We start from the raw sequence: 144179 nt of genomic DNA, 5'->3' as shown, positions 1-144179 counted from the left end.
CCTCCTCAGACTCAATAGAGGGTTGCAGGTGGGCAATCTGATTAGCCTTGAGATGGTCATAAATAAGGACCATTAAGCCTTGATGCATTGGGTTCTCTTTATAGGCCTTAATGGTGGCGTTCATAGAGCATAACAAAAAATAAGGAAAGTTAACCTTCTCATCATGCCTAAAATGATTCAACAAAACAAAATGGCAGTCGTATACTTTAGTAAATATACCATCCAATGTAATATAGCACATTATAACAAAGAGGACCTCTCGCCAAGGTTTAACAAAAGTCCTAGGGGGATAGTAAGTTTTACTTAGCTTCACCAGGCATTTTTTCTCCTTGTTGGTTTCAGGATATCTGTCAATGGCCTCCTTACTCACTTTTCTGTCTCTGTAGAAGTTTGTTCCTTCCCTTCAGAGACCCATGGCTTAGGCGATAAGATCTTCATCTATGACAACAGACTCGTCTCCCATTTTCAAAGTTCTCTTTTTCCAATTTTTGTAGAAGAAACTGGTATCCGTTGCATCCCGTCCATGGAGTCTCTCCATAAATTTAGAAAACCCACCCTTCTGCAAAATATTCTAGACCTCCTCCTTTTGCTTCCATTCCTTGCAGCTGCTAGGTTTGTATCGATGTTTGTTTCCACCCATGTTTTCGCTATTCAGAGCAGAAAAATGAAACTTGCTGAGAGTTTTAGACAAAAAGTTTCTCAAAGCTACCAAATTTACCCAGAAAGTGTGAGAAGTGATAGAATGAGTATTATAATAAATGGTGCTGACAATATTATAATAACTCAGAGTACTCCAATTAGTACATTTCATTATTGTTTTGTCCTTCAAAGATCTTTGGAGTGCTACTATATTTGTCATTAAAAATGATTAGTATGACATCCTCAAGGAGTCCTTGTTCTCCCGTCCACATAATCATTTCATCTTTATTGACCGCCACGTTGGCTGCCCAGTCAGCAGACCTGTTGGCTTCTCGGTAGCTGTGAGATATATAACTTTTTTCAAAAGTTCTAATAAGGTCTCTAGTGGCTTTTATAATATTATTGATAGACCATGAGGGCTCAGAGGTCCCCTTGAGATATTTAATGATGTTGTTTGAATCCCCTTCAATCCATATGAAGGGAAACTTCCATCTTTTAGCAAGGAGAATTCCTTGGAGAGCTGCCATTGCTTTTGCTTTGTGTTTTGTTTGACTCCCTATTGGGACAACAATCATTTCCTTGCATATTCCTTTATCATCTCTAAGAATAGCTCCACAACTCACAAGGCCCGGATTACCTTTTGTAGCACCATCAAAGTTAACTTTGAACCAACCATGAGGGAGAGTTTTCCATCTTGCTTCAAGTATTTTGTTTTGCTTGGGGTCAAAACTTCCAGCATTCTTCAAATTCTAGGAACTTAAGATGTTAGATTCTAAAAAACATAGACCCCCAATGATCCCAATATTCTCCACAATCACCCATTGTATTTGCTAGAACACAATATCCTGATTGAGGGAAGTGTCCCTGAAGATACGATTGTTTCTTTCTTTCCATAATCCCCACAGAATGTGAGGAAGTGATAGCTACCACAGAGATCTCAAAAAGGAGTTAGACCAATGGATATTCTAGGAGTAGAACAACTCACTAATAGTTTTAGGAAACACCCAATCAATGCTAAAAATTTTAAGAAATCTATCCCAAACCAAGGCAAAAAAAGAACAGTGGATGGCTAGGTGGTCCACCGACTCTTCATCCTTAAGACACAGAGCACATCTATTAAGAAAGGTAATGTTGGCATATGTGGAGAATATGTTGACATGATGATATTGTGTTGTCATTGATGTCAATATGCCAAAGAGAGAATCGGTAATATGCTGAAAGAGTGAACCGGTAATATGCTGAAGAGTGAACCGGTAATGTTATAGATAAACCGGTTTATTGAAGTTAAGCAACTAGCAAAGTGAACCGGTATAATGTTGTGAACCAGTATATGTACAAAAGGTGAAGCGGTATGTTTGTCCAAGTGAACCGGTATATGGAATGCTTTCTATCAAGGTTTAATATGGTATGACTATCGGTTGGTAGTCTCAGCTTCAGGATTTCCAGTTGAAGTGTTTCGAGCCTCTATGATTCAACCGATGGCATTGTGTGATGAGTTAGCATTGTAATGGAGATCAGATCAGGTTGCCACATCAGCCTCATGCACGTGAAGGATCTTGCATGAAGGAGATTGATCCTATCTACCTTGGGAATGTGCGAAGTCTCTGCAAACGGTGGAGAACATGTGATGGGTTATCGCCTCCAAGAAGCAGTGAAGAACGAATGATGGAGAATGTCTTGAGATCTATTCAAGACCATTGTATTCAAATGCAAAGTGTTCAATGGTCAGGATTGAACCGACTGAATTGCTCAACCTAAACGTTTAGGGCTTAGGGTTTATGTTACCAACCTATTTGTTTCTTATAAGGTCGATGTTGTGTTTCATGTTGAAGTTGTTGGCAAATGTTGTGTGTGTATCTAAGTGCAAAGATACGTGATTCTTGTCAGACCAGATAAGAGGGTTGATACCTGCAAAGTGTGTATGCAAAAGAAAGGAACTAAAGTGGGTTTGCATTGGCATTGAGTGCTATTACCAGATCATTGTAATACCTGTTGATCTCTAATCACTTTAACAATTGGAAAATCCCTTAACAAGGTAGCTTTAACCAGCTTGTTGTAAATCCTTTAACAAGGTGACTCAAAGCCATTGAGTTCATAAAATCCTCTAACAAGGTAACCTATAACAGGGTTTAACCCTTAACCGAGTGGTCCCTAACAGGATCGGTTTCTAATAGAACTTGTTGTAACAGTCTTTAACCGGACTAGGCTTCTAACAGAGCAGACTTCTAAAGAGTTCAAAAATAGCTTGTGGGTATTCATCCCCACCGTGGTTTTTCCCAGTTGGGTTTCCACGTGAAAAATATGTGTGTCATATGTGATGTCTTTTTCATGTGATGCTTTGTTGTTTTATGTCAAGCAGTGAATCATGTTGATCTAGCAAGTTATTATATTTCTAATGATAGATTACCTATTTATGCACAAGGATAATGTGGAAATGAGGGTATGGGTTGTGTGGTAAGATAAGTGTTTCCAGTTTATACCTTTCACAGTCTCACTGTGCTTAACCGGTAGAAATTTGGTTTATGAGTGGTGTTCGTGATTGCCAGTCAAGTTCACTGTTTGCAGTCAAACCGGTTCTTGAAAAGTTTTTGTACCTATACTAATTCACCTCCCCCCCTCTCAGTACCAGTTGGGTACTCACTATTCATCATTGTGTTATCAATTGGTATCAGAGCATCCTTCAGGTCCTCTATGTTGTAAGCTTAACCGCTCGAGGGAAAGATCCTATTGTAATGATGAAGAGGGAAGGTCCAAAGTTCAACAGAGATAACTTTAAAATATGGAAGGACAGAATGAAGATATACATTAGAAGCATGGGTGCTCAACATTGGAGCTATGTTGAGAATGTTTATGTTATCCCTACTGGTACTCTCACCGATGACCAAAAGAGAGAGATTTAGGAGAATGGGCAAGTCATGGAAGCCCTAATCAGTAGTTTATCTAACATTGAGTTTATTGATGTTCAGGATAAAGAGAATCCCAAAGAAGTATGGGATGCTCTTGAGAACATCTATGCTAGTGATGAGCATGTGAAACAAGCTAAGGAAGAAAGCCATAGATGAAAGTTTGAAGACATACGGATGGTTGAAGGAGAGACCATTCAACAATTTGGAATAAGAATCAAAAATGTTGTTGGAGATATCAAGAGTGAAGGTGGTAAAAAGGAAAATTCCACTATTGTTAGCAAAGTTTTGAGATCCTTATTACCAGTCTATGCAATAAGGGTTGCTACTATTCAGGAGTTGAGGTCAATAGACAAGACTAAGGTTTCCCTAGACTCCATCATTGCAAAGTTGACAGCCTATGAGCTAAATAGTTTTGATGGTAGTGTTCAGAAGACTGAATCAACCTTTAGAGCATCTATTGCACCATCTAGAAAATGCAAAGAAGCTAGTACCAGTGGCGAACCAAGACAGAGCAAAGAAATGGATGATGAGGAGATCTTGATGGAATTTGAATCTCTTCTTGCCAAGAGACTTCCTAAGGGAACTGGTAAATAAAGAGGTAAGCTTCCTTTGAAATTCTTCTCTTGTAATCGGATAGGACACATTGTTGTAAACTGTCCTAATGGTGATAGCAAGGACAAACTGGAAAAGTTCAAGAAGTTCAAAGGACAAAACCGGAGAAACTATTTTGTAGCAGTTGATGAAGTTGTCACTGATGAGGAATCAAAAGATGAAGAAAATGAGGATATTGTGTTTGTAGCAGTCAAGGAAGATGTGTCAGACAAAAAGGCTCTTGTCTCTCACTTTGATAATTCCAATGAGTGGATTATTGACAGTGGTTTTTCTCACCATATGACTGGTGACTGGAGTAAGTTTCTTTCTCTAGAAGAGTATGATGGTGGAGTGGTTCATTTTGGTAATGATGCACCATGTATGGTCAAAGGAAGAGGGTCCATCTCTCTGAATGGAAAGAGAAGTGCTGACAATGTGTATTGGGTGGAAGGTCTCAGACACAACCTATTGAGTGTTGCCTAGCTAAATGATAGTGGACTCACTCTGGAATTCAAAAATGGAGTGTGCAAAATCAAAGGAAAGAATGGTGAACTAGTGGCCACTGGTATGCAAACCAAAGGTAACCTATTTTAGTTGAATGCAAATATAAGTACGTCTTATGGCTAAGTTTGATGATAGCTGGATATGGCATAGGAGACTCTGCCATGTAAACTTTGATAACATTGTGAAGGCCAGTAAGATCAAAGCAGTTAGAGGACTGTCAATGCTGAGCAAACCAGAAAATCCTTTGTGTAGAGAGTGTCAACTGGGGAAAATGTCTTCCTCAACCTTCAAAGGTAAATCTTTCACTATAGACAATTTACTTGATCTTGTGCATACTGATTTGTGTGGTCCTATGAAAACTAGGAGTGTGCAGGGAGATAGGTATTTTATGATTCTTATAGATGATTGCTCAAGAATGATGTGGGTCACATTCTTGAAGGACAAGTCTAAAGCCTTTGGAAAGTTCAAAGCTTTCAGAGCACTAGTAGAGAAGGAAAGTGGTAGAAGAATCAAATGCCTTAGAACTGAACAAGGAGGGGAATTCACTTCCAGTGAATTCAACAAATATTGTGAAGAGAATGGCATCAAGAGGCAATTGTCTGCCCCTCGGACTCCACAATAGAATGGCTTAGCAAAGAGGAACAACCGAACTATGGTTGAAGCGGCTAGAACTATGTTGATCCAAGGAAAGGTTGCTCACACCTTTTGGAGAGAAGCGATGAGCACTGCAGTCTACACAATGAACCGGGTACTCATCAAGAAAGGAAAGGATAAGACCCCTTATGAGTACTGGACCGGTAAGACACCAGTGGTAAGCTACTTCAGAGTGTTTGGTAGTAAATGTTATATCAAGAGGAGTGAAAATCAGAGCAAGTTTGATGCGAAATGTGATGAGGAAATATTCCTAGGGTATTCCACAAAGAGAAAAGCTCTCAAATGTTTCAACAATAGAACTCGAAGAATTGTTGAAAGCATCAATGTTAGGGTTGATGAAAACTCTGAGAAACCTGAGGAAACTAGTAGAGAGCATGTAGGAGATGAACTGGTAGTAACCTTCTGGGAACCGGTTGCTAATCAACCCAGTACCAGTAATTGTGCTCCTACACCGGTGGATGTTGATGCTGATGAAGATGAGGATGAAGAATAAAAGCAAGAGGAATCTATTAATAATATACCTAGGTATGTAAAACTCAATCATGATCCAAAGCAGATAATAGGAGACAAAGATGCGGGAATTCTTACAAGAAGAAAGGTCAAAGAAAACTCATGTATGATCTCTAAATTTGAGCCTAAATAATTCAAAGAGGCACATAAAGATGAAGACTGGATCAAGGCAATGGAAGAGGAACTTGATCAAATAGAGAAGAATGGTACATGGTCTTTGGTACCCAGACCGGAGCATAAAAATGTTATTGGAACCAAATGGGTCTTCAGAAATAAACTGAATGAGGATGGCACAGTGGTAAGGAACAAAGCCAAACTAGTGTGTAAAGGATATGCCCAAGAAGAAGGAGAAGACTATGGACAAACCTTTGCTCCAGTAGCAAGATTGGAAGGAGTTCGTATGCTTCTTGCATATGCAACCTTTAAAGGATTCAAGGTATACCAAATGGATGTAAAATCTGCATTTCTAAATGGAATACTTGAAGAGGAGGTGTATATAGAGCAACCAGATGGGTTTGCCCTATCAAAAGATAGTGACATGGTGTGTAGGCTACATAAAGCCTTGTATGGTCTGAAGCAAGCACCTAGAGCATGGTATGAATGCTTGCACTCCCATCTTGTGAAGATTGGATTTGAAAGAACAAGTGAAGATAGCAATATCTACTTGAAATTAGAAGGAGATTAGATTTTGATCTGTGAACTATTTGTTGATGACATAATCTTTGGTGGAGATGACAAGATGAGTCATGAATTTGTTGATGAGATGAAAAAGGAGTTTGAGATGTCACTCATAGGGGAGATTAAGTTCTTCATTGGATTGCAGATTCAGCAAATGAAAGATGGAGTCTTTATTACTTGGTCCAAGTATGTCAAAGAGGTGTTGAAGACCTTTGGCATGGAAGATAGCAAACCGGTTGGTACACCAATGGTGACCGGTTGTGAACTATCAAAAGAGGATGACTCGGCATTGGTAAATGAGAAGGAATGTCGATCAATGATTGGTAAGTTGCATTATGTAGTGCATAGCAAACCGGACATTGCACATGCAGTGGGTATTACCGCTCGGTTTCAGTAAAGTCCAAGAGAATCCCACTTGGTAGCAGTCAAGCAGATTCTTAGATATCTGAAGGGAACTATTGACTATGGATTATGGTCTCCATACAATGATGATTTCAATCTGAAAGTGTTTCACAATTGTTGATTAAGCTGGTAATGTGGATGACCAAAAGAGCACAACCGATGGTGCATTCCTTCTTGGTGGTGGACTGGTCTCGTGGATGAGTAAAAAGCAGAGTTGTATCTCTCAGTCTACAATAGAAGCCGAGTATGTTGCATCTTTTATGAACTACACCCAGACTATTTGGATGAAACATGTATTGAATGGCTTCAAAGTTCTTGTATCTAAACCGGTAAGTATATTTTGTGACAATACAAGTGCAATTAACATTTCCAAGAATCTAGTTTTGCATGCTAGAACCAAGCACTTTTAACTCAAGTATCATTTCTTGAGGGAAAAGGTTCAGAACAAAGAGGTGGTATTGGAACATGTTTCCAGTAAGGAGCAGTTAACAAACATATTCACCAAGCCTCTACCGAAGGCTACCTTTACCTATCTGAGAGGTGAATTAGGGGTGTTGCCCCTTCAAGAGGTAATCTAAAGGTTTGTGCTCCACATCAGTCAAATCTTACTTTGCTATATCTTTTTAGGATTGATGTGTTGAAGGATGCTACTCCTCAGGGGGAGCAACATAGTGGAATAGAGAAGCTTGTGCCTCCACTTTGGCATTGTTGTCAAAGAGGGAGAAGATAAGTGGAGAAGATATCTGCAGTATTAAAGAAAAGATGTGATTCAGAAAGAGAGATATCTTTGTATATTGTCATCAATGCCAAAGGGGGAGATTGTTGGCATATGTGCAAAATATGCTGACATGATGATATTGTACTGTCATTGATGTCAATATACTGAAAAAAGAACTGGTAATATGCTGAAAGAGTGAACCGGTAATATGTTGAAGAGAGAACCGATAATGTTATAGATAAACTGATTTATTGTGATAACTCAATGATGAACCACTAGTACCAAACCGGTACTAAGAGGGGGGGTGAATCAGTACAAACACAAATACAGTCCAAAACTGGTTTGACAGCAAATACTCCAAATGACTGATAAATAGGGATACTGGTAAAACAAAGTGCAACCGGTAACATCCAGTATAGCTCAATCAGTCAAGAACCAGTCACTCAATAAGATTTTCTCTTAGCTCAATACCACATTATCATTATATTCTCATGCATAAACTAGTAAACTCAACCATCAAATCTTCACAACAGTGAGTTTAATATGTTTTATAGACAGGCATAAAACATAGAACCTTCATGTGCTTAACAGATAAAATAGAGCATCACAAGACAAAAGCATTACACATGACACACATATTTTTCATGTGGAAACCCAACTAGGAAAAACCATGGTGGGGATGAATACCCACAAGCTACTTTTTGAACTATTTAGAAGTCTTCTCTGTTAGGAGCCTTGTCCAGTTAAGGACATTACAATAGGTTCTGGTAGGAACCGATCCTGTTAAGGATCACCCGATTAAGGGTTAAACCCGGTAGGGTCACCTTGTTAGAGGATTTTAAGAAATCAATAGATGAAAGGATCTCCTAAGCTTCTTTAGCTTCTCAGAACTCATTAGCCTTGAATTACCCAGTTAAGGGATTTGAAACAAGTCGGTTAAGACCAACCGATTTAGGGATTTTGAGTCAAGCCAATTAAGGCTACCCTGTTAGGGGATTTTACAACTGTTGAAGTGGTTAGAGATCAATAGGTATTACAATGATCTATTAACAACACTCAATGCTAATGTAGATCCATTTAGGCTCCTCTTTTGCTTCTACACATTCACTTTGTAGGTATCTCTCCTCTCCTTTGGTCTGACAAGAATCACGTATCACTTTCCTTGGATACACACACAACTTTTTGCCAACAACCTTAGACAGAAACCCAACATCAACCTTATAGGAAATATACAGGTCGGTAGCAAAAACCCTAAACCCTAAACCTATTAGGTTGATCAATTCAAATGGTTTGATCCTGGCCGTTGAATCATACTACATTAAATGCACCAGTCTTGAATCGATCTCAAGACATTCTCCATCATCCATTATCCACTATTTTCATGGCAGCTGATAACCCATCACGCATTATCACCATTTGATAGACTTCACACATTCCTAAGGTAGATAGGAATAGTCATCTTCATGCAAGATCCTTCATGCACACAAAGCTTACGTGGCAACACGATCTATCTTCCATTATACTGCTAACTCATCACACAAAGATCACCGATTGAGTCACACAGACTTGAGGTACTCCAATTGGAAAACCCAAAGTGGAAGCTGCCTACCAACTGGTAGTCATACAGTGCTTCCATGTGCCAGTTCCCATAACTACATGCCGGTTCACTTTGAACAAATATGCCGCTTCACTTTGGCATATAAACCAATTCACACATATGTCGGTTCCTCTCTCTTCACTTATCACATGTGCCGGTTCACACTATGTCTCATATTGACATCAATGACAACATACAATATCATTATGTCTTCATGTTGGTTCACATAATGCCAACAATCTCCCCCTTTGGCATTGATGGCAATATACAAAAGATATCTTCTGTGCTTCACATCTTCTCCCCATTTGCTGCAGATATCTTTTCACTTCACTCCTTCTCCCCCTTTGACAACAATGCCAAAGTGGAGGTAAAATCATCACTGTTTCATCATGTTGCTCCCCCTGAGGAGTACCATCCATAAACACACCAATCAACCAAAGGTTTTTTTTTTTAGTACCTAACTGATGTGGCACAATCACTTTTAGTTCACCTCCTAAAGGGGAAATACCCCTAATTCACCTCTCAAATGCACAAATATTGTCTTTAGGAGAGGCTTGGTGAATATGTTTGCTAACTGCTCCTTACTGGACACATGCTCCAGTGCAATCTCTTTATTCTGAACCTTTTCCCTCAAGAAATGATACTTAAGCTCAAAATGCTTGGTTCTAGAATGTAAAATCGGATTCTTTGATATATTGATAGCACTTGTGTTATCACAGAATATACTTATCGATTCAGATATAGGGATCTTGAAGCCTTCCAGTACATGCTTCATCCAGATTGTCTAAGTGCAGTTCATGAAAGCTGCAACATACTCCGCTTCCGCTGTAGACTGAGAGATGCAACTCTGCTTTTTACTCATCCATGAGACCAATCTACCACCGAGAAAGAATGCACCACCGATTGTGCTCTTCCGGTCATCCACATTACTAGCCCAATCAGCATCTGTGAATACTTTCAGATTGAATTTATTGTTGTATGGGTACCACAATCCATAGTCAACTGTTCCCTTCAGATACCTAAGAATCCGCTTGACTACACTCAAGTGAGATTCTCTTGGACTCTTCTGGAACCTTGCAGTGAGGCCAACTGCATGTGCAATATCTAGTCTGCTATGCACTACATAATACAACTTACCAATCATTGATTGGTATTCCTTCTCAACAACCAGTGCGAAATCATCCTCCTTTGTCAATTTGCAACCAATCACCATCGGTGTACCAACCGGTTTGCTATCTTCCATGCCAAAAGTCTTCAACACTTCTTTGACATGTTTGGACTGAGTGATGAAGATTCCATCTTTCATCTGCTAGATCTGCAGTCCAATGAAGAACTTAATCTCCCCTATGAGTGACATCTCAAACTCTTTCTTCATCTCATCAGCAAACTCATGACTCATCTTGTCATCTCCACCAAAGATGATGTCATCAACAAAAACTTCACAAATCAGAATCTGATCTCCTTCAAACTTCAAGTAGATATTGCTATCTTCACTTGTTCTCTCAAATCCAATCTTCACAAGATGGGAATGTAGGCGCTCATACCATGCCCTAGGTGCTTGCTTTAGACCATATAATGCTTTATGTAGCCTACATACCATGTCACTATCTTCAGATAGGGCAAACCCATCTGGTTTCTCAATATACACCTCCTCTTCAAGTACACCATTTAGGAATGTAGATTTTACATCCATTTGATATACCTTGAACCTCTTAAAAGTTGCATATACAAGAAGCATATGAACTCCTTCCAATATGGCTACAAGAGCAAAGGTTTCCCCATAGTCTTCACCTTCTTCTTGAGCATATCCTTTTCATACCAGTCTGGCTTTATTCCTAATCATTGTGCCATCCTCAGTCAACTTATTTCTGAACACCCATTTGGTGCCAATGAAATTTTTATGCTCTGGTCTGGGTACCAAGGACCATGTACCGTTTTTCTCTATTTGATCAAGTTTTTCTTCCATTGCCTTGATCCAGTCTTCATCTTTATGAGCCTCTTTGAATGACTTAGGCTCAAATTTAGAGATCATACATGAGTTTTCTCTGATCTTTCTTCTAGTAAGGATTCCTGCATCCTTATCACCTATGATCTGCTTGGGATCATGATTCAACTTGACATACCGAGGAATGGTCTTAACTGGTTCTTCTTTCTTTTCTTCTTCATCCTCATCTTCATCAGTATTAGCATTCACCAGTTCAGGAACACTGTTACTAGTACTAGGTTGACTGACAACTGGTTCCCAGAAGGTTGCAACCGGTTCATTTACAACTTGCTCACTGCCAGTTTCCTCAGTCTTCTCAGAGGATTCATCAACTCTTACATTGATGTTTTCCATAATTATTTGAGTCCTATTGTTGTAGCACTTGAAAGCTTTACTCTTGGTGGAATATCCTAGAAATATTCCTTCATCACATTTAGCTTCAAATTTTCCCTGATGTTCACTCCTCTTGATGTAACATTTGCTACCAAATAACTTAAATTAGTTAACCACGGGTGTCTTACCAGTCCAATACTCATAAGGAGTTTTGTCCTTACCCTTTTTTATAAGTACTCGGTTCATAGTGTAGACTGCAGTGCTCACCGCTTCTCTCCAAAAGGTGTGAGCAACCTTTCCTTGGATCAACATGATTCTAGTTGCTTCAACCACAGTCCAGTTATTCCTCTCTGCTAGACCATTCTGCTATGGAGTCCGAAGGGTAGATAGTTGTCTGTTGATGCCAAATTCTTCACAATACTTGTTGAATTCACTAGAAGTGAATTCCCCTCCTTGATCAGTTCTGAGACATTTGATCCTTTTACCACTTTCCTTCTCCACTAATGCTCTAAAAGCTTTGAATTTCCCAAAAGCTTCAGACTTGTCTTTCAAGAATGTGACCCACATCATTCTTGAGTAGTCATCAGTGAGAATCATGAAGTACCTATCACCCTGCACACTTCTAGTTTTCATAGGACCACATAAATCAGTATGCACAAGATCAAGCAAGTTGTCAGTAGTGCAAGATTTACCTTTAAAGGTTGAGGAAGACATTTTCCCCAATTGACATTCTCTACACAAGGTATTATCCAGTTTGCTCAGCATCGGCAACCCTCTAACTACCTTGATCTTACTAGCCTTCACAATGCTATCAAAGTTCACATGGCAGAACCTCCTATGCCATATCAAGCTATCATCAAGCTTAGCCATAAGACATGTACTTATATTTGCATTCAAATGAAATAGGTTACCTTTAGTCTGCATGCCAGTGGCTACCAATTTACCATCTTTACCTTTGATTCTGCAAACTCCATTCTTGAATTGCAGAGTGAGACCACTCTCATTTAGCTGGGCAACACTTAGAAGGTTGTGTCTAAGACCATCAACGCAATACACATTGTCAACACTACTCTTTCCATTCAAAGAGATGGACCCTCTACCTTTGACCATGCATGGTGCATCATTACCAAAGTGAACCACACCACCATCATACTCCTCTAAGGATAGAAACTTGCTCCAGTCACCAGTCATATGGTGAGAACAGCCACTATCAATGATCCACTCATTGGAATCATCAAACTGGGAGACAAGAGCCTTCTTGTCTGCCACATCTTCCTTTACAGCAAAAAACACAATGTCTTCATTCTCTTCATCTTCTGATTCCTCATCTATGACACCTTCATCAACTGCCACAAAATAATTTCCCTAGTTTCCTCCTTTGAATTTCTTGAACCTTTCCGGTTTATCCCTGTTGTCACTATTAGGACAGTTCATAGCAATATGTCCTATCTAGATACAAGAGAAACATTTCAAAGGAATCTTGCCTTTGTATTTACTGGTCCCTTTTGGAAATCTCTTGGCAAGAAGAGCTTCAAATTCCATCAGAAACTCTTCATCCTTCATTTCTCTATTCTGATTAGGTTCCCCACTAGTACTAGCCTCTTTTCCTTTTTTGTATGGTATAGCAGAAGCTTTAAAAGTTGATTCTATCTTTTGAATACTACCATCAAAACTATTCAGCTCATAGGCTATCAATTTGGCAATGATGGAGTCCAAGGATGCCTTAGACTTGTCTATTGCTCTCAACTCTTGAATAGCAGCAACCCTTTTGCATAAACCGGCAACAAGGATCTTAGGACTTTACTTACCATAGTAGAATCTTCTATTTTGCCACCTACACTCTTTATTTCTCCAACAACTGTTTTGATTCTTATTCCATACTGTTGAATGGTCTCTCCTTCAATCATCTGCATGTCTTCAAACTTTCCTCTCAAGCTCTCTTCCTTAGCCTGTTTTACATGCTCATCACCACCATAGATATTTTCAAGAGCATCCCATACCTCTTTGGGATTTGTCTTGTCCTGAACATCAATAAACTCAATGACAGATAGACTACTGATGAGGGCTTCCATGACTTGCCCATTTTCTTATATCTCTCTCTTTTGGTCATCAGTGAGAGTGCCGGTAGGAACAACATATACATTTTCAACATAACTCCAGTGTTGAACACCCATGCTTTTGATGAATATCTTCATCCTGTCTTTCCATATACCAAAGTTTTCCTTGTTGAACTTTGGACCTTCCCTCTTCATCATTTGCCTAGGATCTTTTCCTCAAGTGGTTAAGCTTACAACACAGAGGACCTAGAGCGCTCTGATACCAATTGATAACTCAATGATGAACCACTAGTACCAAACCGGTACTGAGACGGGGGGGTGAATCAGTAAAAACACAAATACAATCCAAAACTGGTTTGACAGAAAATACTCCAAATGACTGATAAACAGGGATACCAGTAAAACAGAGTGCAACCGGTAACATCTAGTATAGCTCAATCAGTCATGAACCGATCACTCAATAAGCTTTTCTCTTAGCTCAATACCACATTATCATTATATTCTCATACATAAACTAGTAAACTTAACCATCAAATCTTCACAACAGTGAGTTCAATATGTTTTATAGATAGGCATAAAACATAGAACCTTCATGTGCTTAACAGATAAAATAGAGCATCACAAGACAAAAGCATTACACATGACACACATATTTTTCATGTGGAAACCCAACTAGGAAAAACCACGGTGGGGATGAATACCCACAAGCTACTTTTTGAACTCTTTAGAAGTCCGCTCTGTTAGGAGCCTTGTCCGGTTAAGGACATTACAATAGGTTCTAGTAGGAACCGATCCTGTTAAGGATCACCCGGTTAAGGGATACCCGGTTAAGGGTTAAACCTAGTAGGGTCACCTTGTTAGAGGATTTTAAGAACTCAATAGCTGAAAGGATCTCCTCAGCTTCTCTAGCTTCTCAAAACTCATTAGCCTTGAATTACCTGGTTAAGGGATTTGAAACAAGCCGGTTAAGACCACCCGATTTAAGGGATTTTGAGTCAAGTCAGTTAAGGCTACCCTATTAGGGGATTTTACAACTGCTGAAGTGGTTAGAGATCAATAGGTATTACAATGATCTGTTAATAGCACTCAATGCTAATGCAAATCCATTTACGCTACTCTTTTCCTTCTACACATTCACTTTGCAGGTATCTCTCCTCTCCTTTGGTCTGGCAAGAATCACGTATCACTTTCCTTGGATACGCACTCACAACTTTTTGCCAACAACCTCAAATAGAAACCCAATATCGACCTTATAGGAAACATACAGGTTGGTAGCAAAAACCCTAAACCCTAAACCTATTAGGTTGAGCAATTCAAATGGTTCGATCTTGATTGTTGAATCATACTGCATTAAATGCACCAGTCTTGAATCGATCTCAAGACATTCTCCATCATCCATTATCCACTGTTTTCATGGCGGCTGATAACCCATCACACATTATCATAGTTTGACAAACTTCGCACATTCCTGAGGAAGATAGGAATAGTCATCTTCATGCAAGATCCTTCACGTACACAGAGCTTACATGGCAACATGATCTATCCTCCATTATACTGCTAACTCATCACACAAAGATCACCGATTGAGTCACACAGACTTGAGGTACTCCAACTGGAAACCTTGAAGTGGAAGCTGCCTACCAACCGGTAGTCATACAGTGCTTCCATGTGTCGGTTCCCATAACTACATGTCAGTTCACTTTGAACAAATATGCCACTTCACTTTGGCATATAAATCGGTTCACACATATGTCGATTCCTCTCTCTTCACTTATCACATGTGCCAGTTCACACTATGTCTCATATTGACATCAATGACAATATACAATATCATTATGTCTTCATGCCGGTTCACATAAGGCTCATGTCGGTTCACATAATGCCAACATATTGAAGTTAAGCAACTGGAAAAGTGAACCGGTATAATGTTGTGAACCGGTATATGTGCAAAAGGTGAAGCAGTACGTTTGTCCAAGTGAGCTGGTATATGGAATGCTTTATATCAAGGTTTAATATGGTATGACTACCGGTTGGTAGTCTCAGCTTTAGGATTTTTGGTTGAATTGTTTCGAGCCTGTGTGATTCAACCAATGGCATTGTGTGATGAGTTAGCATTGTAATGGAGATCAGATCGGGTTTCCACATCAGCCTCGTGCATGTGAAGGATCTTGCATGAAGGAGATTGATCCTATCTACCTCGGGAATGTGCGAAGTCTCTGCAAATGGTGGAGACATGTGATGGGTTATTGCCTCCAAGAAGCAGTGAACAATGAACGATGGAGAATGTCTTGAGATCTGTTCAAGACCATTGTAGTCAAATGCAAAGTGTTCAATGGTTAGGATTGAACCAACTGAATTGCTCAACCTAAATTTTTAGGGTTTAGGGTTTATGTTACCAACCTATCTATTTCCTATAAGGTCGATGTTATGTTTCATGTTAAAGTTGTTGGCAAATGTTGTGTGTGTATCTAAGTGTAAAGATACGTGATTCTTGCCAGACCAGATAAGAGGGTTGATACTTGCAGAGTGTGTATGGAGAAGAAAGGAACTAAAGCGGGTCTGCATTGGCATTGAGTGCTATTACCAAATCATTGTAATACCTGTTGATCTCTGATCACTTCAACAGTTGGAAAATCCCTTAACAGGGTAGCTTTAACCAGCTTGATCCTTTAACAGGGTGACTCAAAGCCATTGAGTTCATAAAATCCTCTAACAAGGTAACCTTTAATAGGGTTTAACACTTAACCAGGTGATCCCTAAAAGGATCGGTTTCTAACAGAACTTGTTGTAACAGTCTTTAACCGGACTAGACTTCTAATAAAGCGGACTTCTAAAGAGTTCAAAAACAGCTTGTGGGTATTCATCCCCACCATTGTTTTTCCCAGTTGGGTTTCCAAGTGAAAAATATGTGTGTCATATGTGATGTCTTTTTCATGTGATGCTTTATTGTTTTTTGTCAAGTGATGAATCATGTTGATCTACCAAGTTATTATATTTCTGATGATAGATTACTTGTTTATGCACAAGGATAATGTGGAAATGAGCATGTAGATTGTGTGGTAAGATAAGTGTTTCTGGTTCACTGTTTGCAGTCAAACTGGTTCAGGAAAAGTTTTTGTACCTATACTGATTCACCCCCCCCCCCCTCTCAGTACCAGTTTGGTACTCATTGTTCATCATTGTGTTATCAGGTTATCTAGGGTCAAGATTTTATTTTGAATAATAGTCCAATAGAAAAAGTTGATTTTGGGGGTCAGGCCCTTAATCCAAACTTTAGACTAGAAAGGATTATCAAGAGGGGTGGAGGAGAGAAAACCATACATTGAAGAAATAGTAATGATACCTTTGGGTTCATATTTCCAAATGAGGGAGTCTTCCTCTTTGTTCAACCAGACCGAAGACAGGTGGATCTTGAGATTTATGAGGCTTGGCTAGATACTTTCAATGTTTTTCCATTTATTGCCAACCAATACCCTTCAACTAAGGTGCCAAAAATTCTAATACAGGAGGGAGCATGAGGGGGCCATTCAAGGAAATCAGTCAAGGGTTTATTAAAAAGCCAGGGGTCTTCCTAGAATTTAACTCTCCTACCATTTCCAACTTTCCATATAACTCCTTTAGCAATGCTTTCTCTGCACTTAGAGGCATGATTCCATTTATGGGACCCATTAATACTAATTTCTGAATTGGTATAAGAAGAAAGAGAAGAGGATAGAAGAGAGTACTTGCTTCACCAAATTTTACACCATTTGGTATCTGAATGGAACATTTTCCAGACTTGCTTGGATAGGAGAGCTCCATTTAAGGTCCGGATTCTTCTCAGGCCCAGACCTCCTTTACTTTTTGGTCTGCATACCTGATCCCAAGCCATAAGAGACATTCTTTTCTTGTCCTCAACCCCTGACCATAGAAATTTTCTTTGAATTTTCTCAATTTCATCAGCATACTTAACTGGAATTTTGAAAAGGCTTAGGGCATAGATCGGTATGCTTTGAAGAAATGCTTTTAGAAGTCGAATCTTTCCAGCTTGACTCAAAAGGGCTCATTTCCAACCAGCTAATTTTTTATGAAATTTATCCACAAGTGAGCTCCAAAAAGGATCAGAAGGTGCAATGCCCATGGGGAGGCCAAGATAGGTCGTAGGAAGATCAGCAATCCTACATTCTAGGATTTTGTTGATTCTTTGTTGTCTTCTCTCTGGAGTATTGATGAAAAAAACTTCATTTTTGACCCAATTAATGAGCTGACTAGAAGCTGAGGCAAACTTAAAAAGAGTATTCTTCAAGGCTCTAGCTTCAAAGATACTTGATTCCCCCATAATAATAGTATCATCCACAAACTGTTGATGGGAGAAAATAAGGTCAGCAGAAGAAGGTTGGAGTCCCTTAAAATATCCTTTCATAACCATATTTTCCATGGACCTACCAAAGCATTATGCCATAATGATAAAGAGGATAGGGGAAATGGGATCCCCTTGCCTTAGACCTCTAGAAGCTTGGAAGAAGGGGGAAGGGGAACCATTAACAAGAATAGAAAAAGAGGCTGAAGTAATAAGTTGGCTGAAAAGGTCAACACATTTAGAGGAAAAACCATTAGCCATAAGAACCTTCACAAGAAAAGGCCAGTCAACCCGGTCGTAGGCCTTGGAGAGATCAAGCTTAAGGATGAGACACTGCTTCTTGGCCCTAACAAGAGAATGAATATTCTCATGGATAGTTATAATGGATTCAAGAATTTTTCTACCAGGGATAAAGCCATTTTGCTGATGATTAATCAAAGAGGGAAGGACAGTCAGAATTCTAGTGGTGAGGACCTTGGAAATAATCTTATAAAAAGAGTTGCATAAACTAATTGGTCTAAACTTGTCCATAGAGTCTGCACCTTGGATTTTGGAAATGAGAGCAATGAAAGTACCATTGATTTCTTTCAAAAGTCTTCTAGCCCCGAAAAATTCCTTGACCCCATTGGAGACATCTTTCCCAACAATGTCCCATAAATCTTGGAAAAAGAACATGGGGAAACCGTCTGGACTGGGAGTTTTGTTACCATCAAAGGAAAAAATAGCATTTTTGATTTCCAAGATTGAGGGAATGGAAGAAAGGGAAACATTCATCTGATCATCAATGAGACAGGGAATATTTTGAAGGAAAGAAGATTGAGCGTCAGCATCCAAACTTAGATCCCTCCTAAGAAGATCCGAAAAGTACCTTTTAGCTTCATTCCTTATTTCTTCCTCCTTGATCAGCTCCCCATTATCCACTATAAGTTTGGTTATCATGTTAGTCGCTTTGTGCTTGATAGTCAACATATGAAAAAATCTTGTATTCTTATCTCCTTCCTTAAGCCATATACATCTTGATCTCTGCTTCCAAAAAGTTTCCTCTTTAGCAATGATTTCATGGTATTTTTTAAGAGTCTCATTTTCATCAGCAATGGACACAGTACTGAAACCATCCTTCTAAATTTGGGCCTGTATTTTTTTAAGGTCATCTTGAACTTTACCTTTAGCCTCAAAGATATTCCCAAAGCTAGATTTATTCTAGAGTCTTATGTTGTCCTTTACAACTTTGTACATAGCAGTTCCCTCAACTTGGGTACTCCATCATTTTTGAATATTACAGGTGATATCTGGGTGATGAGTCCACATTTTTTCAAATCTAAAAGGAAAGTGTCTCCTTCTTTTAATAGGGTCAGCAATGAAGGTGATAGGAAAATGATCTGACCCAACCTGGATGTGGGCAGACATAGAATAGAACTAATGTATGTACCAATCATCAGAGATGAGGGTCCTATCAAAGTTAATTTGGATAAGATCATTGCCAGTTCTCCTATTAGTCCACGTGTAATTACAACCCTATATCTTCACATCATTGAGGGCTTGAGTGTTAATAAAGTCTCTTAGGGCCAGTCTACTTTCCAACCTAGAGTGGCTTCCTCCAAATTTTTCCTCCTCTCTCAAAGGAGTATTAAAATATACCATGACCAATCAACTAAGATTTTTGAAGCTATCCCTAATTTCTGTAAGTTTTTTCCAGAAGGAATTTCTAGCTTTCAAAGTATTGGGAGCATAAATGTTAGTGAGGACCCATGAAGTTCCATCTTTTAAATGCTCAAATCTAATGCAAGAGAAAAAAATTTCCTCTCTAAGAACATGGCCTTTAATGTTGTTAAGGTTCCAAATGGTAGCTATACCTCATGAAGCACCTTCCAAACTACCACCACTGATATTACCATTTTTGAAAAACTTCAAAGATTCAACTTTTTCTTTACTCATTTTAGTCTCTTGAATAAGAAAAACATCAGGTTTACTATCCCTTATCATATTCCTAATGATATCATGTTTATAGGGATTATTGTCCCCTAATATTCCAAGAGATAATCTTCATAGTTACTTATCGATTCCTAACTCCTTAAGAGCCTTCTGGGTCCCATCTGCAATGTTCTTACTGGCCTCCTTGTCTCTAACTTTATGGTTAGAGGGTCGACCTAGAGAAGAGGAGATATACCCAATATCAACTTGAGCTATTCTATTGGATTTCCTTAGTTGAGAAGCTGAGGGAGTGGTTCCTTTCTTATTCCTGTATTTTGGTATTTTCAAGTCATCTTCTTTCTCTAAAGCCATTTTTGGATTATTGAGGATTCTGGAAATCTCCTCTTCATTACCCCAGTTAGGGATTATGGAACCATTTAGATCAATGTTTACTATTTTTGAATTTTGGTCTGAATCCGAAAGGTTCATACCCAGTATTTCACATTTTTGGGCTTCTTGCATTTCAAAAATTGTCATGAGTGGTGAAGAGTCGGTCTTTTCTTCTTGGGAGCCAGAGATCTCCCCTTCCTCAGGTTGATCCTCTATCTTCTGTGTTTCCTTACCCACATAAGTGTCATCTACCATTTCAGCTGTATAATTTGAAGATTCAGTCTATTTTTTCAGTTCCTTTGTTCGGATCTACTCTGAAGTAGAGAGATTTACTTTGGTAGCCTCATCTCTCAATACTTCTTGGGTTGGAGGATTGGAGACAGAGGTTGAGGACACTTCCTTATTTTCCCCCAAAGGTTTAAAACAATTATAGTCTTCTTCCTTATTCTTTGAGTTTTTAACTTGCCATACCCTTTTTTTAGGAGCTTTTTTACTTTCAACCTGGGGTTTAGTCTGCTTGGGCTCTACCTTCGGCTTAATTGGACAGGATTTTGCCCAATGACCTACATTTTTACAATGGAAGCAGGGAAAAGGGATAGATTCATATTCAATTTTCTATTTCCATGTTCCTAACTTTGACACTAGATCTATCTATTCCAGCATATCTGCATCATGGGCTATCCCTACACAAAACCTAGCATGAGTGAGTCTCCAATTTGAAGCTGTGACTAGGTCTATAGAGAGGAGTTCACCAAAGGAGCTTGCAATTCTTGAGAAGATGCTTTCTGCCCAATATTTAAGAGGTAGACCTGGTAACTTCACCCATACTTGGACTTGTGCCAAAAGAGAGTCGTTCATGTTCAAATTTGGGTGCCATTTTCGAAGAACCAAAGTTGTCTTTCCTGCCATCTAGGGACTTCCACAAAGTATCCTTAGTTTATCTTCCTCACATGAAAAAGTAAAAGATAGGAGGCCTTTAAGCAAAGCCAAGATTTCAACATTACCCTTCAAAGCCCATTTTCGTTTGACATAAGCCCTAACAAATTCAATGTTAGGGCGCGAACCCATAAATTTGCCTACCAGGGAGTTCGACATATTGTTTATATTATGATCCAAAACCAGATCAGGAATAGAGATAGAGATCTTTCCACCGGAAGGATCAAAAATATTCTTGACAGGAGGTAAAGAGGATTTACCAGATGGTTTTGTTCCAAAAAGGGATGACCATTTCCTAGGTTCTTTTCTGATCTCCAAGGTCTCTTCACGTGGGCTAGGGCCCCCGCTAGACCCCTCCCCCAAAAACCCAGAACCCTCTTTCATCTCTGGCAGAGTACCGCTAGTCTGCGAAATGTCAACAACCTTCGAAATATCCAGAGGCTTGTCCTTATCTGCCATGGGGCCAAATCCTTCGTTCTAGCCACTTCCGACTCCTCCAAGCTCTCCCATTCTTGACTTGAGATCACAACTTATGTTCCTAATGCAGCAATGAAGGATATTTTCAGACAAACAAAAGTAATAGGAAAAAGGTGCTTGTGTTACCATGTTAATTTTATTGGAGACAATATTTCCCTTGATATTCATGGTTATGTGGATTCAAATTGGGTAGGTGATGTTGATAGCAGAAGATCCACTAGTGCTTATGTGTTTACTTTACTTGGTGGAAAAATTAGTTAGATGAGTAAACCACAAGTTGTGGTTTCTTTTTTCACTACTAAAGTTGAGTATATGGTAGTTGTTCATGCTTGTAAAAAATCCATTTGGTTTAAGAGGATACATTGAGCTATTAGAATAAAACAAGGTGTAGTGACAGTCAGAGTGTGATCTACCTAGCTAAGAGCCTAACATTTCATGCCCAGACCAAGCACATTGATGTTCAGTATCATTTCTTTTTAGATATGGTGAAGGTTGGCAAGGTGAAGTTGGTAAAGTTAGATACTTTGATGAATGTTGTGCCATAGATTCTTTAAGTTTGTGAGCACAACGAATTTTAGATTGTGTTTGGATTGTCTCTATTGATTAAACAATGATGTTGGAATGCCTCCCATCTCTCTTGCAAGGTGTTCGCCAAGTGGGAGATTTGTTAGGAAACTAGTGTCTCAACCTTGCAATAATAAAAAGAAATTGTTGATAAAAGGTTACTATTGATATGAGACAAGAAGGGTTTTGGGGCTTTCCCCTGACTATTGAGGGTATGAGGGCAAAAAAATAAAATTAGGTATAATTTATCATTGTAAATATTTACCATTAATGATTAGGTCATAGATCTAAAGATGGACATTTTGTGTGCCTTTTTTTCCCTTGAAGGCAACCCTATACTATGAGGTAATTGTATCACAACTAGGTATTGTGATGTATTTTAAGAGTCTAATAGAAATTGAGTTGTCTCTAGATATTTGTTGTTGATACTCCTTTAAGAAGCTTGCTCTACAAGTATATTGTAATAAAATTGTTGATTTCTAAATAATATATTACCCTAATTTTGGAGTGTGGTTTTTTTCTCCTGAAAGGTTTTTTCCCACAAAAATAATTGTGTTGTGGTGTGCATTCTATTTATGTTTATTTTTGTTAAGTTTTTGTAGCAATTGTAAAGACTTGTAAAAATTTTGCATTACCCTCCTCTCAAGATTAGTGTAGGAAGTTGTTTCGCAACTTAATTTCCATATGTGCCTATTACCTCGATATGGAACTACATGATTAAGTCCTCCAGCCATCTCCTTATCATCCTATATTAAATATCCACTTATATGAATCACTATCCTTGTCCATAACCATCAATAAACTTTCTCAAAAATCTAGAATATTAAAAAAATACAAAAAAAATATATTGAAAAAAAGCACAAAAAAGAGTAAAGAGAAAAATTCTTCCAATGGTGAAAAATTAGCAAACATGCACCTTGAGAAAGTACCATGATGAAAATACTTGGGGGAAATTTTATTATATCTACTTATCCATCATCCTAGACCCATCTATCATACCCATCATATCTTGTCTATTTACAATTCTTGCATCCTCCTTTGGATCTTGATAAAAATAGGGGCCACTATTTATATGTATGTCTTGGATACCTCTTGGCTCATATTACATACTTTTCATCCATTTATCCTATTATCATCCATATATCTTATCCACCCATTCTCCTATCCTCCATTTCCTCATCCATCATGATCCTAGCATCCATATGTCTCCCTTATCCTCTTGTAATTATATTATTCATCCTATCACATGCCTCGTACTGCCTCATCACATATGGCACATCTAGAGTGGGAATATTTTTCCTTTGTGATATAATCCTTTAATATTACATCACACCCCAACCATCTGCTAATCTCCACCATCCCCTACCCCATACCTTTCTCTCCCCATCCATAATCCTTCCATCTCCCTATCCTCCATTTGTTAGGTCCCGGAGACAACTGAGAGGGGGGGGTGAATCAGTTGTCCAATAATTTCAACCAAAAATAACTTAACCAAAACTTAATGCTTAATACCGGTAAACCAAACTTTATGTCGGTAGATAGTTTTAACAGTTAATTGCAATAGCGGTAAAGATTAATGCATGAAACAGAAAGACAATAACATCCACAGCACATAACACCAATGTTTGTACATGGAAACCCTGTAAGGGGAAAAACCATGGTGGGAAGCCTTAACCACAATCAAATGATACTACTACAGATAGTATGTGCTTACAATATGGATTCTGCACATGCAGAAAGGCCAGTTGCCTAGAGCTCATTGCTCAATCACAAAATGAGAGTCACACTTACTACAATTGGATGGTTAAATCCAATGATAATGTACTGAACAAAATAGCATCTTCATATGCTAGATTCAGTACCAGTGTAGTTCTGACTGCCTTCACAAAACCCTCCTTCAACCTTCAAATGATGTCTACGTGTATAGCTCTGCTTATTTTCGCATATACTCTATTACAATTCTTCTTCCCAATCGCATATCGATCTTACAAATAAGATCTTACATATATACCATAACCTAAGACCAATAGGTTGGCTCACTAAAAGATATTAAAATAAAATTAATTACAAACAAATCAATATCCAATGCATGATGTTGGCTCAATTCATTTACAATGATAACAAATCATCTCCATAACATGTCATGCTGATCTGGAATAGATAAGCATGATGGTGCTTATCCTGGACCTATTTGTCGGTAACAGCAAATATGCAAACCCAAATAAACAAATAACCAAATCACCAAAACCAAGTGATTGAGTAATGTCTTCGACATAACCAAGTGGTTTCCAAGTCATTCCAAGTGTCGGTGAACAATATAATCTGTCGGTGAACCAAATACCAGTGTTATGCATAAGTCTCTGACTTGTCGGTGAACATAACCAAAATCTCCAAGTGTTGAAAGTGTTGACAAGTAATGACAGGTGTTGACATCAATGACAAAACCATATCAACATATCCAAAATACCAACAATCTCCCCCTTTGGCATTGATGGCAACACAAGATGGAAAAACCATCAAAGTGCCAAAAATAAAAATGCCAAAAACCAAAAACCAACAATCTCCCAAAGAGATCATTAACCAGAAATCAAAAATACATAATATCATCTCACTCCACAGTAATAATTTCTCCCCCTAGGAATAGCATGTGTTATCCATGTGTTTTTTCATATCAATCTCTCCCCCTTTGACATCAAATGCCAAAGCAATACAAAACCAAATACAAAATACCAATTCATTCAATATACCAACTACTCCCCCCTGAGAAGTAGCTCTCCTCGTCAAAGCCAGAAAAAGATTTCTCTGTTAATTCAGTCGGTTGATGACAAACATCAACTATCTAAGTCTCTACTGGTGGGGGTAGGACTCCAAGTTTCTCTCTGAGATACTCAAATGTTTCCTTAGGCAAAGGCTTTGTAAAAATATCTGCAATCTGCTCTTTAGTAGTCACATAAACCAATTTCACTTCTTTTGCTTCAACATTCTCCTTTAGAAAGTTCAGTTTGATAGAAACATGTTTAGTTTTAGAGTGAAGTACTAGGTTCTTTGATATATCAATTGTTGTTGCATTGTCACAATAAATAGTTATAGGTTCTTTGCAATTTACCTTTATGTCCTTCAACATTTGCTTGATCCATAATACCTGTGTACAGTTAGTTGTTGCTGCAACATATTCTGATTCTGCAGTTGATAAACTTGTACAAATTTGTTTCTTGCTCAACCATGAAATTAGTCTACTACCAAGAAAAAATGCTCCGTCAGTGGTTCTTTTTCTGTCATCCACATCTCCTGCCCAATTAGCATCTGTGTATGCATATAAGTCAAAATTTTCATCTCTAGGATACCATAAACGAAGATTTGTAGTGCCTTGCAGGTACCGGAAAATCCTTTTCACTATTGATTCATGATTTTCTTTAGGATTACTTTGACATCTTGAAACAATACATATTGCATTCATAATATTGGGTCTTGTTTGTGTCAAATATAGTAAACCTCCTATCATAGATTTGTATCTAGTTAGATTAACAGGTGTAGATTCATCCTTCATAGATAATTTATCATTTGTAGTCATAGGTGTGCTTACCAGTTTACAATTTTCCATGCCCAATTTCTTTAGTAATTCCTTCAAGTACTTAGATTGACATAGGAATATACCTTTATCAATTTGTGAAATCTGCAATCCTAAAAAGAATTTTATCTCTCCAATCATAGACTTTTCAAATTCTTGCTGCATTTTGTTAGAAAAGTCTTTACACAAACCATCTTCTCCTCCAAAGATTATATCATCAACAAAAACTTCAATAACCAAGATTTCATCATTAGTTACTTTGTAGTATAGATTGTTGTCTGCATTACCTTTTGTGTAACCAAGCTTCAAAAGATATTTGTCCAATCTTGCATACCAAGCTCTAGGAGCTTGTTTTAGTCCATATAAAGCTTTTCTTAACCTACATACCATGTCTTTGTTATCTGTCAAAGAAAATCCATCAGGTTGCTCAATGTAGACTTCTTCTTCAAGATCTCCATTCAAAAATGCACATTTAACATCCATTTGATATAATTTATAGTTCTTGTGTGTTGCAAAAGCCAATAAAAGTCTTACTGCCTCAATTCTAGCTACCAGTGCAAAGGTTTCATTGTAATCAATTCCTTCTTTCTATGAATATCCCTTACACACCAATCTTGCTTAGTTTCTGATTACCATGCAATCTTCATTAAGTTTATTTCTAATTACCCATTTAGTTTCAATTACATTTTTGTCTTTAGGCCGGGAAATTAATGACCAAGTGTTATTCCTTTCAATTTGGTACAATTCATCTTCCATTTCTTTAATCCAATATTTATCTTCACATGCCTCATTAACCGATGTAGGTTCAATTTGAGAAATAAGACATACCTGCTCATTTGCCAATCTTCCTCTAGTCATAACTCCTTGAAATTTGTTTCCAATTATCTGATCTTCAGAATGATTCAATCTTACATACTAGTGTGTTTTTGCTTGTTGTTGTTCTTCGGTGACTGTTGAATCTCCAGATGATGTCGATGTAACTGGATCGCCATTTTGTACCAGTGTATTCATAATAGGTTCATTTGTGATTATCTCAATTTTTGGTTCAAAGTCTGTGTACCTTGAATTTCCTCTAAACTATTCATCAATCTTCACATTTGCACTCTCAACAATTTCCTACAATCTCTTGTTAAAACATCTATATGCCTTGCTCTTAGATTTGTCTCTATTCTTCTTGAATTTTTATTTCTGATAGTCAGGGTTAGGCTTATATGTTATTTTAGCTTCTTCTCTTAATCTTGCATGTCTATCAAGACATCTAGATGCCATATGACCAATCTTATTACAGTTAAAACATTTAAAGGGTGCTTTACCTTCATACTTACTTCCAATTGAACCTTTAGGAATATTCCTTGCAAATAGTGATTCAAGTTCTTCAAGTTCTTCATTTTCTCTCCTGCTTTCTTCAAGTTCTCTTCCATGGAAGGCTTTCCAATCAGATTTATCATGTGATGATGATGTTGTTGAAGTTGATGATGATGCCTTAAAAGCTAGATCTATCTTGATAGTAGTAATAGGACCAAATTCCTCAAGCTCAAAAGCTGAAAGTTTTCCAACCAAAGTGTCTCTAGATACTGATGCATTAGGCATTGTTCTCAATTCATTTATAGCAGTAACTTTCATTTATATGTCGGTGGCAAAGCTCTTAAAACTTTAGAAACAATCTCATCTTCACTTAAGGTTCCTCCACAACATTGTATACCCAAAACAATTTCATTTACTCTTTCCATAAAAGCAAAAATTCTTTCATCTTCTTCTATTTTCAGACTTTCATACCTGACCCAGAAGCATTCAAGTTTTGCAATTTTGACTGTGGAATCTCCTCAAGGTGTTAAACTTCTGCAAAAAGAGGACTATTCTCTAATACCAATTGTTAGGTCCTGGAGACAACTGAGAGGGGGGGGTGAATCAGTTGTCTAATAATTTCAACCAAAACTTAATGCTTAATATCGATAAACCAAACTTTATGCTAGTAGACAGTTTTAACAGTTAATTGCAATACCGGTAAAGATTAATTCATGAAATAGAAAGACAACAACATCCACAGCACATAACACCAATGTTTGTACGTGGAAACCCTGTAAGGGGAAAAACCACGGTGGGAAGCCTTACCCACAATCAAATGATACTATTGTAGATAGTATGTGCTTACAATATGGATTCTGCACATGCAGAAAGGCCAGCAGCCTAGAGCTCATTGCTCAATCACAAAATGAGAGTCACACTTACTACAATTGGATGGTTAAATCCAATGATAATGTACTACATAAAATAGCATCCTCATATGTTGGATTCAGTACCGGTGTAGTTCTGATTGCCTTCACGAAACCCTCCTTCAACCTTCAAATGATGTTTGCATGTATAGCTTTGCTTATTTTCACATATGATCTATTACAATTCCTCATCCCAATCGCATATCGATCTTACAAATAAGATCTTACATATATACCATAACCTACGACCAATTGAATAAGTCGGCTCACTAAAAGATATTACAATAAAATTAATTACAAACAAATCAATATCCGATGCATGATGTCGGCTCAATGCATTTACAATAATAACAAATCATCTCCATAACATGTCGTGTTGATCTGGAATAGATAAGCTTGTCGGTGCTTATCCTGGACTTATTTGTCGATAATGGCAAATATGCAAACCCAAATAAACAAATAACCAAATCACCAAAACCAAGTGATCGAGTAATGTCTTCGACATAACCAATTGGTTTCCAAGTCATTCCAAGTGTCGGTGAACAATATAATCTGCCAGTGAACCAAATACCAGTTTTATGCATAAGTCTATGACTTGCCAGTGAACATAACCAAAATATCCAAGTGCTGATAAGTGTTAACAAGTAATGACAGGTGTTGACATCAATGACAAAACCATATCAACATATCCAAAATATCAAAACCATCATCCAATCCCCCCTATCCCACTATCTCTTTATCCCATAATCTCTTGGCATTGGTATCTAGTGATAGGATACCCCCACGCAATATAATTTCATCCAATCAATACTAACATGCTCCTCCTTGCAATCCCAAATCTGAAAAAAATATTCTCCATCCACTCTAGCTATATAATCTTGTGTTACTTTTCCAATCACATCCCTAGTCGTGTTCCTAGCCTTTCTGCCAACCTTGATTACAATCCATCCATCATCACCAAGAAGTATAATTTTGAATCCTTGTGTTGTTTTTTGATATATTGTTCCCATTTCAACAACACCCCATTCACCATCAACATCAAGATGCATCCTTCCAAATACTTGTATTTTTTTAGGATATATCATTCCCACATTAACAAAACTCCACCCACCATCAATCCATATTGTCTTTTTATCTTTACTGGGGTAACATCTCATTTTCCTTTGAGTCATCAATCCACTAATTATAGCGCCATCATCATCCACAATCTCATCCCCTTGTATATCACGTACATCTTACAAATCATGACCTATAAATATCTTTTGTCCTTTGTCATCACCCAACTCCCTTTGTACATATGTGTCCTTAGGTCTCATCCTTTGTGTTACTTGTATTTGTGCCATCAAGACTCTATCCCTACCTAGATAGTACTTCAACAAAGTTGACTACTCCAATTGAATATCAAATGTATCAATTGTCTCTTGTCATAGGAATCCTAGATTTTACCTATCCATCCTTTGTCTTAGCATGATATATCATTCCTCACATCAAACTATATAAACCCCATCCTTCATCTATATGGAAAAAGACACTTGAGATTATTTTTTATTTCTTTGATTCTTTTGCATTGGTTTTTATCTTTCTTTCAGCTTCCTATTTTTACTCATGCATGGTTGTTGTGATCCATTATATCATAGTGTGTTGTGAATAGTTAAATTAGGGGCATGGTATTGTTTTTTGTGTTCTTTATCTTCTTGTTTTGTCTCATTTTTTCCCCTCTAAGGTCCATGTGACCTTGTGTTATGTTGGGGCATCCGTCTATTTGTAGTTTTACACCATCATTCCCACCAAATTTCCCTTTGACTTTGTGAGATGTTGGACTAACCTTCTTATGTTGAATTGTCATAACTCGAGTTATCCCTAATTTAAAGCTAATAATCATAAAAATTTACTTTGGTTATAGCATCACACATGCTAGAGAATAGTCATTTTACTTCAATTGCATCACTCATACTATAGACATATAAAAATGTCCTCTTAATAATCTTATTTTTTTCATTAATCAAGTGGATCCATTATTATTTATTTAATCCCTTATATTTCATATCATATCATACCATTATTCCATTAAATCCATTTGATAAAGAATCCCTTAATATCCACTTCATCCTCTATTTATCCTCTTTCACTTTCATCAACTACATCCACTTAGTCAATATGGGATAAATATTCACAGTGCCATATCACTTCTTTTATCCCACATTTATCCTGATACTTTGATCCACCCTTGAGGACACCTATAAATTTCTTTCTCCCTCTCATTTTTAAACCTGACAAGTTAGTTTACTCTAGCATCTATATCTCTCACATATTTTATCATTCTTGCTCTTGCATCTTTGATATATCTCTTACATCTTTTGTTTTGAAAGTTGATTGTTTTCCATCCAAATCACATCTATTTTTGCATAGTTTTGATTTTACATTTATTTTTAAATCTCCATTCTCCATATCTTCTTGTGCACAGTTCTCTAAGAGCGAACATTTTCAAACACGACCTTGGTTGATAAGATGACAATGGAGTCAGAAATCCATTGAATGCATGTATGTGTTAGATAGTTACTTCGTTTTGCGTGTGTATTTCTTTGGCAAGTACTCCATTTTTGTAATGTTGGAACAAATCTAAATCTCTATTTTAGATCTGTGTTTCCTTTATCTACACACACAATATAGCTCATACTTTTCAAATCTATGGTTATGCAATTTTAAGTAAAAGTTGCACAATCACACCAATAAGAGAGTGCACAAACATAACGAAGCATTTCAAGTTTCTATCAAACTTTTTAACTTAAAATCATGCAAGACAATTGACAAGTTACACATAATAAACATATATGCATAAGGTCCCAACATGAACATATACACAAGAGGCATTTCCCTAAGAGCGGTTATTTTTGCTTCTAAAAATTTTAAAGCAAGGGACATCTTTTTCTTTTCCTATCAAGTGTAACAATAACTAGGAGGATATCTTCCTCACTGCCCTAATTGATCCACATTGATCCAACTATTGACTCATATGATAAGCACTTATGCAAACATATGCTAAGCATTAATTGACATGAGGTTATGTGATCAAAAGTCACAACTCACATAGTGAACTCAAGGCCCTAGTGTGGAACCTAGAGCTCTGATACCAAATGTAAGAACCATCATAATATCAAATTAATATAATAACCCATAGGAAAATGTAGATTGGATGCATGCATATCTACTTCCTACATTATCTCCTCATAAACAATAAGTTTATATTGTTGTTTGAATATCATAGAGCCAAGCATTTGATATTATGCAATGCCCGTCAAAATACCCCAGAGAAATATAACCATCTAACATGAAAATAGAGGTAAAAAAAATTTAAATACTCTAATTCATCACACCTAACTTGAATAAACATAAAAAAATTAATCTAACTTCATTTAAGCATACAGATAATCATCTTACAATAAATATCATAAGAACATAGGCACACAAGCAGAAATAAACAACATCTCGTAAACTATCGTTGCCTAGGGTATTTCAATGTCGTTACTTAACATACCACTAAACACATGAATATGGATATCATCATAATAGTTCTATCATAGCCTAATGCTTTTAACATTCATTCCTAAAATTTACATCTTTCAAGAATATAAGAACCATTCATTTAACTATACTACCATGGACACAAGCTATCATAAACCCAATTACTAATCATTTATTAGACTCATTTTAATTCACCAAATCCAGATGTTCCTATTCCATACAACCATCATATAAAACATAGCTAATCCCTTTCTACATCTAGATAATTACCACACATCCATCCATGATACTCAATACAACATCACATCAATAAGACAAGTATGATAAGAGAATACATTATTTTCTTAACAAGAATCATAAACACTACCCATAAGAATGGTCATCTATTACAAAGCTAATCTTACAAGATTACAACATAATACTACATCAAGATACATAGTCTCTGATTTACAATTGTGAATATCTCATGATATATAATTATAATGATATCTTTTAACTAATACAAGAGTGCATCATATATCAATCTGCTCAAACAAAATCACATACAAGCTGAAGAGATAGAGAATCCAAATCCACACAAATGATCATCCAATGAAGAGAACATTCCAATGGAAGAAGGCATCAAACCACTTGAATGAACCAATAAGGAACCACCCCTCGTACTCTATAGAATGACACAAGGTCCCACACACACTCTAGACTTAGGCTAACACCTACCAACCAAAGGACATAACATAAAAATAACCACAAATAGAAAAAAACCACATGAACAATAACCCAAGATACATCACTAGGCTAAATCAAAAGCATAAAATTCCCAGAGGCTATCCAACAAACAAGGCTTAAGGAAGAAGGACATATGTAGGGAAGAGTATCATCACATTCTATCCTCACAAAGAAGGGAGAACTATAGGATCTCCACCCGATTACGAGATCTCCACCAATTACCCCTCATATTCATGTGAAACTTACTCAACCTATGATAGAATCAAGGGAGTTCATCCACAACCTTCCCAAGCTCATCTCAAGTCTCTATGTAATGTCCACCAAAATACCCTAGAGAAATTAACCAACTCACTAACAAATAGAGAAAAAAAATTAACAAAAAAAGTAAACCAATGCAACACATATAACTCAATAATCATTTCCATCTACTTAAATATTCACTAACCATGCACATAATCTACTTAAGCATGATTGTAAGAGTATAATACGCAAGTGGAAATAAATAAAATCTCATCAACTAACATTCCCTAGGGTATCTCAATGCCATTAATTAACATGAATACATACAACATCATAGAATTCTAATATCTTTATTAACTCTAACATTCATTCCTAACATTTTCTCTTTCCTATACCTAAAAATTTGTCCATTTAATTAAGCTATCATGAACACATTTCATTATAATCCAATTACCATTTATTTCCCTTAGATTCATTTACAAGATTCAATTCCAAATGTTCCCAATCCCTTTCTCTTAACCATTCAATATACCATCATTATTTCATTATTAAACATCACCAACAACATATCTAATCCATTTATATCAATAAGATTAACCATACATCCAAACATAGTACCCAATGCATAAACCATATCCAAGAGATGAGAACAATAAGAGAATGATTCCCTTACTAACAATTTCAATAAACAAGATGATTAAGGATGAACATCTAGTTACATGACTTATCCTACAAGAATATCCAATCATCCTCTTACATGATTACATTATCATTTACATCAAGATACATAGTCATAAATTACAAATATGTCTATCTCAAGATACATGATACAATAATATCTTCTAATCTACTAGTACATAGAATATGCTCCAAGAATCCAACCATAAGCTAAAGACGTAAAGAATCCACATCCACGCACATGAGAAACCAATGAAGAGAACATCCCAATGGAAGAAGAAATAAAACCACCTGACCATGTGGAACCATAAGGAACCACCCCTCATGCTCCAAAGAATGACAAAAGGTCCCACACACACTCTAGACCTAGGCTGACACCTAACAACCAAAGGACATAACATAAAAGGAACCACAACTAGAAGAAACATCATGAACCATAATCCAAGCCACATCACAAGGCTAAATCAAAACATAAATCTCCTAGAAGCTAGTCAACAACATGGCATAAGGAACAATAACACATGTAGGGAAAGTGTCATCACATGCTACCCTCACAAAGAAGGAAGAACTACAAGATCTCCACCCGTTTATGGGGTCTCCACCCAATTCCCTAATAGTCATGCAGAACTATCTCAACCTATGAGAGAATCAAGGGAGTTTGATCTACCATCTCCATGGTCTTCCCAAGCTTATCTCGAGTCTCCACTCTAGAGTTATGAGGTGGGGCACCAAAAATCATATTATTCTCTTGTTTAGATGAATCTTAATTACCCAACCCATCTAATTAATTATTTAGTTTATCACTTAATTAATCAAGAAAACCTCCAATGTGTTCTTGGTGGTCTAAAATCCAAGCATCCTTAAAAGTAACTATTGTCAAAGGGATTTGCACCCAAAAGTTAAGTTGAGAGCTTAGCAATGTTGTGAAACATGGGAACATCATCAAGCCTATGGGTTGCTTGTTGTGAGGATTAACCTCTAGATTATGGGTTGGCTCCCCTTTTGAGATCCTAAAACTATTGATTTTTCCTGGAAAAGAGATAGGAAGATGCTTCATAAATGAAACTATTGGTACTAAGGTGATGCACCAATGGATAAAGAGAGTTGTCTTTCTATTTAACTCACACAATACTCAACTAATGAAGCTTTATTAAATCATAGCTCTAATTCACATGCTTGCAAAATTGATTCTCATGAAAGGTTTTTAATTCTTGATGTTTGTTTGAAGGAACACAGTGTTGTTTTTCACAACTAACATGCATAAGAATCAAACACATTCATAGACCTGCACCATAACATGCTTTTTCTACACCAAGCATTGAAGGAATGAAACAAAAAAATAGAGGATTTCAAGGTAAAATCATCATATTTTTATCAAAGAATTCACACACAACACAAGGACAAAAAAAAATGGAGAAGAAAATATGCTTCTTTATTAAGAAAAATAGGTTACTTGCATTACAAGTCTGAAAGAATGTTCACACAACAACTGGTATTACTCATAAGGAATGAGTTAAAAAGTGCACGCTATGTTGCTACAACAAAAGAGAGATCAAGAACTCAGAAGAATAGAAGGAGAAACTTGACTTATATCAAAAAAGATCCAAAAATATTTAAAATTTTGAATTCTTGGTTTCTTTTGAATTGATTGACTTTTGCTCCTCCTACAAATAAACTATCTAACTAATTAGGAATTTGAAAAACTCAGTTGATGGGTGAGTTTTCTTGAAAATCCTTGAAAAGGGGCCTTGAAATTGAAGATATGTGGTTGTTAACTGCTTCGAAACTCCCCTTGGTTGATGAGTTACCCTTGAGGGCCTTTAAATCAAGTGTAAAGTTGTTATCAAGCCCTTAAAAACCCTCTCAAATCAAGGGATTTATCTTTGGATGAACCCCCCTTTTGAGATTTAAATCTTTGAGCTTGCATTGATGAGTATTTTGAATTTGAAATTATTATCAAGATCTATGAAATCAAGGATATAACCTCTATTACATTTTTGTATCTAATACTTTGCCACTTGTCTTCTCATCAAGAGTAAGACTATTATCTTTGTCTTGAGACTGTTCATTTATAGGCTTATGACTACTACCAAGATCTTAATCAGTGTCATACTTAGAGAATATTGGCTTCTTACATTCATGATCATGAGGAACACTTGTGTAATACCCCTCCCTTGATTAGACTCTTTTTAACCTAGTTTGTCCATGGTTGAATTTTCAGTGATTTTGTGGATGCACCGTGTAGTGATGTTTTATTCAAATATTATGATATAATCGATTAAGCTTTGATGTGTGACTCAGCGAATGTTGATTATGCATTATCTCCTTATGGATGATTAGATCTTAATTTTGTCTATGCAGTATATCTTTGTAGATGATGAAATGTTAATTTTAAATTATGAGTTACTAACCATGGACTAACACATTTACTTTATATATGATTTTCACTATGAAGATGTCTTCATGTAAGTGTGTGGAATCTATATGGGGTGTGAGGAGATGATTTTTCGTCACACTTCGGTGAGACACAGAACATCATGATTCTCCTTCACCGGTGTGTCTATCGTGTTTGAAGATGTGCGTGTGTGTGTGTGTGTGCGCGCGCGCGGTTCAGTGATGCAGGAATTGCAAGTATAAGTACCGTGCAAATACAAGGTACCGACTCCACTTGGCTTCACAGATCTGAGTGTACCTAGTTAATCTGATGGAAGTGGAGGAGGTAGTCTTAAGTCCCTAATGTCATCCCTATCCTTGCTTGTTAGTGAGTGTTGTTGGTATTTTTTCAACCTTGTGCCCAATGTCGGTATGCAGGTCGTGTCTTTATTTTGTTTAATTAAGTTTGTGTGTGTTTTTTGTTTTGTGATTTGTTATATCCTTCTAGTGTACATTATATGTGAAATTAATTATTAATCCTTAGGGTAATTTTGGGTTAAAGTGTATTCTCATGAATAAATTAATTAGGGATAAATTGAAAAGGACCCTTATAGTATTAAAACAAATAAATCAATTTCACCAATCTTGCCAATTAAATTAATTGTCAATATATATAAATCATATGGTGACTTAATTTATTGTTGTGTTTTTTTTTTAGAAAAAGGTAAATTAAATGTTTGAAAATAAAATATCTTCATATTGACTTTTTGTATATGAGGAAATTATATTTATTTAAAATTTAAAAGTATTCAACTTTCCATGAGAGGGATTTGAAATTTTATTTTTGGAAAAGTATTATTTGGAGAAAAAGAAATTTTGACCTAAAAAGATTTTGGGAAAATCTCTTTTTATTTTGGGAGTTTTGTTGGATAAGGGAGTCTTGGCATTTTGGGGAAAATTGGTTCTTGTTGAAGAAATTCTTGTTTTGGGAAGGATTTGGTTGCTCTCCGCCAAAATTCTCTTCCAGGAAAGCAATTCAAGTTGGTTTTCAAAACTATTGGTTAGTTATTTTTATTCTTATGTGAGTGTGTAAGAATATTGCTTTCTTTCTTTGTCTGATTGAAGAAATTGTTGTTTGTGAAAAAATCCTTTCAGCTGGGTTTTATATGATAGCAATTTAAGTTTGAAGATAACTTATTCAGCTCATTCTCTTTCAATTTGTGAATTTGGGCAAGGGAGGGTTTTCAAATTTTTCCCAATCTTAGGAACAATAGATTGTCTAAGAAAATGGATGAGTGGAAAAATTTCATAGAATAGCTTGTCAGAATCATTGATTCAGTTTGTATATATGAATTTTGAATCTAAAAATAAATAAATTAAATTGTTTGCCCTATTTTTGGACAGAGAAATTTACCCTATTTTTGGGCAAAAATTTTACCCTGCCCTATCGTGGGCAGAGCTTGCTTTGCTGTTGAAATTTTTATCAATAAAAAATTGATATTTTGTTTGTTTTTTAAAAAATTTAAAAAAAATTATAAATTTGAGTGTGTGGGGGAGTCGTGGGCTCAACCCCACACACCCACATTGTGGGGCACCCACATATGTGGGCTGCAGGCCACATAGTGGGGTTGCAGACCACGTAGTGGGCTGCAGACCCACTACATGGGTTGCACACCCCACAGACCCCTCTTTCTCTCTCTCTGCATTAACAATCATGCAGAAAAAGAAAAAGTAAAAAAGAATGAAAGGCAATGCCAACATCCAAAAAAAATAGAAAACGCCAATTTGCCCAGTCAAATTTGGAATTTGGTTTTAAAAATAATAATAAAATATATAAGTTTTTTATTAAAAAAGCAGCGTTAACTAAGATGCTGACCCTTAACATAGAAAGAGACTATCAAAAAAGAAAAGCCCACAAGCAGGAAAAACTACATATTGGAGCAAGCCCGGGACCAACAAGGTCAAACAAAGGGAACTTGTCCAACCTTCAACAACTCAAACCCAGCTCAGGGAGGGGTGTGGACACCCAATCAAGGGGGGGTGGGGAGGACTTCCCCTTCCGCCTGCGACAAACAACAGTCCAAGTGATACTACTCTCGGGGACATCAAGGGAATGACCAAGTGGAAACGATATCGTGTGTGTGTGTGTGTGTGAGTGTGTATTATAATGTAATTTGAAATTAGAGATTTTGATTTAAATATGAATGTTGATTGGATACTTTGTAAATGGAGTTTTAATAGTAAACATGGGCTAAAATTTAGCTCAATTGGCTTTAATTGGAAAAGATCCATATTTGTTTTCAATTATATGGTTGATGTGTTTGTTTGGACTTAATTAAAAAATTCAATTACAATGTACCCGTTTTTTAGTCATGTTTGGGTTTGGTGACTTATTGGTCCAATTTTTGTGAAAAGGAAAAATTATCATATGTATTTGAGTATGTTTTGAATTCAAGTTGTTTTCTTGTTGACAAGACAATTGGTTGAATGTTAACTTTTATTTCCCTAATGTTCCCTCTATGTGATCGTATCTTGATTTGTTTTTTTTAGGGCAAGTGAACTTGATGGGATATTATTTTACTCCATTGGAGTATTTTGGTGTTTTTATGAAAAGGGACATTATCCTTGTGCTTGTGTTGGAATATGGTTGAATGAAAGTTATTTGTGCAAGTTAATTGGTTAAGTGGTTTATGATGGTTTTTCTTGCTTGTCCTTTCATGTGGTCATGTCATAGGAGTGATCGAATTGTGTTGTGATACCTCCAGTTTGGTTACACCTTGGTAGAGGAATCATGTAGCCTTATTGTTCATTCAGTTGTGCTTGAACTCTGTGTGTTGTTACTTGGCCTTTATGTTGTCCTGGAGTTCTTTGGAGGTTGTGTAGTGTCATATGGGAGAGTGGCTTCTGAATGGGGTTTAGGGCCCAAAGTGGCTGCCAGGATAGCCCCTTAGATGTTGGATAATTAAGTGATAACATAATAATATAATGGGGATGTTTGGGTTTCAAACATTAAATAAGATTATTGTGCCTTGCTCATGGTTGAGTGCTAGTATAGACTCAACACTCGGGAGGCCTGGAATGGAAAACCAACTACCTTGTCTTCACGAAAGGTTTGTTGGGTCTGCATGAGTCATGGATGGGGGTTGGGGGTTTGAGAGAGACTACCAAGATAACCTAAGATGGGGATCAGGGTAGGCTTATGGAGGTCTGCTAGGATAATACATACCAGCTATACGATGACACTCGTCCCTTATGTTCACTAGTGTGTAGTCTTGTGATGATTTTTTATTTGGAGCACTCTTGTGGGAGTCATACCTGTATGTTTTTTCTTTATGTGAGTATCTGATATGCATGTTAGACATGTGATGCTTTATAGTGGTTTTCTTGAGGGCCTTATTTCTATCTCCTAGCACAGAGAGGTGGTTCCTTTTTGGGGCCACATGGTCGGGTGGTAGTGCCACTTTCCATAAGAGTTTTGTATGTTCCCTTCTTGCAAAGGATTAGCTTTTTAGGTGCTCCAGTTGCCTTTCTGGGATTTGCTCATCTCGTTGTACTAGTGGATCCTCTTTTGTTCTTTTTGGATCATTCTTGTATCTCTTGGACCTCATGTGGTCAAATTTATCTTTTGGTTATGTATGCCTTCATGGCGAGATATAATTTTTAATGTAAACATTATGTTTCTTATGAGATAGTGAATATATGCAATGTAATATTATTTAAACCTTGAAATGTAAAGGAGATGTAATGATGAGTATTAGATGGTTAAATATATATCATTTATTAGATTCACTGATATAATGTAATGGAAAGAATCATCATGAATGAGACATAGACATGTTAATTTTATCACATGCAATCGTATGAAACAATCATTGTATAGTGTAATTTGAGTCTTTATGATTAAATCATCTTTAGTGGATTAATTAATGTAAAACAATGTTTAGTTTAGATATGTAAGCCATGTTGGGAAACCCTTCAGGAGTTTAGGTTAGTATAAGTCTTTTGTTGTGAAAATTAAATGTAATGCTATCTTAATACATCATTTAGTTTATTAAAGTTATAAAAAATATATATTTACACACTTTTCTAGTGTTTAGTTTAATCCCTTCAGAGTTTCCTGGCGGGGCATTACAACTTGCATATCCTGCCAATGTCTTCCTAGTTTTTCTGATTTGTGCTCTTTGTCTTACTGTATTTGCAAATTGTCATGCCTTTCGGGCCTATCTATCTAGATGAGAACCTTACTATCCTTAGGGCTGCAACCTACCCATTGATATTGTAACCTTCTTTTTCCTTTTCCACTGTAAATGACCTTTGTACTACTGCAACCAAATAGAGATCTGCTCATGATCACATTTTGGGGTTGTTCTCCAAGTGTAATAATTGTCATTGAATTTTATAATGACTACTACAACTAAAAGAATTTAATCATCATTGTTCCAAGGATTTGGGTCCCAATATGATTGGGTGTGATCCCCTCATACCCTTGTTTTGAGGATTGCTCTTAAAATATACATTGTTTTGACTATGATAGTCAAATATGACTATGACTAAAGCTTCTTGTCTTTGTTCTCACAAGAATATGATTGTGTATTAGACTGTGAATGGCTATTGCTCTTCAAACTATCTTTAATCATTGTGTGTTATGTCCTTTGTTAGCAAACTATTTGTTGTTATAGATTCTTGTCATATGGTTGTCAAACATGATTGGTTCCTATACTATATCACTGTGCTTGAATGCTTAAACTACCAAAGCATTGAATTTTGGAAGCTCATTTCACTATTTGACAAGCCTTAAGACTATCAATCCATCAAAATTTGCTCACTGATGGGTAATGTCCAGCACTTCTTTTTCCTTTCTTTGGAATCTTTATGACTTCTTCTTAACATTACACCATGAAAATTAGGTCATGAAGCAGTTGTCAAAAACAAGAGGGCTCTGTCATAATGCAGATACAATCCTATCCTTTGTAAGTATTCCTTAATAGTTGCACTATGTAATGTCCATATATTGCCCTTGTGATGAATAATTTCAAATGTTGTTGCTCTTAATGAACTCTTTGAATATCTTTTGATAGAGTGACTGTACTAATTGTCTTTGTGGCTTTCAACAATAAACAATCCCAAAACCATAACTATGGTTGTGTGTACTATTGGATTCCAAGAACACTGAGAGGGAGGGTGAATCAGTGCTCTACAGGTATAAGAATTTCTGAACTTATTGTTGATCAACCAGGTACCATAATATAAAATTAAAGTGCATAAACAAATCAACGCATAAGGCAATACCATAACACCAATATTTATACGTGGAAAACCTTGTAAAGGGAAAAATCATGGTGGAGTTGGGACCCATAATATCTATATACTTGATCAAGGTATACAAATATTACATAGAGGGGTATGCACATGCATACAAGCTTACCGCCTATATTTCACTACTCAAATACACATATATGGAAGTCTCACTGACTTACAGATTGTTACATAATGATTTATCACAAAAATGAACTTAAATGACACATCTGACCATGCTAGATAAGTTCTAGTTGTAGCTCTGACTTCTTCAATTGAACCGATGATACTGATACTCTGTTCTGCTATCGGTTACGATTGCACATGTGCAACTGCGCTAATATGCTAGTATTCGCTCATCAATTCGCATACCATCAATTCTTGACGCATTCACATCTCAAATTGCATCATATGTATGTATCTAATCCATCACTAAGAGATCTCCCTTATATAACCTTATAACTTGTTCATCATGTCGGCCTTCACAATGAAAATAAACTTGTCAGCTTCCTTCCAGATCACAAAGTATACTACAAATTAGCCCCGTGATCTTGTTTTATGTGGGTCTTGCACGCTACCTTCAATTCCTCCAATGACTTTATTGGGTCCCACAATATGAATTATCAGTACCAAAAATAACCAGTTAACAAGTGTAAACCATAGGATGTATACCAATTGGCCTTATCTAGACAAAATGATAAAGTGATGAATCTAGATGAAGAAATACCATCTCCTGAAGATGAGTTGCCATCAATGACAACCCAAAATGCAATTCACCTCAGAAGGTGACTACCGAATGAGTGTCAATTGCCAACATGTACTCCTTTGATATATTCAGTAGGCAATGTGTGTCTATCATTTTACCTATCATGGCCACTCTAACAGGGAACATCGCTATTTTGACTGTGAAAGGAGTTTAGGTTTGCATTGGTATGACTTTTGTTTGGCATCTTCCCTATTACTTACCTTGCTTTGTGCTCACAAAACTATAGTTTCGATTTGGATGGTATCCTCAAATATAACAAAACTTGAAGGAACCACATACATTACAACTTTTGCATCACAAAACATGTGAATATTGCTCATATTATATAAAACTTCATACTAAATGCAAAGCCATTAGTATCCTTATTCTAATGCAACCCTTGACCTTTATATTTAGCTCCTTATGTTTTGATATAGTATGTGATTGTACCTTGATGCTTTAGAAAGATAGTGATCTTTTCTTTGCTTACCACTATCAAAAACTATCATCTAACCCTACAACTTTATGACTAAAACCACTGATTACATGGTATCCCAGTTATCCAAAGTTGTTCAAAACTTTTCTCTTCTTTATCTTCATGGGTATTGTGACCAAACCTTTGAAGGAAGCTAACTGTTGATGATTCACCCTTATAAAGGTGTATGTCCTATTGGTGTTGACCTGTCTAGATATGAGTACCATTGAAGGCTGCTAAAAGACAGTGATTGTTGCTATGATGTTCACTACATAACAAAATCATGACTCTTTTTGTATGGATGATAAGGAACAGTGATTTCTCTGAAGGTGCCATTCATTTGACCTTTGCAATCAATTTGATGTGAGTTCTCATAAACTAAAACTTATTGCTATGCTCTTCTCTGTTGTACATGAAATGTAAACATATAATTTCAAACGGACAAAAGTATGCCTTTTTTCTTCCTAAGGGATTTTTTTCGTTAATGACCGAGACATGAGGAATGCTAAAAATGTGATCATGTTCTTATCCTTTAATGTTCATTAGAGATGTTGTAGATGCTACACCATGGTAGTCTTTTGTGATGGCTACTATTCAAAGTCCTTATGTTGTCTACTGCTCTCATGACACTGAGATCAATTGCTTAAGGATTGCACACTACCCTATCACTGCCCATTTGTACCGCACCATACTCTAAGGTTATTCATTGTGTTCCTTATGACATTGTTTGGAGTGTGATCTCTTACTCCTCATTCTTTATATTGTCATTAAGATTGTTTCAAAACTACATATGACCCCTTTCAAAGGCAGTAGTTGTGTCTAGTTCTTTGTGATTCCATGGATTGTTCCCAACTCTTTCTATAATTGTGATTGTATCCTTTGATACAATAATAATCTGGAAAATGATACAAACTCTTCAAGATTTGAATGAACCACTATGCATTCCATTAAACTCTCAAAATGTTCACTACTATTCAATGAATCTAAATAAACAAAATGAACAAAATCTTTTGTAATAGCACTCATATTTTTGTAAACTATGGTAAAACAACACAACGATAATAAATCCAAGAGCAGGTGCAGGAACGCAATAGATGAACAATGACATGAGTTATTTGGAGTCCTACCTCTATCAAAATCCTTGATAACTGCTTGTAAACTCCAGAAAAATTGCCCCATTGATAGATTTGATGCCTCCATGTTCCTCATGTTGTTATTCTTGCTAGAAACCTACTTCATTTTAGTTTGGAACTAAGACTCTTTCTCTATGTGGTTTTGTTAGCTAGTTGAAACCTCTCCTTTGACGACCATAAAGAGAAAAGAATGAATCTAGGTCTTGCCTTACTGTTGTATTCTCACTTAACTTGAGTTAGAACTGGGGTTGAGAATCTTTTACCAAATTAAAATCTAATTTCCCTCCCCTTTCAAAGGTCACATGATTTTTTATAAACTTTTCCTACACCAAATTCGGCATTCAGGAAATCAGATTATCATGGAGACATGTTATGTTACATTTAAACATTGAAACAAAAGATGAAGACATTTCATAGCATAATAATTTTGTCATCTTGGCTCCTAATTCCTCACAATTTTTCACAACACCATAAAACTTAGTGTGAAGCCATTTTTCACCTAAGAATGAAAAATAGGTAACAGTAACCTCTTGGTAGCTTATCTCTCATGACCTCGGCCATCACATGGAAGCCCACTCACCCTAATCATGTTCCAAGACCTTAGGGTAAACATCAATGCATAACAACAATAAGGAGGTTCATTAAAACCACATAATAGCATCCACATATAGATATTCAAATATTAATCAATAGCCAAAATACCATAATTCCAATTCACACATAAAATAACCAAGAGCCTCATAAAATAATCAATAATCATGAGCAAGTCATGATCCCTCTTTCTCAGCCATAAATAATACAATCCTCTACAAGGAGGCAAAACCATCTTACTGGAGCTATAATAAAGCAGTCCTCCATAGAAAGGTAAAACCATCTTGTTGGAGTTATATGAATACTCAAATAATCCATTTTGATCACAAATACAAATCTGGAATAACAAAGAATTCCAAAAACAACCTATGGAGTAAAACACAAACTCTTAAAATGTACTCAAACTTAGAAAAAGACCACAATATTATAATCAAAGCAGTCTGGTGCATCTACCAAAATGATCAGCACATTCACTAGATGGTTCAGTGCATATACTAATCAGAACAACACCTTCGCCCAACAATTTAGCGCATAAGTAAACCAAAGTAGTGTATTCTCAAAGATTCTACAGCACATACACACCATCGTGTAGCACATACACTCAACCTATCAATGCATTTACAGATCCTTGTAGCGCATATGACCACTGGGTAGCACATATGGTCTTCAGACCAGCGCATAAGGAAAATAATACAACGCTTTTGCCTTAAATTTTAGTGCATATATATTACAATTTAGCGCATTCATGCGAGCGATATAAAAGACTCGGACACATAACCAAACTTGAGTCTGAGTTCTATAAATACAATGGGCTCACGAAAGACCATGCCAAGGAAGATAATAGAGGTGTGACATAACACAAAAAATGGAGTAAAGCTAACAATAAATAAGCAAGCCTTCCAGGTGACAAAATCAACTCTCGGCAAGGTAGAATACAAGGACCTCCATGGAGTACAGAACTAGCAATATGGCTTGCTCAAACAAATAGAATGAATGACCAAAATGACATTCAAACAATCAAATAAGAATGATGATAATAGGAACTTCCCAGACAAACAACACCATTACAAAAAGATTCATAGTAGTCCAAAGAAAACAGATACAAGCCATTCACGGCAAACACCAAAGCCAACCCAGCTTCCCATAAGAAATCAAAACTATATAAAATATATTTAACCCAAGATCTCATATACAAGTTTATATTTATCTAGCTATATAGCAAAGCCCAAAATTCCTTCCTACAAACAATCTTTTCACAAACAATCTTTTCAAATGAAAATGCAGAGAAGGTATGATTTTCTCCAACCTAGTAATAGAAGAAAAAGGTCTAAGGATTCAAAGAACCACAATCCAAATTCACGAAAATCCAAAACCAATCTCCAATGCAAATCAAAAATCAATTAAATCTTTAGACAAATGCAAAAAAAATCCTATAAGCCAACCCCCGAATACGCTCAAAAAACCAAATTTATAAAAATTAATCTAAAGACTATGCAATCTCTCAGCCAATAAAAGTAATCTAAAATATAATATTTCCTACCAACCATACCCAAATTTGAGGTAAAATAATATAAAATAATAATATTTAAATCTCACAACCAACCATAAAATAGGGTAGGTAGAGTAAATAGTAAATAAATAACCTAAAGGGGTAAAAAGAGATTATAAGAAGAGTTCAATAATAAAATAAACCATAGGCATAATAAATATAAATACCCAATTAAATTCAAAGCCACAAAACATTATAAAATTAATCAATAATTAAATAATAAATCCAATAAATCAAAAGTTCGATAATAATAATGCTTGAATAAATATTAATTCATAAAATAAAATCATCAAATAAACATTAATAAATAATAAATAATAAATTTCTAATAATTATAATCACACATTAACATTAAATATTAATACCATCCATTACTTTAATTCAATATTTAATAAACTATATAGATCAATTAATTTATTTAATTAATTAATAATCATAACTCACAAGGCAACCCAGAATAGGGTTGAACAACATGTACCACATAACGTTATCAAGACGACTCAAGCCAAGACACTAAACTGACAAGGTATCAACTTAAGCTTAGAGTGTGTAGAAGGAACTCATGTCACCTCTGATCAACTTGTCATTGGGATTTAAAGACACGCTCGGACATGTGATACCGGGTGGAGTCGATGTCTAGTCCCTGCAAACCTCCAACTACTAATAACCACAAGACAACATATACAATTGCATATATCATAAATAATTGAACAAGTGAAGAGAATCACAACATCATATCATGCTCGTAATGAGTGGCATGACATTGTCTCTTTCATGAATACAGTAGTAAGACAAACATGGCAAGCATAGCATCAACATATCCAAAGTAATCATGAAATGGGGTTAGCACTAAAGAGATGCCACCATATCATCATAGGCAATAAAATTCATCCATGAATAATGAGTGCATATAGATCATCAAATGTAAGTCCATCCATCATAAATCATAATGTATCAAGTGTCAATATAAAATATATAACATCATCTATAAGCATCTGAAATATAAATCACTCTATAATTATCAATCAAACATCATGAAAAAGTCTAAACAAGTCTATCAATACACAAAAGAAAGATGAATCAGGGAGGGACACTACACTCCACTCTAGGGTTGTGAGATGGGGCACCAAAACCATTTTATTGTCTTGTTTAAATGGATCCTAATTACCCAACCCATCTAATTAATTATTCAGGTTATCACTTAATAAGGCAACTAAGGTAGCAACTAAGGCTACATGGTGGAAAGGCACATCGGTATAACATTATATGGTGTTGAAGTTACCCGATCAACCTAGGAGTTTTTCTAAGGTGGTTTCTTTGGAACCATAAGATCCTAAGGCATCCCCTCCAACTCTTGGTGGGGCTGCTAAAACTGTGCATGTGCCTCTTGATGTCTCATGTGTGATGGAGACTCAGGAGATTTGGCTAGTACTCTGTTTTTACCAAATTTGTTGACTTGCATGCTGATATTGGGGTTTTGTCATCTGTTCGTTCCGGTGAGGTTGTGTTCTATCGAACTGGGGCAGACTGGTGATGTTGGGGTTTTGCCTTTGTTGTCTGTTGGCTCTAATGAGGCTAAGATAGTGGTTGTTGGCTCTCCTTCTCGGGATTTTGGTGTGTTGGATTGGCATGTTAGGGCAGCACAAGTGGAAGAGGGATGGATTTCTATTAAAGGCAAAAAAGCTAAGTCCTTTAAACCTTCTTTCAATATATGACTCTCTGATCCCATAAGAGAAATTATAAATGTAAACCTTGATGGTTCTTGTGTAGGGGATGGTTTTTGGTTGGTTGCAGGTTGTTCTTTCTGCAGCTTTGTTGTTTTTGGTTTTGGGTGTCCTTTTTACCCATGGTTGTCTGGTGATTTCCTGTTCCTTTTATTTGGACAACTTTCTAGATGAGGATTCTAGTTCCTATCTTTTTCTAGTTGTAAAGGGTTTTGGGTCCCTTCAAAACCTATTTTTCCCCTAATCAAAAACAAGAAAAGTTTCAATATGTTCTAAGTGGTCTAGACTTCAAGCATACTTAAAAGGAACCTCTTGGCAACTTATCTCTCATGACCCCAGCCATCACATGAAAGTCCACTCCCCCTAACCATGTTCCAAGACCTTAGGGTAACAACATCAATACAACAACAAGGAGGCATGTTCAAATCCCAATAATAACATCCACATATAAATATTCAAATTTGAATCAATAACCAAAAAGTCATAATGCGAAGTCACATAATGTAACCAAGAGCCTCATAATAACCAATAATCATGAGCAAGGTATTATCCCTTTTGCTTAGCCATAAGGTATTACAATCATCCACAGCAAGGCAAATCCATCTTGTTGGAACCACAACAATACTCAAATATCCATCTCAAATCAAATAAGCCATCTCAAGAAATCACAAGGATGTGAAAACAACCTCTGGTACAAAATACAGACTTAAGAAAAATTGACCTTGAAAGTCAAAAGACCAGAAAACAGTAAACAAAGAAGAACAACGCAATCATCAAATGATTCAATGTTTTTGTTCAACAGTTTAGCACATTCAACGAGCCAAATAGTGCATTTGTACATTAATCTAGTGCTTTCACTCAAAACATTAGTGTTTATGCTCAATCTGTCAGCGCATATAGAAATGGTGCATTCAGGATTCAGAATAGCACAAATACAAAGAAGGGTAGTGCATATAACCATAATAATAGCAGATATACCCAATAAGGTAGCACATATGATACAGGGTTTAGCACTTCTGAACACCAATTTAGTGCAAATACAACAAAGGCGAAATCGTCTCAAACACGAATAAAAATAATGTGACTAAGTCCAAAATACAAACTCCAAAGCATTGCATATACAACAAGAGACTCGAAAAACTCAATTCCATCCAAAATTGAAACATAAATGGCAAGATCACATAAATACAAAAGCTAGAGACCAAATGGCACAGTGCATAAAGTTATTTACGACAATCATACAAAATCCACTCTCAGTAATAAAGCTTATGAAATCAAAGACTCCCAAAGCACGCACTCACCGCAATACAATACAACATGCTTCTGAGGCAAGAGTACCAAAGTCTCCTAATATAGATTCACGGATCAAATCTTCATTGCAATACACAGAAAGATAGAAATAAAAGCCATTCACGATGAAAAACCAAAATAGCCCTCAATATAAATCAAACTATAGTAATACTTTAGATATTTTATCATTCAAATTTTTTTATTTTATCACACAGCAAACCCAATTTTTCTTCCTATAGACAATCTTATACAAAAAAGCCTTTCGAAAGCAAAATGTGCAGAAGGTGAAAATCTCCAACCTAGTAAAATAGAAGTTGTGGACCAAGAAATTCAAAGAAGCACAAATCCAAAGCCAAGCTCCAATTTAGTTCAAAAATCCAAAATCTTCAAACAATGAAAATTATTTTCCCAACAAGCGAACCCCTGCAAATGCTTAGAAAACTCTATGTATAAAAATTAATCCAAAAACTATACAATCTCCCTGGCCAATCAAAATAATCCAAAATATAATAAACTATACCATTGCAAAAATTGAAATGAAATAATATTAAATAATATAATCTCACCTCCTAAATCTCACAACCAAGAATAAAAGAGGGTAGGTAGAGTAAATAATAAAATTGAAATGAAATAATATTAAATAATAGAATCTTACCTCCCAAATCTCACAACCAAGAATAAAAGAGGGTAGGTAGAGTAAATAATAAATAAATCAATCAAATGAGTAAATGGGAAATAATAATAAGAATAACCAATTAATTATTTTTTTTATTGACAATGCTTTTGAGACTTGAACTTAAGACCTCCCATGTAGGAGGTTTGCAACTAACCGCTGCAGTGTGGGGTCATCCCCTAAATACCTAATTAATTACATAAAGCATGAGTGCAATAATATAAACACCCAATTAAATATAAAGCCACAAAACATAATAATATTAAATCAACAATAACTAAACAATAAATAAATAAATAATAAATCCAATAAATCAAAAGCCCAATAGTATAAATGCTCAAATAAACATTATTCCAAATAACATTAATAAATATTAATCCTTAATAATAAATTACCCAATCATAATTAAATATCAAAACTTTATTTTAAATTAATTTTAATGTTAATAAACTTTATGAATCGATTAATTATTAATTAATTAATAATCACAACTCATAAGGCAACCCGACAAAAAGGGTTGAACATCATACCACATGACACTAACAAGACGACTCACGCCAAGACACTAAATTGACAGGGTATCAACTTAAGCCTAAAGTATGTAGGAGAAATTCACGTCACCTTCAATCAACTTGACATTGGGACAAAGACACGCTCAAACCTATGAGACCAAGCAGAGTCAATGTCTAGTACATGCAATCCTGCAACCACCAATATCCACAAGAAAACATATACATCACAAATATAATAATATCATCAAACAAGTGAAAAAGAATTGGGACATCATATCATGCTCGTAATGAGTGGTATGACACCATTTTTATCACAAATACAGTAGTAAGATAATCACGGCAATCATAACATCCTCTCATCCAGTATAACCATGAAGTGGTGTTAGCACTACAAGATACCATCATGTTATCATAAGCAATATAAATCACACATGTATAATGAGTGCATTTAGATCACCAAATATAAGTCCATCCATCATAATAATACAGGATATATCATCATCCACATAAATCACCAAGTATCATATGTCAATATAAAATGTCTAGCATCTACTATAAGCATCTGAGATATAAATAAAGCCATAAGTATCATGAAAACATCATCAAAGAGAGTCTAAGAAAGTTTATCGATGCACAAAAGAAAGATAAGTTTGGGAGAGGCACTACATATTATGGTGGTCCTTACATGAATCAGCCCTATGCGTGTTATATGATGTCATCTTAGTTCATCATACCCTTGTGCCTAGTATCTCATTCTAAATCAAATTAAGTGCATACTATATGGTAGTTATCATATGGTGCTCAACAATCTCCCCATCCATCTATCCTACATGTTTAGATTTCATTTACTCTATATTTTTATCTCCCATATATCTATCCCATCTATTTTCCTCATCCCCACTTAATTTTTTATACCATGTGAACTTCCATCCATTCCCATCTTACTTTTTCTATACCATTACATTTTTCTTGACCTCAATGCACTTTTATTTCATTCATTGTCACTTGCATCCATTCTAATAATTGTGTTGTCGATTTATTTTATCGTGCATAATATAGACTCGTTAGTCTGTCCATTATCATTTCCATCCATTTCATTATCATTTATTTTCATCTTGCATAATATATACTTGTTAGTCTATCCATTAGTCATTTTCATCTTTTCACCCATCATCATCGACATCATATTCCTAGGCTACTACATCAATAACACATCTACCATAATCATTCATAAATCAAGCATGCATCATCTCATCTATTTAGAGAGCACCAGCATGTTATCTTGAACATGCATGTCCTCTCAAGGAGGTATCCTCATCGTCATCTTTACTCTTGTCATCTTTCTTCTTAGTCACTCCTTTGAATGATTGGGGCATCTTCAATCTAACCATTTTCTTCCAACATCCATGTTTTAATCTTCTTTGAAATGATGCTACTTCGTAACACCATCTCAAAGAGGGACAAAATATAGATGCCTAAATATGACCACTTGTGTTTGGTCAATTTATCTCTATTTCATTAATTTCCCATCATTTATATTAATTAAATATTATTCTATTATTTAATTAATATTATTTATTTCCTCTCTTTTCTTAAGGCGTGTCCTAAGATAAATAGTTGATTTTAATTATCTGCCCCATCTATCCTACTTTACCCATTTATATCCTATAAATTAAATAAATAAATCTTATTTATTTAATTTTCACCTTACATGCCACATCCTCCTACTCTCCCATTTGTCATAATCCAATCCCTCTTTTTACTCTAATCCTAATATACCCCCTAATCATTTTCACACTCTTAATCCTTGATTTAAGTGTGGTCAACCCCACACACACACACACACACACACACCCAATCACATCATGCACATGAGCCCTTGTACATGTGACATGGCCTTACTTATTGTCCTCTCTAGTACCCCAAAGGACGCATTCCTCCTATTTTGGAGTGTGAAAACAAACCCTACCTTTATGGAAAGATGTCCTTCCAACACCATCTACTCAATGGGAGGTTCGACATAGTGTAATTTCATTTAATTGGTTTGAATTCCGTTCGCCCAATCTGAGTGTTTGATTTTTGTGTTGTTTGGTTTTTATTACTTAAATCATTCACTTTGACACAAATTTCATGCAACAAGAAGCATATAGCTTGAAATCAAACCTCTCTTTGATCTATTGGTTGCTACCTAACTAAAAATCTAATGCAAGCTTCTAGGTTGATCAATTGATTAGAGCAAGAATATCATGTTACACCCATCTTCCCCATGCATTGCATGTAGCACACAAAATGGTAAGCAATGTGTGTGCTATATTTTCATTTCATGATTTAGAATAGATCATCATTATAATGTTATGTTTGCTCACAAGTCAAGACACTATATTTTTCATTTAGTCTCATCATCATACATGCAATTATATATCATTTTATTTATTTTTTAACTCTAAAACGCAACATAGATTTAACACTTACAGAAATGGTTTGTTATACCAACCATAGATTTAACACAACACACAACATATACATGGGAACTTTTTTGGATTAAAAAAACCTCAAAAAGCTTCATTTCATCATAAAACACTTATAGAAATGGTTTGTTATAACATAGACCAAACTTGGGGAATGCTTCTTCATACTTTCACATGGCCAATTATGCCTCATTTGCATAGTGATAGAATTCACTATAAATCTTCAAATGCTTTCACTCTAAATGAGAGAAAACCTCCATATATATAGAAGGGTTGTAAAATACTTGAAGAGGTATCAATCACACCTATTAAAAACAACCATCTATAAATAATTAATAATCTAAATGTTATTAAAATCGTTAATTATTTAAATGGTATATGTTGTATAAAGCATATAATAAGTATAATATTTTTATAATCTTATGATAGAACAATATATAAATGTTATAAGGGTAATGACCCTTAATAACATTATGTTTGAGCAGAGTTCTCTTAACTTCAAATCTAGTCACTCAATGGCCTTTTCCTTTGGATGGGCTCTCTAGGGGTAGTGTCTTACCTCTTCTCCTAGGTCTAAGCTCTCGGATTAAAACATCTACTAGATAATTAGTCAAAGGTACAAGAAGGGTCTTCCTAAATTCGCCTCCTAGTCACACAGTAGAGTGAGGGATGTGAGGTTGAGTAGGTTAGGGTCTAGCAGTGTTTAGGTTGGATCTCTAGACACCCATTTTTTATTAGTAACTTGATTGTAGGTGTGTTGATTTGTGCTTGGATGCAGTAATTGTTTTTGTTCTATCTAGCATTTTACTATTTATGCTTTGTGTTGGTTTATCTAATTTATATTGTTTATGGCCCTTTGAAACCAACTTACCTTAAAATAAATAAAACTTTATAAATTCTTAGGTCGCATACAATAGACGTAAAAAGAAACTAAAATTGATTATTTACTATAGTTCTACATAAGAAATTATTAAAGACATGCATGCACTCTATTAAAGGATGCCATTGGAAAATTCATATACAGAAATACTGGATTCACATACATGCTTTCTTTTTTGAAAAAATTATTGTTCTTACTAGAATTTTAGATGTATTATAAGAGGTTACTAGGTCACAAGTGAAGATCTTAGTATAACCACCTTTTAACAAATAAATTTCAATAAATTTGTTAGACTTCATGAAATAAGTATGAAAAAAGAAATGAAAATGGTTCTTTATAATATACCCACACCAAAAACTATTAAAGCATTACTAGTATATGACATCATGAGCGTCTAAATAGCATAATACCTTTACCGTGATTGAACCTAAGGTTAATCTAGCATAATAAAGGGCTTTGAAATGATCTTTAAGCAAACATTTTGTAACTCAAAATGAAACATCTTCTATTTGTTAGTGCAACTCTGTGGAATACTATATTTAAAATATATTTTCAAAAACATTTTGATTTGAAACTGTTGTGAGCCTCTTTGTTCCATCTTATGCATTGTATATATTCATGACCAATAAATCTATGCCTTTGTCATAGCATTCTAATTGTTCTATGAAATGGATTTAGAGTAATTTCTTTGTTGAATTTAACAAGGGAATTCCTACAAAGACCTTGTGAACATATAAAAGCTACTGAAACATAAACTTGTTAATATCATGACATTGGGTGTATAAATGTGAGTAGTTCAAAGGTAAGTATGGAGATACCATTGCATGGTAAGTACCTATCAAATACATTAAAACATATTGACTGCACATTATAGATGACTGGTAGATGTCTTCTTTTAGAATGCAATTTTAAGTACTCTAGCTTTGATTCACAATAGCATAAAAATATATACCTTTACAACAACCTCGACTCTTAAGTTGAACGTAAAGTGTAGAGGGGCAAATAGAAGTTTAAAGTTTATCTCCCATCAAGAACTATTTTAGTCAAACTTTAACAAAGATCAAAAAAATATACCCGAATAAAAATCTAAATTAAAACATCTACAACACAAAAGTATTATTATTAAAAAAATATTGTTTTATTATTCCTTTAACATTGATCAGCACCTCTCAAATCATATCCTAACAAAGAAAGGTCATATGTTATCTAATTATAATGGATCACTAACCGTTTCATAAAATAAAATCATATTAGATAAATCAATATAAATTCCATAAAATAGTATCCTATGAGTAGAGATGGTGAACTAAGAGTAGTGGCTGAACCAGGAGAAGAACAAAAAAAAATGTCCCCCAAACTCATTGTCAAATATGTCATTGCCTTCAAAATAGAACAAAGATTGGAGGAAATCCAATGAAAATTAAAAGTGGTTAGGCATGCCAGCAAAATTAAAAAATAAAATGTGCTAAAGGTGTGTTTGAAAGTGCCACTTTATGGTACACCCCCATCAAATGTATTACAATATTTGACTCACCACTTTAAACTGTAAGGATACACGTTTATTCCATATAATATAATTCATATTTTTATTATTATAATATAACTTTTGTTTGTAGATTTATACAATTCTAATATAACTTTTATTTGTAGTTTTATACTTTTTTTGTATATATCTGATATATCTATGATCCAAACTCCTAGATTTACCATCAGATTGTTCAAAATAATTCAAGATGTCCTCTCAACATAAAGAAGGGAAAAATTACCGAAGTTATGAACCTAATAAAAATTCAGAAATACATATAAAATAGAAACTATGTTCAATCTTTATTGCAGAGTCCAAGTGAAACAATCAAATTGTAAAATTTTGAAGCACTAACAAACAAATGTGAAGATGAACAAACAATCTAGTTTATTTTATTTATATTTGAAGATAATTTACAAATATTGCAGCAGCTTCTTATGAGCAACAAACATCAACACTAAACATTAACACCAGATGTCAACAATAGAAAACCAAGAATCGCATTAAAATTAGAAATACAAAACCAAGAATCACATTAAAATTAGAAAAGTTATGTCACTTTGGGGATTCCAACCACAGTTTACTTAAGTTGGTGGCTTACAATAACACTAGGAATGTAAACTATTTATCTTACACAAAAAATGGAATGCTTGGCCACATTGAACGTGTGCACAGATAAAGCCAATTTCAACCTCCACTGATTGGAGGGATAAGCGCAAGTTCATCTCCATCTTTCACAATAGTAGAATCAGAAGTGTACATTTCATTTAAAGCCACCGCCATGCAGTCATATATTGCTTTTAAACTTGGTACTTGCAGTATAAGCTTATTAACACAGTCCAAAGTAGTTGAACCTTCTTCTATATCCAAAACCTTATCAGATACACCAGCAAGATCACGGGCCCTGGCAAAGAATAGCACTTTCACTTTCATGTTTTTCTTCTGTTCCTGAGTGCATTTGTCTAGTTCCTTGGTTTCTATATCACTTTCTTTCATTTCCCTATCCATAATAAGTTACTCTGCAAACAAATTGAAAATCTGGATTAATATAGCTAATAATGCAGCAGGCATGCAAAATCAGTCTTGCATGCCATTTTTTATAAAAAATAGTTTGTGAAACAATTCGTGTATATTATCAACTATCAAGGATTAATTTACCGATATTTTAATGTCACTCTAGATCACACATCCCTACATAAATAATACCACTCCTGCAGACAGTCAATCATATTGAACACAAGTAAAGGATGCCATGCAGACATAATATAACATAATGCAATATGCAGAAGAAAAAAATAGAGTAGATGATATTCTTCAGAAGATTATCATACAGCAACACATATAAATAGCAAACAAAGAGACATCATATGTAAGGAAGTATACAGCATTGTGAGATGTAGTCCACAATCATGAATAATCACAAATTTTTAGTAACGGCGGGAAGTATATGGGTTATTTTGTGAAAATATCTGCGAGATGATGTAACCAAATCATTCATAGGCCCCAACTCCAAACTGAGCTGCAAGAAAATAGCTCGTCTGATAGATGTTCAGATTGTTCTTCTCAATTCAAGCAATATACTTGCAACTCATGAGAAGTTCTAGAAGCCGAAAATTGGGGGTGCAGGGACTGGAGGAATTGGATGCAGGAGAGTGATGATGCCGCTTGATAGGATTTGAAGGCTTATGAAGGGAATGGCAGTTGACATGGTAAAATAAAGGCATTGCTCCAATGCCCTGAGTGCAAAACTTCACATTAATCAGAGGAGCTGAATAATCAGGATGAAGAGTGAACTTCTCTAGCTGCTGATGATAAAGAAAATGGTACCAGACAGAGATGAAGAAATAAGCCAACCGAGGTGGTAGGTTTAAGTAAGGAGGAAGAGGATGTCCCTGCTGAATAGCCTGAACAGCAGGCCTATTCTGGAGAGCTGGTGAAAGCTTATCTATAGCAGACTTTGATATGGAGGTTGAAACTTAATACATGGAGTATACAGGAAGATGAAGATAGAACATGATTTGATTTGCAGCTAGTAGCTGAACGCTGTGCAGGAGGATTGGAAGCCCTATTTTGGCTCAGGTTCAGGAGCAACTATGGAGTGGTTAGATAAATACATTCCTTAGAAAGGAGAGCATCTTATAGCTTGAAAGGCCAACGTGTCCTACTGCAGAACCTGCTAAAAAATGTTATAATGTCATGAAGACTGCTCCATGATTTAGCTCTTCCTTTCATTTATTGAAGCTAGCATCTCATAGTCTTTTCGTATAAACATGTCAGTGATTTTACTCAACCTTAAGTGATTCAAAAAATATGGTAAAGCGTTGATCTTAAGCATTATTACTGTTCTCAAAACAATCACTCATAATGATCAGACTCGAGGAAGAACTTAGGAAAAAGCCTCACTTTATGTAATCATTAAAGCAGTTGGTATCAGTTTGTTTATTAAGGGCTAATTTGCAAAGGTCTCCAAGTTTTTTAAATGATGATTTGCATGTTTTGGAAAAACACGTCCAAGATTTAAGGTTGTGGATGACCATGATGCTAGGGTTTAGAAAAACGTGTTAGATTTTGATACAATCATCCAAATTGACACTGTTGATAAGAAAAAGAGCTTCACTTTAATTTTAACTCAAAGCAATAAAAAAAGATAACAGTTTGCAACAGAGAAATCACATGTTATGGAAAGAGAACACCATAGACCATTGTCAAATATGAATCAAGCTCATAGTTGGAAATTTTGCCAGCATTTTCTAACCCACAGGATACATTTCTCCAATTTCGCACTATTTGAGTTTTGCTTACAGAGTCTCCAAGTGCTTACACTGAATTTTGTATCGAGTTGTCACGCCAAAAATCATCATGCAACTTAATGCTCATTTCATATTAAATATTTATGGTGTATTTTGGTTTTAAAAAAGAACACTAAAATAGGTTATCTGTGTCCAGTCATCAAATTTTACCTTTATTTTTCGAACTATTGAGTGTTTGGATACCCCACAGCTGTTGTTGTGTAGCTAGGTCGGATCCCTTCTAGGGTCGACCTAGTGCACAAAATGCCAAGTGGCCTGTCGGCCTTGGCATTTGGATAGCTCAATTGTTGAGTCTAATTTGGTGCATGCCCTATTTGGGCGAACCACTTGTGTGTAACTTGTAATTAAGTTAAATGTAACTCGCAACTAAGGGAGACTCATATGTAACTTGTAATATATAGGTCTGACCCTATCCTTGGCGACAAAAGTATATGGCCGACTTGAGGTCTATTAGGAGGTATTGATTCATATATATGCAAGGTCATGATTGCATCAATAGATATGAATTCAATAACATGAAGGACATGTAGCGTGCTCGAGGGTGACGATAAGAGCTTATCGTCTATGGTTGGGAAGGCAACAGATCTGATGTTTGCATGTGGTTAACGAGAACTGCCATAAAATCAACATGGTATCAAAGCGGGTTCCTTCTATAGAGCCTAACCGCTTGTAGGTAGATCATGTGCTTTTGAGGGAGTTCAATCAAAGTAATTTGCAGACTGAGAAATCAAAGTGCAGGCAAAAGTCGATTACCGAGACCTCGCAAAGCCGCCATGTGACCTCACTGGGAAAGCTGAAAGACATGAGAATCTGCAGCATTTTCCGCTTCAAGGTTTGGTGGACGACTCATTGGGTTGGAAACTACCATGGAGGATCTAGCTATTGATAAGATTGTTAACAATGGTGTGGGCCTCGTTCTACCGGAGCGTGTTGTGGAACTTTATGATGCATTGCACTTGTATTTGTCTCGGACAGGGATCGATGGCATGAAGGTCAATGTTATTCATATTTTGGAGTTGCTGAGCGAGGGCCTTGGCAGGCGGGTGGAACTGGCTAAGGCTTATTTTAATGGGCTGAGCGAGTCCATGAGGAAGTACTTCAAGGGAAATGAAGTGATTGCCAGTATGGAGCACTGCAACGACTTTGTGTATCTGGGCACTGAGCAGATCACCCTCGATCGTGTTGGACGAATCAAAGGTTGCATTCAAGGAAGATTGCTTGCACTTCTTCGCAGAGGAAGAATCAGCATTCACAGGGAGTCTGACTTATCGTCAGAAGGAACCTTGAACGAAGAGGTCAAAAGATTGATTTCAACTTCAAAGGAAGCTTGTCGCTTCAGCGTTAGAGGGAGCCTGACATTTCAGCTTTAGAGGGAGCTTGAGGAAGCCTAACATTTCAGCTTCAGAGGGAGCCTGACATTTCAGCTTCAAAGGGAGCCACGTCATCATGAAAATTTGTTAATGAGTTCTTCTCTCTGAGGGAGAAATTCGAGGTGCAGTCCCTTGTTAATGAGTTCTTCTCTGTGAGGGAGAAGTTCGAGGTGCAATCCCTTGTTAATGAGTTCTTCTCTATGAGGGAGAAGTTCGAGGTGCAATCCCTTGTTAATGCATTCTTCTCTGTGAGAGAAGTTTGAAGTGAAAGCCCTCGTTCCACCCTCTGTGAGTAGGTATGGTGGATCCACCCTCTGCGAGTAGGCATGGTGGAGATGCATTCTTCTCTGGGAGAAGTCTAAGGTTAGAGCCTTTGTTCCACCCTCTGTGAGTAGGCATGGTGGTAATGCACCCTTCTCTAGGAGAAGATTGAGGTGAAAGCCCTCTTCCACCCTCTACGAGTAGGCATGGTGAGCTCACCCTTTGGGAATAGGTATGGTGGGTATCTGTTGTGACGTATTCACACATCGCCCCATTGCAAATGGGGACCCCTACTTTTTTGCTTTCTAGGGTTTGCTTTCTTGGTCTTTTAGGGTTTTGTATGTTAGCCTTTGCATGATGAGTGTTGCCAAAGGGATCACTAAGATAGCAGGCTCTATTTTAGCTAAAGGTGAGTCAGTGGATGCTCCGGGTTAGGGTTTCTTTGAAAGTCTTCCTTAGGGCCTGGTTTTGCTCTTGTTGCTAATTGTGTCTTGCTTGGTGAGTGAATATCATCTTTGAAGGTCTGAGTTGGACAAATTTGGCTAGAACATGGAAGGAAATGAATCAAAGATCAAGACTAAGGCAAAGTCAAGTGGAAAAGGAGGTGAATTAAGCCCAAAAATGAATTTCGCTCCTGATCCTTCCAAAGGGTCCAGAGCGAATTTCTCCACAAGACACTCCACCTCGACCCAAGCTCTGAGCTAATCCTTTCCTAGGTTTGAATGAAGGTTAAAGCGCTTGTGTAAATGAAGAAAAGTGAAAATGAAGCCAGGACTTGAGCTCAAGGAGGAATTTCGCTCTTGACCCTTCCAAAGGGTCTAGAGCGAAATTCATGTAAAACCCTATTTTTCACCAAATTCTTGGGCTAGATGTCAACTTGAAGAGAAAATTCATGTGATCGTGATGGAAGGAGGCCTAATGAAGTTTGTCCAAGGTATGAAGAGGAGAAAATGAGTAAGAAATTAGCTCAAAAGGGGAATTTCGCTCCTGACCCTTCCAAAGGGTCCAGAGCGAAATTCACCTTTTCCTCTATTTTGCTCTTTCATATGGCCAAGTTTTGGATTTATGAGGCGTATTTGAGGAGACTTGAATGCATGTTTGCCTTGGAGAGGAGGTTTAAGACTACAAAATGATGGAAATTAGCCTAAAGAAGGAATTTTGCTCCTGACCCTTCCAAAGGGTCCAGAGCGAAATTCTTGAAAACACCCATTTTCTTCCTCGTTATGGCCAAGTTTTGGACTTCTAAGGCATGGTTGCAGTGACCTTGAGGTGTTCTAGCCTTTGAAAGAAGTTTGAGGCGATGAAATGGTGAAAATCAACCTAGAATGGAAATTTCGCTCCTGACCCTTCCAAAGGGTCCAGAGCGAAATCTTCCATCTGACCTTCTATCTTGCCTAAAATGATGAATAGAGTTTGAAAGGACCTTGAGATCGATCAACTTTGAGAGAGAATTGGATAAATCAAGATTTTTGCTCCTGACCCTTCTAGAAGGTCCAGAGCGAAAATCCTCATAACCCTCATTTCCTTCCTAATTTTGGCCAAGTGTTGGTCTCTAAGGCATGTTGGAAGGTGGATTGATGTGTTCTTGCCTTGAGAAGTGAATGAAAGCATTGGAAAGTAAGGATTTATGTCCAAGAATGGAAATTTCGCTCATGACCCTTCCAAAGGGTCCAGAGCGAAATTTCCCATAAACCTCATTTCCTTCCTTGTTTGGACCAACATTCTAGTTTTGAAGTGATGGGATGTAAGAATGTGAAGGATTTTGTCCTAGATTGTGAATTTCGCTCCTGACCCTTCCAAAGGGTCCAGAGCGAAATTCTTCAAAGCACCTATTTTCTCCTTGGATGAGGTCAAAACTTTGGTTCCTATGGCGTATATGGAAGTGGAGTGATGAATTTTTGCTTGGAAATGTAGATTGGAGTTCAAGAAATGAAATATCAAGCCTAGAGTGTGAATTTTTCTCCTGACCCTTCCAAAGGGTCCAGAGCGAAATTCCCCAAAACCACTTTTTTCCCTCAATTTTATGCCAAGTCTAGGGTGGTTCATGGTGAATTAGGATTGGGAGTGTCCTTAGGTGACCTTGACTTGCTAGCGGTTATCAAAATGATGGAAATTGAGCCAAATCAAGAATTTCGCTCCTGATCCTTCCAAAGGGTCCAGAGCGAAATTCCTAGGATCACCTATTTTCCTTGCAAATCAAGTTGAGTTTTTGGTTTTTATGGCCTAGATAGGAGTGAGGCGATGTATCCTTGGTTTTGGAGGTGGATTGGAGTTGAGAGAATGGGAAAATAAGCTCAAATCATGAATTTCGCTCCTGACCCTTCCAAAGGGTCCAGAGCGAAATTCCTAAAAACCACCTATTCCTTTCATATTTGTGCCAAGTCGGGCCTAGACCAAGGTGATAGAAGCCCTTGAGATTGCCCTTGAATGGATTGTTGTCTCCAAAAATGATGATTTTGGGCTAAGAGGAAGAAATTCGCTCCTGACCCTTCCAAAGGGTCCAGGGCGAAATCCATTATAGGTCCTGTCCCTGGCCATGATTTCTACCAAAATTCTCTTTTCTGGTCATTTTGAAGTCAAGCAAAATGTTGCAAACATGGGAGAAGGATCCAAGGATAAGAGTCCAAGTATATAAAGTGAAAAAGATAGACCTTGGTGAAGGAAAACAAGCAAATCATGAATTTCGCTCTTGACCCTTCCAAAGGGTCCAGGGTGAAATTCACCAAATGTCCTTTTTCTTCCAAATTTGTGCTAGACCAAGACAATGATCAAGGTAGATTGGGCTTAAAGATTGCCAAAAACATGTCTTAGAAGGGGTTGTGAGTGAAAGAAGTGAGTGTTTTGTCCATGATCAAGAAATTCGCTCCTGACCCTTCCAAAGGGTCCAGGGCGAAATCCTCAATTTCACCTAACTTGCTCATGATAAAGGTCAAAGCATGGATCCCTAGGCTTTGGAGGAAGGAAAGCTATCATATGTTTGCCTTGGGAGGAATTTTGGAGTAAGCAAGTGATAGAATTATCCTGGAATGCAAAATTCGCTCCTGACCCTTCTAGAGGGTCCAGGATGAAATGTTTTTGAAACTCCTATTTTTCACCTTGTTTGGGCCAGGCGAAGAGCTAATTGTGAGATAATGTTGAAAAGAGATCTAAATTGGGCAAAATAGCAAATTTCGCTCTTGACCCTTCCAAAGGGTCCAGGGCGAAATTCTTATAGGGCCTATCCCTGGGAAGGATTTTGAGCGAACTTTATTTTGAAGTCTTGTTGTTGATGATTTAAGGTGGAAAATGCTTTGTTGAAATGAACATGTCATATGTACTTAATCACCTTTTGGTTTATTTTACAGATGGAGAAAACCAGGGCAAGGATGACCTCTTACAGTCCAGCATCATCAACGACGACCAATTCAAGTCCAACATCAAGGACGGCCACTTCCAGTCTAGCATTATCAAGGACGACCAATTCCAGTCCATCATCGTCAAGGACATTCCACAGGCAAAAGGGAAGACTCAAGGTGTTCAAGGAATTGCCAGCTACCTCCAGAATCTTCACTTTGCCACACTAAGGAACCACAAGATGACAATGAAAGGCAATGCCAGCATTTCAAGTAAAGGTACACCATCTATCCAGCACATCAAAGACAAAGGAGGTCAAAGCAAAGGTCCGTTGAAGAAGCAGATAGTTTCAGAAGAGTTAATTAAAGTTAGCTTCTCAGCATCATCAAATTGAACATCAACCAAGTTACAAGTGTCAGACAAGGTGGCATCCCAGTCATCACTCCTCCAGTCAGATTGGTCCACCTCAGCATGACCAGATTCAATGTACCTAATTTACCGGAGGCGGCACAAACTTCGAGGCACCTACCCCTGCTTCCTATTGGTCCTCACTCCTAGAATGTAATTTTCTCATTGGCTAGAGGAAGTTTGTTGTAACAAACCCTAATTAGGGTTTCTATCTTCTAATCCTAGCCATTGATTCTAAGTCCATCAGAGTCGTCTATTTGTAAAGGGTTTCCCTATATAAGCCCTGGCTCCTCATTTGTAAAGGTTAATAGTTGGTTGATAGTTGGTTAATAGAGAATAGATAGTAGTGAATAGTCAAAGAGTAGGAAATAGTTAGAGTAGAATAGAAAGAGAAGGCAAAGATTGTTGCCAAGATGTTGTTGTAAAGGACTTGTAAACTTCATTGAAGAAATGGTGAATTCTATGGGTCGATTCAACAATTTGCATGGTCTCTATACTTCTCAAATTTGATTTCATGTTATTAGATGAGTGGAAGAAATGTGTATGATCGATGGTGAAATTTGTATATCCATACTACTAGCAATTTGTTAATTGCAGACTTGCCTTGTGTAGTCAACTGGAATCATTCAGCTTAGGCTTAACTTCAATTGTCGCTTCTTCATCGATATGCATCAACCTGATGGTGTCCATGCCTGTAGTGGTGATCTGAACATCATAAAGCTTTCCTCAGAAGATCGCACTAACCTTGTGGAGATGGTCCTGGGATGTCAAAGCAAGACTTGGTTAGAATTTCATCAAAGGTCATTCATTGCTCTTACATTCTTAGTATTAGAAATAGATCCCGTTTCAACCCTTCTCCTTTTTCCTTTTTTTTTTAAATCTAGGACCAATAAAATCTCACGTTCTAGCAATATCCAAAGCAAATCAGACGTTCAGGTCGTCGAATGTAAGTCCCCTTGTGATTCCAGCAAAATCACATCATACCGCAAAGAGCTTATCCACACGTAGAGAACCTACATACAAGAACCTCAGAGTTGCCTCGATTGATCCTTCGGCGAGATCTTCATTAGTCGGGAACTTTGTTCAAGAGAGGATAAGGTACCTTTAGGTATTTTATTCTGTGTTCGCATGTGTACAAAAAACACACAGTATCATGGAAGAAATTCCATGATGTGCTTGTTCACCCTCTGGGAGTAGCTATGGTGAACGTATTATTCATGGGAGTAGCCATGGTGGTAATCACTATGTGACTTGTTTATTCAAAAGGAATCCACCCTAGCAAAGAGGGAGTGTTGTTGTGTAGCTAGGTCGGATCCCTTCTAGGGCCGACCTAGTGCACAAAATGCCAAGTGGCCTGTCGGCCTTGGCATTTGGATATCTTAGTTGTTGAGTCTAATTTGGGGCAGGCCCTATTTGGGCGAACCACTTGTGTGTAACTTGTAATTAAGTTAAATGTAACTCGCAACTAAGGGAGACTCATATGTAACTTGTAATATATAGGTCTGACCCTATCCTTGGTGCCAAAAGTATATGGCCGACTTGAGGTCTATTAGGAGGTATTGATTCATATATAGGCAAGGTCATGATTGCATCAATAGATATGAATTCAATAACATGAAGGACATGTAGTGTGCTTGGGGGTGATGATAAGAGCTTATCGTCTATGGTTGGCAAGGCAACAGATCTAATGTTTGCATGTGGTTAACGAGCACTACCATAAAATCAACAACTTTTTTAAGTAGCATGAATGTAAAACTCACCTATATTGAGGAATTCCATTCACATGTAAGTTGTAACACTTTTAGAACTCAATGTCCTGCACTTGCATATTGTGATAGGATATCTAGATCAAAAGGAATTACAAATATTGCTTTGCACCAGATTTGGTCATGTATATTGAATGGACTGGATGGGCATTCAATCCAATTAAATATGAAATCAAGAAAACAAGTTTGTTCATCAGATATAGGCTTGTGTTTGAAAATATATCATTTGGTAGTGCTGGAGGATTTGAATTTGTAAATTTGCAAACAGCATTATCAAAAAAATATGTTTCAACAATTAGTAATCTGTGTACTAAAATGCATATGGTCAAACAGATTTGAAAATACTTTCTTTTGAGATGATAGATATTGTAGCATCTCCAAAGAAATTTGAATCATACCATTTCTTTATTTAGCGTAATATCACAGAATGAAACAATAACAACAATCATAGACATTAACATAGGGTGATTCAAGATACTTCAAGAATAAAGATTATAACTAGGAAAGTCTATAGTATGAATAAGATGTCTTGTCTCCTGAAGCAGTTCTAACTCTCAAGTTTGAAGTTAATTTGTGTTTGGGCCAAACAAGAACAATCAAGATTCAAGAAGGCAAAAAAAAATGTTTTACATCTATATATTATGAGGAAAACTGTTTTTTCATGGTTTTGAAAATTGCAACATGAAAACGATCGGAAATTTGATTGTACCTCTGAAAAGAACAAGATGAAATGTTAAGACAAAAATTCTGTTGTCAAAAAGCACAATGACCCTTCAAGTACACCTAATAGATCCAGAGCTCAGGTTGAAACCCGGTGGACAACTCTCTAGATGAAGTTATGTAATGCCCCGGCCTAAAATTTAAAACTCAAAATTATAACTTGTGCCCATCCATACCTGTGGGTCTTGAGAGGCTGATGAACACTGATCATAAAATGCAAGTAGATGCTGGTCGGTGGCAGATCCTTTCAGAATTAATATGGCAGCCAATTCAATATTTGGTGTTTAGCATGCTGTGCCAATTCACAAATCAATAATTAATATTTATGATATGAAAAATGCCAGCAAGGCTGTGGAATTTGCTCATACACCTGTGATTTCCTTAAAAAGGGATTAAACAATAGTTAACTAAAATTATTTTATAATATCAATAAAAAAGTCAAAGTGCATATGAAAGGTTATGACATTTGAAGAAAAATGATATATAAGGAAATCCAAAAAGAAGACTACATTTTATATCTAATTATTACCACTTGTGGAGCATAGACTGTTGTTCAGTAACCTGAGGACGAAACCCCCTCAAGGTTTAAAACTAGAGGACGAAAACCCCCTAATTTCCATTACTGAATTAGAGGACAAAAACCCTTGATTAAGGCAGATTGGGAGAAATTTCAAAGGCATTCACATAAAGCAGATTTCTGCAGCCTTTGAGATTAACCAGCAACTAATACTAGAATTAATTCAATCATTTTCTGGGCTGTACACTAAGTATTTAAAATAATATATAAAAATATTAACAGTAATTCCTGAACCTTCAAGGAAAGTAAACTTTATATTTATTAATAATTGTGCCAAATTATTGTCATTGTGTGCTAGAGTTTGAAATATTAAAAGAAAAGTAATTGGGACACTGCAAGCTATAGGTGTGTGTGGAAGCTTTAGAGACAAACAAGTGCAAAGCAAGAGACAAATAGAGCTAAAATGGTAAATGCAAATTTATTCAATTGTTCATTCTATTCATGACATACTCTTGAGAAGGATGTATGACCAATATCTACCTATCTGCTGCCTCTCTCTATTACACGTCTTTCTAACATCACAGATATGCACATATATAGATTACATAGGTTCATGTGGAGGCCAAGGGTCACTAGGAAGTTGAACCATTTCTTATGGAAATAAAACTATTTCATTATATTGACTCCTTATCTCCCAATAAATTGTGGGGTGTAACCTTCTGTTGGAAGTTGATTGTTGGTGAATGACATTGCATAGCATGAGCCTCAAAAGTGCCACCTGGACTGCCACGTCAACTACACCATCAAAAGTCTGCAGAGTGACACTCAAAGCAGCACAATGAATTGTGATGAAAACTAGACTTTGTGGTTTGGTTAGTGTAATGTCCCCACTCTAGTCAGTATCAGTTATTAATGGGTTAGCCTATTACTTGGACTCTCGTAGGCTAACATGTTTGAATAGAGAGTCTCAGTGGTAGTTCCACTTCTTCAATTTAGTCTTGGGTTCAGTTCCAGGGCCTTAGCAGTCAGTGTGTGGGCTTGGTTGGGGGACTTACTATTTATAGTAAGTCAATCTGGCAGTTGTGCTATTTTTAGTCAGGGCACCAGGACACATGGGAGTTATTCAGTGTTGACTCCAGCTTTAGATGGCACGTCAAAAGACTGAATAATGAAGGAGATATTAATATTTTAGTGGTTAAGTTATTTAATTAACTTATATGGTTATTATAAAGTCATAAAGTGACTTTATTAAATTAAAAGCCACTTAAATATTATAAAGTGATTTTTATTAAATCACTTAAAGTGAATTTGGGTGCCCAAGTTGATTAATAAACTATGCAGAGTGAAAAAAATACATTTTAATGTATTTAAAAGGCATTTGGGCGTACTTCTTGGAAATCGTGCCTTTTTGGGTTTATTAAGGCAAAGCAAGCTATTCAACCTCTATTATCGATTATTTGAAATTGCTTGTTATTTTGCTCTATGGAATTCTTTGACAAGGGTTTCAGAGGTTTGGCCATTGGAGAACGGAAATTCTTCGTGGATCTGTGAGTGTGAGGTTGTGGAAGACCAGCTGAATTATTGCAATTGTGAAGGCTTCATTCAGGAGTCTTATTGTGCTTCAACAGAGATTCTTTTATTCAGATATTGCAGATTTTTCAATAAGGAAAGGGCAAATCAGGTTAGACACCCCTTTTAGCAGCATATTCATTTCAATAAACAGTCGTACAGTTTCCAATTGTTGGTCGTACAATTCAGGCTTGGCACATGGGGTCTAGGAAAATGACTCCCTGGTAGAGCAAAAGAGCATAACTGAGATGAGTTCTACTGAGCTCACGATGATGGTTGCTCAGAATTTGTCTGGGAGGTTGAAACACCTTCCTATTTTGCAAATTGGTTGCACCATTCCCAATGCCCAGCATATTCAAGTGGTTTCATCACATTTTTGGCCTAGAGAAATTATACTCTGGACTTGTATGTCTATTTTGGTCAGTTTCCTAGTCTCGGCTGGCAAACTCCAGAATTCTTTATTTAAAATAAGTTGAGGACCTACGTGTATGTTTTATGTATTAATTTCATTTGCAGCAGTTATCTAATTCATAATATAGATTCAATTACCCTATATTTGGTATTGTTGTGACGTATTCACACATCGCCCCATTGCAAATGGGGACCCCTACTTTTTTTGCTTTCTGGGGTTTGTTTCTAGGTCTTTTAGGGTTTTGTCTGTTAGCCTTTGCATGCTGAGTGTTGCCAGAGAGATTATTAAGAGAGCAGGCTTTGTTTTAGCTAAAGGTGAGTCAGTGGATGCTCCGGGTTAGGGTTTCTTTGAAAGTCTTCCTTAGGGCCTGGTTTTGCTCTTGTTGCTAATTGTGTTTTGCTTGGTGAGTGAATATCCTCTTTGAAGGTCTGAGTTAGGTCAAGTTGGTGAGTGATGAAGTCTGGAATGTCATCCTGATCTTCAAATGTCCTAAAATTTGGTTGTCTGGAATGTCATCCTAATCTTCAAATGTCCTGAAATTTGGCTAAGTCTGGAAAATTGAAGAATCCTCCAAAAACTAGATTTTGCATTATAACTCCTGGAGGTTTGAAACCACTCTCAAACATCCTGACAGTATATATGGAATATAACTTAAAGTATTCTTATACTTAAATGTTATATTCCATAAATGAATCCTGACGGAGAGGCTAAAATGTCAAATTTCGCTCCTGACCCTTCCAAGGGGTCCAGAGCGAATTTTAATTTTGCTCCTAACCAAAGCGAAAATTCGCCAAGGACTCGGGATCTCACCTAAGTCAAAGAGTGGTTGAGCGAATGGGCAAGGATATGGAAGGATATGCATCAAGGCATGAGTCTAGGCCAAAGTCAACTCAATTCCAATGTAAATCAAGCCTAGAATAGGAATTTCGCTCCTAATCCTTCCAAAGGGTCCAGAGCGAATTCCTTTGTAAGACACTCTACATTGCCCAAAGTCATGAACTAGCTCATTCCCAGGCATCTATGAAGGCAAAACACTTATTTGGAGTGAAGAAATGTGAAAATGAAGTCAGGATTTGAGCCCAAGGAAGAATTTCACTCCTGACCCTTCCAAAGGGTCCAGAGCGAAATTCATGTAAAACCCTATTTTTCACCAAATTCTTGGGCTAGATCTCAACTTGAAGAGCAAATTCATGTGATCATGATGGAAGGAAGCCTAACGAAGTTTGTCCAAGGTATGAAGAGGAGAAAATAAGTGAGAAATTAACTCAAAAAGTGAATTTCGCTCCTAAACCTTCCAAAGGGTCCAGAGCGAAATTCTTAGAAGTCACCTTTTTTCCCTTGTTTGCACTGAAAAACCTTGTTCCTTGGGTATGGTAAAGGCAATTTGATATGTTCTAGCCCTAGGGAGTGATTGAAGGAGTTGGAGAGTGTGGATTTTGTCTAAAACGTGAATTTCGCTCCTAACCCTTCCAAAGGGTCCAGAGCAAAATTCACCTTTTCATCTATTTTGCTCTTTCATATGGCCAAGTTTTGGATTTTTTAGGCATAGTTGAGGAGGCTTGGATGCATGTTTGCCTTGGAGAGGAGGTTTAAGACTGCAAAAAGATGGAAATTAGCCTAAAGTAGGAATTTCGCTCCTGACCCTTCCAAAGGGTCCAGAGTGAAATCCTCATCTGACCCTCTATTTTGCCTAGGACATTGGAAAGACCTTGCTTTGAGCCAAGTGTGTGGCAAATGGACTTGATGGTGGTAAGGAGAGGCAAATTTGATCAAGTTTAAAGATGGATTAGATGAAATCGTGAAAATCAACCTAGAATGGAAATTTCGCTCCTGACCCTTCCAAAGGGTCTAGAGCGAAATCTTCCATTTTACCTTCTATCTTGCCTAAAATGATGAATAGAGTTTGAAAGGACCTTGAAATTGATCAAGTTTGAGAGAGAATTGGATAAATCAAGATTTTCGCTCCTGACCCTTCCAAAGGGTCCAAAGCGAAAATCCTCATAACCCTCATTTCCTTCCTAATTTTGGCTAAGTGTTGGTCTCTAAGGCATGTTGGAAGGTGGATTGATGTGTTCTTTCCTTGGGGGATGATTGAAAGCATTGAAAAGTGAGGATTTTGTCCAAGAATGGAAATTTCGCTCCTGACCCTTCCAAAGGGTCCAGAGCAAAATTTCCCATAAACCTCATTTCCTTCCTTGTTTGGACCTACATTCTAGTTTTGAAGTGATCGGATGTAAGAATGTGAAGGATTTTAGCCTAGAACATGAATTTCGCGCCTAACCCTTCCAAAGGGTCCAGAGCGAAATTCCTTACAAACCGATTTTTTAACCTTGCTTGGGCTTAAAACTTTGTTCCTTGGGTGAAAAACAATGAAATTTTATCTTGTAATGAAGAATGAGATTGAAAGGATGAAGAATCAAGTCAAGAATGAGAAATTCGCTCCTGAACCTTCCAAAGGGTCCAAGGCGAAATTTCACAAAACCACCTTTTTTCTCAATTTTATGCTAAGTCAAGTGTGGGTCAGGATGAGATAGGATTGGAGGCGTCCTTGAGCATGACTTTGACTTGTTGGTGATCTTCAAACTTGAAGGAATTGAGCAAAAACATGAATTTTGCTCCTGACCCTTCCAAAGGGTCCAAAGCGAAATTCCTAAGATCACCTTTTTTTCCCTTGCAAATCAAGTCAAGTTTTTGGTTTTTATGGCCTAGATAGGAGTGAGGCGATGTGTCCTTGGTCTTGGAGGTGGATTGGAGTTGAAAGAATGAGGAAATAAACTCAAAACAAGAATTTTGCTCCTAACCCTTCCAAAGGGTCCAAAGCGAAATTCCCAAAATCCACCTATTCCTTTCGTATTTGTGCCAAGCCAGGCCTAGACCAAGGTGATAGAAGCCCTTAGGATTGCCCTTGAATGGATTGTTGCCTCCAAAAAAGATGATTTTAGGCTAGAGGAAGAAATTCGCTCCTGATCCTTCCAGAGGGTCGAGGGCGAAATCCATTATAGGTCCTATTCTTGGCCATGTTTTTTAGCGAAATTCACTTTTTAGCCTTTTCGGGACCAAGTGAATGTTGTCAAGTTGAGAGAAGGATCCAAAGGTGAGAAGCAAGGTGGAGAGAAATGGAGTTGAGTGAAGGAAAACAAGCAAAACAAAAAAATTTGCTCCTGACCCTTCCAAAGGTCCAGAGCGAAATTCTTCAAACCACCCTTTTCTTCCTTGAATGAAGCTAAAACTTTGATACCTATGGCATGGTTGAAGGTGGAGTGAGGTATTCTTGCCTTGTAAGGTGAATTAAGGTAAAGGAAGTGTAAGATCAAGCCTAAAACTTGAATTTCGCTCCTGACCCTTCCAAAGGGTCCAGAGCGAAATTCTCAAAATATCATTTTTCCTTCAAGTTTGTGCTAGGCAAAGGGCTAGTTGTGGGATTATGATGAAATGAAGTCTAAATTGGGCAGGAATGCAAATTTCGCTCCTGACCCTTCCAAAGGGTCCAGGGCGAAATATTATAGGGCCTATCCCTGGGGAAAATCTTGAGCGAAATTCCATTTTGATGTCTTCTCATTAAAGATTTAAGGTGGAAAATGCTATGTTGAAATGAATATGTCATGTGCTTAATCACCTTTTGGTTTATTTTGCAGATGGATCTCTCCCAGTCCAGCATCATCAAGGACGACCTCTTCCAGTCCATCGTCATCAAGGACATTCCACAGGCAAAAAGGGAAGACTCGAGGTGCTTTGAAGCATTGGAAGACTAGGAGTGTTCACGGAGTTCAAATTAGCCTCAAGACCTCATTCTACCACAAGATGACAAAGAAAGGCTTTGCCAACACTCCCAGGCGGAGGTGTACTTCTGGAGAAGGATGACTTGAAAATCAGAAAAACTTCATCAGACACATGGGAGTCAAGGAGAGGTACTCCATTCATCAAACACATCAAAGACAGAGTAGAATCAACCAAGGTCGATACCAGGGTCTGTTGAAGAAGCAGATAGTTTCAGAAGAGTTAATTAAAGTTAGCTTCTCAGCATCACCAAATTCAACATCAACCAAGTTACAAGTGTCAAGCAAGGTGGCATCCCAGACATCATTCCTCCAGTCGGATTGGTCCACCTCAGCATGACCAGATTCAATGTACCTAATTTACTAGAGGCGGCACAAACTTCGAGGCACCTACCCCTGCTTCCTATTGGTCCTCACCCTTGGAATGTAATTTTCTAATGGGCTAAGGAAGTTTGTTGTAACAAACCCTAATAAGGGTTTCTCTATATAAGCCCTGGCTCCTCATTTGTAAAGGTTAATAGTTGGTTAATAGAGAATAGATAGTAGTGAATAGTTAGAGAGTAGGAAATAGTTAGAGTAGAATAAAAAGAGAAGGCAAAGATTGTTGCCAAGATGTTGTTGTAAAAGACTTGTAAACTTCATTGAAGAAATGGTGAATTCTATGGGTCGATTCAACAATTTGCATGGTCTCTATACTTCTCAAATTTGATTTCATGTTATTAGATGAGTGGAAGAAATGTGTATGATCGATGGTGAAATTTGTATATCCATACTACTAGCAGTTTGTTGATTGCAGACTTGCCTTGTGTAGTCAACTGGAATCATTCAGCTTAAGCTTAACTTCAATTGTCGCTTCTTCATTGATATGCATCAACTTGATGGTGTTCATGCCTGTAGCGGTGATCTGAACATCATAAAGCTTTCCTCAAAAGATCGCACTAACCTTGTGGAGATGGTCCTGGGATGTCAAAGAAAGACTTACTTAGAATTTCATCAAAGGTCATTCATTGCTCTTACATTCTTAGTATTAGAAATAGATCCCATTTCAACCCTTCTCCTTTTTCCTTTTTTTCCAAAATCTAGGACCAGTAAAAATCTCACGTTTCAGCAATATCCAAAGCAAATCAAACGCTCAGGCAATCAAATGTAAGTCCCCTTGTGATTCCAGCAAAATCACATCCTACCACGAAGAGCTTATCCACACATAGAGACCCTACATACAAGAACCTTGGAGTTGCCTCGATTGATCCTTCGGCGATATCTTCAGCATTCGGGAAACTTTGTTCAAGAGAGGATAAGGTACCTTTAGGTATTTTATTCTGTGTTTGGTCGTGTACAAAAGACACATCAACAGGTATCTATTTAGTTTTATGAGCAATTCTTGCTTGGTGCACTTGTTACTTTTTATTTAAAATTGTTCAAAACCCTTGAAAATCCAAAAACAAATCAGCAAAAGTATTTCAAGAGAGTTAGAACCAGCAGGGTTCTTACAGTTAGGAGGTGTATTAGACCCTACTGAAACCATGGCAGAAACTGTAGAGTATTTGGGTGAAGTATGGTTACTGCACAAGTGTTTATTCCTGTGAAGAGTGTTATGTGCCATTGCTAGAGCCTGTGCTCTAATGTTATATATATGCACAAGGTTCATGCCGTGGAAGTCAAGAGTCACTAGGAAGTTGAAGTCTGAACCATTTCTTATGGAAATGTAACTATTTCCTCATATGACTCCTTATCTCCTGACAATTGTGGGGTGTGACCATTTGTTGGTAGGTGCTTGTTGGTGAATGACATGCCATAGCATGACCCTCAAAAGTGCCACCTGGACTGCCACGTCCACCACACTATCTAAAGTCTACAGAATGATGCTCAAAGCAGCACAATGAGTTGTGATGAATACCAGACTTTGTGGTTTGGTTAGGAGGTTTATTGGAACCTGCTGAAGTTATGGCAGAAACTACAAAGTATTTTGGTAAAGTATAGTTACCACACAATTGTTTATTCATTTTAGAGTGTTATGTGCTACTACTAGAGTGTGTGCAAGACTTGCTAGAGATGGTTTGTTGGTCTGTATGTTACCAAAAGCATCTGAGAGGTGGTCTAGTGTAGTACAGACCAATGAAGTGTTACCACATGTATTGCAAGCTATACGAATGGTGTTGGTATTACCACATCTATGATTGTTGGTCAATCCTCTTGGATTAGTTGCCCCTCTTTGTGAAACAATAGTCTTAATTGCATTGAGTCTGGGAAGCAAGTGCCAAGCTTTGGCTTCTAGCTATTGCTTGGTGAACCATTTGGCTTGTTGTGGGAGCTGACCCTTTCTAACTACCATGTGCATGTAAACATAGTTTCCAAAACGTAATCTATCTTTGCCACAACACGTTCTTCTTCAGTTGGAGGTGAGTTGCAAACACCTTGAGTATGTAGAGTATGGCACAAACTTCTCAAGAGTCGTGTGGCATGTGTGAAGCAAGAATTCACTTCAAGAATTTGATATCTCTTACTACCAATTGTTACAACTACATTGTGAAGATTGGAACTATACACAAACTTTTGACTATGCATGTAAGGATGCCCAAGAAATATTTTAAATACCTCCATTGGCCCTATATCACAAACTATCCACTCCTATAAAGGATGAAAAGAATATGAAAAGAAACATTGAAGAGTAAATTATATACCTTGGTCGTTGCATACACTAAAACATCCCAATATGTAGGGATATAAATGGGGCATGGCAGGGAACTTCAATCTCTCCGTGGTTTCTAAAAAAATAAATTATTCATGCTACCACCATCAATCATGACGCTCAGTGGCTCCCTTTCACCCACATTTGTGAATGGAAAGGTCACCCATTCAATGAACCTCTACAAACCAATTGAACAAAAATTTCTGCTAATCCATGAGTTCTTCAATTTTGCTCCTGATCATCATGTGTATCTCCTCTTATATCGGTTTGGCCTTCTTGAAACAGGTCAATAGGTAGTCTAATGGATCTCTAGGTACAACATCAAGGCTCAAATACTCTAATTACATTCAATAGAACGTGCAAGATAAAGATGAAATTCCTCTAATCCAAGGCGTTGAATCCTAGTAGGCAACTCTCTAGATGAAAAATCTACATGAAGTTATAGGCATGTGTAGAAGCTTTATAAACAGACAAGTGCAACGACAAAGAAAGATTTATAACTGAAAAAGTTGATGTAAGTGTATTTAGTTGTTCATTATGAACATGACATACTCCTAGGAAGGATGTAGGTCGATATCTACCTATCCACTGCCTATCTCTATTACATGTCTATCTAACATTATAGTAATTTACATATATAGATTATGGATGTTCATGACAAGGAGGCAAGAGTTTCTAGAAAGTTGAACCGTCTCCTAAGGAAGTGGAACCATATCCTTTTACGACTCTTTATCTCCTAATAATCGTGAGTTGTAACCATTTGCTAGTAAGCTAGAAGATAATTTGAATAGCATGACCCTTAGAAGTGCCACCTAGATTGCTGCATTGAACACATTACCCAAAGTCTACAAAGTGACACTTAAAAGCAATAAGGTGAGTAGCATTGAGATCTGAACTTTGCAGTTCTGCCTAGAAGTGTATTGGACCAGTTGCCAGATTCTTCCTTGGCAGCCCAAGGTCTCGATCTAGTTCGGCCCAAATACTAGTCCAGATGCGGTCTTGCATAAATACGGCCAGGATCCCACGTTTGGACTGTGGGCTCCCTGTGAAGGACCTAGGGCAAATTCGGAGGAATTTGCAGCAAATTTTGACTTCAGCGGCAGAACCCAAGCAGAATTTGACGGGTTTCACACATTTTTTTGTATTTTTTTTGGTTTATTTTGGTCAACTCGACCCTTCAACCCTAAAATAGACCACTAAAAAGCCAACAAGGTGAAACATATCTCATTTGTGCATTTGTGAATGAAAAAGAAAATTTCTTGTCTCCATTGCTAAACTTTCTTGTTTGCTTGCCATTGCTCGAGTGTTGAAGGATGATTGTTGCATGCTCTAAGCTGGTTTGTGAGCTATTCCTATGTGGTTGCAAGTGTTGAGAACTCCTCAAAGACATCGAAGAGGAAGATTTCAACAAAAGAGGTAGGTTTTTGTTGATTTTGTTTGTTTTTTAATTTTTCTTTGCATGTTTTTTACAAAAAGAAATGAACTCTCTAGTTTTATTTTATTTTTTCATTTTGGTTTGTGGCTTTGTATGTTGTTTATAGATTCATAGAATGGCAAGTGCTTCTAGCACTGGAACTCTTGGTTCAAAACAAACCCGAGCTCTCCACTATGGAAATATGTGGAAATGGTTTGGCAACTACCAGGTGTAGAAGGTTTCCTTTGGATTTGCAGCCATTGCAAAGAGGAATATAAAAGCTCTTATGGTAGAGTGAAAGCACATTTGTGCTTTATCCCTCAGAAAGGCATCAAGTTTTGTACAAGCAAACCAAGAGTTGCAGAGAGCCTCCACCTAAAACCCTTCTTGCAAACTCTATTATACTAAAATCTATTGAAGAGCAAAGAGAAGCAAATGAAGCAACTGAGAATGCAATTGGTCATCCTTTGGAAAGATCTAGAAGTAAAAAAGCATCGAAGGCCTCTATGGCTTCAGTTTCCAATGAACAACCCAAAGAGGGCCATCCATTCTTGCGTGTTCCTCAAGAACAGGTGACAAACAAGAGAGCAAAGGGGCCCTTGGAAATGTCATTTCACAATGAGGCTAGAGACATTGTTGAGCAAGACATAGCTAGATGCATCTATGCAAATGGATTGGCATTCAATGTTGTTCGCTCACCATATTGGCAAAAAATGGTGAGATCAATTAATGAGGCTCCAAGGGGGGTCAAGGGCCTGGGTTATGAAAAGGTGTGCACCACTTTATTGGACAAAGAGGTGAAAAATGTAGAGGATTCCTTGAAGCCCATCAAGGATTCATGGATCGAAACAAGTGTGTCCATAGTATCTAATGGATGGAAAGATGCAAGAAATCGCCCTTTGGTCAATGTTATTGCAGTGTCCACGAGAGGTGGAATATTTTTGGGAGCAGTGTTATGAGGCTAGAGACATGGCTGAGCAAGACATAGCTAGATACATCTATGCAAATGGATTGGCATTTAATGTTGTTCGCTCACCATATTGGCAGAAAATGGTGAGATCGATTAATGAGGCTCCAAGGGGGTTCAAGGGCCTAGGTTATGAGAAGGTGTGCACCACTTTATTGGACAAAGAGGTGAAACATGTAGAGGATTCCTTGAAGCCCATTAAGGATTCATGGATCGAAACAAGTGTGTCCATAGTATCTGATGGATGGAAAGATGCAAGAAATCGCCCTTTGGTCAATGTTATTGCAATGTCCACGAGTGGTGCAATATTTTTGATAGTGGATTGTGAAGGGCAAGTGAAGAATGGTCCACTCATTGCAAACATTCTTTTTCAAGCCATTGAGCAAGTTGGCCCTCAAAATGTTGTTCAAGTGATAACAGACAATGCCAAAAATTGTAGGGTTGTCAAGTTATTGGTTGAGGAGTGTTATAAACACATTTTTTGGACACCTTGTGTTGTCCACTCACTCAACCTAATGCTGCAAAAAAATGGCAAGAAGGTTGAGTGGATCAAACAAATGTATGATGATGCCCAGATGATCCAAATGTTCATCACGAACCACCATATGTTGCAAGCCATATTTAGACAATTCTCGAGATTGGAGCTCTTGAAGGTAAGTTAAATTATTTAAAATTTAAAATTCTTTTAAACTTTAGTTTAGTAAACTTTCTAAGTTTTTTATTTTGATTTTGATTTTAATTTATTGTTGTTTTGATTTTGAAGTAGGTTGTTGAGACCCATTTTGCCTCCAACACTATTGTTTTGAGACGCCTTGTGAAGGTTAAAGAGGCATTATCTAGAATGGTAATCAGTGCTAATTGGAGCATATGGAGGCAATCTAGTAGTACAAGGGCAGCTGCCATTAAGGCAATGATACTAGATGACTCTTGGTGGGATCGTGCTAAGTACCGCCTAAGATTTGTTGAGCCTATATTGAGCATGATCCAATACACTAACATGGATAGGCCTTTCTTGGGTGAGGTATATGATGGCATTGACTCCATGATTGAGGATATGAAAAAAATCATAAATGAGAAAGAGCAAGATCCTTAAGAAACATTCAAGGAACTACAAAAAATCATGCTGGAGAGATGGAACAAAATGACTACCCCTTTGCATCTCCTTGCCTTTGCATTGAGCCCTAGGGACTATAGTCCTTAATGAGAGTAGCACTAGAGTTGCCCAATATGGAGATCCTTAAGTTGCTCACGTGTACAAGTCAGCCCTTCCTAGACTCTTTCCCAATCCCATACGACCTATGGTGAGGTCCGAATTCATGAGTTTCACAAGCACCGATTATTGTGGTCTTGGCGCTCTTGAAGACAAGGTGTTGATGCTCATAAATGGTGGTACTTCCATGGGGAAATATACCAGCACTTACAACCGGTTGCCATCAAATTTTTATCACAAGTTCATTCTTAGCTCTTAAGATTCTAATTTCTAAATTCTTGTTGATGAATATTGAATTTATATTTAAAATTTTTCATTCATAACTCTTAACTCTCTAATTTCAAAATTGAAAATCTTGATAGGTTGCTAGTTCATCATCATCCAAGAGGAATTGGAGCACATACTCCTTCATCCACTCAATATAACGCAATAGACTACATTCCAAGAAGGCGGAAGACTTGGTCTATGTGCATTCAAAAGTGAGGCTCCTAACACACAAAGACAATACGTACAAAAAAGGGGAGGCAAAGCATTGGGATGTTGAACAAGATCAGGCGGAGTTAGATGATTCAATTGCTCGCCTTGGTGCACTTGGAGTTGATGATGATCATGAGCTACCTAGTGATCATGAGGTTGCTCTTTGTTGATGTGTCTTTTGTACACGACCAAACACGGAATAAAATACCTAAAGGTACCTAATCCTCTCTTGAATAAAGCTCCCGAATGCTGAAGATATTGCAGAAGGATCAATCAGAGAAGCTTCAAGGTTTTGTAATGTAGGATCTCTACTCGTGGATAAGCTCATCGTGGTATGATGTGATTTTGCTAGAAGCACAAGGGGACTTACATTCGAGGACCTGAACGTCTGATTTGCTTTGGATATTGCTAGAACGTGAGATTTTACTGGTCCTAGATTTTGAAGAAAAGGAAAAAGGAGAAGGGTTGAAACAGGATTTATTTCTAATACTAAGAATGTAAGAGCAATGAATGACCTTTGATGAAATTCTAACTAAGTCTTGCTTTGACATCCTAGGACCATCTCCACAAGGTTAGTGCGATCTTCTGAGGAAAGCTTTATGATGTTCAGATCACGCTACAAGCATGGACACCATCAGGCTGATGCATATCAATAAAGAAATGACAATTGAAGTTAAGCTTAAGCTGAATGATTCCAGTTGACTACACAAGGCAAGTCTGCAATCAACAAACTGCTAGTAGTATGGATATACATATTTCACCATCGATCATACACATTTCTTCCACTCATCTAATAACATGAAATCAAATTTGAGAGGTATAGAGACCATGCAAATTGTTGAATCGACCCATAGAATTCACCATTTCTTCAATGAAGTTTACAAGTCCTTTACAACATCTTGGCAACAATCTTTGCCTTCTCTTTCTACTCTACTCTAACTATTTCCTTTTCTCTGACTATTCACTATTAGCTATTCTCACCTCTATGAACTAACTATTAACCTTTACAAAATGAAGAGCTTGAGCCTTTTATAATGCTCTCAATACAATTCAATGGCTCAGATCAATTTGAGATCAATGGCCTAGATTTTACAATGAAAACCCTAATTAGGGTTTGTTACAACAAACTTAATCCTGGCCAATGAAATAATTGCATTATTTGGACACGTCTTCTCTGGAATATTCGACCAATGGATAACCGGGGTAGGTACATCGAAGTTAGTGTCATCTTTGATGAGTCGGGTACATTGAATCTGGACACGCTGTGGTGGACCAATCTGACTAGAGGAGTGATGACTAGGATGCCACCTTGTCTGACACTTGTAACTTGGTAGATGTTCAATTTGATGATGTTGAGAAGCTAACTTTAATTAACTCTTCTAAAACTATCTGCTTCTTCAACAGACCCTTGCTTTCACCTCCTTTGTCTTTGATGTGCTGGATAGATGGTGTACCTTTCCTTGAAATGTTGGCATCGCCTTTCATTGTCATCTTGTGGTTCCTTAGTGTGGCAAAGTGAAGGTTCTGGAGGTAGCTGGCAAATTGGTCGTCCTTGATGATGTTGGATTGGAAGAGGTCGTCCCTGATGATGCTGGACTGGAGGAGGTCATTCCTTGCCTTAGCCTGATCTTCTTTCATCTGCAAAACAAACCAAAAGATGATTAAGGTCATATAACAAATTCATTTCAACATAGCATTTTCCACCTTAAATCATCAACAAGAAGATATAAAAATGAAGCTTGCTCAAGATTCTCCCTAGGGACAAGCCCTATAAGAATTTCGTCCTGGACCCTTTGGAAGGGTCAGGAGCAATTTTTTGCATTCCTGGCTCAAATTCTCCTCACTTTGTGCCCGTACTTGCTTAGATACATGCCCAAGGTTGCCCTCATTCTCAACCAACACCAAGTTTGATGTAAATTTGGGGCAAAAGAGAGGTTTTAAGAATTTCGCTTTGGACCCTTTGGAAGGGTCAGGAGCGAAATTTACATTTTAGGACAAAATCTATCATGCCTCTACTCCAAAATGCCTTCCAAGGCAAGCATACACTAGTCTTCTCTTCCTCCAAGGCCTAGGAATTCATCTCTTGATCTTCATCATGAGCAATTTAGGTGAAATTTGGAATTTCGCTCTGGACCCTTTGGAAGGGTCAAGAGCGAAATTCAAGTTTTAGGCTTGATCTTACACTTCCTTTACCTCAATTCACCCTACAAGGCAAGAATACCTCACTCCACCTTCAACCATGCCAGAGGTATCAAATTTTTAGCTTCACTTAAGGGGAAAATGGTTGATTTGGAGAATTTCGCCCTGGACTCTTTGGAAGGGTCAGGAGCGAATTTCTCTCTTTGCTTGTTTTCCTTCACCAAGGTCCATCTTTTTCACTTTCTATACTTGGAATCTCATCCTTGGATCCCTCTCCCATGCTTGCAGCATTTTGTTTGACCTCAAAATGACTAGAAAAGAGAATTTCACTAGAAATCATGGCCAGGGACAGGACCTATAATGAATTTCACCCTAGACCCTTTGGAAGGGTCAGGAGCGAATTTCTTCCTCTAGCCAAAAATCATCATTTTTGAAGGCATCAAACCATTCAAGGGCAATCCTAGGGGCATCCCCAACTTGGCTTGGCATAAATTTTTGAGGATAAGATGGGTTTTAGGATTTTCGCTCTGGACACTTTGGAAAGGTCAGCAGCGAAAATCTTGTTTTGAGCTCATTTCTTCATATTTGATGACTCTTGGCAATTCAAGGACATGCCTAAGGACACCTTTAATCTTGATCCACATTAGACTTGGCATAAAATTGAGGGAAAAGATAGGTTTTGCACAATTTCGCCCTGGACCCTTTGGAAGGGTCAGGAGCGAATTTCTTAATCTTGAGCATATTCCCTCATCCTTCCAACTTCAAATCTCCTTCAAAGGTAAGGTCAAGCCACCTCCCTTCCATCTATGCCATGAAAACCAAGGATTTAACTTATTTTTAAGGGAAAATAGGTGACTATAGGAATTTCGCTCTGGACCCTTTGGAAGGGTCAGGAGCGAAATTCTTGATTGGGCTCAATTCCTTCAATTTCGATGATTTCTAGCAACTTGAAGTCACTCCTAAGGATCTCTCCCATCTCAATTCACTTTAGTCCTGCAATTGCCTTGGCATAAAATTTGGGAAAAAGGTGGTTTAGTGAAAATTTCGCCCTGGACCCTTTGGAAGGGTCGGGAGCGAATTTCCATTTCTAGACTTGATTCGTCATCCTTTCAATCCCAATCTTCATTGCAAGGTAAAATTTCATCCCTCTCACCTAAGGAACAAGGTCTTAAGCTCAAGCAAGGTTAAAAGAATAGGCTTGCAAGGAATTTCGCTCTGGACCCTTTGGAAGGGTCAGGAGCGAAATTTCCTTTCTTGGCTAAAACACTCACTCTTCAACACTTTCAAACATTCACAAAGGAAACAACATGTCCATTCTCCCTTTCAACATGCCTTGGACATCAAATTTTGGTCAAACAAGGAAGGAAATGAGTCCTAGGTAGATTTTCGCTCTAGACCCTTTGGAAGGGTCAAGAGCGAAAATCATGATTTAGGCTTTGATTGCTCATTTTTCCAACTTCAATCTTCTTTGGAGGCAAACATAGATCATTTTCCACCTAAGGAACAAGGATTGAAGCCCAAACAAGGTAGCAAATGAGGTTTATAATGAATTTCGCTCTGGACCCTTTGGAAGGGTCAGGAGCGAAATTCACCTTTTAGGCTAAAATCTTGATCTTCCAAAGCATCCAACTCCCTCTCAAGGCAAGAATATACCAATTCATCCTCCATCATGCCAACACCTAGCCAAAACAAGAAAGAAAACAAGAGCTATAAGGATTTTCGCTCTGAACCCTTTGGAAGGGTCAGGAGCGAAAATTGTGATTTGACCTTGATTCTTGATTTTTTCAACTTTAATCTTCTTTGGGAGGCAAACATAAGTCGTTCTTCTTGCATCTCCATCTTGGTCTTGACTTTGGCAAAGGGGAAAAGGAGTGTTTTCAAGAATTTTGCTCTGGACCCTTTGGAAGGGTCAAGAGTGAAATTCACCTTTTAGTCTAGAATCCTTCATCTCATCCACCTTTACTCACCTCCTAAGGCTAGAACATTCAAAAACACCTCCACACATGCCTTAGAAACTAGGAAATTGGCCTAGACAAGGAAGAAATTGAGGTCTTCAAGGATTTTCGCTCTGGACCCTTTGGAAGGGTCAAGAGCGAAAATCTCACTCTTGGCTAGTTTCTCACTTTCTTTCATCTCATTCTCCTCCAAACCTGATCAAATCAACTTCCTCCTTTCTCAATCAAGACAATCCACCACCCAACTGGCACCAGGTGAGTTTAAACTAGGTTTTTAAGACCAAAGGAAGGCAAAATGGAGGATTTCGCTCTGGACCCTTTGGAAGGGTCAGGAGCGAAATTCTCTTTTGAGGCTAGCTTTCATCATCTTAAAGTCCAAAAACTCTTCTCCAAGGCAAATATGCATCAAAACCTACCAAACCATGCCTTAGAAGTACCAAACTTGGTCAAGCTAAGAAGCAAAATAGAGGAAATATGAATTTCGCTATGGATACGTCACCCTTTGGAAGGGTCAGGAGCGAAATTCTCTTTTTTGAGCACATTTCTCCATTCTTTCAATTCCAATCCACCTCAAAAGGCAAGGATACATCACCCCATACCTATCTATGCCAAAAAAACGAAGGATTTGACCATCTCCAAGGGAAAATAGGTGTCCTTCAAGAATTTCGCTATGGACCCTTTGGAAGGGTCAGGAGCAAAATTCTAATTTTAGCTTAATCTTCCACTTGCTTCCTCCTTTTCATGCCTTGGACACACTTTGTTAGGCTTTCTTCCATCACGATCATGCAAATTTATCCTTTAGGTTGACATATAGCTCCAATTTTTGCGGAAAGTAAGGTTTTACATGAATTTCGCTCTGGACCCTTTGGAAGGGTCAGGAGCGAAATTCCTCTTTGAGCTCAAGTCTTGGCTTTGTTTTCACATTTCTTCATTCAAACAAGTGCTTTTACCTTCATTTAAACCTAGGAAAGGGTTAGCTCAGAGCCTAGGTCGAGGTGGAGTGTCTTGTGGAGAAATTTGCCCTGGACCCTTTGGAAGTGTCAGGAGCGAAATCCTCATTTTGGGCTTAATTCACCTCCTTTTCCACTTGACTCTGCCTTAGTCTTGATCTTTGATCAAGAAGCATGTAATAATAATAAAATAAACTCAATCCGGCACCTTATTAACTCATGAATGAAAACAACATCGAAATCTGGAAATGAACTTTTAAGTCTGGAAATGATAATGATAACTTAAAATCCGATCAAACTGTAGACAGCATTCACTCCAAACCATGATGCCCTAGTTGAAAAATTCACCCTGAATTAGGTTTGGTCTCGAAATCGAAATCAGATCCGCAAGGTGGGGAAAAGTGATAAATTCATACCAATTTAAGCTAATTTGCTGCTCCCCCTGATTGGAAATCAACCTCCTTTTAGGTCTGCCCTGAAAATCAGATCCAGGTTAGCTCAATTCCTTTTAGGTCTGCTGATAATTTTGCTCCAAACCAGCTTTACAAGTTTGCACGTCATGTTTGATATTCAAATTGGGTTCGATGTTGAAGGAGACTACTCCAAAATCTGATAAAATTCGCCTGCTAATGTCTGCTCTTGATTCACTTTTGTTCTGCTCCTTTATAATTTGTCTGGAACTGTATTTGATTGTTACTTGAAATTAGAGATTTAATCTTATTCTTATATATCATCCTTCACCCTTGAAATCGCACTCCTCTTAAGCCGACTTGGCCACTTGATTGTTTGAATTGCATCTCACTCAGGTCAGCCAGCATTAGCAATTTAGATTTTGCCCTTAGGTCAGCAAAATTCTGAAGGGATTTTACTTCTTTCTTTAGGTTGGCTGGGTCAGACTTATGACATTTGGCATTGCTTGAAAGGTATAAATAAAGGTTGAGATACCTCCCATTCCACACTTCATCCATTCACAATGCACATATAACTTCTTTTAATTCTGCTCTGCTGATTCGATCTGCCCTAAATTTGCTGTGCGAATTTCTGACCTGCATTTTAGTGTAAATTAAATGATGAATGGTTCTGCAATGTTTCTTTCACTCCTTTATATGTGCTCTCAAAGCTGAGTCACACCCTCTTTTATTTGCCTAACTAGTCGACTTGGCTTTGAAAAAACAGTTCGTTCTTTTTTTTTGAGTTTAAATTTGCACCCCCTTTGATCATACTTCTAGTCAATCTTTTCCTTAGAACAATCCTTTAATTAGCAATTGGATTTGCATCATTTAAATCTCCTCAAGTTGGCATGCTTACTTTCCTCTTTGTGTGGCAATAAATTTTATCTTCCTCATTTGTAGGGGTAAATCCGCACCCTTCTTTCTTTCTCAAGTTGGTATGCTTTGAATTGTCTTCTTTGTCTCCCCAAAAAAATTGCCTTCCTTGTTTAGGAGGGTTAATTTGCAAGACCTTCCACGTTTGTGGAGGTTGGAGCACACCTTTCTTTCATACTTTAGAGGTTTAGATTTATACTTAGGTGATTTTCTTTTCATTCTTGTCTTCCACGTTTGTGGAGGTTGAATTGCATCTCCTTCCATGTTTACCTAACTTGTTGCTCATCCCCTTCCACATTTTGGGGGGTTAAACTTTTACTTAGGCGTTTTTCTTCCTTCGAAGGATGACTTCACTTCCTTGTTTACCTGGCTTGATCCACACCCCACTTCATATTTTGAGAGGTTAAAATTGCATATGGTATTTTTCTTCTTTGGGAGATTGATGTTGTTTTCCTCATTTGCCTAGGTTGTCGCACACCCCCTTTCTTGTTTTTTCAAGGTTATTTCCCTTTTGAGTGATTAGATTTTGAATGGTTGTGCTAATAATGCACTCAAAGTAGGGGGTCTATTTTGTTGAGGTTGACAAATTGCTGAGTGTTATTTTTTTTTCTTTAAATTTTTTCCATGTTTAGAAGGGTAAATTCACACCTTCATAGATTTTGAAGCTTGATTCACATCTTCTTCCACCTTTAATTGTTTCCATGTTTAGAAGGGTAAATTCACACCTTCATAGATTTTGAAGCTTAAATTTTCCTCCTTGAGCTTGAGGGTTGATTGATTTCCTTGTTTTGGGAGGTAAATGCACACCCTCTTCCATGTTTTTGGACGTTGATTGATCACTTAGGTTTGAAATATTCTGTGTTTGTAGGGATAAATCCGTACCCCTCGCACTTAACACTTAGACGCCCAATCAAGCGTGCCTTGATTTTTTTCGAGGAAAATTTCCTAATAAGGGAGGTTTAATCTTACTCGAATTTTGAGGAAAAATTTTCAATATTTCCATCTAAACTTACCTTCTCAAAATTGCCCTTAAAATTGCTAATGCTCAAAAGGCTCAAAATGATGTAAGCTTAATTCTCACTCCCAAAAAAAATTAAAATCGCTCAAGGTATGTCAAATTTTCTTTGTTTCACAAAGGTAATTCATCCAATTTTATTGCCTTAGAATTTTGCTCTCCCCTAAAGATGAAAATTAAAATGCACAAGAGAGATATTTCATTCCCTTAATTTGCAAGGAAGATTTTATTTCTTTCAAAATCATTATTTTCCAAAAATCAAACCCTAGAAGGAAATTTCCAAATTTTGCTCACTATGACTTCTTCTTGACAACCTTGGCAATTCTTGCAATGTATTGACATTATTGAAAACTTCTTACAACCTCTAGCAATTTTGCAACGTGACCTCTACCTGACATCTCTTGCTCATTAGCAAAGGTTAACGACTAAAGGAACTACTGCCAAGCTAAGCAAACTAAAACAGCTAACTAAGGCACCCAATCTAAGAAAAAATGGGGGTCCCCATTTGCAATGGAGCGATATGTGAAAACGTCACAACAGTAGCCACACCTCATTAAAACACTTAGGTTTCTACCATGGCTTTAGCAACTAAGTTGCCTGTCCTGGTTTGGATTCAGATTCGGGTTTGTTTCAATTTTTTGGGGGTGGGTTCGGGTTCACTTTGGGTTTGTTCATACAAAAAAATAAAAAATAAAAAATAAAAAATATTTGCAGCAGCAGATTAGTTCATAATACACTACTATCAACTATGCTAATAGTAAAGTAACATAGCAAAATACACCACCATATATATTAATGTTTTAAATTTTGTCCAAATAACATAGCAAAATGCCAAAATATGCCACCATATCAATGTTTCAGTTAAAAAATAATAATGTCAACATTAACCATCAGCCATCATTGATCAAATATCATCAAAAGTCATCAAACATATCATCATCCTCTTGCTGTGGAAAATTAGAAGCACAAATAGTGCCACTGCCATCGGTACTAGCAATCTCAACCTCAAGAGTGTTGTGACATATTCACACATCGCCCCATTATAAATGGGGACCCCTACTTTTTGCTTTCTAGGGTTTGCGTTCTTGGTCTTTTAGGGTTTTTTCTGTTAGCCTTTGCATGATGAGTGTTGTCAGGGGGATCGCTGGATAGCAGGCTCTGCTTGAGCTAGGATGAGTCAGTAGATGCTCCAGGTTAGGGTTTCTTTCAAGGTCTTCCTTAGGCTTAGTTTTTCTAGTGGTGTCCCATTTGAGTTCGAGGAAGTCAGTGAGTGGTTGAGCAAATTTGGCTAAGACATGGCTCACAATGTTTCCTTTTTCAGGGTTGATGAAATATTCTATCTCTATTTTATTATCAGACTCGGTTCCCTTTTAACGAATTTATTTATCCAATTGAACATGCACGATATGTTTATTCAAAAAAAAAAAAGTGAACTTGGGACATGCACAAACTAAATTCGATTGCATTAATTGAACTTATTCATTTCATAATCAATACATATGAACCTTATCGCTGAAGCACATGCACGGACTAAGGGTTTTATTTCATACCTAGATCAACTCAATTGCTAATCAAATTGAGAGTTCACCCTTACTGCTAATTATCCATTCTCAGAACTGATTTCTCACAACTACAGCTCTGATTGGCAGTCTGTCCTGTAACTGAAACTGTTCACTGTAGGATTCCTTTGCCCAGAAATATCTTCTTTCAGACCTTCCAAATGTCAGCCCTGCATCACACAAAAAGCCGCTCCTTTATCTCCAGGAATCAATATTATTGAGAGGCTTGACTGCGATTTCACCAAGCAATCAAGGCGCTGTCAAGGATTCACTTCTGCGGTGAACTAAAAATCAAATCACCACTTGTGTTGAGGGTTTCGTCCCAACACACACAGCCAGGGGTTTCGTCCTGGAAGCAATACCAAATCGCTTAGAGGTAGGAATAAAAATAAGATGAGTGCTGAATGAATTCTCCCTTAGTATCGAACCCTCTTATAAACTCAATCTTTCCAAAAAGCTATCGAACTCTTCTAGAAAATTCTTCAGCTTCGACTTGGCTTAATTTCATTGACTGCATTAATTATTATATGGCCCCCCATGATGTCATTGCCTAGGCATTAAATGTTAAGTCTTAAATGGCTACCTTTTAATGACTTAATGAACAATTATAATAATTATCCATTACTATAGCTTTTTGGCCAATAATAAATTATTCCCTTCTTAATTTAATTAACTCTAACCCAGGGAATTAAGAGGCTAGAGTTTGACTGCTGTTTGCCTGTCATAAAGATGGGGACATTACAGTCCTCCCTTCCCGGCATTGCTGGTCCTCCAGTAATTGCAAACTGGGATGCTGCAATATCTCCTCACCTTCCCATGTGGCGTCTTCAAGTGGCAAATTCTTCCATTTAATCAAATATTTTTGCACCATTTCGTTTCTCAACTTCCTCTCCCTCCAATCTGCAATGCCTTCTGGGACCAAGACCAACTTCCCCTCTTTATCTAGAGGTGGTAATTTAGGAGATGCAACTGTATGCTGACCTAGAGCCTTCTTAATATAGGAGACATGAAACACATTATGTATTTTGCTGCCCTCCGGTAACTCTAATTCGTATGCAACCTCCCCTATTCTCTTCAGAATCTTGTAGGGCCCATAAAAGCGTGGTTTCAGCTTTTCTGCCCCACTCATCTTCAATGTGGACTGCCTATATGACTGCAAATGTAAAAAGACTAAGTCCCCCACTTCAAAAGTCCGCTCCACTCTGTGCCTGTCAGCATACATCTTTGGCTGGTTTTGGGCATGATGTATGTTATCTTTGAGTGCTTTGTGGATGTCCTGATAGTTTTCCACAGTCTCCTTAGCCCGTGGGACCTTAATGTCCTCAAATGCTAAATCCATAAATGATAAAGCTTCATACCCATATAGAGCTCTGAAAGGTGACATACCAATGGACATGTGATAGGTGGTATTGTAGCAATACTCACCAAGATAGAGCCACCTCACCCAAGCACGTTGTTGTCCTGAAACATAGTTTCGCAAATAGCCTTCAATCCACTTGTTAACTATTTATGTTTGCCCATCCATTTGAGGATGGTAACTGGTGTTGGGTGTCGATTCAGTTCCTACCAATCTAAATAATTCTTGCCAAAACATACTCATAAATCTGCTATCTCTATCACTTACAATGGTTTTGGGCAATCCGTGCAATCTAAAGATCTCCCTGAAGAATAATTATGCAATCTGCAATGTTGTGGAATCTGTAGGAACAGCAAAGAAGTGTGCATACTTAGTTAGCCGGTCAACTACTACAAAGATACAATCTCTACCTTGCACACGTGGTAGCCCTATGATAAAATCCTTTGATATCCCTTCCCATTTCTGCTCAAGAATCGGCAAAGGCTACATAAGACCTGTAGGAAATGTGTGTTTAGACTTGTTCTGCTAGCAAGTCAGACATTCTCTAACATGTTGGATCACATTATCCTTCAATCCTTTCCACGTAAACCTTTCGCGAACCTAGCAATAGGTTTTGAAGAAACCTGGGTGTCCTGCTACAAGTGAATCATGTAGTGCCTCCAATATTTTCTTCTTCAGTTCGGAACCAGATACAAGATAGATTTTGTTTTTAAAATAGATAATATCATCCATCACTGCATATCTATCATCCTGCACCTTACCATCAATAAGATCACAAGCAAAAGGATTCTTTGAATCCTCAACCAATAACTGCGTCTTCCAATCAGCTACGATCTTTGTCAGGGGACAAAGAGTGGGTTTCCTAGAGAGAGCATCTGCAACAACATTTTTCTTTCCTTTTAGATATTCCACATCAAAGTCGTAAGCTTGAATCTTGCTTACCCATTTTTGTGGCTGCTCATTCAAATCCATCTGCTCCAGGAAATACTTGAGACTGTTATGATCTGTACGCACTATGAAACGAGTCCTAACCAGGCACTGCCTGAACTTAGCTAGCGCATGCATGATCACTAGCATCTCCTTATCATATGTGGAATAAAGTCTCTCATTGTCCCTCAATTTCCTGCTCTCATAAGCGATCGGATGCCGATTCTACATTAGCACTGCACCTATTCCCTGTCTCGATGCATCACATTCCAATACAAATGGCTGCATGAAGTCCGGTAATGCCAACACTGAACACGAACTCATAGCATCCTTAAGCTTGTCAAAGGCTATCTGTGCACTTGCTAACCATGAGAACGCACCCTTCTTAGTCAAGTATGTCAATGGAGAAGCTAACTGAGAGAATCCATGCACAAACCTTTTGTAATATGAACACAACCCCAAGAAACCTCTCAACTCAGATATGTTTGTAGGCGGTGGCCAGTCTAAGATTGCCTGAATCTTCTCTTGATGCACTTTCACACCATCAGCGCCAATGATATGTCCCAGATATAAGATCTTTGTCATCTCGAATTCACACTTAGAGGCTTTTGTATAAAGTGACTATAACTCCTTAATACCCAATACCACGTCCAAGTGATGCAAATGGTCACTCCAAGTTCTGCTGTAAATGAGGATGTCATCGAAGAAGACTATAACAAATTTCCTCAACTACTCTCGAAACACATGATTCATATAAGATTGAAATGTTGTTGGTGCATTTGTGAGTCCAAATGGCATGACCAAGAACTCAAAATGCCAGTAGTGACAATGGAAGGCAGTTTTGTGAATGTACTCTTCTCTGACACGTATCTGATGATAACCAGAGCACAGATCTATTTTCGAAAATTACACGGCCCCGTGTAGTTCATCGATCATGGGTATGGGATACCTATTTTTATAATCTTCTTATTCAATGCCCTGTAGTCTATACACATGCACATCGTCCCATCTTTCTTTTTAACCAGAACTACCAATGAGGCAAATGGGCTCGAACTGGGCTTGATATGTCCCATACTGAGAAGCTCTTTGATTGTCTTCTCAATCTCCTCCTTAAAGTGACGTGGGTGCCGATATGGTGTGGGGATCATGGGCTTTGAGCCCTCTTCCAACTCGATCACATGTTCAAATCCTTTGTTTGGTGGCCGTCCAAGAGGTATGTCTCCAAAAACTACACTATGTTTATCTAACACTGTCTGTATGTCCACATGGTACTCTAGTTTCCCATTAGAGACCAGTTTAGAAGAAACAAAACACTGTGCTGCCCAATCTACATCTCCATGTTTGATAAGGGCCTCCATCCTTCTGGCTAACACCACCCTAGGTCCACCATCTGCCATTGCCTTAAGTATTGTCTTTTTCCCATTTACCATGAACTCCAGTTGCATGTGTTTGAAGTCTTGAACATAACGTTCAAGTGACTCCAATCCCAACACAGCATCTATGTTACTGAGATTAATCACGTAGAAGTCCCTTGTCAAAGTGTAGTCACCAAATTGTATGCTGAGCTGAGGAATTACCTTAGTGCATGTCAGGGGAAACCGTCAGCCACTATGACGCTGAATCCAGGAAACTCCTCAACCTAAAGCCCACGCCTCATTACTAATCCTTCATCAATGAAGTTATGCGTGGCTCCGCTATCAACCAAACATACCATCCTCTGTCCCTTAAGAACACCCTTCAGCCTGAAAGGTCTGCTACGTGGAGCTCCAAATAGAGTAACAATGCGTGGAGTTTCCTTAACTGCTGAGTCCTCCAATTCTATCTGTGGCTGATCTCCCTGATTAGAATCCTCATCAGTACTAGGATCCTGTTCTTCTTGTTCTTCATCCTCATAAATCACCTCAATCAGATGCACCTTGCCTTTACCAAGGCAACGATGGGCAAGCTCCCATGGTTCTTTGCAGTTAAAACATAACTTCTTCCTATGAAGTTCATTTCTGGACTCCTGATCTGTTTTTGATGAAAAGTTCTTTTGTGGTTTGAAATTCTTTTGCTTTGACTGAGAACCACTAAAGAACTTCTGTGGTTGGAAGGGAGGTGTAGTCTCCAAATCCAATGCTAAACCTATGGCATCGTGTAATGTGCTAAGCTTGTAAGCCTTCACCAACCCATGCAATCTATCACTCAAGCCCTCAACAAATAGCATTGTAACACGCCTTTCTGTCATATCAGGAACCATAACTGCAATTTTTTGAAATTCATTGATGTATGTTTCAACACGACCAGACTACATAAGTTGTGCCATCTCCCTATAATATACTTCCACATCTTTTTTGTCAAACCGGGCAATCAATTTGTTGACAAATTCTTCATAAGAATGAATTAGTACATGATCCTGAGAATCTAGTCCTTCCATCTTGCCTGTTCATGAGATATCTAGCCTTTTCCTTTTGCTGATCCATGAACTGATTCAGGTTCATTAACACTCTAACCTGTTCCGGAAGTGTCATGTAATCAGCATATGTAGCCATCACATCATCTGTTATATGGGTTTCTACCTCTGGTTGCTCCGGAATCATCTCTTCATTTTGTCTAGGCAAGAAGGTAGGGCATAGGGGTCTATCTGATCGTGTGATTGCTGTTCTAACAGCATTAGACCCTGCTCTGTCCTGGTTTTCATGTCTACTATTGGCACGGCTGGTTACACTACTCAATCTTCTGGACCTAGATCGATCTATCCTCAACTGACCCATAGCAGTGATCATTCGATCTTGGAATTGTTGCATCATCTGTTGCTGCTGCCGGGCAAAGGCTGTCAAAAACTAATCCATTTAATTGTTAGATTTCTAGGTGGTGACCCATCTCTTCTCTCACCCATTTCACCTTCAGCTGGTCTGATTTCAGATTCCTCCTGATGCCCGGACCTACTTCTGGTGTTATATCTGTGCATAGAATTTCTTCACTCTGACATGCAACCACCAAATTCACCAGGAAACTGACATGCAAATGGTTTTCCCACATAGACTGGCAGGAAAGGTGGCTCTAATACCACTGAAATATTCTATCTCTATTTTATTATCAGACTCGGTTCCCTTTTAACAAATTTTTTTATCCAATTGAACATGCACGATATGTTTATTCAAAAAAAAAAAACAAGTGAACTTGGGACATGCACAAACTAAATTCAATTGCATTAATTGAACTTATTCATTTAATAATCAATACATATGAACCCTACTGCTGAAGCACATGCATGGACTAAGGGTTTTATTTCATACCCAGATCAACCCAATTGCTAATCAAATTGAGAGTTTGCCCTTACTGCTCATTATCCATTCTCAGAACTGATTTCTCACAACTACGGCTCTGATTGGCAGTCTGTCCTGTAACTGAAACTGTTCACTGTAGGATTCCTTTGCTCGGAAATATCTTCTTTCAAACCTTCCAAATGCCAGCCCTGCATCACACAAAAAGCCGCTCCTTCATCTCCAGGAATCGATATTATTGAGAGGCTTGACTGTGATTTCACCAAGCAATCAAGGCGCTGTCGAGGATTGAACTTCTGCAGTAAACTGAAAATCGAATCACCACTTGTGTTGAGGGTTTCGTCCCAACACACACAGCCAGGGGTTTCGTCCTGGAAGCAATACCAAATCGCTTAGAGGTAGGAATAAAAATAAGATGAATGCTGAATGAATTCTCCCTTAGCATCAAACCCTCTTATAGACTCAATCTTTCCAAAAAGCTATCGAACTCTTCTAGAAATTTCTTCAGCTTCAACTTAGGCTTAATTTCATTGATTGCATTAATTATTTATTATTATATGGCCCCCCATGATGTCATTGCCTAGGCATTAAATGTTAAGTCTTAAATGGCCCCCTTTTAATGACATAATGAACAATTATAATAATTATTCATTACTATAGCTTTTTGGCCAATAATAAATTATTCCCTTCTTAATTTAATTAACTCTACCCCAGGGAATTAAAAGGCTAGAGTTTGACTGTTGTTTGCCTGTCAAAAAGATGAGGACATTACATTTGATGCAAGGATGAAATGTGAAATGAGGCCTCAACACCAGGAGGAAGTCATGATTCACACTTAATCACGAGAAGGACTTCAATCATATGGAGTGCTGCTCAGCTAAGGAAAAACAAACTCAAGAAATTTGTTAAGGCAAGGAGAACAAGGACAACATCAAGGAATCAAGGATTGAATTCAGGGAGATGAAGACATAACAAGGGATTTCACAGTTATTACAAGGCATTCAATCATACTAGGACGTGTTCCACATATCAGAATCAAGAATCATCAATGAGAGAGAAAAAAATCCCAAACATGAGAAGGAAGAGTGAAGTGTGATCAAGGAAGCAGATAGTTTCAAAAGAGTTAATCAAAGCTAGAAGGCTTGATCACCAAGATGATGCAATTTGGGAATGTGATGCATCCCAATCACCATAATAATCAGTCAAGAAGGGCTAAGTAATGTTGAGTATCAAGAGATATGCCTCAATCACCAATACGTTGTGATGATCTACATGAGGATTGATGAGGTGGAATCCAGTCATCATCCAACCATTCAAGTTCTTCCAAGTCAGGACATCTAGATTTCGCGAACCTATCTCATTCAAAGGTGGAGTAAGTGACACTTGTCACTTCATCAAATATTGTTTATCTCACCTAACCTCAATCCTATTGTTCGGCGTCCAAAGATGGACATGTGTCCAATTTATTGTAATTATTTCATTGGCCAGAAGGAAGTTTGTTATAACAAACCCTAATTGGGTTTCATTGTTAAATCTTGGCCATTGATTTGAGAATCAATCTGAGCCATTGAAGTGTATTGAGAGCACTATATAAGGCTCAACTCTCTTATTGTAATAGTTAATAGTGGCTAGTCAATAGATAATAGATATTAAAAGGCGGTTAGAAATAGAGTAGAGTAGGAGAATAGGAGATTGTTGCCAAGACTTTGTTCCAAGAAACATATTATTTTCATTGAAGGTATGGTGAATTTCATGTGTTGATTCAACATTTTGCATTGTCTCTACTTCTCATTTGTTTGATGTTGATTAGATGAATAGAAGCTGATTAATGGTGATATTTGCACGTTTATACTACTTGTATTTTGCTGATTGCTAAATACTTTGCGTGGTCAACTGAACTATCTACATAAGCTTAACTTTGATTGCTACTCACTCATTGATATGCATTACATTGATGGTGTCTATGTGGTTGGCAGTAATTTGAATATCATTAGCTTTCCTTAGGAGATCGCACCAGCCTTGCCTAGTTGTTCCTTGCATGGCGAAACAAAGCATGGTTGAGTTTCACTCAGTCATTCATAGTCTCTTACATTCTAGGAATAGAATAGTCTTCCTAAACCCTTCCTCCTTTTTATCCTTTTTTCATTTGAGTTCAAGTTAGGAGAAAAGCATCACAAGATTGCAATATCAAATGATCTAAGTTCCAGCAAAGTTCAAACGTTCATGAAACATAAGTCCCCCTTGTGATTCCAGCAAAATCACATCACAATCATTGAGTCTATCCACATATAAAGTCAAGACCTGACTATCAGAACCTTGGAATCACCTCGTATGATCACCGAGATTAGCATACGAGGAGATTTTGATCAAGAGAGGAAAAAATACTTTGTATTTTATTTTGGGTATGAAGTGCATAAAAAACGCATCAACAGCTACCACATGAGTGCTTGATCCTATGTAGAGTCTTGATCCTATGTAGAGTGCTTTGTGTCACTACTAGCGCATGTGCAGCACTTGTTGAAGATGGTTGGTTGGTCTTTGTGTTACTGCAAGCATCTAGGAGGTGCTTTGATGTACCACAAACCTCTGAGTTGTTACCACATGTACTCCAAGCTATGAGAACAGTCTTGCCATTACCGTGTGTACCATTATTGGTAATAATGAATCACAAGTCAAAGCAGAAGGGAGAAAAGAAAATTAAGGAAACATGCAGCATGAGAGGATCATACAATCATGTAGGAGAAACCACTAAAGATGTCACATTGTGCACTCCGCATTAAAGGAGAAACTCAATGCTAAGTTCTTACCAAAACAGAAAGGATTTTGCATAAATATCTCAAACAGCTCGGCAGTTATTCTCTATGGGGTGAGTGGGAGATGAAGATAAATGGTCCTCTGAGCAAATAGCCGGGCTCAATTTCTGGAAATTGCCAATGTACATGGTTTGCCTAATGGTTGTATGTTAAGGCATTTTGGATTTGAGAAAAAATCTGTGATTTTCATTTCCATCTGCTTAATTTCCCTATGAGGCAGTATTGTTTGTATGGTGATTTGGGTAATTATTACTTAAAACATGGTATTATTATTTAAAAAACTGGTAATGTTAGAGAGCAACTGTAAAGACATTCATTAATTTTCAACATAAGCAAGAGGTCATTTGTTCCAATATAAGAATATAACTCACTGAAACTTTCATGCCATAGAAGGTTATAAAGGTCACAATGAAATTATATATTAGTTGCTTCAATGGTGCTTGATAGATTGTGATCAATGATGAAGCATCAATGAAAGAAACAAGAAAATGATAATGTTTCCAAGAGTACCCACGTGACTTCTAAAGAGAAGAATGAAATATGACATAGGATTGAACATTTGTAATGTCCCCAAATTATTTAAACTTCAAATTACCTTAAATATACCCAAATCTAAAATAGGTAATTAAGTTTTATGGGACTACCTTTGTATACTGTTTTCCTGCAACACAAAATTAAAGAACACATATGAAGTAATACTTATAAATTAAAACATATACTAATGAATTAGACTGAGTGATACAATTCTTTAATGTATTAATTACCATTAGTATTATATTTGTTAGATAAGATCAGATTGTAGGTTAGCTGCTTTCCTTAATTATCCAATTCCTTAGTACACTAGGGTAGGCTAGTTGGATAGGGTGTCCAAGAGATCCTCCATCCTAGGCCCAAGAGCAGATGCTACGTCCCTCTTGGCTCCATATGGCAGGTGTTAAGCATCCATCATGGAGCGGCATACCCAGTGAGGTATCCTATCGCCGTTCCCCCTCATCACAACCACCTCCTCTCTCAAGCCCAAGAGCAGATGCTACATCCCCCTTGGCTCCATGTGGCAGGTGTCAGGCATCCACGATGGAGTGGCGTACTTAAGAGAGAATCCCTAATATCCAATGAACCATTTGTGATATTCTAATGAAGTTATACTTGTTATTCAGTTCAACTCATTATGATAATCAATTATACTTGACATGGTTATTACAATTCTATCATATTAGATTGTCATCAATGCTTTCTGTTAATACTATTTTGTATCAGAATTATTCATTATTTGTCATTGCTACTTCTTACATTATTAGCATTGTACAAATTTACAGTATTATAATTTATACAAACTGAATTTGATTTGCCTTATCTCTTCTGGATTCATTAACAAGTATATGTACATGTATTATGTCTGACAGTGGTTATGTATAATCATTTCAATGCTGTTTGAATAATTATATATTATTTGCCTTTTCAATTTTATATCATGTTAATTGCCATCAATTTGATTAAGATTATCTACAATTGTTTATATTCGATACTGTATATATAAAACTTTATATATATATATATATATATACAAAATAGTAACTGTTACATTTTAATATTAATTCATAATACGTACCTGCCACTGCTCTTACCTGTTCCTTGGTATCCTTGCTGGCAGTCTGCTGATCTATCTTCTTCCCCCGTGTTCTCTTTTCCTTATCTCCCATCTTTTCATCCTCTCTTATTTCTCCTCCTTCCCCCCCCCCGTGAGAGGTATCGGGCTTCCCTTAAATATGATAAGAGGGTCCCTTGGGAAGAGACGTGGCTGTAATGAAAGTCACGTTCTCCCCTCCTTAACCGCTGCTTATCCCATTTTGTTATCGTGACTTCAGATTGTCTTTTGATTATCATTCATTTTGTTTTGGTTGATATTCTTTTATCATAGGAGAACCATATAAATGTTTTTCTATTATTTTTAAATTAGTGTATGATGTAATCAACTACTGATTAGTAATCGGTAAATATAATCATGAATTAGTAATTAGTACACAACCAGTAATTAGTAATTAGTAATTAACAATTAGTAATTAGTAAATAGTAATCAGTAATTAGTACTGATAAATTCTTAACGACCAAACATGAATGTACACAAAAAGGATTATGGATTAGAATTTGAGCAATTGTATTTACAATTTATGATTTTATTATATTTGGTTTTCATTATACTGACTACTAATATTTTATAAATATAATATAAGGAGCTTTCTCCTGGATTGGTTTACTTGTTTTGATCTGGGGACATGACAACATTGGATTTGGTATAGCCACTACATCGAAGAAGTGAGCACTTCTAAGCACATCACAATGTGATTAGAAGGTTCTTTCAATAGGAGTTGAAGAAAATTGAAAAGGGCAAATGATACAATTAATGATGTACCCTCAACAGGGTACACAAATGTCATAACCCCGCCAGTCTATGAGATCACTGTAGCATAAATAGATAAAACCTAGGCAATTCTATGAGAAACCAACCAGGGAAAAGGGAGTTTAAAAATAAAATAAATAAAACCTAGGCGATTCTATGAGGAGCTGACCAGGGAAAATGGAATTTAAAAATATAACGGGGGCAGCGATTCAATATGGAGTTGGCTAAGAAAGCCTTTAGGGGCATCGATTCCCAAAGGGCATACAAATGAAATTAATTAAAAGCTGAAGCAGCAATTGGTTAGGAAAAGATGTAACTCTTAAAAAAAGGGCAACAATATTGACAGGGTGTGTCTCCCTCAAATGGAACATGTAAAAAAGGTAGATATTTCAGAATCCAAGACAGCTATGGTAATTTAGGGAATCATCCATAAGAAATTAAAAGAATTCAGATAAGCGACACAGAAGATAAATCTATGAAAAGGATCAATGGAATGATAAAGGGAATTAGAGCAGAAGTATAAGAAAGAATACAGAGGAAAACTCAGATCTGCATATGAGATATTCTGAAACCAGATATTGAGCCAAATAAGAGAAGAATCTGATCTTATATAAGCAACCTTGAATTAGTAAGGTTATGGGTGGAGATCAAATACTCTGGTAGTAATGAATAATAAGGAGTCTGAATATCAAGGGATGAATGAATTCAGCAGAATGGTATAATCAAGATAGAACCAGATCAGATCTTGTAGTACAATCTGCATTCAGAAAACAGCCTTATATTGAAAATATATATAATGATAGCAATATGTTCGACCACAATAGCCTGTCCAAAGACTGGGAACAGCTACAACATAAAGGAGTCTGGTCAGTTACCTGGTACCAACTGCCGACAACCGACGGGTTAACTGCCGACGCTAACACAATTTACCTTAATGCTTAATTACCCGACAACATCATCCCCCCCAAAAAGAAACGTTGTCTCCGGACGACAGACAACCAAAATGGGAATGATGTACAAGCAAAACTGAAACCCCAAAACAACAAATTACTGGGATTGGGGTAGAGATGGCGTCCCTGAAGGTCCCGTGGATGAGGAAGAGGCCAACTACTCCCGAAGCTGCAACACCTACTCTGTGCGGTAGCGAAGATCCCTCTCAGCCACCAACTGGTGCTCCTGAGACCGTTGCACTCTGAATACGGCCTCCATCAGCTCGGTATGCTTCTTATCCAGCTCTACCCTCGTACTACTCAGACTGGCCTCCAACAAAGCCCTATCTGCTACCCGTGCTGCTGAGGATGCTACTAACTCGACGCCGACACAAGCCAACTCCTCCTCCATACTCCCTGTCCGGGCTCTCTGCTGAGCCAACTCCAACTCCAGTGTCTCCCTAGTGATATCTGCCTCCTGCTGAGCACGACGATGCGCCAAATGACTATCCCGTATGCCCTGCTCGATCCTCCTGAGTAGGCTCTGCACCTGACTCTCTCCAGTCTGTCCAGGGTGTTGCCACTCCTCCAACATCACAAGAAGATCCATGGGAGGCCATCCTCTATCAATAAAGCACCGCTGAAATGCCTCAGCAACTCCTCTGGTAGCAAATGCCAGCAAACCCTCCAACACTGGCTGCCCTAGGGTCCCTTCCTCCATCAAGGCCAAAAGTCTGCGTGCCTCACTCTCTACTGCTACCAAAAACTGAGTCAAGGCAGTGGTTTGGTTCTCTGTAGAACCAGGCATCGGAATGTCTACTTGTGGCACCGTATCCTCCACACCACCCATGTGCTGGAGTAGGTCTGAAGGTTCCCCCTATGCACGCATCTCATGAGGAGAGTCACTACCCTCTAAATCAACCAACTCCTGACGGTGAGGTGTGGCAGGCGGGGGTCCTACTAGGGCTTTCGGTTGCGCTGAGTATTGCTCCAACCATGAGTCTGTACCATCTCCCTCAACGTCACCCTTGTCTAACCTAATCTCTCCACCTCCATCCACTTGCTCTGTCCGAATAAGGGCTGTGTCCCTCGGTTGAACTACACTGCTGCTAGGGACCTGTGAAATCTGCCTGAGGGAGGGACAAGGATGCAGTTGGCCAAACCCCGGCACAGGGATTGCTGATATGGCTCCCACTGTCACTCCTCCTACTGGTAATGGTGTCACGGTCCCATCTATAGTCAACACAGCAGGTGCATATACTAGCCTCCTTGTGTGAACACCTATAGGTCGGACCACTCTTCCTCCTGGCAATCCCCGCATCCCCTTCGGTATGTGGCCAAGGGCAACCATACCACCTGCGCCTTCTTCCGTACCCAACTCTAGATACAATACCTCCGTGTGTGAGAGGCGAAATCCGGTATCACCACCCGAACATCGAGAAGATGTCTCCTCCGACTCCGACTCCGCCCCTGAACTACTCTCGGTGGCCGAATCCGACTCGCTAGCAGAGATCACCTGAATCTGGGGCTTCCGCTTCCTACTGGATGTTGCATCCCCTGTGTGTGTATCCAAATGAGCCCAATAAAAAATGGAGGGCGCGGTAGGGTCAATGTTGTCCCACGGCTGCCACCCTTGCCTTTCTTCTGGCATCTGTATACGGACTGCGTCCAGGAATAACCCAATGGCGTGGTGGGGCATATAGAATGCCTTGTGCTTTAGTGTGAGGAACTCATGAATGCGGTCTGACAGCATAGTAGCCCAGTTGTACACCGTCCCATTCCGGAGCCTGTTCATCAATGCAATCATCGGCACAACTGTGTCGGAGGCCCTACTGGCTCCTGTGAGACGGCTCTTCATCAAGTCGACCAAGCACTGCCATGCACCAGGTACTATGTAAGATTTTTTCAATCCTCACCCCTTGGGTGCCGTAATCCTGTCCCACTCTGCTCTGGTCAGGTTATCCCGACATATTTGTTGTGGCAGCTGACTTTTCCTCTCGATGGACATCTTCATCGCATGCTTGTCCACCTTCCCTTCGTCGAGAATGCCAAAAACCCTGGCAAAGTCATCCGGAGCAAAAGACACGGTAACGTTTGTGTGCTGGTAGTTGAACAAGGAGGTGCGCAACTCATCATTATACAATTTTATCATCATGCGCAGGCAAGGCTCAAAATCCTGAATGGCGAATATCGGCATTTGAATGGCCCAATGCACCCGTGCCTTCCTAATTGTGTTTTCACCAAAATGTCATCTGGGGACTGCGCCTCCAACCACCATTGCCTGCACACATTGTTGTTCAACCCCTCGAAAGTGATTGTGTCCGCTGTGACTTTCGGCTGCCTTTCTTTCTTGCCCGTATCCGGTACAACAACCTTCCCTTTATCCATAGGACAGTCTGTAGACGATTTCCTGGTTGTCTTCTCTGAATCCTATAGTCTCCTCCTCCAATCCAGTTTTTTCAACTGCCTAGCGCTAGACGCCATCAAATGATTTTTTTATTTTTTTTCCAAACTTATATCTTTCCTCTCCTGGGCACCTTCACATGTTCTTTCTTTCGATTGCGATCTCTTATTCCCCTTGTCTCAATGGTACTTTTAGTCTGCTTCCGTGGTCCGTACGGCCAGTATTTTCTCAAAAAATTTGTTTTCCTTTGGCACCCCTGAATCCGTATGGACTTTTTCTTGACTTTGGCAACCCCTTGGTTCGTATGGAATTTGTCAAAACCAAATCCGGTTACTGGCGAAGGTCTTACGGACTTTGCGTCTGAATTCCGTACGGAATTTTGAGTTCTCCACTTTCCGTACAGAAATCTTTGGCACTGTCGCCAAAAAAATTCCGTACGGTTTTGTTCCTCTGCGCCACTTTAATTTCGTGCAGACTTTTCCCTTCACTGTTTTTTATTTCCGTACGGAAGGTTTGTCTCCCCGTCGTACCAGATTCCGTACGGAATTCGCTTTTCCTTGATACATATGGGCCTCTGCCTATAAAACGTACGGATTCTTTTCTTTGTTGGCACTCCTTCCCGTACTCTAATTTCCGTACGGATTTTTCTTCTGAGATCCGTGGAGTTTATTGATCATACGGTATTTCCTTTACTTGTGGAATCCGTACGGATCTCTGTCTTTCAGTTTCGTACGAACTTACTATGAACGAGTCCCCCTTTAATTCTTTGGCACTTCAAAAAACCCTTAAAAAAACATTCTTTTAAATTTTTCCAACTTGTATCAAACCTCTTGGAACGGTCATGGCGCAACAAGTGACCATCGAGACACAACCATTTGTCCTCGACTTTGTGGTGACTCCGCTTGCCAAGAAAGGATACGACGCCATTCTTGGTAGAGGGTGGTTGGTGGTGGCCAAAGTGAATCACAACTAGAAGCGTAACACACTGTCCATGGAGAAAGTCGGGCGAAAATTTATTATTGACCTGAAAACACAACTCGTGAGTGAAGAACTTGCGTCAGAATCGGAATCGGACGGTGAGGGCGGAGTTGATGAAGGAAAGTACGGAAGGGAATCGGATGAGGAAGGCGTCCTGGGAATCCAAGGATATTCGGAAGATGAGACCGATTCCCTTAATGGGCTCTTCCACTGGCAAATGGAAGACTACGAACTGCTATATGGGTGCAACATGTTGGAGGTTGACGAGGAACCGGACGAAAATGAATTTCCACCAGCGTACGGGGAATACACGGAAGGGGATGCTCCTATCAACGAGACACCAGCACATATGTTTGACATGATGAAACCAATCCAGTACGAAGAGTCTGTAAAACCTACAAACCTTGGCACGGAAGCAGAGCCAAGGAACATCCTGGTTGGCGACGACTGGAATCCAGTCCTGAAAGCCGCCGCGTTTAAAATATTCATGGAATACAAGGATGTATTCGCCTGGACGTACAAGGACCTCAAAGGGGTGCCGCCAAAACTGTGTGTACATCAAATTTCACTCGTACCTGGGGTCGTACCTGTACAGAAGAGGCCGTACAGAATGAATAAAAACTATGCTGCGAGACTGAATGATGAAATCGAGCGTATGCTCGAAGCCGGAATTATTTTCAAAGTGCAGACCAACGAGTGGGTATCGCCCATAGTGATATCCCTTAAAAAGGAGGCAAACCATATCCAAATCTGTGTGGATTTCAGATGCCTTAACGCAGTCACCATAAAGGACCTGTTTCCAATACAATTTACGGATAGCATCTTAGAGGAAGTGGCCGGTCATGAAATTTATTCATTTATGGATGGATTTTCTGGGTATAACCAAATATCCATTGCCGAAAAGGACAAATTAAAAACGACCTTCATAGTGGAAGATGGCGTGTACGCGTATAACCAAATGTTGTTCGAGTTATGCAAAGCGCCAACGACATTCTGTTGATGTGTTTTTCATGCACATGCGAACACAGAATAAAATACCTAAAGGTACCTTATCCTCTCTTGAATAAAGTTTCCCGACTGCTGAAGATCTCGCCGAAGGATCAATCGAAGCAACTCCAAGGTTCTTGTATGTAAGTTCTCTACTCGTGGATAAGCTCTTTGTGGTATGATGTGATTTTGCTGGAATCACAAGGGGACTTACACTTGATGACTAAACGTCTAATTTGCTTTGAATATTGCTAGAACACAAGATTTCACTAGTCTAGATCTTGAAAAAAAAAGGAAAAGGATGAGGGCGAGGAAAGGATCTAATTCTGACACTAAGAATGTAAGAGCAATGAATGACCTTTGATGAAATTCTAACTAAGTCTTGTTTTGACATCCCAAGACCATCTCCACAAGGTTAGTGCGATCTTCGGAGGAAAGCTTTATGATGTTCAAATCATCACTACAGGCATAGACACCATCAGGCTGATGCATGTCAATGAAGAAGCGACAATTGAAGTTAAGCTTAAGCTGAATGATTCCAGTTGACTACACAAGGCAAGTCTGCAATCAACAAACTGCTAGTAGTATGGATATACAAATTTCACCATCAATCAAACACATTTCTTCCACTCATCTAATAACATGAAACCAAAATTGAGAAGTATAAAGACCATGGAAATTGTTGAATCGACCCATAGATTTCACCATTTCTTCAATGAAGTTTTACAAGCCTTTTACAACAACATCTTGGCAACAATCTTTGCCTTCTCTTTCTATTCTACTCTAATTGCTATACTATTAACTGACTTATTCACTATTTCTAACTATTCACCTTCTAACTCCTGACTAACTATCAGCCTTTACAAATGAGGAGCCAGGGCTTATATAGTGCCCACAATACAATTCAATGGCTTAGATCAATTTGAGATCAATGGCCAAGATTTTACAATGAAACCCTAATTAGGGTTTGTTACAACAAACTCAATTCTGGCCAATGAAATAATTGCATTATTTGGACACATGTCTTCTCTGGAATATTCAACCAATGGAGAACCGTGGTAGGTACATCGAAGTTTGTGCCATCTCCCACGAGTCAGGTACATTGAATCTGAACATGCTGAGGTGGACCAACCCGACTGGAGGAGTAATGACTGAGATGCCACCACGTCCGACACTTGGTTGATGTTTAATTTGGTGATGTTTAGAAGCTAACTTTAATTAACTCTTCTGAACCTATTGGCTTCTTCAACGGACCCTTGCTTTAACCTCGTTTGTCTTTGATGTGCAGGATGGATGGTGTACCTTTCCTTCAAACGCTGGACTAGAAGAGGTCGTCCTTGATGATGCTGGGTTGGAGAAGACCATCCTTGATGATGCTGGGCTGGAGAAGGTCGTCCTTGTTGATGCCGGACTGGAGAAGGTCGTCCTTGTTGATGCCGGACTGGAGAAGGTCGCCTTTTAACTGCAAGACAAACAAAAAGATGATTAAGGACACATGATAAATTCATTTCAACATAGCATTTTCAACTTATATCATCAACGAAAAGATATCAACATGAAACTTGCCCAAGATTTTCTTCAGGAATAGACCCTATAAGAATTTCTCCCTGGACCCTTTGGAAGGGTCAGGAGCGAAATTCCAACTTTAGCTCAAAATTCACATTTTTGAAAGTCAAACATCTTTCCAAGGCATTCCAAATAGCTTTTCTCACCCTAGTCCAGGCCTGACTTAACACAAAATTTGGAGAAAAGGATGGTTTTAGTGTTTTTCGCTCTGGACCCTTTGGAAGGGTCAGGAGCGAATTTCTTTGTTTGTAGCTCATTTTTCATCATTCCAACTTCAATCCACCTCACAAGGCTAGGAAATAGTTCTCTTCTTTCACAAAATCCAAATATGATTTGATTTTGTAAAGCAAAATAGGAGTTTTTAGGATTTTCGCCCTGGACCCTTTGTAAGGGTCAGGAGCGATTTTCCTCCTCTGGCCTAGAATCATCACTTTTGGAGACAAACATCAACTCAAAGGCAATCTCAAGGGCATCTTTTACCTTGGTCTAGGCATAGCTTAGCATAAATTTGAAAGGAATAAGTAGATTCTAGGATTTTCGCTCTGGACCCTTTGGAAGGGTCAGGAGCGAAAATCTTGTTTTAGGGCTATTTTGCCATCCTTTCAACTTCAAATCTCCTCCAAGGCATAGAACATCTTGTCTCACTCCTCTCCAGGGTATAAAAACCAAAATCTTGCCTTGATTTGCAAAGAATAAAGGGGAATCTTAGAAATTTCGCTCTAGAACCTTTGGAAGGGTCAGGGGCGAATTTCTCATTAGGCTTCAAAATTTGCATTCTTGGCAACCAAAATCCACTCTAAGGCAATCCAAATGCCTTCTCACACCCTTGTCCAAGCTTGGCTTTGCTCAAATTTTGGAAAAAAGATGGTTTTAAGGATTTTCGCTCTAGACCCTTTGGAAGGGTCAGGAGCGAAAATCACTTCTAGGCTCAATTCCTTCATCTTTCATGGTTTCTAGCAACTTAAAGTCACTCCCAGGGGCAACTTCTCCTTGAATTTACCTTAGCCCACACTTGATCTAGCAAAAAATTGATAGCAAAGAGAGGTTTTGAGAAAATTCGCTCTGGACCCTTTGGAAGGGTCAGGAGCAAAAATCTCATTGTTGACCCAAAATTATCATTCTTTCAACTTGAAACTTCTTTGCAAGGTAGAATCTCATCCTTCATTGCCCTAGGAACAAGGTTTCATGTCCAAGAAAGGTTAAAAAGTAGGCTTATAAGGAATTTCGCTCTGGACCCTTTGGAAGGGTCAGGAGCGAAATTTCCTTTCCTGGCTAAAATCCTTCATTTTCACAACTTCCAAACACTCTCAAAGGCAAGATCATGTCCATTTTCCCTTTCAACATGCTTTGGACATCACAATTTGGTCAAATAGGGAAGGAAATGAGGTCTAGGAGGATTTTCACTCTGGACCCTTTGGAAGGGTCAGGAGCGAAAATCATGATTTGGGCTTGATCCTTCCTTTTTCCAACTCAAAATCACCTCAAGAGGTAACTAAACATCATCCTTCACCCAAGGGATAAGGTCTTAAGCCAAAACAAGGTCAAAAGAATAGGCTTGCAAGGAATTTCGCTCTGGACCCTTTGGAAGGGTCAGGAGCGAAATTCACCTTCTTGGCTACAATCCTTCATTTTTTTCAAAGCTTTCAAACATTTCCAATGTCCAAACATGTCTACTCTTCCCTTCAAAATGCCTTGCAAATCAAAATTTGGTCAAATAAGGCCAGAAATGAGTCTTAGGTTGATTTTCGCTCTGGACCTTTTGGAAGGGTCAGGAGCGAAAATCTTGATTTAGGCTTTAATTGCTCATTTTTCAAACTTCAATCTTCTCCTGGAGGCAAATATAGATTGTTTTCCACTTGAGGAACCAAATTTTAAGCCCATTCAAGGTAGCAAATGAGGATTATAGTGAATTTCGCTCTGGACCCTTTGGAAGGGTCAGGAGCGAAATTCCTAATCTTGGCCAAAATCCTTCACATTTCTACGTTCCATCACCTCAAAAGGCAGAGACATGTTATTTCCTTCCCAAATTCGCCCACGGAACAAGGTTGGTATCCAAAACAAGGGAGCAAATGAGGCTTATGAAGAGTTTCGCTCTGGACCCTTTGGAAGGGTCAGGAGCGAAATTCCTATTTTTGGACAAGATCCTCACTTTTCAAAACACTTCTCAAGGCAAGAACACATCAAGACTCACACACAAAGCCTAATAAACCAGCGCCCATCCAAAACAAGGAAGGAAAATGAGAGTTATAAGGATTTTCACTCTGGACCCTTTGGAAGGGTCAGGAGCGAAATTCCTCTCCCAGGCTAGAATCCATCATCCCAAGGTCTAAAATCTCCTCTCCAAGGCAAAGTTGCATCAAACCTTCTCAATTATGCCTCAAAAGTCTACAAACTTGGTCAAGCTAAGGAGAAAAATAGAGGAAATAAGGATTTCGCTTTGGACCCTTTGGAAGGGTCAGGATCGAAATTCACCTTAGGCCATGATCCTGACTTCATTTTTCTGCATTTCTTCATTCAAACAAGTGCTTTTGCCTTCATTCAAGCCTGGGAATGCGTTAGTTCTAGGTTTTGGTCAAAGTAGAATGTCTTATGGAGAATTTCGCTCTGGACCCTTTGGAAGGGTCAGGAGCGAAATTTGACATTTTGGACTCTCCGTCAGGATCATTTTATGGAATATAACATTTAAGTATAAGTGAGATACTTTAAGTTATATTCCATATATACTTTCAGGATGTTTGAGAGTGGTTTCGGACCTCCAGGAATTATATTGCAAAATCTAGTTTTTGGAGGATTCTTCAGTTTTCCAGACTTAGTCAAATTTCAGGATCAGGACATTCTAGACTTAGCCAAATTTCAGGATCAGGACATTCCAGACTTAGCCAAATTTCAAGATCAGGACATTCTAGACTTAGCCAAATTTCAGGGCATTTGAAGATCAAGATGACATTTCAGACTTCATCACTCACCAACTCAACCTAGCTCGGACCTTCAAGAATGATACCCACTCACAAAGCAAGACACAATTAGCAACGAGAGCAAAACCAGGCCCTAAGGAAGACTCTCAAAGAAACCCTAATTTTGGGGCCCTATGGACTCACCTTGGCTCAAGCAAAGCCTGAAATCCAACGATCCCCTCAACAGCACTCATCCTGCAAAGGCTAACAGACAAAACCCTAAAGCAAAAAGCAGGGGTCCCCATTTGCAATGGGGCGATGTGTGAATACGTCACAACACATTCCAACGGATAATCCTTCACATATTTGACAAGATGTCAGTAGGGAACTTCAGGGCGATCCTTGACGACTGGTCCATCTACAGTAACCAGGATGCACATCTGGCCGCACTTGGCGAATACATGGAGAGATGCAGAAGAGACCGCCTAGCACTCAATCCCAAAAAATGCAGATTCATGGTGCCTCAAGGGAAGCTGCTAGGACACATAGTGTGTAAGGATGGACTCAAGACTAACCCAGACAAGATTCGGGTGATAGTGGAAATGGAGGCACCGGCAGATGTCACGGGAGTCAAATCCTTCCTAGGACACATAGGGTATTACAAGCGGTTTATCAAAAATTTTGCTCAAGTATCTTGCCCTCTGGACAAGCTGACGAGGAGAGGTGAACGGTACACATGGGGGACGGCTCATGAAGAGACCTTCCAAGAATTGAAGTCACGGTTGGTGGGTGCGCCAATCCTAACATATCCTAACTGGGACAAAGAGTTCCACGTACACGTTGACGCATCCAATTTCGTCATAGGGGCCACACTGGCGCAGGTTGGCGATCACGGGCTAGATCACCCTGTCTACTTTGCAAGCAGACTCCTGTCGAAGGCAGAGAAAAATTATAGCACCACAGAGAGGGAAGCCCTCGGGATGGTGTACTCCGTCCAGAAATTTCGACATTACTTATTGGCCACCCCGTTCACATTTTATGTGGACCACCAGGTGTTGATGTACCAAGTAAACAAGCCAATTATCCAAGGACGAATCAGCCGATGGCTGCTACTGCTTCACGAGTTTACATTCAACATTATTGTAAGACCCGGGAAGAGCCATGTGATGGCTGACCAGCTATTGAGAATCCAGTCAGGAGAACCAGCCAAAGGAGTGAATGAAGATTTTCCAGACGCTCACTTATTTCGCATCACCGTTCTCCCCGCCTGGTACACAAGCGTGGGGAAATACTTGTCGACATCACGGTTTCTGAGGGAGATGCCACCAAGAGAAAGAAGGAAACTGGTACTGAGGAGCAGAACATTCCAACTCATTAATGGCCTCTTGTACAAAATGGGACCCGACCAGGTCCTACGGCGATGCGTCCTAGAAGAGGAAATTCACGGTGTCCTAAGGGAAGCACATGAAGGGCCCGCAGGTGGACACATGGGGCCCAACACCACGGCCAGGAAAGTTCTGTTGGCAGGACTGTGGTGGCTGACACTACATAATGACGCCAGAGAGTGGGTGATGAGCTGTGATACATGCCAACGGGTCGGACGGCCATTGAAGAGGGATTTTATGCCCCTCAACCCATCGAATGCCCGAGAACTGTTTGAGAGATGGGGATTGGATTTCATCGGACCATTAAAACCAAGTAGAGCCCGACGGTGCAGATACATTGTAGTGGCGACAGAATACTTGACCAAGTGGGTCGAGGCACGGGCTTTGCCGGACAACTCGGCGGTCAATACAGCAAAATTTATCTATGAACAAATCATTAGGCGGTATGGGATTCCAATCCAACTAATGAGTGATAGAGGAGGACATTTTGTAAATCATATAATCCGGTTGCTAACAACGGAGTTCAAAATCTTCCACTCCTTATCAAACCCCTACTATCTACGGGCGAACGGGTAGACCGAGGCGACCAATAAAATAATCATGTCGGTGATTTATAAGTCTTGCAGAGTGGAGAAGGATGATTGGGAGGAGCACCTACCGTCGGTACTTTGGGCATACCGAATGACTTATAAGGTAACTACAGGACAGACTCCCTTTGAGCTAATGTATGGAGAAGAAGTCGTGGTGCCAGTTGAATTCATGGTGCCGAGTCTCCGAATCGCCATCGATAATCGACTTGGCGAAATGGAAAGCCTGAGAGAGATTGTATGCTTTGAACAAATTGGATGAGCGACGGATGATGGCTCAATGGGTGACAGAGACGGCACAGCAAAGGCGGAAGAGTTGGCACAACAAGCATTTGCGAAGAATGCAGTTTACCCCAGGGCAACTTGTATTAAAGTTTAATGGGCACAACGAGATCAAGCCCGAAAAAATTCAAGGTAAAATGGATGGGCCCTTTCAAAGTTCGCGAGGTCGACGCAAACGGGGCGATCAAGCTGTGGACACTCGACGGGCAGGAGGTGCAGAACACAGTGGATGGCTCTAAATTGAAGGTGTACCATGAGCGAGAAGGACCCAGCCAGCGACACAAGTAAGAAACAATAAATTAAAAAAAAAAAAAAAACTGGCCAACTTGCAGTGTACCTACCAAATCAAACGGAGGTTTGATGCCAACACCCCAGCGGGGTCAAGGGGCAGCGCCCCTCGTCGCCAACGCCAATTTACAACCTTCAAAACCACACGAAACTTCATGGCGCACACCATTTTCATTATTTTTTGCAGAAACTTGTTTTATTATTTTTGTGAAAATGAAGGGAAATTTGCAAGTGGCGAGCAAATAAAAAAAAAAAAAGGAAATTTTACAAGTTGGAAAAATTTAAAAGAATGCCTTTTTAAGGGTTTTTTTTTTTTTTTTTAAAGTGCCGAAAAATTAAAGGGGGACTCGTTCATAGTAAGTCTGGACGAAACTGAAAGACAGGGATCCATACGGATTCCACAAGTAAAGGAAATACCGTACGGTCAATAAATAACACTCCACGGATCTCAGAAGAAAAATCCGTACGAAAATTAGAGTACGGGAAGGAGTGCCAACAAAGGAAAGAATCCGTACGTTTTATAGGCAGAGGCCCATACGTATCAAGGAAAAGCGAATTCCGTACGGAATCTGGTACAGTGGGGAGACAAACCTTCCGTACAGAAATTTAAAAAACAGTGAAGGGAAAAATCCGCACGAAATTAAAGTGGCACAGAGGAACAAAACCGTATGGAATTTTTTTGGCAACAGTGCCAAAGATTTCTGTACGGAAAGTGGAGAACCGAAATTCCGTATAGAATTCAAACGCAAAGTCCATACGACCTTCACCAATAACCGGATTTGGCGTGACAAATTCCGTACGAACCAAGGGGCTGCCAGAGTCAAGAAAAGTTCCGTATGGATTCAGGGGTGCCAAAGTAAAACAAATTTTCCAAGAAGTAAAATACTGGTCATACGGACCACGGAAGCAGAGTAAAAGTACCATTGAGACAAGGGGAATAAGAGATCGCAATCGAAAGAAAGAACATGTGAAGGTGCCCAGGAGAGGAAAGATATAAGTTTGGAAAAAAAAATTATTTGAAGGTGTCTAGCGCCAGGCAGTTGAAAAAACTAGATTGGAGGAGGAGACTACAGGATTCAGAGAAGACAATCAGGAAACTGTCTACAGACTGTCCTATGGATAAAGGGAAGGTTGTTGTACCGGATACAGGCAAGAAAGAAAGGCAGCCGAAAGTCACAGCGGACACAATCACTTTCGAGGGGTTGAACGGCAATGTGTGCAGGCAATGGTGGTTGGAGGCGCAGTCCCCAGATGACATTTTGGTGCAAACACAGTTAGGAAGGGCACGGGTGCATTGGGCCATTCAAATGCCGATATTCGCCACTCGAGATTTCGAGCCTTGCCTGCGCATGATGAAAAAATCGTATAATGATGAGTTGCGCACCTTCTCGTTCAAGTACCAGCACACAGACGTTACCATGTCTTTTGTTGCGGATGACTTTGCCAGGGTTTTTGGCATTCCTGACGAAGAGAAGAAGGTGGACAAGCATGCGATGAAGATGTCCGCCGAGAGGAAAAATCAGCTGCTACAACAAATATGTCGGAATAACCAGACCAGAACAGAGTGGGACAGGATTACGGCACCCAAGGGGCGAGGACTGAAAAAATATTACATAGTACCTGGTGCATGGCAGTGCTTGCTTGACTTGATGAAGAGCCGTCTCACAGGAGCCAATAGGGCCTCCGACACAGCCGTGCCGATGATTGCATTGATGAACGGGCTCCGGAATGGGACGGTGTACAACTGGGCTACTGTGCTGTCAGACCGCATTCATGAGTTCCTCACACTAAAGCACAAGGCATTCTATATGCCCCACCACGCCATTGGGTTATTCCTGGACGCAGTCCGTATACAGGTGCCGAAAGAAAGTCAAGGGTGGCAGCCGCGGGACAGCATTGACCCTACCGCACCCTCCATTTTTTACTGGACTCATTTGGATACACACACAGGGGATGCACCATCTAGCAGGAAGCGGAAGCCCCAGATTTAGGTAGTCTCTGCTAGCGAGTCGGATTCGGCCACCGAGAGTAGCTAAGGGGCGGAGTCGGAGGAGACATCTTCTCGATGTTCGGGTGGTGATGCCGGATTTCGCCTCTCACACACGGAGGTACCATATCCAGAGTTGGGTGCGGAAGAAGGCGCAGGTGGTACGGTTGCCCTCGGCCAGATACCGAAGGGGACGCGGGGACTACCAGGAGGAAGAGTGGTCCGACCTCCAGGTGTTTAGACAAGGAGGCTAGTATATGCACCCGCTGTGTTGACTACAGATGGGACCATGACACCATTACCAGCAGCAGGAGTGATAGTGGGAGCCATATCAGCAATCTCTGTGCCGGGGTTTGGCCAACTACATCCTCGTCCCTCCCTCAGGCAGATTTCACAAGTCCCTAGCAGCAGTGTAGTTCAGCCAAGGGACACAGCCCTTATTCGAACAAAGCCAGTGGATGGAGGTGGAGAGATCAAGTTAGGCAGGGGTGACGTTGAGGGAGATGATACAAACTCATGGTTGGAGCAATACTCAGCGCAACTGAAAGCCCTAGTAGGACCCCCGCCTGCCACACCTCACCGTCAGGAGGTGGTTGATTTATAGGGCAGTGACTCTCCTTATGAGATGCGTGCACAGGGGGAACCTACAGACCTACTCCAGCACATGGGTGGTGCGGAGAATACGGTGCCACAGGTAGACATTCCGATGCCTGGTTCTATAGAGAACCAGCCCACTGCCTTGACTCAGTTTTTGGCAGCAATAGAGAGTGAGGCACGCAGACTTTTGGCCTTGACGGAGGAAGGGACCCTAGGGCAGCCAGCGTTGGAGGGTCTCCTGGCATTTGCTACCAGAGGAGTTGCTGAGGCGTTTCAACAGTGCTTTATTGACAGAGGATGGCCTCGCGTGGATCTTCCTGTGATGTTGGAGGAGTGGCAACACCCTGGACAGACTGGAGAGAGTCAGGTGCAGAGCCTACTCAGGAGGATTGAGCAGGCCATACGGGATAGTCATTTGGCGCATCGTCGTGCTCAGCAGGAGGCAGATATCACTAGGGAGACACTGGAGTTGGAGTTGGCTCAGCAGAGAGCCCGGACAGGGAGTATGGAGGAGTTGGCTCGTGTCTGCGCCGAGTTAGCAGAATCCTCAACCGCACAGGTGGCAGATAGGGCTTTGTTGGAGGCCAGTCTGAGTAGTACGAGGGAAGAGCTAGATAAGAAGCATACTGAGCTGATGGAGGCCATATTCAGAGTGCAACGGTCTCGGGAGCGCCAGCTGGTGGCTGAGAGGGATCTTCGCCACCGCACAGAGCAGGTGTTGCAGCTTCGAGAGCAGTTGGCCTCTTCCTCATCCATGGGACAATCAGAGACGCCATCTCTACCCCAATCCCAGTAATTTGTTGTTTTGGGGTTTCAGTTTTGCTTGTACATCATTCCCATTTTGGTTGTCTGTCGTCCAGAGACAACGTTTCTTTTTGGGGGGGATGATGTTGTTGGGTAATTAAGCATTAAGGTAAATTGTGTTAGCGTCGGCAGTTTACCCATCGATTGTCGACAATTGGTACTGGGTTACTGACCAGACTCCTTTATATTGTATCTGTTCCCAGTAAGTTGAAGGTTGACGGCCATAGTGTGGGCTTGCCAAGCTTCTTCCAAGTTTCTTCCGTAAGCACATTCACTCCCGACCCACCGTCGACAATGGTGTCAGTCAAAATGGTGCCAAGTATTCCCATTTCTACCACCGCCGGCTGCCGACCACTGTATAGTGTCAGCACCAATGGGTCTGTTGGTGTTCCACCAGGAACATTCGTATTCCGGGTCACCCGAGTCTGTGGGGTTACTTGCACCGTACGTAGGAGTGTCGGATGTAATTGCGGCATCGTTTCCAGGAGGTCCTTCATCTTCACAGGTACTTCAATCTGCAGCATTTGATTCAGGATATTTTCCTCAGCCTCAGAGCGGGAAGTACTTGCCGCTTCCTAAGTGTTCCCTTGTGCCAACATTTCCTTCACCACTTCAGCCTTCGCCTCCAACGCCCGCTGCTTCTCTGTGCGGGGGTCCAAGTATGTGGCCTTCTTTGCTTGTGACCGTGTGATTGCCAATACCCGTTCCTCTGTCCTGTCAATGTTAAGTAGGTTCACTCCCGACTTTGGGCAAGTTCCATCATCGTGGTCTCCAGGCCCACACCATTTGCATAGTTTTTGTGGGGTTTCTTCTGAGGTGCATTCTCTGGCAAAGTGGCCCCACTGATTGCAGGCTCGACACTAGATCATTGGTCGTCCCTTCGCATCATATTGGATCCGGCCCCTATTATTATTGTTATTATTGGTCTTCCCCCCTCGTCGATTGTTCCGGTATCCGCCAGATGATGCATTATTGTTGGCAGTTTGCAAAGTTCCAACGGCTAGCTGCTCTTGCATGAAGAGAACTTGTTGGCTCTTGGTTTTCATATTGTAGGGACATTCCTTTGTCAAATGTCCGGCAATCTGACAAATGTCACAGAAAGCCTTCTTGGGGCAGGACCCCTTGGTGTGTTCGTCACTCCTACAGTCCGTACACCATACGTCGTTTTCTTCAGTCTTACTTGTACTCCCCTTCATGGCTTTGAATTCTTTCAGCATTCGTTCCATGTCCTTTTGGAGCGCGTGCACCTTTTTGCTCGAATCACCACCGCTGCTGCTTTCCCCGTCAGAGTCTTCATCATCATCGGATGAGTATTTATTACTTTTCTTCTTCTTTGACGTTTTGTGTTCATTCTCGAGGTCCATCGCCCTATTATAGGTGTCATCATATGACGTTGGGGGTACAATTTTCATCTTCTTCCGTAGTGAGGATTTCAACCCTTCAACGAACCATCGTTTCTTCAAGCCATCTGCGGGTTGGCTTTCCATTTTACCCAGCAGTTCTTTCAGCCTCCGGCTGTATGCCCGTGCTGTCTCCTTGGGACCTTGTTTGGTACTGTATATCTCGGCTACGATTTCATTGTCATCACGGAGCAACTGAAACTCTTCCTTGAATTCCTTCTGTAGATTGGCCCATGTGGCCGCTTTTTGCTTGTCAACATCAGAGTACCAATCTATGGCAACTCCGCATAATGTGGCTGGGAACTGCTGTACCCACTCATCCTGGTCCGTCACTCTGTTGGCGGACCAAATAGTTTCACATGTACGGCAGTGTCGTACAGGGTCATCGTTGCCATCTCCGTTGAATTTGGGCAACTTCTATTTGCCCGCCATTGATGGGGGTCGTCTCCCCGGAGGTGGCTATGGCTGTGTCTGTGCCCCTGCGCCGCTCCCTCCGGCACCGATGGTGTGTCCTACATGGGTGACTGGGGGTGCTGTGTTTTGCTTGTCGTGTGTCACACCTACAGCCGTACGGTTGTCCTCCCCTTCGTTCTCACCCACGCCCACTCCTGACTCCCTTTGGTGATCCTCACTTCGTGGCGTAAGGGATAAGTTTCTGAATTGATCCCGAGTCTCTTCAACTAGATTCCTCCATAACCTTGTTTCCTCCAGAAACTCTTCGTGGCTTCTCACCCTACGGTGTTCTAGCGACGCGTAGAAATTTCCCTCGGCTTTTGCACCCTCCGTGACACCTCCTTGGTTCCCTTCGGGCAACCCCTCGGTAGGTCATCCTTCAGCAAGTTGCCTCAGCCTCCGTCTACGTTCTACTCGTTCCAGAATCAAGGCCCTCTGTGCGGCCTCCCACTCGTCCGTTTCTGCTTTCTTATTTCTATCTTTGTTTAATAGGTTGGGCATTAATTCCCATACATTTCCATAAATAACAACACATAAAACCAGAACACTCCTTTATTAATTCATTTCATCAGATACAACTTGTGTCAATATTATGACACCTTTATTTGAATATAGAATGTTCCTTTATCCCTATGAGATTCAGGATTCAATTCCTTCTTGGCCTCGTGCCATCCCGCTCCGCTTCTCGATGGCTTCTTTCTTCGTACTATTGGAGGATTTGTTGGCGTTGCTCTTCCCGGGCAATCTCCTCTAGGCGATTTTGTTGTGCCAGTGATGCCTGTGCAAGCAACCGGGGGAGGTGGTTCATCAACCGATTTACTGCCGGGCTAACTTCTAGTGCTGTCCACACGGCACTTGGTGGGATTTCAGCCTTCGTGGCCTCTCTTCGGACGTAGGTCTCGATGGCTACCTAGAGCAGGATTGAAAATTCCCTCGTCGTAGTGTCTTCCCCGTTGTAGAGCTCTGTTTGCGCATCGTCGGCCTCTGGGTTTATCTCACCAATGGGTAGGCCCATCGTGTCCATGCGTCCGCTCCTTCCTTTCCCGAGTACGTCTAGGCAACGGCGCCAAATGTTTTCCCCGTAGGGTGTCAGGTTAAGACATTGCATAAATGACAGAAGTACATAGAATATATGGAACTTACAAGTGTTCTATTGATTCATGGTAAGCCAATACATACAATGATAGCAATATGTTCGACTACAATATAGCCTGTCCAAAGACTGGGAACAGATACAATATAAAGGAGTCCGGTCAGTTACCTGGTACCAACTGCCGACAACCGACGGGTTAACTACCAACGCTAACACAATTTACCTTAATGCTTAATTACCTGACAACAAGCCATTTATCATCATCGACATTTTTTTTAATAAGGCTCGTCGTTCACATTTTGTGGACGATCTTAATGATTGACTCCACGATCCTTCTTGAATGAAATTGAGATGAAATTTAATTGAAATCGAGAATTTGATATAACTGATGCTTGAACTTGTAAATTGGATATTATTTGAAGTCCGGCCATATATTGGAAGGAGAAAACTGATACTTGAAAATCATGATGAAGATGGAAACAAGCATTTTTGAAAAGGAAAAAGAAGTGAATAGCAGAGCAGTTGGAGGAAGGACTGAAGCTCGTGAACCAGTGAGCTCGAAGGCATAACAAGAAAGGATTAAGCTTAATATATTCTGCCAACCCGCTGTGATTCACAGGCATGAAACATTCTTTTAAATCTTTTGCTATTTCAAGCTTATTGGGCAATCAAACACAGTAGCAAGTACTTCTTTTGGAAAGAATTATTTCTTCCAAACAATCTGAAAATGAATGCTAGTATGCACAAGGAAAACACCTCGATATTCTTAGTATTTTCTGCTCTATGAAAGAAGCTAATAAACCAAGGTTACCCGGGGACGCATCCTCGGGCCTAAATCCCCTGTCCCCGTAAACACTTAGAAATAATGAGCAGCAGCCTGCTAATAAATTTCACAAAAACTCAGAACTCGATAATGTGTAAAAATGTGGTTGCAGGTCTGCAACATTGGACTTTTCACTGATATGAAAGGTAAACAGGTCTGAATCATAGCCAAAAGCACTCAGAAATATAAGTAACAGCTTGATAATGAATTTCACAAACACCCAAAACTTGGTAGTGCATAAAGAAGCGGTTGTAGGTCATAATAGTAATGGAATGATATCAAAATATCCTCCAACCAGAAAGAAACAATGAACTACATGCAAACAAGTGCTGGCATATTGACAATGAATTTTCAATTATGAATGCATATTGAGTATTAACAATGAATTCTGAAGTAGGAATGCATATTGAGCATTGACAATGAATTCTAGAATCTAAACCCAAATGTGGTATGTAAAGGTTCTATAATGTACATATACATGCTTTATCCATGTTTTCATATGAATATAATGTATATATGCATGCATTATCTATTTTTTATATGAACATTTAAAATTTTCCTATATAGTTTAAATTTTCCCTATATTTTATATAGCTGTCCCCCCGCCATTCCCAAAATTGGCAAAAAAATTTGTCAACCCGAAAACTCATCCCTTGCTGTCCCCGTCCCGGAAACTCGAGGTAACGTAGTAATAAACTTAAACAATTACTTCTAAACCGAGATGAGTTAGTCATCAATCTTGAACTTTGTACGCCAATGTAGTAATAATATTATTACATGGAGCTCTGGAATTTCTCTGAAGACCCTAGTAACGTAGAAGTCAATAATGGGAGTCCGGCATTTGAAACTTTTGTATCCTTAATTGGACTAAATCTGTAGAAATATTTCAATAACCTTAAATGAAGGGAAAAAATGATTTCTTACTTGGCATCATAATTGAGTTGTAAGCATTCTAAAATTTGAAAGAAACAAGTTTACTGTCTTTACTCGAAGCCACAACTGGAATGAAATAGAACTAAGTGGTTAACTAATACTATGAACTTTTCATTTACTCCTGAAGATGTGGCAGGCTTACAAGACCTTTGTGAAAAATTCCAGACTTAACCATTATCGTTGACTAGTCCAGTTAAGGGAAGTCAACATAGTATACATATGTATGCTGAATGGAACAGCAGATTAAAACTTTGTATTTTCTATTAATGAACTATTTTCTTGGTTGATTAAATTCAATGACCGGAATGAGAAAGACTCTACTACTAGTATGAGTAGGATTGAGGAAGAATTGTGCTTGTTACTTATTTATGATATGGAGAAGGCACTTGCATATATGCATGTACATGCAGAAGAAGCACCTACATGCATCCACGTAATGAGCCAAGAAACCACCTGCATACATGCATACTTAGTTCAGAAGTTCCATAGAATGAAACTTACTGCTGAATGAAATTGCTCAAACAATCCTATGCATATTAGGGTAAAGCCACTTTCTAGGAGGTCATTGGGAAGTGATCTTAACCATATGTGAGGCACTTGAGGCCAATACAAACCTGCTGATTATAACTCTTCAGTTTGAGATAAAACTTGACTATTAATAAGGAATAAATAGGTGCTGAAAATGTGAACTTTACCACATGAGAGCAACTATTATTTGGTCCTTGAGTTAACCTACCTTAAACAGTAAACAAAATGCAGTGTAGCATGTTGTAAATGCTAAGTCCACCTTACCAAGTCCACTAGGACCTTGAGTGTTGTACATAACAAGCCGAGTGGGGTGGTCAACAATGACTGCATGATCAACGTGCTCTGCAAATCACACAAAACATTTGGCCAAGGTGGCACAGGGTTCTACATGTGTAATGTCCCCACTTGAAATAGGATTTAATAATATATAATAATAATAAAATTAAAATACAAAAATAACATTAAAATTAAAATACAAAAATAACATTAAAATTAAAATACAAAAATAACATTTGAGTTAAAAATATAAAATGAGATATAGTTAAAAAGATAAAAGGGAGAAGAGAACCTCATTTTAGAAGGGGATAATTGGAGGATTAGAGGTGTAGATCTGATTTAAATATAAGTACGGATCTGATTGTAAAAGGTTGTGTCCCTTTCAAAGGGCAGAAGTTTAGTGTTGCACTCTTTCAAAGGGTGCTAATGATGAAAGGGTGTGTCTCTTGCCAAAAGGCATAAATGATGAAGAGGTGTGACCCCTCCCTCACATTGAGAGATATAAAGGAAAGGAATCAAAGCATCCAATGAGAACACCATTGATCAGATCAGGTCAGAACTGTTATTAAGTTACAGGCAGTAACATACTTATTCTTGGTGGTATGCATGGGGATTCGATTAATGAATGAGACTAAAGGAGGGAAACAAAAGAAAGCAGATTGAACTCACAGAAAATAACGAATATAACTTCATTGGAATATCACAAATGGTTCATTGATTGTGGGACTCGTTAACACGAAAGTTTGCACCCTTGGTGATCAGGCTTGACCACCAACCTTGTGAAACATTGAATCAACCTCTCAATTGTGGGACCTTGCGCTGTTGTGAGGTTGAATCTCCGGAGAAGGCCGGCTTCCTCTTCAATCTGACTGCAGAGTGTTGGACCAACCCAACACTGATAAAACTAATCTATGGTTTGACAGGGAAAAGGGAGAAAGAGAAGGGTTGTATGAAAGAAGGAAAATAGGGTTTGCACCCAGACTGATCCCCTGCCTATAGCTGCACAGAACATCAATAAAACCACCCAGAAGATACACAAGTTTCTATCCAAATCTAGCTTTCTAAGACTGAGTTGAGGTTGGAATTCTTAACAATGGCAGAGGAACGAACAATGTTCTCAGATGCCATTTGAAGAGGAGTCAACACTATCGCACATGCTGAGAAAACAAGAAAAAGATATATTCATACAAACAGGTAAGAAAATACACATTTGCATAAATTCAAACTAGGTAAGACAAGTAGATTCTATTAATGCAGAGGCAAGGCAAATTTACAGATGCAGAGAGACATAAGAATTCTGCATGAGAAAAGAAGGGAGAAGATCCTGAGAAAAATGTACAAAATTGCCTTTATAGTTTAGGCATAACTCAGATGGTTGCAATTGAGAAAACCCTAACCCCACCCAGGTTAGGTTACAAAAATATCAAAGGAGAGGGAGAGATCAGATCCGAGATCTGATGGCGTGCTACAGCTAGCTCTGGGAGCGTCCTCTGCCTCTAGAAGCACGAAACCCCCCCCCCCCCCGACGAAGTAATCCCTGCCAACAAGCATGGCTAAGCACACTTGCAGGGACAAAAAGTCTTTGTTATGCATTAAAGAGGGCATGGTGGCGTCCGAAAACAGCCTGCAGGGTCGCGTCTGAAGTAATGAGGAGCAAACCTGGTGGTTGGAGGGCGATCGGATCAGATATGAGGCGTCAACCTGAGCAGGAAGAACGTCTTGACAGTCGGGTCGACAACAACCCGCCTACAAAAGTTCAAATGCCAACAGCCTCCATGAATTCAAATGTCGATCATTGATCTAAGAGATTCACGCAAAGATGGACGCATGAGATCCCTCCATCTAGGCCTCCAGCAGGCCCAATTGATGATTAAAACATGGTCGTCAAATCGGGCCTTTATGAAGATCCAACGGCCACAATTGGTCGATGTGGCACCTCGGGTCCATGTATCTTTACTGTGTTTGACCGCTAAATGGCCCCTGAATTCCTATCCCGCAGGGCCCCTGCGGGCCTGACTTTACCTCGCAGGATAAGCATTTGCTTTAATTCTTCCTTGTTCCTTATCCTACGGCACGTTGCACTCTTTGAATTTACCCCGCGGGATAAGCAAAATGCTTTGTAGTTTTTGTTTGCTCCTTATCCCACGAGATCTCTCTTGTCTTTGTTTTCCTTCGAGGGATAAGGGTCCTTTGTTCTTTGTTTTCCTTCGAGGGATAAGGGTCCTTTGTTCCCCTTGTATCTTATCCCGCAGCATCAGTTGTGCGTTGTTCTAACCTCGCGGGATAAGAAGAAAGCCTTTCGCTTTGCTTTCTTATCCCGCGGTCCATCTGTTGTCATCGTTCCACTTCGCGGGATAAGGAGGAATACTTCCTCGCCTTTGAAAATTCTTATCTCGTGGCCTCTGCTTGCTGCATTTGAAAATCATGCGACCGGTAAGAGGAAGGGGGAAATCGGCCCGCTGACGACTAGGAGCCCCTCCAGCCGGTTGAACCTAAGTGAGTTGGCCGACTGACCCGATCAACTCGAAAAAGAACTGGGGCCCGTTTTGCACTTTTCTTTGTTACTTTGCTTATCCCGCACGGTCTCAATTGTCTTCATTTATCTCCACAGGATAAGCGGTCCAATCTTTATCTTTGCTTTCTTATCCTATGGGACCTTATCCCATGAGATCAAAACCTTGCCAAACACTTAGCCGACTGGATCCCGCCTCGGTGGTCAATAACACGACTTGGTCAATAACACGACCCGGTCAATAACACGACCTGTTATTGACACATCATATAACCCTCGCGTTATATGACTCTGCAAAACTATGAAGAAGCAACTAACTTTGTTGAGACCGATAACACATGTTATTGGTATTGACTAACACGAAATGTTAGTTACACTGAATTCCCGGAATTGATCCCTACAAGGTTTGGCACAAAAAATGCCAACAAGACTCTCTCTTAAGTACACCACTCCATAGTGGATGCCTAACCCCTGCCACATGGAGCCAAGAGGGATGAAGCATTTGCTCTTGGGCTTAAGAGAGGAGGTGGTTGTGATGAGGGGGAATGGCGATAGGATACCTCACTGGGTACGCCACTCCATGATGGATGCTTAACACCTACCATATGGAGCCAGGAGGGATGTAGCATTTGCTCTTGGGCCTAGGATGGAGGATCTCTTGGACACCCTATCCAACTAGCCTACCCTAGTGCACTAAGAAATTGGATAATAAAGAATGGCAACTAACCTACAATCTGATTCTATCTAACAAACATAATAATCTGATTTTTTCTAACAAATATAATACTAATGGTAATTAATACATCAAAAATTGATATTATTCCAATTTAATTCATTAGCACATGTTCCAGTTCATAGATATTACTTCATGTATGTTCTCTAAATCTGTGTTGTAGGAAAACAGTATACCAAGATACTCCCATAAACTTAATTACCTCTTTAGATTTGGGCAAATTCAAGTTAATTTAGAGTATAACTAATTAGGGGACATTACAACATGCTCCTATTAGTTCACTTGAACTGGATACAGTATACACTATCTAGTAAGAGGGTCATACTAGTTAGAGGAACCTATAGTGTGTGACGAACTAGAGTCGTGTAGGATTCTAAACACTAGGCTCAGATGGCAATTAGACCTAGTCCTATGTCTGCACCCTCGTGAAGGGTAGGGCCACTTCCATAAGGAAGGTCTACGGGGGACCACCAGGTCTATGGTTGGAGGAAAAGCACCCTAATGATGCTCTCCCTTAGGCAGAACTAGCCAAGACTTGTAAAGGTTTCCAGATTGGAAAGCATGATACTGTAGACTCTTTTCCTTTCTCTGTTAAATTATTGCATATTGAGAAAAGGATAATTTCATTTAGTGCAGCATGTATATTTTCAGTTGATGCATAATGTTAATGTTACTAGTTAGCTATTGTTTAAAATTAGTTTTTCTGAAAGTATGATGTTTAAATTTTTCTTAAATTTTCTTGCTTGGCAAGTTAAGCATGTTAAACCCACCAAATAGTTTATTCTAGCTTACGTAACATCTATGAAGCAACAAGAGAGCTTGATATTTGAGTCCACTTAGAAGAATAAATAGTTATAATGGTCCTTTTATGAAATTATCCCTGTTGTGTCTCTTCGTCACCCCTAGGTATCATCACTCATTAATCCAGCTCTGATCAACCTTAGAAAGGCACCTATGGTACTCATACAAGCTCAGACTTACCACCACATACACCTAACCTTAGCCTTGTGCAAAATCTCGAACACAACCTCATTATATTGGTCACAGACAAGAAATTCTTACACAGCTAATAAGTTTTGATTTTTCTACACACTACTGTTTACAAATATATGATTGTATCCAGATTTTCTATAATTATAGCAATAGTCTTTAGATTTCTGCCACTGAAATACTTGGCTCCAAATATTATTACTAAAATTTGGTTTCAGATTCCTATATGACAATCTACCTTCTGATTTCAAGGAGTATAATCTAAATTAGCACTCGCTATCATGTCCCCTTCTGGGAGGTCAGCCCAGCAATGAAATTAAAGGTGTTTCTTAATACCATAATGAGAGTATTCACAATTATTTTATTATCAAAGTATAAATAAAATGATAATAATAATCAATAAATAATAATAATATAAAAGAAAACATTTAAAATATAAATCAGGTGCCTAATTTGGGTACGACCAGTATTATAATGAATAAAGAAAATAAATGAATAATATAGATATAATTTGATGTTGTTCATCAGCTTGCTTTGAGAACTAGCACCTATGTACTTGTGGGTATAAATACTTGTCTTGCAGGCTGGAGAATCATATGGAGATTTGGTATGATTTTTGAGCCTCTGCTCAGGCTGGTCAGTTGGGATGAAAATCCTACCTACCAACTCAGGTCAGGACGAAAATCCCAGTCTGGGGTCATATCTGGTCTGTTTACTTGCTGTTAATTCATAAACAGGATCTAGCAATATACATTTGAGGTCTGAATTGTCCACTTTTACCTTGCAGGTCTCATTCTAAAGTCCGGACACCATTCAGAGGAAGCTGCACAATCGTGACCTGAGCGCTGCCTTTGGAATCTTGGATAGAACATATTTAGAACGTGTTTGGAAGAGTGTAGATGCCCTTATTGAGTTGTGCCTGGGGTTTGAAGGGATTTATTGCTAGGGTTTGCTGCTGTTAGTGGGGTAAAGAGGTGGCGCCTTCCCCTTTCATAAGGAGATCTAGAGCACCCAATCACCCAGTCTTCAAAGATGGTGGTTATCATTTTCAAATCTGCTGTTGGAGAGTCTAGCGCTGAGCATTGAGAGCTTGAACACCATTCTAGGAGCATAGAGCCATTAACAGACCCTGTGATGCCATTCCTTGCTGACTGAGTCATCATTGACGAGTGTTTTAGACCAGGACTGTTATACCAGTGCTGTATTGAGTTCTGTTTATTGGAATTTATGTCAGTACAATGTGAATCAGACTAATCTAATTGTATTCTCTCTGCTGAACAGTCATTCTGATGTTTAAACCTAAATTTTGTACCAGTAATTTACAATCAGAATTGCTGCTGTTTACTGCTTCTGCGATTGAGTGTGATTTACTGTTTAAATCTCATTCTACACATTGCTAGTTAGTTGGAATTTACAGCTGTAATTCATACTGAGTTATTATGAGAATCCTAACCCTAACCTGGTGATTTAGAAGATTGCACAAATTAAAATAAAATAAAATCCTAGGGTTATTTCACTCGCTCCAAGTTTTTCAAGGTCCATGTGTAGTATCTTATTGCCTAAAATTGGCCAGCATCGAAAAATTCTTACAATTACACCTTCTGCATAAAAAATGCTTTCAGATATTGAAATCCAGTTGTTTTCCTGCCAAAGTAAAAGGCATAGATAGTGAAAACAAATATTCTCAGACCAGATGTTTCTGTAGATGTCTTCTATGATACTAAAAAATAAATATAAACAAGGTTCCACATACAGCCAAATCAAACATACTAACAACCACAAATGTAGATGTATCAATGTCTGGACTCTGCATGGCCCTTGGCCACATAAGAAAGGCACTACCAATATGATAACAGCTTTTGATTATTGTTAATTTCCCCTCCATTTGACAAGAAATCAACATGATTGGCTAAACCAAATAATGATAGAAACATTATATAAAACATTCCCTGTCCTCGTTTATCACTTGTGCATCAATTGAGGCTACAGTTACATACATTACAGATCTAAAAGTTCATTCTAGGAAGTAATCAACTCACTCTTTGATGAAATTAAAACTGATTTTGTGAGCCAAATTTAAAAGTAGATAACTTGCTTATTTCAGTTTTTAAATACAGAGACTGTTGCCACTAAAAGAAACAGCTCAATACGTAGTTTCATCTGGAATAAACAACACAATCACAACTAAAAGAGAAAAGTTCAGACCTTCCAGGTGAACAGACTCCAACAGCATAGACCGACTCTGTGAGGATGAATACATACCATAATCCTTGACTTGAAGCTGTTAATGTTCCCTGAAGAGAAAAGTTCAGGCCTACCCGGTGTACAGACTCCAACAGCACAGATTCATTTGAATTGAGAATTGATTATAAATGATTTTCATTAACAGATCATAATTAGGACAATTATAAACTATTGCATTGTACGTATTCAAAAGTAACTGTGACAGCTGTGTCAATTGATGTATGCATTATGATATGAGGAATAGACTGTGTGTCAATATCATAGAGAGGTTTATGTCTACCTCATTCTAGTTACATAAGCTCCCTTTAACTAGTGTCTTGGCCCTTGTGTATCTTTGATATACGTGCATCTTGGTTTGATATAAATGTTCTTAGATCAGAAGTTTAGACCCTATGGTTTCAGCTAGAAGAGACTGAAACATACTTTGGCATGCTCTACAAATTTCTGAACCAAATTGTGGTGGATCTAGGAAAGAAAGGAGAAGAATTTTTGCCAAATAGGTCTTTTTTACCCAGAATACGTAATTTTGCTCACCTTTGATAACTCCTTGCTCCATAGAATCACTGCACAATTCCCAATGAAATAATCTATTGCATGAAATGAAAAGCAATAGCTCTTCACAGCCCCATTAATGGTGTAGGAGTAAAAAAAGTAGCCAGGGAGCACGCTCAATGGATTAAACCACCCAATGGTTTCATGAAGTAAAAGTTTGATAGTGTTTCAATGGAGAATCCTAGGTCAGTGAGCATGTAATATCTCATTGAAATGGTTGTTTTGTATACAAATCCTAGCTCACAATAATAATAGTTTGCACAATTAAACATAAATATGAAATCAATCCAGAAATTGCAGTTTAATAGTTTACTATCTAATTCAGATTTATAGAATAATTTCAATTAGAAGCTTAGGAGGGTTTGGCTGAAATTACTGGATTAGGTCTCCCTTTTTGAGTCTTTTAGTTTAACTAGAGGTTGTGCGTCTTTTGTGGGCCCCTATTTCCACCACCACACCTTGTCATCATTTCATTTATATCCTTCTTTTGATGATGGACCATCTCCCATGCTCTTTAATTATTGTGGTTTTGATGTAGAGGAGGCAGCCTTGTGCGGTATATAATTTGAGGAAAAATTTTGCCATGTAGAAGTTTTCTTTAAAATCAACTTCCCCCTCTCTTACTGGTATTGTAATGTCCCTTTTTGGGATTGCCCTAAATCTGCTCTTGTAAATATTGAAGTCTGCTAATTTTTTCCTCCCTTATTAATTTGGATATTAGGTATTTCTCCCTTGATCCATTGACTTCCTTGTCTTCTTTGATCTTATGGATGATTCCTCCAAATCCCCCTTCTCAATTGAATTGATCTCTTCTTTAAATTGTCAATTGTGGGAAGTCACACCTCTTCATAAGAAATGAGTCATCACTCTTCATTGCTGCCCTTTGAGAATAATAAATTATTCTCCAAATTGATCTCCCTTGGATATCCTCCTCAAATGAGACCTCCTCTTTATCTCCTCCAATGTGAGGGAGAGTCACACCTCTTCACCATGTCTGCCCTTTGCAATGGTCACAACCTTCATAATTATCACCTTTTGAAAGAGACACAACCTTTCATTATTATTACTTTTTGAAAGAATCATAACCCTTCATCATTTCTGCCTTTTTGAGAGAATCACTTCCTTATTTACTTCCCATTTCTTCTTCTCTATTTACCTTTGCTTAATCCTATGCTCCATTCTTTTTACCCTTCCTCCTTGTCCTCTTTTAAATGAACTCTTCTCCCTTCTATATCTCACGCTTGAGGGAGTCACAACTCTCCATAGCATGCCTCTTGACTTTTCATTAAACTTAATTAACTTGTAATTATAGTATATCATATTTATTTATTTATTTATATTTTAATTTAATTATTATTATTTATTATTAAATCCTATTTCAGAAAAGGTACATCACAGGTACGACTGTTACTTGGAGCTTTTTTGGCACCATTCTCCACTCTCTTTGGTGGTTGGTTGTCAACTTCACAGCTTTTTGTTGTGGGATTTTCTAGGCCCCAACCAATATAGTTCACAAGTAGAGAGATTTTCAAAACCCCAAGATCCTTTCCTATAGAGTTGTTTTGAAATCAATTATTGATTCCTCAAACCCTAGGTCTTCGAGCCTTGTAAAATGTAGCCTAGGAAGAAGGTGTTGGGGATTCAAGAAGGTTGCATAGTGAATTATCCATTTAAGATAAACTATTGCATTGTTTGGAGATGATAGTAACTGACTTCAAGGTTTGGAGCAAGGTGCATAGTTTCTTGATCCTTGAGGAGCCTTTAATAGTGCAATCAATGAAGTGCCTTCTTCCTTCACTGAGTTTGCATTAAAGGAGTTGGCTTCCGTGAGTGATGTCCATGTGTTCGACAAGGATATTCTAGCGATTTACTATCACTCAAGGGATCTGCAATCTGTGTGTTTGGACTTACACTCAGTTCTACAGCATCTCTTGGTCACTCACTCCAATGGAACACCTGAGATCACCAATGTTATCAATCTCCTACCACTATTCAATGGATTCCTTCACCATTTGATTCAACACAAGTAGGTTATTCATAGTGTCAATTTCCCTCAATAGGTGAATTATTTTTCTCCAACTTCTAAAAGCAAAAATGTTTCAATTGTGTCAATTACTCAAGCGGGCTCTTTTATAGGTGGTAGTGGAGGCTTAGGTGGGTAGGGTGTTTCATCCCTGTTGTAGGCTCCTAATGTTGCCTTGTCTTTTAAGTTTTTTCAATGGTACTTTCCCTACTCAAGTGATGGCTTTTGTATTAGCCTTGTTTTTTGTATAATTGGCGGACTTAGTTGCTTTTTCTGCTGGTAATTTTGGATTTTGATTATTTTATTATACATTGAGAATCCTATAGATTCACTCCATAAATTGTTGAAAAAATAAAAAGCTCCTCACAAACAAATACAAGATGCAAAGAGGTATTCAAACACAATCCCATACTAAAAATGATATTGGATCATACTTAAAATGGCCTTCATGAACTAAAGAGATATTCAACACAATCCCACCAAATGTCATCTGAAATGATAAGCACAAAAAACGATGCAAATAATCGATATTAAACAAAGGAGTGAAAGACTCCTTTAATAGGCGATTACAAAAGATCTTTCCATAACATTCACAATCAAGAACTAAAGAAATAAAATAAAGTTACTAAAAACTAACTAAATGACCATTATAAGCTAAATATAACAATACTACTTTAATACCCTCCCTTAATGGTCATTCTACTAACTACACCAAGTTTTCCCCTAAATTTTACAAATTTGTATGGACTCAAGGACTTGGTAAGAATCTACAATCTTATACACATACTGCAACATCACTGATCCATCTTCAACAAGTTTTCATATGAAGTGACAATGAAGCTCTATATGTTTTGTACGCTCGTGGAAGACTAAATTTTTGGCAAGCTTTAGCTCGTCTTAGTTGTCACAAAACAAGGGTGAAGGACCTGCTTGAGACATTTTCATGTCAGAAAGCATTTTCTGAAGCCATATTGCCTCACAAGTTGCTTTGACTATTTCCCGATACTCTACTTCTATCGAAGAAAGAGCTATCGTCTACTGCTTCTTACTGGTCCATGTCACTGCACCCATAACAAGACTAGAAACATATCTAGAAGTAGACTTCCTGTCATCAACAAAGCAAGCCTACCCAACCTAAATCTATGAAACCAATCAGTCAAGGATCTTTGCTTCTGCTATACAAAATGCCAAAGCCAAGTGTCCCTTTCACATATCTCAATACTCGCTTTGCTGCAACGCAATGTTCTGCCCTAGGAGTTGTCATGAAATGAGAAATGTAACTCACACCATAACTTAAATCAGGTCTAGTGGTTGTAAGATAGATGCGGCTGCCTACTAGTTGCCTGAAAGTTGACTCATTGATCACCGGTCTGTCTTATTTGGTTGAAAGTTTCAACCCTTTCTCAATAGGTGTAGACGAGATTTTGCAATCTATCATTCTGAACTTGTCTAGCAAACTCTTGGCATATTTAGATTTAAAAATGAAAATATTGCCACCTGTTTGCCAAACTTCTACATCGAGACAATAATGCAAAAGGCCTAAATCTGTCATATCAAAAGCCTGACACAAATTCAATTTGATTTGCTCAAGCAAATGTGCCCCACTACTAGTAATGATAATATCATCCACTTAGATGACAAGAAGAATGATGTCACTACTAGTGCTTTTGACTTATAAATTGGGATCTAAAGGAGTTCTTTGAAAGCCCTATGCATCCAAATACATGTCAATCTTTATGCACCATGCCTTGGGGGCCTGCTTTAGACCATAAATAGCCTTCACCAGTCTACATACTGTTGTGACCATTTCACACACTGCCCCATCACAAATGGGGACCCCCTCTTTTTCTTTCGGTCTTAGGTTTTGCTAGGTCAATTTGTTAGGAGTGATCCTTTTTAAGTGATTGAGTTTGAGATTGATGACACATCCAACAATTTGAGAGTTGACAATTCACATCATTTGATAGGAATCAAGTGCAAAATTTGACTAAGGTATGGCAATTTGATTGCCTGGAAGGGCGACTTAAGACATCTCCGCCACTTCCTTCCATTGTCTAGAACACCTCTTCAAGACGGTTCATTCTGATAATCAAGATCAGTGAATTAAGGGATTTTAATTTTCAATCAATTTTCAAGTAAGTCTGATTTCATTTCATTCAAGTTTAGAGGTGCGACTTTACCATCTTGGGCGATTTCCTTTGCTCAGCAATCTAAGGCATCATACATCCCTTGACAAAGGATATTACATCCCTTGATAAAGGATATCGTATCCCTTGGCTAAGGATATCAGCGACTTAAGGCATTTTACATCCCTTGACAGAGGATACTGCATCCCTTGACAAAGGATCCCTGGGCAAAGGATATCAGTGACATAAGGATTTCATACATCCCTTGACAAAGGATATTAGCAACTTAAGGTTATACATCTGCCCTGGGTAATGACAATGTGCGACTAAAGGATCGGAAGGCTTCCACAGCAATGACAGCACTTCTTTTGCCCTCTCAGATCACACGACCAAGCATCAAGCCATTGTCTTTGCCCTCCTAGAGGCCTGATCAATATCAATGCCCCACTCAAATGATGAAAAGGATGCAAAGGAGAAAGGAAGAAAGCTACTTCCTTTGCCCAATGAGAACAACGAACTTCCCTTGCCACATGAAATCAATGCAAATCAGGCCTGAGACACAAAATCAGACTCAAAACCAGATGTTTCCATGCGCAGAAAATTCATTTCCAGATCTAGAAAAGGTAGTAGGAAGCTTGATTAAGTACTTTTTGCAATGTTTTGATTCAAATTATGGTTTTTCTTTTTCAGGTTTGATGCAAGTGGAATGAACATGCAAAGGAAAATGATAAGGATCATCTCCAAGATGAAGGCTCATCAACTCACATACAACATCAAGATTTCATCACATAAGCAAAGACAAGAGCCCAAGGAGGACATTGCAACACTTCAAGTCTCAAGCTCATACAAGACAGTTGATGGGATCATCATCAAAGCACTATAAGGAAAGAATAGAGATCATCTACATCAAGGGGAGTGCAAGATGACTGTAGGCTTGGAATGAAGGATTTCCACTGCATGAAGAAGATAACATTGTACAAGAAAGACTTCAAGATCAACATTAGGATGGCAGCGAATGCAAAAAACATGATCAGCATGATGATACGCTAGCACACTTCAACTGCAACACTTTAAGTCTCAAGCTCATACAAGGGAGCTGCTCAAAGAAAAGGATTTCACAAGATCAAACAAAGGAGTAAGATCAATGCATTCAATGCAAGAAAAAAGCATCGGGCATAAGCATCACAAGGTCTACATCAAATGCAGCATTAAGGCGGAAATCCCAAAGCGAGAAGACAAAAAGTGAAATGATCAAGAAGAGATATGCCTAAATCACCTACACTTGTGATGAGTTACAAAGATCAAGCAAGCTTAGGTGGCACCTAGTCATCACTTAGCCAATCACATCATTCTAAGATAAGGCGTCCAGATTCAATGAACTTGGCTCATCTAATGAAGAGGATAACTACCACATGGGCACAAGGTTCGAGGCACCTACCGTTGTCATCTATTGGTCAATTATTCAAAGAAGGACATGTGTCCTACATTACATAATTTTATCATTGGTTAAGCATTACATGCTTTGCAATGGGTGTAACAAACCCTAATTAGGGGTTCTATCTTTCAATCTTGGCCATTGATTATGAATCAATTTGAACCATTCAATTGTAATGAGAGCACTATATAAGGCTCCACTCTTTCATTTGTAAAGGTTAATAGTTAGAGTAGAAAATAGCAAAAATCAAGTAGTTAGATAGAGTAGGAAGAGAAGGCAAAGACTGTTGCCAAGACATTGTTGTAAGAAGCGTGTTAATTTCATTGAAGATATGGTGAACTTTATATGTTGATTCAGCAATTTGCATGGTCTCTAATTCTCATTTGATTTTCATGTTGTTTAGATAAATGAAAGAACTTTGTGTATGATCAATGGTGAAATTCGTACATCCATACTACTAACACCTTGCCAATGGTAAAGTGCCTTGCATAGTCAATTGGATTCATCTTAGCCAAGCTTAACTTCAATTGCTACTTCTTCATTGATATGCATTGACTTGATGGTGTCTATGCTTGTAGTGGTGATTTGAAAATCAATAGCTATCCTTAGGAGATCACACTAGCCTTGTGGAGATGTTAGTTGCATGTCAAAGCAAAGCTTAGTTGAGTTTCATCAAAGATTGTCCATTGCTCTTGCATTCCTAGGAGTAGATTAGTTCTCTCAATCCTCATCCTTTCTCCTTTTTTTAAGTCAAGTTAATTCCCACGTTACAGCAGCATTCAAGCATTCAACGTAAGTCCCCCTTGTGATTCCAGCAATATCACATCAAAAAACTAAGTCTATCCAAGAGCACATCAAGACTTGACATTCGAGAACCTAGGAGTTGTCCCATTTGATCATGTAGCTTAGCATTTGGGGAGTCTTTCTTCAAGAGAGGATAGAATACTTAGTATTTTATATTGCGTTGCATAGTGCTTAAAAACGCCATCAACACATACCTAATGCTCTTTTCCTACAACCTTGGAATCTTGAGGTTACGTCATGTATGCTTCTTCCTCCAAATCTCCATTGAGGAAGGCACTTTTCACATCCATTTGATGGACTTTCTAGCCAAACTATGCTACGATAGCTAGAACAAGATGGATGGTACTTATCTTTCTTGTAGGACCAAAGGTCTCCTCATAGCATATGCCTTCTCTTTGCGATAAGCCTTTAGCCACCAATCGTTCTTTGTATTTGTCAAAGGTTCCATCCACTTTGTACTTGACTTTGTACACCCATTTGCAACCAATGGGTTTCTTCCTTGGTGGAAGATCTAAAAGAACCCAAGTATTGTTCTTCAAAAGACTATGATGTTCAGATTTCATAGCCTCTTCCATTCAAGTTTACCTTTCACCTCTGAATAATCTTGGGGCTCATAAACATTCAGAATGTTGGCCATAACAGCAAAGTTTACTGTACTCAACTTGCTCTTGCCTCTAGATGATCTACCCTCAACCAATTCATTATCCCAAACATCACCAATGAGCTTTTCCCACCACTTGGCCCACAAGGTAGATGCATCTTCTTCCAAATCAGGATGATCACCATGACTTGGGCTGCATGGAATGAAATCATTTGGAGGTTGATCCAGGTTGTCTTGAGGTAAATCTACTGGTATGGGTACTTGCCTAGGATATTCCACAAGGTCGGAATCATTAGAATCCCCCCCTTTTAGGTAGAGCTAATGGAAGCCAAACACCCAAGTCTTTAGCCTATAGAGGCTGATCTTCAAGACTCTTGATGTTAGAAGAGAGCTGAAAAGGCCCACCTTCTTCATCAAATACAACATCCCTATTGAATATTAGACAATCAATGTCCAAACCAATTAGCCAATAGGCCTTATGAGTGTCACTGTATCCTATATACATCAACTTCTGAATTTTGGAGTCCAGTTTGGTTCTCTTAGCATTTGGAATCCAAATGTATGTAGCGGAACCAAAAACCTTAAGATGGTTAATTCTTGGTTTCCTCCCAAACCAAGCTTCCTCTAGGGTCATCTTCTTGACAGCCTATGTGGGAGACCTCTTCAGAAAGTATATCGCAATGCAAACTGCCTCAACACATAACTTCTTTGGAACACTCCTATTCTCCAACATACATTGGGCCATTTTCGTAATTGTACAGTTCCTCCTCTCAACTACACCATTTTGTTGAGGGGTATAGGGTGTGGTAAGCTGATGTTTGATACCATGTTTAGAAAAGAAGTAGATGAATTCGTTGGAATAGAACTCAACCCCATTATCTAACCTAAGAGTGATGATTGAACATCTTGACTATTTTTGAACTAAGGCTTTAAACTTTTGAAATTCATTAAACATGTTTGATTTTGCTTTAAGGAAAAACACCCACATTTTCCTATTGAAATCATCAACAAACAAGAGAAAATACCTAGCACCAATGACGGATAGAATATTCATTGGTCCACACACATCTACATGAACTAGCTAAAGGATCTTTGATGATCTCCAAGCTTGTCCTTAGGAAAATGGAGTTTGGTGTTGCTTCCCTGCTTGGCAAGCTCTACATACACCATGTGTCTGTTGTTGAATCCCAAGTAAGCCTTCTGCCATATTCTCTCAAGCCAACTAAGAGAGATAAGATAGGTTGAGATGCACATAATGTTGATGCCAAAGAGTAGTGATAGATGAACTCTCTATAGCCAATGCATGTTCCCGAGACTCACCAATATCAACCGACCGACACAACCCATGATCTTTGATGCTAGTTGCAATCATTTTCTTGGACTCCTTGTCAACAATATGACACTTATGTGCACTGAAGAGGACATTTAAATTGGGATAGTGGTGCATAATCTGACTTAGTGAGAACAAATTGAGCTCCATGCCCAAAACATAGTCTCCCAAAATATGCATCTATTCAGAAAACCACTACCATCCTAGCTAAAGATCTCACAGGAAGTTGTTAAACTGTGTCACTAAAAATCTCCCCCTCGGCATTACCCGAGAGGATTTGAACTTGCAACCCTGCTCTGATACCATGAAACGATAAGCACAGAAAACAATGTAGATAATCGAAACAAAGGAGCGAAAGACTCCTTCAATAGGCGATTACAAAAGATCTTACCATAACAGAAACAATAGAGAACTAAAGAAATAAAAGAAAGTTACTAAAGACTAACTAAATGACCATTATAAGCTAAATATAACAATATTACTTTAATATCTATGATCATCTTCTTAATATCTATTGCCCTTTTAATGCTAAATTATCTCCATAGAAACTAATTTTGAGTTTAACTAATGAGTATGTTAGAAAGTGGCTCTCAAACCTTCACAAGTCATATCAAGACAATTGTGTTGGACGGAAATGGATCTCAACAACTTATTTGAAAACTAAAATAAAAAAATCTAAAAATAAAGATTCTTAAAGAAGAAAATATTAAAAAAAAAATTTAAATTACTAAAGTGAAATGTATTTATCAAAATAAATTGTATTGCTTCGCTTACCTTCAACAACTCCAATTTCAAGAATGTTCTAAATATATCTTGTGACACAGTGGTTGGTGATGAACATTAGGATCTCTTCGTGCCTCACATACACTTATTTGAACTGATAAAAATTTTGATGAATAGGCCTTCTCTATTAGATAATAGTGCCAATATTTTGTAACATAAGATTGAGGGAGTGGGGAACACAAGATGTGTAATGCTCCTTAGCCAATAAAACAATTGCTCTACAATTTTTAGCATTGTCCATTATGAATTGAACAACATTTCAAGGGTCCACTTCTTCAATGGTTGTCATGAGAATATTAGCAATAAATTCACCATCCTTCATTTCCCTCTCACAATTCACTACCTTCAAAAAATTTAGAAGAAACTACAATAACATTGATAAATAGTTGATTTTTTGCATCCTTCCATCCATTGAAAATGATGGACACCCCTATCTCAACCCATTAGTCTCTTATGGGCTTTAACAAATCCTCTACAAACTTCACCTCTTTTTCCAATGAGGTGTTACACAACTTCTCAAAACCTAGGCCCTTGAAACCTTTCAAAGCCTCATCAATTGATTTCATCATTTGTTGCCAATATGGTGAGAGAACATTGAAAGTCAATCCACTTGCACAAATACATCTCACAATGTGTTGATCAACAATCTCTCAAGACTCACTATGAAATATTAGTTCCCTCTTGATCTCTTATGTGTAAAGGCCACAAATTGTTCTTAAGGTATGGCTAAAACTAGGTGGCTCTCTAATCAATAATTCAAAACAAAACAATATTTGCTAAAACATTATAGGTGTAGCTGCATTTAATTATTATATTGGGTGATAAAAGTGTATAAAACAATACAATAATTCGGATGCAACTACACCTAGATTGTATAATACAACAAATCGTATATAATCCTAAGAAGTCAAAATGTTGTTTTCAATGAAGTCGTAATATTGCTAAAACATTGTAATGGATATTCCAATGATTTCAAACAAGAAATAATGGTCAATCAGCCAGGAATGGTGATTGTCAAGTTGATGGATTTTCCCTCAATTAGAGCTACTAAGGAATGGACGTGAAAATTATGGCTAATTTAGGGCTAAGGTTTTCTCAATCACCACAATTGTCTTTGCTGAATTGGATAAAGATCTCTAGCATGAAGACAATCCAACATTTAGAGAGCGTAAATAAACCTTGGTAGAACCAAAATAAGAGCAAAAACTCAATCCACCAATACAAAGAAAGCCAACAACAAGTTACAAAACAATGGAAGAATTATGTGCTTTTTGGAATACTTGAAACACAAACATTGCAAGTGGCACTCAAGCACAGAAAAGAACGAAAAAAAGCCATGGATGAGGAATAAGATTCCTTGGCCGAAAAAGAGAGTACGGGCATTGGAAGAAAAGCAACTGTAATAAGTGGATATTCGAGAAAATGTGTATGTCAAAGACATTGGCAAGTACTTTGCCATTCGGGCAAACAATTGTCTTTGTTAGATTATTTCATGTCAAGTTGGCAACAACATTTGGAATGAAAGGTCACAAAGAAATTCATTGCTGCTTGGGAATTCAAGTGCAGTGAAATGGAAAGAACAAATAGATTTGTTTAAAATTTAAACCAAATTAGGTACATTAAAATATCCTTCAGAAACTTGGAATACACATATGCAAAACTCCAAGGATGTTAATTGAAGTTGGACAGGATTCCTCAAAAGATAAGATTACAAACCAGCAGGCAAATGAAGAAACCAAAGAAAATGTTCCGTATCAGAGTGCAGCATGAAGCCTTATTTATGTAATTGCAAGTAGAAGTCCTCAAATGTAGAAGTCCTCGCATTGAATTATTTGTCAGCAGAGTTACTCAATTTTCCAATAAACTAGGATTGCAATATTAGGCTTTTGTTAAAAGTCAGGTATCATACAAAATATGGGCATCACATTCAGTGGGAGATTAAGGATGCACTGTAGCTAAATTAAAATTATGATGCAAGACGTGCAAGAGATGATGAATCCAAGTCAACATCTGGTTGTTACAGTTTTGTGAACTCTTAGAATTTGAGTAAGTATTTATGAACCTCCATGACTTCTTTACATTGCTAATCATTTATAGATATTCTGCTCATACAAGCATCAACATGAGACCAAAACAAGCTTTTTGTGAACATAACTATGAGACTAATTTTAGCTCTATTTGAGCAACCACGATAGAAACCACCTCTATGCTAGAAGTCAACTATGAAAGACCCAGAGATGCAACTTAGAATTCCACAATAAAAATCCCTTTGAGACAAGGAAAACTCAATGTTTCAACCAACTAAACTCAACCCCTTGGACAACCTCCCAGATAATAAAGACGTCAATATAAAGACATCAATATAAGTTATAAATGCAGATTGCCGCATATGTACCTGAGTGAGATTTGTTTTGAATTCAATCAATATGGATAGTTTCCTAACATCTATCAACCAAAATATTATACATGTGGAACCTTTTGTATTACGTTTATCAAGCTTATATACATAATCATGTACAAATCAAAAACAGTTAGGGGGAATCATGGTCTACGATTGAGCAAGATAATAGATTCAAACATTAAAGTATCATGAAAAATATTAATAATCTAAGAAATGTCAAACATTACTTTTAAATAGACTCGCAAAAGAAATTAAAAAATATCAGCGTACTCAATTTAAATACACTGGGCAAAAAATCGAAATAAAATCCAAACAATCCGGACATAATTGAACCATTGTTGCAGTGGTTACATTTATGAGAGATATAATTTATTTATAGATCAGTATATGGCCTTGATAACTCTCAGATTCTCAATTAAACCTCAAATTAAGTTGAGATCAAAAACAAGCATATGAAAGTGATCCATAAAAGATCACAAGAAGTAGCATTACTTAAACTAGAATTAAAACTGCTGGGTATAAGCTTTCTCCAACGCTGTATCGAGGGTTCCTAACATCCTCTTAAGCCATTTTCACCCCTGCGTAGATCAGCGACCACCGGTTAAATCTTTCTTTAAATTCCCGCAAGACTCGTCTTCGATCGCAGTCATTTTTCCTCACGGCATTTAACTCGCGGATGTGAATAATTATTAAAGCGTATGGGACTTGACAGACGAGCATCTTTGAGAACATTCTCATAGTTTTAAAGGAAGGAAATTCGTCGCTCAAGCGGTTTCTTTAACTCCGTGTAGGATTGTGTGGAAATAAGGGCTTCCTCTCCTACGGCAGGAAAAATGAAGGAATCGTGAATGGTCGACTTCTCTATGGAAGCAACTCCTATACGATTTGCATCGAAATAAACGATTAGACAAAATTTGGTAATTTTTTTTTTTTTTTTTTTTTTATAATAAATTTGAGTACTATATGAGGTCAATTGATAGGTCATGTTGATTGTACAACAAATCTTAATGGATAAGTGATAGATTCAAATTAACTATGCATCCACTTACAAGGATCCAATCATAATTAAAACAAACCTCTAAATTAAGAAGATAAGTAGGTTTCATTACCAACAAGCTCATGTTATGTTTGAGCGCGAGAGAGAGATGGGTAAAGGGATAAAGATAGAGATAGAGAAGAGGGTATATATATAGATAGAACTAGAGATAGAGATGGAGAATGAGGAGAGGAAGATGGAGAGTAGGAGATAGATGTGGAGAGATAAAGATAGAAGGGATAGGAATAGATAGAGATGGAAGAGAAAAAAAATAGAGGGAGAGAGAGGGAGAGATAGAAAAGTAAAAGTAGAGATAGGAAGTGATGTATAGAGATAGGGAGAGATTAGTGGTAGAGAGAGATAGAGATAAGTAGATAGAGATAAATGGATAGATGAAAAAAGTGATGGGGATATATATATTGTAAAGGGGAAATTTTAATTTGACAATTTGCAGCATAGAAAGAGAAATCACCAAATCAATTTTCGTTTTGATGGAGAGGTTTCCTTTACATTCAAAAGAGGGCAGAAATCCACTAGATTCAATCACAAATCAGATAAGGATTGAATACTAACTGGATTGATAGATTATGATATGTTTTCCCCTATTTTGTAAGTTGAAATGTTGATTTAGGGTAAAGTGTTGAAATTGAAGACAAAATTGAGAAAATACTGAGCCACAAATTCGGGATTCAATCATGGACCTAGATCTGAGAAATATAAGCTAATTCGGATCTGTCCTATGAAAATGCCCCCAAAAAAAGGGACCATGGTGCTGCCTCTTGGTCCTCTGAATTTTTCGCACGTCGAAAAGGGTTGTTTTGTCTTTATGTCTGAAGCTTATTTCCAGAAGTACAACTCCGCACCTATTTCCTACACACATAAAGAAAGGGCCATGAAATTGAGATAAATGTAATTGAAATGACTGAAAGGAAATGTTCTATTTTTGAGGGAGATGTTGAAAATGAAGTGATTATACCTCCTTGTGAAGTTTTGCTTGCCTCCACATGGAATTAGGATTTCATGAAATAGGATGTAGATCTCCACTTCAATGCTTGAATCTTGACTCTATTGTTGCTCCAAACATTGAAGGAAGACTAAAAATGCTCATTTGTTCTTGAATGCTTGATCTCTTGTGTGTTTGAATACTCACTTGTGTGATTGATTGATTGTAGATAGATGTTCAAATGAGAGGGGAAATCCTCTTTATATACTTGCTTGTTAGTTTAATTGTATAATTTCTCAATATAGGCTGACATGAAGAGGAGAATCCCACCCAAACTTGATTGTGAAAAAGGGTTTAAAGAGGGCCCAAAATGAGGGGGACTAGGGTGTGGTGCCTTGGTCCTAGTGTGCCTACCCTATTTTGGGGCTAAAATCAAGTGCAAAACAAGTGCAAAGTCAAAGTTTTTGGTGTTTGTGATACACATGATCATAATCAGGTCTTCAATTAGACCAAGGGGCGCAAACACTAAGGTGAAGAGCCAAATGCGATCGAAAATTGAAAGGGGTGCAATTTTAGGATGCTACATTTAGCCCCCACTTTAGCAGGAGTATGAAGTCAATCATACTTTCAGTAAAGTACAAAGGGTTCACATTGAAAGACTTTCACCAAGTCGTCAAGGAGGCAAGATACACCAAGCCCCCACTAGACTTTAGGATCTCACAACTTCAATGAGAAGGTAAAAGGGAAGATCATGAAAGAGAGAAAGAGAGAACCATGACTGCAACTAGTAAGTTTCTCTTACTATGAGTCATGAAAAGAAAGATACCAAAAATTACAAAGCAAAAGCTAAGTAACTTTAAGTATCAAGATGTGAAAGAGAGAGAATCATTGAGCAGAGTGTATGCCCCCACGTTAAAGCGATTGTGCACGCCTTATTGAGAGAAATTGCTTTGAGGTAAGATACAACCAAAAAGACAAGCATGTTTCTCAATAACTTATCCCCCAAGAGAGGACAAATCAAAGGATAATGATCACAAAACACAAAACACGAGGTGGTTTCACCTAGCTTTGGATTCAATATGCTTTTTATGATAACATACATACATACATACATACATTATATATATATTGTCCTCGTCCCCCAAAGAAAGGAAACCACCATGGAAGAAGGGAACACATGTGTCTTTTGAGTCAATATGGAAGAGACCAAAAGAGATCTCAACACTTTGCATCATCCTTAAGTAGACAACCTTAGGGACAACAAATAGAAGAATGGAGAGACAAATAGAAGAATGTCACAAACAAGCAAGAGAGGAGACAGAGAGAATCTGCGATGCTAATGAAGCTAATCGAGCACATCATACGCCCCCCAATCTTTCTCATCATTGTTTTGGGAAGGTGGAAAACACGCAAGAGGAGCGACATCGAGCATGGTAGATGGAGTTATCAAAAGTTCCAAACAAGGACCATGCTCTAAGGATGGACCGCTTTGTTCGTTACTAGGAGCTAGGATTAATGCTTTTGAAAATTGTTTAGATAAATCATTGTCAACGTCAACATATTCATATTCATCATAAAAAATATTAGGATCAACATTTTCATCATTAACAACATTCTCACCTATTTCTTCATCAAGATTAACAAAAATAGGAGCTCTAATAGGAATAGAACTTAAACCATCATTTGTCTTAAGCATTTTGTGTCTTGGAGAATTAGGTTGAACATCCTCATTAGGAGAAAATGGAACCATGTCAATAGTAGGTGTTTTAGGAGAAGAAATGGTTTGGGAAGCAAGTTTACAAGCTCTAGCATGACGTCTTTGTTGGTATTCTCTCACACAATGGTTTCATTTAGTTCTAGCTTAAGGTTGTGAAGGTTTAGGTTCATCAAGTATAAGTTTGTTTTCTTCTTTTAAGGATGAATGGGTTGAGGTCTTTTAGGTTGAACAATAGGAGAGGTCGGTCGCTTCTCTTTGTAAGATGTAGGAGGTGGAACAACACCATATAAAGGAGGAATGGGAGGTGTAGGAAGGAGACTGGGTCCATCATGGGGAGGAGGAATAGGCCTACCCTTAGGAGGAATGATATGTTTTTCCTTAGGTTGAGGCTTAGGAGGAAGATAATTTCTATCCTTTGGAGGAAGAATGGACTCATCCATAGGAGAAGGAACAGATTCATCTTTGGGAAGAAGATTATTTCTTTCCTTGGGAGGAAGAATAATCTTATCCTCAAGAAGAGGTATATGATCATCAAGAGGAATTTTAAGTGTTGGATTTCTAGGTTTACTCAATGACAAAATCATCTCATTTTTCCATTTTTGATATGACTTAAAGAGAGCATCACTTCTAGGTTGAATAGGTTGGAATTGCTTAGACCAAAAATAATCAAGACAAACATCTCCATGCCTCTCTATAGGTTGATATATGCTATGATTAACAGTTATGATTTAATCATTATAAGGAAATTTCAAACACTCATGAACAATAGAAGTGATCGCTTTCATGGAAGAGAGCCAATAATGTCCCAACTTCACACAAAATTGATTGGATGTAGGAATGATAGCAAATTTAACATCTAGGCATTTAGTGCCAACATCAATAGGAAGTGTGATAGAACCAATAGCAAGACAACAGAAGCCATCAAAAACTTTAACTACCACATCAATATTATCATATATCACTTGATGCAATTGCAAAGTATAAAGAAATTCTCTAGTTATCACATTAACCATGCAAGCTAGATCAATAAGCACTCCTCGAGAAGGTATGCCTTTGATTTTTGCAGTTATATATAATGGCCCATCAGGTGCTTCAATAATATCACTAGAATCAAATGTAATGCACAAGTCCTTAGGAGGTTCTTTTTTATCTATAAGGTTCACCACATTATTAGATTCAAGGCCAACATCATTGGGAGAGAAAGCAAGATGATCAATCTCAGTCACATTAGTGGAATGGGAAGGTAAAGGATCAATGAAAATTTGAAGATTTTGATTAGGAGGAGCTAATGATTTGTTTCCTTTATCATTCACACTAGCCACAGATATGGTATTGTTGTCAATCAAGTCTTGGATCTTACTTCTCAAAGAAAAATACTTTTCAGTGTCATGATCGGGTTGCCGATGGTATTTAAAAAAGGATTTGGCATCACAAGAAGTTGGCAAAGGCTTAGTTGTATCAATTGGTTTGATAAGGGGAAGTTTCAACACATTACTTTGTAACAACTAAGACATAATACTATGCAAAGATTCATCAAGCGAAGTGATTTTTTTTCTAAAGTATTTGGACATAGGAGGCACACTTGTTGTGGCTACCACTTGAGTGTTGTTGTTATTGAATTTGATGAATCCCTTATTCGGTTTCAAATTCACAAAATTTTGTTGAGCACTTTCACCCTTATCCTCCGGAGCCATTGAAGAGGATGATTGTTCGAATTGACTCACGGTAAGATGATAGTTGTGAAGTAATACACACAACTACGTAAAAGAAGTAAACTCAGAAAAGAGAAGTTTGTCCCTAATATCTTTTTGCAAATTAGCAATAAAAATATTTTGAATATGAAGAAGTTGAGAAAATACAACTTTGGAGATCCCAAGAGCACCTACAAGCAAAATACCTGTCACAAGAGAAGATTGAAGACAAAAACAAAAAAATGGCTCTCAAGAAAATGATTATCATTCAGAGAGGGAATTAAATAGAAAAATACAATACAATCCTTATAAAAGGACAATATGCAACCCTAAAGAAACCCTAAAGGGATAAAGTGTATTTAATAATTAGAATGCCCAAGTTTAGCTTAAGTGTAGAGTATAATAGACTAATAATTAAATAAATGTTTATTAGCTAATAAAAGATAACTCTAACACCCCCCCTTAAGATGAACTTAGGGAGTAGCTAAAAAACTAAATGCAAGAAAGTAAAATGCAACTACATGAAGAAGGAAAATTTGGGTCCCGACAATAAGGCCTGATGAGGTACCCAATCACAACCAAATCTCTATGAACCAAAGAAATAGAGACAACCACATGGGAAAAAAATCTAGTCCAAAAAGAGATGGAAAAAACATGCTATATAAAAATAACATGAAGGAAGGAAGGCCTCAATGAGATCCCCCAAGGACAACTTCCTTCACCCCAAGCATAGAGCACAACTAAAGATAGCACGGAGATGCAAAAGGTTTAGTGAAGATGTCAGCAACATGCTCCTCCGTAGGAATGTACTCCAAGATGAGAAAGTCATCCCAAATCAATTGTCTGATGAAGTGCATGTGAATCTCAATGTGTTTAGTCCTTTGGTGCTCCACCGAGTTGCAGGAAATGTGAATGGCACTTTGATTGCCACACCAAAGAAGAGTGGGACTATCAGGAGGGAACCCAAACTCAGTCATCAACTGTTGAAGCCATAAAACCTCCTGACTAGCTAACATCGTTGCTTGGTACTCAGCCTCTGTAGATGATAATGCAATAGCAGACTACTTCTTGAAAGACCATGTGATAGGACCAAAACTGAGGCAAAAAACAAATCCAAAAGTAGACTTCCAATCATGAGCATCACCAGCCCAATTTGAGTCAGTGAAGCCAACAATGTGAGGGGATCCTGAAGTATAGTGAATGCCACACTATGTAGTGCCCTGAATGTACCTCAAAATACGTTTGGTAGCTTGTCAATGGCTCTCATGAGGATCATGGGAGAACCTAGAGA

The 144179-nt window shown here is 38.4% G+C and overlaps 3 protein-coding genes across 4 annotated transcripts; 1 reads left to right on the top strand and 2 right to left on the bottom strand.

Moving 5' to 3' along the window:
* Positions 1–54847: 54847 nt before the first annotated feature.
* On the bottom strand, positions 54848–138357 carry LOC131050201 (molybdopterin synthase sulfur carrier subunit). Of its 2 annotated transcripts, XM_059218492.1 has the most exons (3): positions 137994–138350; positions 65215–65330; positions 54848–55389 (listed from the first exon to the last, which is right to left on the bottom strand). In XM_059218492.1, exon 3 carries the CDS (start codon positions 55376–55378, stop codon positions 55058–55060), a length of 321 nt encoding a protein of 106 aa, XP_059074475.1. In that variant the 5' UTR covers positions 55379–55389; positions 65215–65330; positions 137994–138350; the 3' UTR covers positions 54848–55057. The 2 variants fall into 2 exon arrangements, with proteins under 2 accessions (XP_059074475.1, XP_059074476.1); XM_059218493.1 differs by lacking the exon at positions 65215–65330 and having other exon boundaries at positions 137994–138357.
* On the top strand, positions 76385–87295 carry LOC131874296 (uncharacterized). Its single transcript, XM_059217595.1, has 3 exons — positions 76385–77035; positions 77149–77403; positions 87134–87295. The coding sequence occupies exons 1-3, from the start codon at positions 76385–76387 to the stop codon at positions 87293–87295; spliced, it is 1068 nt and encodes a 355-aa protein (XP_059073578.1).
* Positions 89522–89881, bottom strand: LOC131874295 (uncharacterized mitochondrial protein AtMg00860-like). Its single transcript, XM_059217594.1, has one exon. The coding sequence runs from the start codon at positions 89879–89881 to the stop codon at positions 89522–89524; it is 360 nt and encodes a 119-aa protein (XP_059073577.1).
* Positions 138358–144179: the final 5822 nt, after the last annotated feature.

Source organism: Cryptomeria japonica, chromosome 3 (assembly GCF_030272615.1).
Source record: "Cryptomeria japonica chromosome 3, Sugi_1.0, whole genome shotgun sequence".
NCBI classification, from domain to species: Eukaryota; Viridiplantae; Streptophyta; class Pinopsida; order Cupressales; family Cupressaceae; genus Cryptomeria; species Cryptomeria japonica.
The sequence above is the reverse complement of the archived record's forward strand: the minus strand, read 5'-3'. Positions and strand labels throughout refer to the sequence as shown.

What these genes read in the sequence shown, in the direction of transcription:
- LOC131050201 (XM_059218493.1), bottom strand. Translation starts at nt 55,378, where the DNA reads ATGGATAGGGAAATGAAAGAAAGTGATATAGAAACCAAGGAACTAGAC.
- LOC131874296 (XM_059217595.1), top strand. Translation starts at nt 76,385, where the DNA reads ATGGCTGAGCAAGACATAGCTAGATACATCTATGCAAATGGATTGGCA. An exon ending in CGAGATTGGAGCTCTTGAAG is followed by an intron (nt 77,036 to 77,148) that starts GTAAGTTAAATT and finishes ATTTTGAAGTAG; the next exon opens with GTTGTTGAGACCCATTTTGC. An exon ending in ATAGGCCTTTCTTGGGTGAG is followed by an intron (nt 77,404 to 87,133) that starts GTATATGATGGC and finishes TGTTCACTGTAG; the next exon opens with GATTCCTTTGCCCAGAAATA.
- LOC131874295 (XM_059217594.1), bottom strand. Translation starts at nt 89,881, where the DNA reads ATGACAAAGATCTTATATCTGGGACATATCATTGGCGCTGATGGTGTG.